This window comes from Dermochelys coriacea, chromosome 4, assembly GCF_009764565.3.
Source record: "Dermochelys coriacea isolate rDerCor1 chromosome 4, rDerCor1.pri.v4, whole genome shotgun sequence".
Classification (NCBI taxonomy): Eukaryota; Metazoa; Chordata; order Testudines; family Dermochelyidae; genus Dermochelys; species Dermochelys coriacea.
In genome coordinates this window covers 91,421,955-91,552,125 of record NC_050071.1, presented here as the reverse complement: position 1 = coordinate 91,552,125, position 130,171 = coordinate 91,421,955, and the positions used below count along the sequence as shown (strand labels likewise).

Below are 130,171 nucleotides of genomic sequence, written 5' to 3'. Positions count from 1 at the left end.
CTTCCTGGACACTACAGTGCTAATAAGCGATGGTCACATAAACACCACCCTATATTGGAAACCTACGGACTGCTATTCCTACCTACATGCCTCTAGCTTTCATCCAGATCATACCACATGATCCATTATCTACAGCCAAGCTCTACGATATAATCACATTTGCTCCAACCCCTCAGACAGAGACAAACACCTACAAGATCTCTATCATGCATTCTTACAACTACAATACCTACCTGCTGAAGTGAAGAAACAGATTGACAGAGCCAGAAGAGTACCCAGAAGTCACCTACTACAGGACAGGCCCAACAAAGAAAACAACAGAACGCCACTAGCCATCACCTTCAGCCCCCAACTAAAACCTCTCCAACGCATCATCAAGGATCTACAACCTATCCTGAAGGACGAGCCATCACTCTCACAGATCTTGGGAGACAGGCCAGTCCTTGCTTACAGACAGCCCCCCAACCTGAAGCAAATACTCACCAGCAACCACACACCACACAACAGAACCACTAACCCAGGAACCTGTCTTCGCAACAAAGCCCGTTGCCAACTCTGTCCACATATCTATTCAGGGGACATCATCAGAGGGCCTAATCACATCAGCCACACTATCAGAGGCTCTTTCAGCTGCGCATCTACCAATGTGATATATGCCATCATGTGCCAGCAATGCCCCTCTGCCATGTACATTGGTCAAACTGGACAGTCTCTACGTAAAAGAATAAATGGACACAAATCAGACATCAAGAATTATAACATTCAAAAACCAGTCGGAGAACACTTCAATCTCTCCGGTCACACAATTACAGACCTGAGAGTGACTATCCTTCAAAAAAAAAAAAAACTTCAAAACCAGACTCCAACGAGAGACTGCTGAATTGGAATTAATTTGCAAAGTGGATACAATTAACTTAGGCTTGAATAGAGACTGGGAGTGGATGGGTCATTACATAAAGCAAAACTATTTCCCCATGTTATTTCTCCCCCCACCCCACCTCCTACTTTTCCTCAGATGTTGTTGTTAACTGCTGGAAATGGCCCACCTTGATCATCATCACAAAAGGTTTTCCTCCTTCCCCCCCTCCGTCGTGCTGGTAATAGCTCATCTTAAGTGATCACTCTCCTTACAGTGTGTATGATAAAACCCATTGTTTCGTGTTCTCTGTGTGTGTATATAAATCTCCCCACTGTATTTTCCACCGAATGCATCCAATGAAGTGAGCTGTAGCTCACGAAAGCTTATGCTCAAATAAATTTGTTAGTCTCTAAGGTGCCACAAGTACTCCTTTTCTTTTTTGTGAATACAGACTAACACGGCTGCTACTCTGTTACCTGGAACTGGAGTTCTTCGAGATATACTCTATTTAACTCCTGCTCTGTCATGTTTGCCTCTCTGTTTTTAATTAACTTTACACCCGAGAGTTAGAAATAAAACAAACAAAAAACTTGACTTGTCAAAATATATAGGTTGTGCTGTAACCGGATACCTATGTTCTCTGATAGGGAGGACATTCATTCTTTTTATGGCTTTAACAGCACAATACATATGCTAACAAACTTAAACAAAGGCTTTGTTTAAGATTGTTAGCGTATGTATTGTGCTGTTACATTGGTCAGGAGTCCTCAAGGGGGTATGGACGGAAGGTGTTTAAGCAGTGTTTTTTATTCTGTTTCTCCCCACTGGTCTGAATTATCCATGACATCCATACTGCATCACATTAAGTCCAAATCACTGGAGAAATGCCTCTGCTTGCACTGACCAGAGGATGTTTGGATTTTGATGGCAGCCTAGTTCTGCAGCCTGAATGGAATCAGATATGGTCCCAGTGTACCTAGAATTTTTCTTTACAGACAAACTAGTCTAATATGCATTTTGTTAACTGGAACTGGAGCAGCAAAACAAAGAAAACAAATGCCTCATTTCCAGCTTTGTGGGTGAGAGAACTATAAGTGAAGATTATAATGCCGGACAGTGACAGCCTTAAACCAGCCAGCTGCCTCAGGAATCTGCCAAGAACTTTGCTGAAAATATTATATGTAAATATATATAAAATGTTCCTCATTTTAGCAATGGAGCTAAGACTTATCACACATCTGCCCACCTTTATTCGAATGAAGCTCCTTATCTGACAACTCAGGCATTGTCAGTTTCATCCCGAACAATTTACAAACTTGGAACCTAATACTGTAAACCCTTAATCATTTGATCAATCCCATTGAAGACAATGGGATTATTTGCATGACTATGGACCACTTTTGTAGACTGGTAGGAGTTTCAGGAGTCTGTTCCTATAAAGGAAGTTGAATCCGCCATTGAAATGCAATGTTTGTGTACAACACCATAAAGCAGTTTAGGATACAGTTCTACTTAAAATTTGTCTTTTAGTAAGTCATACATATACTGAAATGGCTCTTCACCCAACTCCCATATTCCCTATAAACAGATTGAATATTACATGTTTGCGGGGAAAGTGAGTAGTTAAGCATGTTGATGTTTGTATATACAAAGGGGGGTGTCAGAGGAGACGGGGAGAGCGTGGGGGCCCCGGGATGGGGGCAGGGTGCAGACGAGTCACATGGAGGGTCACACGTGCCTCCTCTCTTGTGTCCCTCCTATGAGTGCAGTACCTGCAAGAAATGGTTTCTACTTGCACCACTGGGCACAACCTCATGAAAAAGTATGAATATTCAGTATGAGTATAAATATGCAGAATCCATCTAAAAGGACTTCAGTTGCAGGTAAGTAACCTTCAGTTCTTTGAATATCCTCTGCATATTCCCACTCATGGAATAATCTGGCAAACAGTATCCCATCAATGGAAGGTGGGACTCAGGATCCTAATTAAACAGGGATGGAAGTTCTGCCCTATCAAACTGAGTGTTTGCCTTAGATGCTTTGACTAAAGAGTAATGTTTAATAAATGTATTTACTGAGCTTCAAGTAGCAGCTCTCAGTGATTGGGACATGTGTAATGGATGTTATGGAAATAGCCATTGTTTTAGTAGAACGGGCTCATGCAGCGCTAACAAGAGGAGAAATAGATGCCAATGTATAGCTTTCCTCTATAAAATGTCTACCCAAATTGATACAGTTTGTGAAGAGACTGCTTGACCTTAGATGGCCTGCACAAGATATAAAGAGATTTTTGGACATGCAAAATTCCTTAGTCCTACTCAGATAGTAGGTGAGAATCCTCTTAGCATCTAAAGAAAGCAACCTTGATTCACTCTTGTGACTGAGGTCTGGGGAATAAAACTGGTAGCTTTAGAGTTTGATTAATGCGGAATTCAGACTCCACTTTGGGGTAAGGACAAAGCAGCAGCTTATCTTTTTTGAAATACAGTAAAAGATGGATCAGCAGTGAGGGCATGTAGTTCACTAACTAGCCTAGTAGGTGCTATGGCTATTATAAGAAGTTTTAATGGACAACTAGAACAGAGAGCTGTGTTAGTACTAAACTGAGATCCCTTGATGGGAGTAATTATTATACCTGTGGTTACATGTCAGCAAGCCCCTTTATAAATTTCTTATGTGCAATGGGAGATTTATTATCTATGAAAATATCAAGGGTGAATCTAAGAGGATAAAGAAAGTCTCAAAACTTTTAATTAGAGCAAATATTCCAGAATATATTCAAGTGGTGGTAACAGTGTTGATCCAGGTATTTCATGTATCCACTTCACAAATCTAGTCCATTTGAAATTATAGCACTTATTAGTCAACTGTTTTTTGGGGGGGCTGAGGGGTGGGGCAGGGTTATTTGTTTAAGTTAAGTATAACTTGCTGCACTTCTAATGGGAAAGATTTTTCCATTACAGTCATATAGCCCATGCAGTCAGTTGCAGTGATAGAGGTCTGGGTGGTAAACCTTTTGTTGAGGCAACATATTTGGTAACACTAGAAGTCTGTAAACTCCCTTTGAAAGTTGCAGGAGGTTTGTGTACCATTGCTGACTTGACCATGCTGGATCAATAAAGACACCCATCTGGCTTTATCTTCCTTACTACCTTCTGAATGTAATGGGAAGCTTATAGTAGTCCATTCTCCCAATTCTGGAGAAAAGTGTCTGATATCAAGAGACTGCCCATACCTTCTCATGAGCAGAAATGGAAATGGTATTGTATCTGGTGGTAAATAGATCTATGTCCAGAAATCTTCTTGGTTTGAAGATGTCATCAGTTTCTTTATTGACCATTCATGCAGATGTGTCATATCTCCGCTTAGTTGATCTGTCAAGTTGTTCTTTTCAGCACAATGAAGGGCCATGGGATAAGCTCTATGCTGGATACATCAGTTCCATAACTCAACTACTACTTTACACAGTTGGAAAGTGTGCTCCCCCTTGTTAAAGATAATATATTGCTATCATATTACCTGTGGCAATCTGTTCTACTCTTCCCTAGATGTGAGGTAGAAAAGACTTGAGAGCTAAATGGATTATTCTAAACTCTATAATTTTCATATGCAGTTTCTTTTCTTCAAAGCTCCAGTGTGTTCAAACTGTTAGACTGTCAAAATGTGTTCCCTACCCCTTGTTGGAAGTATCTGATGCGATTGTTATGGCTGGAGACCGAGGATCAAAAAACATTCCTTTTAGAACATTTGCGCTCTGAGTCCACCATGTGAAGGATAACACAATCCCCTCCAGAATTTCTTTCTTAGCATACTGTCCATACTTGGTCTGTAAATTTCCTGCCAGCCAGTGTTGTAGAGTTCTCATCCTGAGGCAAGCATATGGTGTGACATAAGCGGCTGAAGCCATTATGCCCATCAGCACTAGAGAAAATGTTAACATTTCCTTATAGCAAGTTGAAGCTTGAGAAGTCTCTTTTGTGAGACAAGGTGGGTGAGGTAATATCTTTTATTGGACCAACTTTTGTTGGTGAGAGAGAAAACCCTGCCTGCCTGAGTATCTGGAACTGTTCCTATGAAGTGAATTATTTGAGTAGGACGAAGCAAGAACTCTTTCATACATATGAAGAGGCCTAACCTCTCAAAGAGGGAACATGTGTAACTAATGTCTTCAAGAAGAGCATCCTGTGATGTTGCACTGAGAAATCAGTGATCTCATTATGGTTCAGTGAAAATACCCTCAGATAAGTGAGAATACTATGTAAAAAAAAAAATAAAAAAAAAATCCATGGGTGCTGGAAGTGCTGTTGTCCCACCATAAAATACTTGTGACTTGGTCTGTTAGAAATATGAAAATAAACATCCTTTAGATAGAGAGCTGCAAACCAGTCCTGGATGAAAAAGAAAGATCCAATGGATGCTGGCATCAGCATATGGAAACAGAATTTCCTGATGGTGGTGAGCTTCCTTAGATCCAGTATCAGATGAAATCCTCCACATTTCTTTGGAATGAGGAAATATCTGGAATAGAAGGCCTGAATTCTGAGCTGTTTTGAAACCTCCTCTATTGCTCCCACCTTTTACTGGGATGGAATATGATTTTAACATGCTCTTTTAAGAGGGATTCCCTAAATAGGGAAGGGATGGGGGTTGGGTGGAGGTAGGGTTTCAAATGGAATTATACGAATAGAGAAACTATAGGACCCAGAAAATGTAGAATTCTCTGGAGAAAAGCAAGAAAGTTCATCTGATATCTTTCTTATTTCAAAAGTGGAGATCCAAGAAGCATAATTTGAGGGAGTTTTCTCTTTCCCCTTTTAGATAACAACTCCTGTGGATCCAGTATGTAATCCAATTGCAGAGCTATATGGTGTAGTTTAGCTGCTACAGTAATTGTTGTAATAGAGTGAATTGGTGATGAAGAAACTGCTGTGTGTTCCAGAATTATCTTCAGTTCCGATGCAGTCTTTGGATCAATTAGATGAGATTTACACAGGGATTTGCATTCTTATTTTTACTTTAGGATGTGAAGTTGATGTATCCAAATCTGATTAATTTTTTGAGACTGACTTGGTCCTGCTAAGAGGAGCCTTTTTGTCTTCTGCTGTGCTTTTCAAAACCAAAGTGGATGGATCCGATGGCTTTTCTTACAGTTTGGTTCTTTGCTCAGAGGCCATTGCCAAAGAAGCCTTAGGAATTTTCATGGTCAGAAATGATGGTTTCCAGATCAACTGTGCAGCAGTCATAGAACTCAACCTCAGAACAGAAAACGGAGGTGTCATCAAGATATTCTTCTTCTTGGAGCTAGCGGTACTCTGAGCTAACAGTGGTCTTTTTATCTTATGATCTGATTGTGAGATAAGCCTTCAACTAGAGCCTGCAATGATTCATCCTTCAGGCATGCTGCAGCAGCCAATCCATAAGTGAGGACGAGGTCTGCTGACTCCCAGAGACAGCAATTTAATCCCACAGAAAGAGCAGCAATCCAGTCTATCCAACCTCACTACTTGGGCTGGGAACTCTCCCTCCACCTTGTGGTGTTTCCAGCCTGCTCCTGCCTCAAGTACCCAACCTGCTTCTGTTACTGCCACAGGCTTCCAGCCTGCTATCACCAGTTGGCCCAATGCTGCTATCCACCTGTACTTCCATGGGCTACTCCGCCCCTACTTCAGTGAACCATCCAGAGACCCCATGATGCAGATCCTTTAGAAGCTGCTAATATGAGCAACATCCCTGTCAAAGCTTCTTGGAGCAAGAGAACTTGCAGTCTGTTATAGTCTGTTCAGATGCTTTGTACATGGTCTTGGAGTGAAGATGCTGCAGATAAAATACCTTGAAGTACTGTGGCCCTCACTGAGATGTGCCAAACATCAAACATGAGCATCCAAGGTCGAGAACACTGCCTGACACAATGTACACCTCTGAAAACTGGGTCTTTTGGTCTTCAGATCTGTCATTAAGCCAATCAACAGAACCAACTCTAAGCTATAACTAAATAATAACAAGAACTGACTTAATTATATCTATCCAAATTAAACTAATAGTAAAATACTATCTGAGCCACTAAAATTCTTGAGAAGGTTGTGGTTCTCAAGGATCCAGAGAAATTTACATGCATCTGCTTCTGCGGTTGGAAGGAACTGAGGCAGCTGAGTGCGCCACAGCCCCTTTTATAGCCTCACCCTCAGAACATTTGGGAATGCTGAGGGACAGGGTAGGAGGGGTGCATGAGCATTCCCAGATGGTTCCACCATCTGAGCTGCCCAGGTGGCACACCCCATGAATTAGAATAGGCCAATGACACTCAAAGAGTTACCATCCTTAATTCCAATTCCAGCTAAGTCTTAAAGCTTCCTGTGTACAATAACAAATGTAGAAAAAAATGCAAAAAGAAACTGTGTCAGCCTGACAGACTGATGTGTTCTGTGCTAAAGGTGTGCTAGTTTGAAGTGCTTTTGTTTGGTATTTTGGTTATACTTTGGGATAGAGAACAGATACTTTGCAAAAAATCTGTTGTTCCATGCAGAAGGATAACACTTTAAAGATAGGATCACAGTAAATAAAGGACTCATTTTGTGGCTAAAGTTGAGAGATGGTGCCCTTTATTTTGCTGAGTATTGGGATAATTTGAAAGTTAAAGGTCCAAGATGTGCCTTTTTCTCTTATTCAAAAAGGCTACATTTGTATTTGAAGTTGTTGAGCAGCTTCCTGTTGAGTTTAGCTGTTGGTTGTTTTTGTTTCACAAATAGCAGAGCTGAATATCAGGAATAAAGTATTTGTTGATTAAAAGAAATATCCAACAGCTTTAAAATATAAACATGACAGATGTTAGTCACGTTGCTTATTGCACTTAAAATACTCTGATACTACGGTTATAAGCATAGCATAAGAATCTATGTAGAACAGCCATTTGTTCTTTAGAAAAAACATTAATTTTTAGAGTATGTTGGTTTATACAAAAATTTAAAATAGGGTTATAGGGATTGTCAGAACCTGCCCTTTCCTGAGCACACACCTTGTTCAACACTGGTGTCTCTGGGACACTAATAAAGCCTTTTATCCCTCTAAGCTTCTTTTTAGGATACTTGCCTTTAAATATCAGGCAAGCCTGGCTGCTTTTCCTAACTTTTTTCCCCAAGGACCCTGCAGATCTCTTCAAAACCTCTCTGAGTGGGAGGGGTCTCTGACCTGTGGGTTTGAAAAAAAACACTAAACTCTTATTTAATTAAATTAAACAAAGATAACAATAGCATCCAGTAACCCTTCTACTTTTTACTCTGCTAGGGAACACTAATCTTGTAAATGCTTCCCTTCCTAATCACAGTCTAGCTGTCCACCTTCTACGCTCTCCCCCCTCAGGAGTCCTTCAAATCGAAGACCTCCGAAGTTCAAAATGGGTAGAACAACATCTCCTCATATCAAATAATTTTAGGTTAAGATAATCGCTTCTCCACAGGGATCTCTCTCTTATTTGGTCCTTTTGGCTGCAGTACATCTAGGGTTTACTATCGGGGGACAGAAGTGGAAGAATCTAAAGTAGCATTAGGAATTCTGCATTCTGCTACAATACCAGAAGCTTGATTTTACTAACTATAATATTTTGCACTTCTGGCTTCCAGCTGAGGAAGTGCTTTACAAACATTAATTAAACATCTCCTCCCCCTATGAAGTAGATAGGAGATACTGTAAATAAAGATCACTGAATCTTGGTGGTTAAATAGCAGAGCAAATACTACACTGCAGGAGGTGAAAAACATCCAGGACAAACTGGTGGAGCAACTTAGACATAAATATGTATTATCTAAATGGGAATGTGTTCAGGAAACAAGGTTGAAACCAGCCCAGACACATGAAATTTGCCATAAGATCTCTAATAATCAAGAATGGTCTGAAAAGATGGCACCCCAAGTAGCAAAGTGCACCTTCACATGAGGCGGATGTATTATTGTAGTTCTGACACGAAGCGAACAGCAACACCTACTGAACCACCAATGTTTCTTGCAGTACCTGCTATTTTTGAAGGTCTTCACATCTTGATCCAATTTGGGTTTTGATATCTGACAAGATCAAAATACAGGATAATATTGCTGCACAAATGTGCTATTGCATTTCCTCCAATGGCTCTTGTCTAGTGTTTTCTACTGTGCCTTGAAAGTGTACTGTAAAGCAGTAAGAGCTTATTAAGTATTTATTAGTGGGAAATGTTCTGATAGTTTTTTTTAAAAACTTATGCATTTGCTAAACATGTATGTTAACTGGTAAAACAAGGTACAGTATTAAAAGAGAAAGAAAACTAACTGATTTTTGTAAATGATTTAAAAAACATTTTCAGGCCTTGTATATACATTGGTTCATGGGATTTTAATAAAATCATTGATTTACAGCTGTGTTGCTCTGGGACAACATTGGGGTGGAGCAGCAGTAAGGTGTGCTGTGGGGGATGAGGTACATAGCAGAGCAACAGGGATATTCTCAGGGAATGTGGAGGTCCATTGTATAAAAAAAAAGCACTTACCAGCATTGGATTGTTTTTCCTGTAGTGCCTAGGGATTTGTCATCTGGGTAGAGGTGCAGAAACGCATGCTCATTCTCCATCTCTCCTAGGGCTTTCTCCAGGACTTTTTCCAAGGTTCCTGCTACCTCTTTGTCCTTTGTCATCATATGATGAGGCCGGCGGTATTGAGGAGGAGGTAGTTAGTGACTTCAGGCTCCTAACTTGCAGCCCTGGAAGAGCTCCCAATCCATTCACTGAAGCATGGTCATGTGCTAGGTCCCTGCCCAGAGCAATTGTTAGAGTCCTTTGCCCTCCAGTACAGGAGTGGGAGGTGCTTCATGCACTCCCAGCACTGGAATGGAATCAGGGAATGCCCGCCTCTGGGAATATCCCCTGGGACAGGTGAATATTTTTGCCAAGTCAGGCGAAATCATGGAGGATGGTGTATTCTTACCAAACAATGACCAGCACCTGTGTGTGCTCCAGAGACCAGGAAGCTACCCTCAGACCATGATCACCTGTATTGATCAATAGATTTCAGCAGAAACCCCCCTGAAATGCTCAGTGCAGGTTGCTACTACCACTGGCAAAGAGGTGGGGAGGTCAGGGAGCTTTGTACTCTTGGGTAAGGTTCAGACAGCAAAGGGATCAATGCATTATGGGAATGGCCCTAGAGGACTATTGATACCCATAAGCTGGTACATACCCCTTGTCCCCATCCATACTGCACTGTAGAATGGGTACAGGGCAATGCCACAGTGGATAAATGTACGTATCTACCCCCCTCATGTGTGCTAGCTTTCACTCATTAGATTGTCCTTCAGAAACACGCTTCAGAGCTTCAGATATTGACAACAGGAAGGCTATGGTACCAGAACACACATGTAACCTTGTACAGTCGCAAGATACACCCTAAAAAAAAAGGTTGCTAGCAGGAAGCATCATGAGAATGAAGAAGTCAAATGAATGACTTGTATAAGTGTGAGGAGACAACTAAATCACTAACTTACATATCTTGGAACACTTTGATCCTCATTACCAATGAAGTGGAGGCTTCTGTAGTCAAATAGCATTTGACAAGCTCAGTATGATACTCATTAGCCTGAGAATGCAGTCTCAGACCGATCTAGTAACAGTGTCTTAAACCAAGTCATTGCTCTTGTTGCAGCCCTCAAAACAGACATCTCTGACTTTCTAAAGGCTTGAGAATGAGAGGAATTAAATTTGACAATATAATTAACATCTAATAAAAGCAGTTTCTTGCCATGAGGTATGAGGCACCTGCTTTGGCCAGAAAGGAAGAAAAATGGTTTAGTTCAGGAGGAATACCGTAGTCATCGTGAAGACCAATTCCAAAGAAATTGAAAAACACTCTTCTGGAAAGAACTGAAGGTAGAGTTGATGAAAGGCAGTTCAGCTCAGTCAGTCATCATCTAGATCAGTGGTTTTCAAACTTTTTTTCTGGGGACCCAGCTGAAGAAAATTGTTGATGCCCATGACCCAACGGAGCTGGGGATGAGCGGTTTGGGGTGTGGGAGGGGCTCAGGACTGGGGCAGAGGGTTGGGGTGTGGGAGTGAGGGCTGCATGGTGGGGCTGGGAATGAGGGTGTTAACCAGTGACATTAGTTAGTATTACCCCTATGCATCCCAACTTGCACTGATGCCAGGCAGCCCTGAATCAGAAAGCAACAGTTAGCTCCCTCTGACCCCACCTCTCCATTCCAGTTGAGTGGAACTTAGATGAAGTGGAGATTCAAGGCCCTTCCACTTCAATATGAGCCATGTGTATATATTCAAGGGTAGAATTTGGCCCTTAGACAGTATATTAATTATATATAATAATTAACATAATAATTATATAATAATTATTTTCTAGAAGTTTAAACTGCAAGTATAAATATAAAACAAATCTCTGTATTTTTTTTAGATTTATGAAACCCATAATAAACATACATATGTTGACCAAACATTAAAACATCAATGCAAAGTACTAGTATTAAAAAATCCTATGTGAGTAACATTTGGTCTCATCATTGTCCCTACTAGCACTGTTGGTGTCATGAATAGAAGCACTTCTAACTGAAGACATCATCATATCCGTAATGTTTTGTTTGGGGTTTTCTTCTAAGTCAGTTTTTATTGCTCCAACTTGTGCTAAGTTCCATTCAAGCTCTGTAACAACAAATAATGACAAAACAAAGAACTGAAAAAAAATCAGATACAGTAATAAAATGAATTTATACATACAATTTGCAAATTGTTAAAAGCTTTTTAACAGGTACCAATGGACCAGATTGGTAATTGAATTTTCAGATCAGACAATCAAAAAGAGATTAGATGAATTATGACAAGCGAAACATACAGGTAACACCATGTCACAGGTAGCTCTTATATGGAGTTGGGTACCTACAAGCCTTTTGAGTCTTTTTGTTTCCTCTTAAAATAGAAGCTCTACTGTGCAAAAGGCATTATACCACCTAAATATCCTTTTCTAACACAGTGATTATTGTAATAGGATGTGTGGGCTTGATTCTTGTCCCTAAATCTTTTTGCAGATGCTTATCGCAGCTTCGGTCTTTCTCTCAACATTGGGAAAACCAAAGGTACTCTACCAGCCCTCACCTGCACAAACTACTCTTCGAACTCCACAAATCACCGTCAGCAGAGGACCCCTGGAAAACGTGGACTATTTTCCATACCTTGGCAGCCAACGCTCCCAAACAGCCAGCATTGACACAGAAATTGAATACAGGATCCGCTGTGCCAGCACATCTTTTGGAAGACTACTCAAACGAGTCTTCAATGATAGGGATCTACAAACAGGTACCAAGATCTTGGTTTACAAGGCAGTTGTCATCCCCACCCTTCTCTATGGGTGTGAGACCTGGGTAACCTACAGATGACATCTCAAGCGGCTGGAGTGGTTCCAGCCGCGCTGCCTCAGGAGGATTCTCAGGATCATCTGGGAAGACTGACACACTAACATCAGCCTTCTCTCTGCAGCCAACATCAGCAATATAGAAGCACAGATCATGAAATACCAACTCCACTGAGCTGGCCACTGTGTACATATGCCTGACTTTCGCCTCCCGAAGCAAGTACTCTTCTCTCAGTTAAGTCAGGGAAGAAGGGCTTGCGGAGGGCAGCGGAAGAGTTTCAAAGACGTACTGAAAGTACATCTTAAAAAGGGAGGCATCAACCCAACAAATTGGGAGGACTTGGCGCAGAACAGAACACAGTGGCGCCACACCATACACCAAGCCACAGCTCACTTTGAGGAGAACTGATGTGCTCATGAGACAGAGAAGTGACCGAGGAGAAAAGAGAGGGCACAACATTTCAGCCAACAACTATGCCTCTCCAAGATGACACCTGTCACTTCTGTGGGAAAAAAAGAATTGGTCTCCTCAGCCACCTAAAAACTCACCAATGAACCCCCTTGGCAGACATCATCCTCACATCAAGGGATAGCCGAAGAAGATCCTTTTCAAAACACAGTTACTATTGTAACAGGATTTGTGGGCTTGATTCTTGTCTTCAACCAACTTTACCAACTTTGCATTTATAGTTCCATTGAATTATTCCTTGTTTAGAGCACAGAGAGAGTTGGTGTGCGTCTACATCCAACTATTAAAAGCCATGTTAAACTACGATAGAACCTTGCTGGAGTGACAATCTATATTAGTACAGTTGTTTAGAAAACAGCCCTTGTCCAAACTGGATTACTCCAGGACATCATTTAACCCTTCCATTCAATGGAAGGTCGATCAAGGATTGGCCAAGAAACTAAATATTTTCCTATTTTGTCATTTCTTACAAACCAACAATTCTACTGAGCAAAAATCTGAAATGTAGAGTCAGGCACAGAACCACAGAACGTCCAGTATTTAAAATGTTATTAGTGCAGCAAACAAATTTCATAGAAGATTTTAGTACTGGCAGTCCAGTATAGCTTCTCAATACCTCTATCCACATTGCGATTTATTTGAATTGTGGATAAACTGTTAATACATATTTTTAGAAAAACTGAAATATTTCCACCAATAGTTTTTGCACAAGTATAGGATAAAATCTTGAGAGCTACAGAGAACACACAATACAACAGAACCACCACAATTATGCTGCACAGTGGGGCTTGGATACATAGGGGCATATAGGATGATTTCAGAGGCCTCCACAAGCCACAAAGCCAAGCTCTACAATAGCTCATTTTCTGGAAGTGAAGGGTGTTAGGATAGCAGTGGTGGGTCAGGGGCATGGCCTATGGATTCATGAACTGTGCAAAATCGCTACAAATGTGTATAAAGGGAAAACAGTAGCATACAGCCACTACTCCAGTCTATGTGTTACAGTAGCAGGCATGCAGCAAACTGAATATGGCTATTGTGAACAAAGAATCAGTTTTTTAGCCCCATTCATGTGTGCCTGAGTAGCTGAAGTGTCCACCTTAACATACTTGTTCATATGCGACTCAAACTGACAGTATCCTTCTAAAGAGCTGCAGTGAACATAATTGCTTGTTGCATATAAACCAAGTTATTTTCTCATAAGCATCCTTGATGGAAATATGGATGTGCATTCTTTAAAACAAGAAGCCCAAATGAGCTTTGAACACATAAGGTAGAGATAGAGGCTACTCTTGCTACCTGGACCATAAATCTTTTGATAGATTTTAGTCTTCTCAAGCCCAATATGGGACACAGACCACCGTTTCTTTTTGGAATAAGAAAATAGTGGGAGTAGAAGTCCTTGCCTTGAAATTAACAAAGTGCCACTACTGTGGTTCCTAGCCACAAAGAGAATCTCTTCTTTAAGCATCCTGTCATGAACAAGAGACATGATCTTCTACAGTGACAAATGATTCTGCATGCCTCACTTTAGGTGCCTAACATGACACTTTAAATAGGCTCAATTTTCAGCACTTTTGGAAAATCAGGCCCACATAGAATGTCCCAAGTTGTGTACCCAAAAATCGAGGAACACAAAAAACACTTGTCGCTTTAGAATATCTTGGCTCATGACCCTAAAATTGGATGGAGAAATGGAAGTTGGTACTCAATACAAAGAGGAAGTGAATCACATTATCCAGGTTGGTTCTCTCTAAAACCCAGCGATCCATGGTAATTCCACTCCATTTTGAAAATAAATGACTGATGTAGTCTTCCTACTGGGAAGGGAAAGGTTTAGAAAATAAGCCTGGGACTGGAGTATCAGGCATCATATCAAATCTATTGACTAGAAGATAATGAAGTTTACTCCTGGGGGAATTCTGCGCCACTGAGCATGTGCAGAATTTATGTCCACCACAGATTTCTTTGCTTCTCTGCAAAAAAATAACTTTGTGATGGGGAAGCAAAGGGAAGCCACAAGAGCAGTTATGTGACCCTCCCCAGCAACATGTTTCAGGTGCCCAAGGCAGCCGTCAGAGTGGTAAATCACTGTGGGGCAGGAGGTGGGACTGGGGAAAACCCGACTGGTGGCTCCTACCCTGTGCCAGGCTCAGCCACTAGCCACAGCTGGGCTGAGGAGGACAGGACTTCCTCTTTCCCTTCAGGGCATCCAGGGCTGGGTTAAACACACCCCCAGATTTCTCCCCAGGCTGCAGGAAGCTTTGAAAACTCCCCCCAACCCTGTTTCCTGCACCCATCACTCGTCAGCTGCAAGGAAACGGTTCCCTATACATTGAACTGCTCCCCCATTCTCCCAACTGCCATGCATCCAGACCCCCTCATACCCAGATTCCCGTGCCAAGTCTCAACTCCCTTCACTCAGAATCCCCTCCCCCCCGGATGAGCCCTGCACCTGGACCATCCTGACAAGCCACCCACACCTGGATCCCCAACCCACTCCCCCAGCATCTGGACCCCCACTGAGCCCCCCACACCCAGACTCCACTGCTGAGCTCTATACCCCCCACACCCAGACGCCACACGCTGAGCCCAACCACCTTCACCTGGACCCCCCTGCAGAGTTCCATTACCGTTGCACCCAGAACTCCGCAATAGGCCCCTGTGCATCCAGATCCCCCACCCCCACCCCAAGCCACCCATACCCAGTTTGCCCCAAACAGAACCCTCTCAAGCCACACCTGGATCACCCACACTAAGCCCTCTACACTTGGATCCTGTCTTACTGAGCCTGCCTGCCCAAATGGAGCATCAGGACCTTGGAGTATTTCTGGGGTAGGCACAGGCCTTGTGCTATGTCAGGGTTGGGTGCAGCCTCATGGCTGAGTGTGTCCCAGGCAGGAGCTGCACAGTGATCTCTCACCTCTGTGGAGCCAGTGGCCTGTGCTTCCCAATGCCATGCTGGAGCCTCCACATTTATATGACAAATAAAATTTGCAGAATTTTGCAAAATTTTTAATTTTTTGGTGCAGAATGACCTCAGGAATAGAAGTTGTAGGGGCAGAAGATGATGAGGAAGTATTTTAAACTGCTTCCCTTTGTGCTGCTGACATTAAAGACTGTGGTGTGGAAGTTGCTGGGTGAGGAATAAGGACTTCAAGGCTCCATCCACCCAAAAAGCTTAATGTAACTTCTTCCTCTGCTGAAAAGCAGGAAGTTAGAGATGCATCCCCTCCCAGGTTCCAAAAGCCTCAACTGCTTCTTCAAAACCAAAACTAGTTCCCATGCCTTCTGGGGAGCTAAGAACTGTAACTGTAACTGTGTAACCTCCAGGTTTCACCTGACATGTTCTACAATGGAGATCTTTGTCAGTTCAAAAATGTGCAGCAAATGTATAGTTTAACAGTTTGGGCAGTATAAATAAAATTCAATTTAACATAAAAAAGTTAAACAAAACACTACACTGATTTAACTGCATGAAAGAGAGAATCCATGCTGCTTAATTCCAGGATCTCTGCTGCATAACCAAGGTCTAGTGTGCTCCATAGGATATGAGCCTGGGTTCAAGTAAACAGAGTTTCTCGTAAGGATCTGTCATGGAGTCCCCGGGCGATGCTCTGAAACTGCTCCCTACAAAGCCAGTCAGGACTCTGGTGAAGTCTCCTGTCTGTGAGCAGACTGTCTGCAGGGCAAAAAGCTCACACAGCTTCCACCTTCCTGGGTCTGATCTCGGAGCATTCAGCATCCTCTGCCCCTCCATGCGCTTCCCACAGCGAGTCCACGCAGGCGGGGCTCCTGGGGAAGCCAGAGGGGCCTGCACCCCAACTTCACAGTTAGACGCGACTCTCAGCCAGCCAGTAAAACAGAGGCTTATTAGATGACAGGAATGTGGTCTAAAACAGAGTTTGTAGGTACAGAGAACAGGACCCCTCGGCTGGGTCCATTCTGGGGGGCAGTGAGCCAGACAACCACGTCTGCACTCCACTCCTCGTCCCCAGCCTGCCGCAACTGAAACTCCAGCCCGTCCTCCTCTGGGCTTTGTCCCTTTCCTGGGCCAGGAGGTCACCTGATCTCTTTGTCTTCAACCCTTTAGCTCTCACCTTGCAGAGGGGAAGGGCCAGGCCATCAGTTGCCAGGAAACAGGGTGTTGGCCATTCTCTGTGTCCAGATCCCTGCACACACCTGCCCTCTAGGGCTCTGCAACGATCATACACCCTTATCCCACCACCTAGATACTTAAGAACCGCATAGGGGAAACTGAGGCACCCCCACAATATTCAGAGAAAACATTAAGAACAGTCCCACTTCATCACAGGGTCTCAAAGAGAGGTGCTATTAGAACACCAAGAACTATATTTAAGGACGGGAACAAAAAAATCAAAACAATAGGTTCAGTTTTTCCCACTGCTTTTAGGAACGTGGACTTATCCCCACAAAAGTGATCCACTGCACACATAACACAATCCTTCTCTCCCACAGACTTCCTTTGTGACCTTGGGCAAGTCATTTAGTCTTTCTGTGCCTCCGTCTCCTCCCTCCAAAATGGAGATGATAATATTTCCTTACCTCAAATGGGTGTTGTGAGAATAAATACATTAAAAAGATTGTGATTTGCTCAGATATTATGGTAATGGGGACCATGTAAGCACCTACAATATAGAGACAGATAGAATAGTGTTGCAATAGCTGCAGAATATATATTAATGGAACTGGAACTTGGATAGTTCAGGAACAGACAAAAATGCTTGTCGAGGGATCATCAGATAGTCAATGAAGTTTTCTCCTCGTAGGGGTCATGCAGCCAAGTGTGGAATGGTGGGTATATGCGAAAGGCTCCTACGTAGCCTGGTCCCGTGGAACTGGGTTGAGGACTCACACTTAACTCACACTTAAGAGTGAATGTATACCCTTTTTTAGATCAAATCCTCCTCCATAGGAAAGATCAGATGTTACATCGGTGCCATCCCCACCATACCTACCTTATGTATAGCAGTTCAAGCTATCAACACATACAAATATTTGTGCTACAGTAGAAATGCAGAAGCTTCTATTAACAGTTAATTCCTAATTTTTCCTGTTTAAGGTACAAAAACACTATCAAAGACTGTTCTATCCCAAAAAGTGATCTTAAGAATTGATGATTATTAGCTACATTAGATTACTATAAAATTATTTTGAACATATTTGTTATATTACCTTCTAGTTTAAGATTTGTCCCTCCACATTCAGTAACTCCAATGAATCTGCCTTTTATCTGACCATTTCTGTACACAAAAATTGTGGGTAAACATCTGTCATGGTAGTTTTGAATACAGCTATTCACAATGGCTTTGATAAACTTGATTTCTGGAAACTTTCTGGCTAGCAGGCTGAGATGCTGGTTAACTAGCAAGCACATTGGGATGCTAGAAAAGAATGGATAGGTTTGATGAAAGTTCTGACACAACAGTTTGAAACATGCAAGAAAATACTAGAATCCATACAAATAACCTTTCAATAATAGAGTTTTTACATGTAGTCAGTATGCTTCTACTTTGCTCTATAATGGGACTTCCACTACAGATTTCCTGTCTGGTTTCTCCTACAAGGAGGTCTTATGGAAAAAGGCTGTTGAAATAAAAACTGAAAATATTTACATGAATGGAACAGGTACAGAGAAGGGCTATTAGGATGATCCGAGGAATGGAAAACTTGTCTTATGAAAGGAGACTCAAGGAGCTTGGCTTGTTTACCCTAACTAAAAGAAGGTTATGGGGAGATATGATTGCTCTCTATAAATATATCAGAGGGATAAATACAGGAGAGGGAGAGGAATTATTTAAGCTCAGCACCAATGTGGACACAAGAACAAATGGGTATAAACTGGCCACCAGGAAGTTTAGACTTGAAATCAGACAAAGGTTTCTAACCATCAGAGGAGTGAAGTTTTGGAATAGCCTTCCAAGGGAAGCAGTGGGAGCAAAAGAAATGAATTTAATCTCGCTTTACGATTAAACTCGTAAAAAAGGCAAGGCAAGGCAAGGCAAGCCAATAGCTCCTGTTTCACCTTAGCACGGTCCTTAGACTTACTATCAGGGGCTGAGGTAGTCAGTCTAGGAGCAGCCTTGTGGTTCTCGTCAGAAGCAGTTAGCACCACAGTTCTAGCTGGGGACGGCATTCCTGCGGTTTGCACCTCAGGAGCTGTGGGAGGGACCGCTCTCAGTGTCATCCCGGTCAGAGGATGATCTTCTCTTACTCGGGCGAGGGGAGTGAGGCTATGTCTACGCTACCGTGGTAAGTTGACCTATGCTACGCAACTCCAGCTATGTGAATAACGTAGCTGGAGTCGATGTACCTTCAGGAAAGAACCTCACGCTACCACACTGCTGATCTGCTGGAGTGAGAGAATGAAAGAAAAAAAAAGGCAGCAAAATCCTTAGAGTGGAACCCTGAAGGAGGGCTGCAGAGGAACTTTTGCCCTCCAGCACAATTCATGTCTGCCAAGTGCCAACAGTAGCTAGCAAGAAAGATCTTTTGCATTACCTCTATGTGAGTCAAAGGTGAAGAAATCCTATGTAGTGCACTGATGGAGCAAGGAGGACCAACACAGAAGAAATCCTATTTTCTAAGATTTCTTTTCCCCGAAGTGGGGATACAGTAAACAATGACATTATAATCTATTTTGCATGTATTGTCTTTCTTATCATCTCATCATCTTGAATCTTTTTTGCTAAGTATTTTAGAATCTTAAATAGTTTTGAAAAAATGTAATTATAGCATTACCTTGATCTATATAGATGAATTACAACCCACACATCCTTCTGAGCATTTGTGACTTCTTTCACATATTGCTCACCAGAAATTTCTCTCAGCTCCCCATATTTTTGTCTTTTCTGAAGACTTTTCCATTCTTGCAACCGTTGTTGCCTATTTCAGAAATAAAAATTATTTGGTACAATTTTTTAAAATTTATTTTACAGTAATATCAATTTTGTATCTCTTAGTTCCTTTGAATAAACCCATCATCATTTATGTTTGAAATATTACAACCATGATTTTCAACTTTTAGTTCTTCATCCTGCTTTTACATAAATACTGCTGTACATTTTGGAAAAGTGGCAACTGTTTTTGAAATATAGTGCCAATTTTTTTAATAATCTATATCTGAATGCCTTTAAATTTTAATGGAATAATTTTGTGTTAGAAGGCTTCAGTGCTAGCATTTAGTTAGTGAGACAACACTTGAAGATAGGAAAGAAACTATATGTACTTACATCACTCTAAGGAACATTAAGGATATAAAATATTAAGGAAAAGAAAGTTATAGCAACAGATTACATGTCTGTATTGATACTGCAGTGAAGATAAACACCACAAATTCAAAAAAGGCCAAAAATGTTTTTATGAATTTGAAAACAAAATTATGTATTGTGTAAAGTAACCCAGAGTTTAATACCTTACTGGTGCACAATTTTGTAATGAAAATTTGAATGCAAAAGCACTAGGTGGCAGTCTTCATCTATAAAAATAATGACAATGTAGAATGTGAGAAAAATTCACACCCAAGGGCCAATTTTTATTAAAATTTATTGAAATAAACCATGTCATTGTTTTAAGTCAGCAGCTGACTTTCTTTTAAAAAGTATTAAACAAAATATGTTTAATATATTCTTACCATGATGTGTGAGGATTTAGGTGCACAACTCTGTGATTTCATGAGAACATTCTTTTAAAATTCTTTCTCTCGCTCATAAAATAGCAGTAGAAACTTGGAATCAAGACCAGTCTAATATTTCTAAATTGCTACTATTTTAGCAGTCTAACGATACAGGAGTATACTATAATGGGCATGGTTCAAATCCCGTTCTGTTTTTTAGTTCAAGCGGATAGCTTTATCACATTGGTACATTTATTTTGTTTTCATCTGTTGCAAGGCATGTCTCCTACTGAACTAATGTCATGTTGCTGGTAATCCCTGCCTCAATTTCTCTTCTCTCAGGCCCCTTTAAGAATTCCACACAGTTCAAATGAATGTAAGACAAAATTCCCCTGCTTTGGTTCTACTTTGTTAAACCCAAAATAAATGTGAATTGTATCTCTTACTTTGGGCTCAGGGGTTACACAGTCCTCCCCCTTGTGGCTGGTGGTCTCTGGGAGATTTTTTCTCATGGTCTTGAGAGAGCTTCTCTCTCTGTAAGCACCTCCCTGTAACGGAGCTGAGTACTCATTATACAATACTATCCAGAAGGCAAAGTAATATTTTTCTAACTAATAGTATTAATTTTTAGCTGAATATTTAATTTTCAAATATATAACTATGTAGGTAGATTTTCTTCCTTTCAGTTTGTGGATGGGATTTTTCTTTATCCCATATGTGTGAAACATCCTAAATAACAATATGTACTGTGAATATGGCAAGAAACATCTTACTGTACCTATACATTTCAAGAGCTTTCATATCATCCTCATCAAAGTCATCTTCAGTTTCATTTAGTTCTTTAAGAGTCATTCTTTCATATAGTTTCACTAAAAAGAACAAGCCAAATAGTCAGCTTTTGTCCACTAAAAACTATGCATATTTCAGTATTGTTATGTGCAGAATCTTTAGATTCTGGCAAGAGAGCCATATCAGTGTGAAAAACATCTCTGTCTCACCTATGAATTTGGCCAACACTGGAGCAACCTTGTGCAAGAAAGAGAAAAATAACTGAAGTTTGAGTAACTATAAGTTACTTTATATGCTTTGTCATTTTCATATTATGTTGCTCTCAGACAGCATGATACAATATAATATGGTAATTCGTGGATTTAACTGTGTCTGTATTGGGTTACATTTTCATAGGAGCTTCAGATTTCCCATTTTGTTCAAGCCATTTTGCATCTTTCAGGTAACGCAAAGTCTTTGGATTTTGGCCAGAAGCGGCCAACAGAGAATTCCCCCTACAACAGGGGAAACTCCCAGTATCGTAAAGCAACTTGAGCTAGCTCCTATACTAGCTGCATCCCCACCACCAATGTAAAGGGCATGCTGGGAGTCGGAGGAGGCAGAGTGGGAACAAGGCAGGGGCATGACATAATTCTGCTCCACTCCACGAATCCTCCACTGAGATAAGATCCCTAGACTGCTCTAACTCATGCTAGGGATGGCTGGCACAGAATCAGGGAACTGTAAATAGCTTCCTGACAACCTCCCAAAACCTACATCAAACAGGGCTGAGGAAGAGGGCAGAATTGAGCCTGCAGTCTCTACATTGGCACTAGCAGTTGGCACATGGATGTTTTGAGGCACTATAAATCTTTGCTTTGGGTTCACATATTGACTAGATAAGCATAACTACCTAGGCCCCAATCCTGCAAATTCTAAAATGTGTTTAACTCTGCACAGTGAGTAGTCTTATTGAACCTCCTGGCACAGAATTAAACACACGTGTAAGCATATGCACGATAGATGTGGGCATGCAAACTAGGCCCCTGAGGTAATAGGGAATGAAAATATTTGTTGTGCCAAGCAGTGGACACAAATTCAGATGTCTCTTGAAAATTTTGCCCTTATTATTTTGGGTCACATACACTGTGTAAAAATTTGTTTTGCAATGCTAGATACACAAAACACATGGGGAGTTTGCAGTACTGGAAATCAGTGACAAGAAGATAATTTTCTGAGACATATTTTCCTCCTGAAGACTGATTTTCTGATTGGATCCCCTTTGTTCTTATCAGCCTGTGTGGGTGGATAACTGATCAATAGTTTGTCTGAACGTCAATATTGCTTATGACATGTTTCAGAGTAGCAGGCGTGTTAGTCTGTATTCGCAAAAAGAAAAGGAGTACTTGTGGCACCTTAGAGACTAACAAATTTATTAGAGCATAAGCTTTCGTGAGCTACAGCTCACTTCATCGGATGCATCATCGGATAGCTCACGAAAGCTTATGCTCTAATAAATTTGTTAGTCTCTAAGGTGCCACAAGTACTCCTTTTCTTTTTGCGAATGTTGCTTATGTTAACCACCCTGTGTGGTAAAATCCGAAAGTGGGTTTTCCTTTCCAAAGGTGAATTATTGATTTGTTATTTTACATACCATGTACAGTAATATTTGTTATTAGCACATCTATATGTTTTATTGTTCTGTTATTCTGTTATTTTACAAGCATATTGTACTGAATAAAATAACTATCTCAAACACAAATAAATGAAAATTAAAAATAAAAAAACACTACCAAATAAAATAACCAAAGTATTCTATTTTTCAGAGTGGAATTATGTTAGAACTTTTGTGTCACGATAAACGTTTCTGAAGAATCCTCAGATCTTCATTTTGCTATATTAAGAGCATACATTTTAAACTTTACTTGCCCTCTGCTTCTTTCTGTAAATGTAAAACCATTTCTTCAGTTTCATCCTTTGGCTCATCTTTTGGAGGTAGAATTCCAAAATCTCTTAATATGTCATTCCATTCCGTATCTTCATTTGGATCCTATTTTGAAATTATGAAACAAAACAAAAATCAACAGGTTAATCTATTCCCATATTTTTGTTTAAACAAGAACGTTCTCTTTTGCACTTTGACATATAATAAAGGGCATGACATTACAATAAAATAGGTCAAAATTATAACTAAGCCTGGAAAAAGAAAAGACAGCAGTACATTCATGGACTATTCTGTTCAGGAGAGAACCTGATATCACAACTTCTGTATTGATTGCTAAGGAGGAAAAATTTAATTTATGAATATGAAATGTAAAATCAAGCTTAGAAAATTGAAAATAAAAATAAACTCTCTCAAATCAGTATTCACATTAAGAAGCCACCATAAATACTATGACAAATGGTTCCTTTTTATAATATAGAACACATGAATGTGGAATTCTAAAATATATGGCTACATCAACGGGACACTCAACAGAAAGAAACCGCTTGCAATTTGACAAAATTATGTTTTTATTTCATTGAGATTATCTATGCTATCAGAAGCATCTGTTTATTATAATGATTTATTTTGGAATGATGGAACATCAGAGTAGGACAATTGATGTATATCTTCAGATATGGACAACAAGAAAATATTCACTTATTGTCATAAAAGATTTCTAAATTAGGTAGTTAATCAAACCATGTACAGTTAACTCTGATATACTACCTTATTTGTAAATGCCACAAAGTTTTATGGTGGAAATAAATAGCACTGTTTTAACATACAAGACAAAAGGTTATACAAAAAAAGTGCTTTATAAACACTGTTCACTTGAACCAACATGCAATCCCTGGGAAGGTATATGATACCTATGAACAAGAACACTACATGAGAGCTTTCACATAATGAATGCTATTTACTTTTTTTGCTTGTTGGGTAAATGCTCATAAACCATTCCACAAACGTGTCACAGTCTAAAATCCCACAGCTCAAATGCTAAAATATATGCAGGACTTGTGGCACCTTAGAGACTAACAAATTTATTTGAGCATAAGCTTTCGTGAGCTACAGCTCACTTCATCGGATGCATTCAGTGGAAAATACAGTGGGGAGATTTATATACACAGAGAACATGAAACAATGGGTGTTACCATACGCACTGTAACGAGAGTGATCAGGTAAGGTGAGCTATTACCAGCAGGAGAGCGGGGGGGCATGTTCTCTGTGTATATAAATCTCCCCACTGTATTTTCCACTGAATGCATCTGATGAAGTGAGCTGTAGCTCATTAAAGCTTATGCTCAAATAAATTTGTTACAGGTTTCAGAGTAGCAGCCGTGTTAGTCTGTATTCGCAAAAAGAAAAGGAGTACTTGTGGCACCTTAGAGACTAACAAGTTAGTCTCTAAGGTGCCACAAGTACTCCTTTTCTTTTTATAAATTTGTTAGTCTCTAAGGTGCCACAAGTTCTCCTTTTCTTTTTGCAGATACAGACCAACATGGCTGCTAGTCTGAAACCTGCTAAAAATATATATATCTCAAAGTTTGCTAAGGGTGAAATCATTCCTTTAGCGCTTAGGGGAATATATACCTAAGAAAGCCCCAAAAGACAGAAAATGCAACAGTACCACCAGGCAAGAAGAAGAAAGTGGAGAGGCTGTACAGGGAGATTTCACAGAACCTTGAGTACCATTTCACGTCATCTCTACATGAACACAGAAGAGGAGTGTTGAAGATTTAGGAGTGGCAGGTGTGTAATAGTGGTCCATGCAATTCTCATAGAACCTTCATTGATAAATTGGAGAGCGTCCATAGAAGAGCCATGAGAATGATTGCAGGATAAGAAAACATGCCTTATAGTGAGCAATTCAAATAACTCAATCTGTTTAGTTTAACAAACAGTAAGTTAAGTGATAACTTGATTACAGTCTGTAAGTATCTACATGAGGAACAAACATTTAATAATGGGCTCTTCAGTCTAGCAGAGAAAGGTATAATATGATCCAATGGGTAGAAGTTGAAGCTAGACAAATTCAGACCAGAAATAAGGTGTACATTTTAATGGTGAAATTCCATAATCATTGGAACAATGACAATGTTTAAATTAAGATTTGATGTTTTTCTAAAAGATATGTTCTAAGAATTATTTTGGGGAAGTTCTATGGTATGTTATAGAGGAGGTCAAACTAGATGATCACAATGGTCCCTTTTGGCCTTGGAATCTATGAACTGTGACGTCTCAGGGGGCTGCAGCCACTACTATAATCTAGCTTTTGCAAGTACCCAGTGCCCAGCCACTAAGATGAGGGAAAGAATCCATCCCTAAAAAGCCCCTGCACTGGTTCCAGTTACAAAGTCCTTGTATTCAGATTTTGTATTAAGAACTACAGTTTAACTCTAATGATTAGCTGTACCACTTGAAAGATCAATTTTTGTATTTTTCTTCCCTTCTTTGAATTTAGTCATTTTGTCATGAAGTCTTCCAGCTATGCTAGCAACTTCTATTAGCTCTTCATATGCTGCTGAACTGTAAGTGAGGATTGAAGAATAAATGACATTTCATCTTTCTGATCTGCATAAAAATTAGTCCGATTCATGATTTCTCAAGTGGGGTCTAAAAGCTCACAACTAAAATTGAAGTAAATGGGAAAGTAAATGACAATTTTGACTGTTACTATATATTCTAAACAAATTTAAATCCACTTTCTACCTTTAAATACTGACCAACAATGAAGCAATGAAAATATCTTTAGTGTTTCATTTCTATTCTATAATCACATTTTCTCCACAAACTTTCTAGTATTGTAGGAAAATTACACTAATATTTCAGAACAGAACAAAATGTTTTGGCTTATTTAAGTTATAACCTACATAGACATAATAAAAAGCTGCTCAGATTTCAGCAACTGATAAGGAGCCAAATATTTGCAGCTTTACCTGTAGAGGGCAGGAAAACAACAAGCCTAGAAGAATGAGCCAAAATTTGTAAGCGGGCAATGGCTAAGCTTGAGTGGCATCATCCCCTTCTCTCCTTCCAACTCCACAGAGGCACATATGTAAACTTGGAAAAATTAGATTTTTATCAGTAAACATAGATTTTACTGCACACACACAAATCAATAAAAAAATGTTTCCATCAATAATAGAAATGTACAGATAAACAAAGTAAAAAAAGTGCTGCTTGAGAACTTATTAGAGTTTGCTTTAAGGACATTTACTTTGTATATTCTGACATGATGTTGACAATTGGTGTTTTAATGTTTATCAAGCTTTAACTTTTTGAATCTCAATGTCTACGTCAATAAATATTTATTGTCTGACGCAACCCATAATGTCCCACAACTGTGAAAATTTAAATTGCTAAAAATAGAAAAGAGTGCTTAAAATTAAAAATGTATATTATCCTTCAAAATTATATTAAAAAAACCCACAAAATCAAAATGTCACACCTAACATGTATAATCTATTCACATCCGGATGGTCACAGATGGGTTCAAAGAATCATAGAATATAAGGGTTGAAAGGGATCTCAGGAGGTCATTAGTCCAACCCCCTGCTCAAAGCAGGACCAATCCCCAACTAAATCATCCCAGCCAGGGCTTTGTCAAGCCTGATCTTAAAAAATTCTAAGGAAGGAGATTCCACCACCTCCCTAGGTAACGCATTCCAGTGTTTCACCACCCTCTTAGTGAAAAAGTTTTTCCTAATATCCAATCTAAACCTCCCCCACTGCAATTTGAGACCATTACTCCTTGTTCTGTCATCTGCTACCACTGAGAACAGTCTAGATCCATCCTCTTTGCAACCCTCTTTCAGGTAGTTGAAAGCAGCTATCAAATCCCCCCTCATTTTTCTCTTCCGCAGACTAAACAATTCCAGTTCTCTCAACGTTTCCTCATAAATAATGTGTTCCAGTCCCCTAATCATTTTTGTTGCTCTCCACTGGACGTTTTCAATTTTTCCACATCCTTCTTGTAGTGTGGGGCCCAAAACTAGACACAGTACTCCAGATGAGGCCTCACCAATGTTGAATAGAGGGGAATGATCATGTCCCTTGATCTGCTGGCAATGCCCCTACTTATACATCCCAAAATGCCATTGGCCTTCTTGGCAACAACGGCATACTGGTGACTCATAACCAGCTTCTCATCCACTGTAACCCCTAGGTCCTTTTCTGCAGAACTGCTGCCTAGCCATTCGGTCCCTAGTCTGTAGCGGTGTGTGGGATTCTTCCGTCTTAAGTGCAGGACTCTGCACTTGTCCTTGTTGAACCTCATCAGATTTCTTTTGGCCCAATCCTCTAATTTGTCTAGGGTATCCTATCCCTACCCTCCAGCGTATCTACCTCTCCTCCCAGTTTAGTGTCATCTGCAAACTTGCTGAGGGTGCAATCCACACCATCCTCCAGATCATTTATGAAGATATTGAACAAAACCGGCCCCAGGACCGACCCTTGGGGCACTCCACTTGATACCGGCTGCCAACTAGACATGGAGCCATTGATCACTACCCATTGAGGCCGACAATTTAGACAACTTTTTATCCACCTTATAGTCCATTCATCCAGCCCATACTTCTTTAACTTACTGAGAAGAATACTGTGGGAGACCGTGTCAAAAGCTTTGCTAAAGTCAAGGAATAACATGTCCACTGCTTTCCCCTCATCCACAGAGCCCTTTATCTCGTCGTGGAAGGCAATTAGATTGTCAGGCATGACTTGCCCTTGGTGAATCCATGCTGACTATTCCTGATCACTTTCCTCTCCTCTAAGTGCTCCAGAATTGATTCCTTGAGGACCTGCTCCATGATTTTTCCAGGGACTGAGGTTCAGTGTGGGGCCTGAGGAGAGTTGTTCTCTGTACCTTCACTCCCCACCAAACCCATGGACATTTCTTCATATAGGATAATGCTGACCCTATCAATATGATCTTAGACTCAGAGATTTTAAGGACAGAAGGGACCATCATGATCATCTAGTCTGACCTGCACATCGCAGGCCCCAGAATCCCATTCACTCACTCCTGCAATAACCCCATATAAATTGTGACTGAGTTAGTGAAGTCCTCAAATCTTGATTTAATGTAGTGGTGGGCAATCCGCACGTAGCTCATCAGGGTAATCCTCTGGGAGGCCACCAGACAGTTTCTTTATATTTGCAAGGCTGCCCACAGCTCTTAGTGCCATGGTTTGCTGTTCCCCGCCAATGGGAGCTGTGGAAAGCGGCGTGGGCTGCAGGGACGTGCTGGCCGCTACTTCCTGCAGCTCCCATTGGCCGGGAACAGCAAACCGCAGCCACTGGGAGCTGCAGGCGGCCGTGCAAACATAAACAAACTGTCTGAAGAGGAGGAAGTGTTAGTTGCAGGAGTGGCCTCCTGGTCTAGAGCCTGCTCTGCTTCCTCAAAAGTCCCTCAGGGGGTTCACAGAGTCCTGTCTCTGACGCCAATGGGGAGCTTTTCTGTCTTTCCCTGGAGATACTGGGACGCTTGAAATCATGTTGCCTATATACTGCCCACAGGTCCCGATATGGCCACTGTGGTGGGAATGGCATTGGTGGTGGCATCCATGAATGCCCATACCATCCTGAGTGCCAGCTCTGGAACGGTGTCCTGGCTGTTCCTTTAGATCTGGTCTGATGATTCCCTGGATGAGTAAAGAGCGGTGTGAAGAATAAACATCTCCTTCCTCATCGTCGCCCTTCTCCCTAGAAAAAGGAGGGGCAAATCTGTTTGTTGGTGTGTGTGTGTAACAGTGCTGAATGTACCGACACTATATTGGTACTGCGAAGAGGTGATACTGGTGCCGCAGCAACTACTAGATCCTTACGTCAAAGAAACTGCTGCATTCCAAGAGATCTCAGTACTGAAAATGGCATTGACAGTAATTGTTGTGGAATCATGAGTTGTTGCGGCACTGGGAAGATCAATGCCATGGATGTCTGTACCAAAGGAGGTAAAATAGACTTTGGCACCACTGTCTCTGCGCAATGCGCCAGAGAGCCAGAAGATGGTGCCGTAAGCTGAGGCACTGCCAGAGGTGCTTGGTACTAAGTGTTTAGCTGCTGCAGTCAGTGCTGTAGTAGAAGAGGCAGTCTTGTCTCTGCTGTCCTTCTGAGAGCCTGCCCACTTAGGGTCTTTGGCTTTAGTGGTATCGGCTGTACCAGAAGACCTTGCCGACCCGTAGGTACTTAGCTGCAGCACGGTCAATACCGAGGATGTGAAGAAAGTTGAAGAATGCTTCTTTTCTGAGGCTCCCTTTGTAGGAGAATTGGAAGCTCTTTTCTTTGCCCTTTTTCTGGGAGACAGGTCCCTCCCATGCAGAGTCAGTGGGGGAGGTCTGTCAGAAACTGAAGTAGGCAACTGATGACCAGGAGAAGTTTGTGGTCCCAGATCAGAGGCTAGGCAGAGAGATTTCTCCATAAGAATTCATTTAAGTTTAAGGTCCCTCACTTTCCTGGCATGGGCCTTAAGATTGTGCCAATGGGAACACTTCTGATGTATGTGCATTACCCCCCAAGCAGTTGACACACTGGGAATGTCTGTCTGAGACTGGAATTGCCTCTCAGCAGGAGAGGCAACATTTAAAGCCAGGAGACCTGGGCATTCTCAGGTAAAATTGTCCCCAAGAGGGTGAATGAAATGTAAAAATAAAAATAAGATATATGTATTTTTAATGGGGAGAAAAAAGGAAAAAAGGGAACAAATGCTAACTAATTATTCTATCTACTGCACTATACTGCTAATCCTATATTTAAAGGTAAGTTATGCAGAGGCACTGTTGAAGCTCTAAGTCAGACCAAGGGTGTTAAAGAAGGAACTGACGGGGCATTGGCCGCACAGTGCTAGTTAACCGCCGCTACAGGCGTGTTGAGCCAAAGGGAGGGGGCTCGGATACACTCAACGAAGCCATATCAGGTGCATAAGTATAACTGGTTTTATTGCCAAAGTATAATAAGCTTCCCAGCCTTCACATGTTACTAAATACGTGCTTTCCAGCAAGCAAGCAACCAACCAACCAACCAACCAATACTTATGCCCCTTCTGCTACGGACAGTCCCGGACCCTCCAGCCTTGTCCTTGAGGGCTCATAGAAGGTGTTGCTTCAGCGTGTGGAATTCCTGAGCACCCACAAGGCCAGGGTCTGCAGGTGAGACTGTTCATCTAAAGCAATTCCCATAGCCATTTTTAATCATCGCCTTCTAAGGGGGGTGTGGCAGGCTCTGGCAGGAAACACTACAAGCAGGTTCTGGCAGGAAACACTACTGTTTTCTATTCCCACACATAAACTTCCTTATCTTATTTCTTGTTTATTCAGTCGAGTGGCTGAAAACCAGCCCAGCCAATCAAAGCCAGTTCACTACCAGCTCCCCCTGAACTATGCTGTAACAACAGCCCAAGGTAACCTGCGGTCAGCACCAACAAGGCGCAAAATGGGGCAAGCGCATATGTGGCCCAACCAGGTACTGCTGTCGAAATTCTCTGACTAGAGGCACAGGGGAGTACTCACCAGGACATCACTCAAAGGGGAAACTTTATTTCTCTACAGCATTTGAAAAGGAGATTTGAAAAAGCTGTCCTGAAGTACTACAAATGGAAAGCCAAAGGTCAGTGCACTACAATATGACATTTCCTCATGCTCACGGAAATTGTTTTTTAATACCTCAAGTAACGTCCAGATATACATGCAGATTTCTCTACATGCTGCACCTACAGAAGCTGCTGGAAGTGGAAAGCAAAATCTATAATGAAGACACCAATATGTGGTACAGAGGAGGCAAACTTTGACTAATCCTTATTTTGGCATATTTCCACTAAGTTCACTGGGAATTTTGCTTGAGAAAAGACTGCAGGATCAAACCTCACATTTGTTTTGTCACTCACTCATTGACCAGAGCTTCTGACAGGTCCTGTCATTTTTTTCCCCCTTAGGCCCTGTATATACACAAACTTGCACTCTTAACTTGATTGGTTGAAAAACCACACTGTTACAGACCTAGCTGAGTCCCCCTCATGGACTGTCAATTGGTCTGTCGTATCCCACATACTTCCAAGCCAGATGCATCTGGGCACCATTCAGTCACCATTTCTAACTCTGGGCCTTTGAGGCACTCTCTTGGGTGAAGACTTCCTGTCTAGCCCCTCTTCTTGGGATACAGGACTCAACCGTGCAAATGCCTTAGGCCCTGAGACCCGTTCTCTGATTCCTGGCCATTCATGAATGCTCCCCCAAAGTCCACCTCCATATGAGCTCTGGATTATATTTTAAAGCCTTGAGGGACACTGTGATGATTCGGATAATCTGTCCATACAATTTATAAATTCTGGGTGAGATTATGAACTCTTGATATGTATCTTTACCAAGCTGTGGGGACAGTGGGGCGGAGGTAACTGTCATCTCTGTTTTGCCTCCATGCTGGACTGACATTCCAAAGGTGACTGGCAAAGGGTTAATAAAGATGGTGGTTGACTTAAGGGCCCAACCATTGAAATACAATTGCTTTAGACAAATGGCTGATCCCTGTCAGAGGAACTGGTTTAGCAGGGGAAAAATCTCTTAGCACTGAAGTCATCTGTTGGGACTGACCAGGAAGTCACCTGACAGAAAATCTGAAAGGCTATAAAAGGCTAGGAGCTTATCTCCTCACATTCTTTGGCCATTTTCACCTGCTCAAACTGAAAGGAGCCACAGGTAGGACCCTGATTAGGCAGAGGGAACCCTGCCTTTCTTACACAGATGGACCCCCAAAAACTCCCAAGGGAAGAGCAACATAGTGAGGAGCATTGTGTTTAGGATGTTTCTTGTTTCATAGGTGAGCTGTACTCGCGCTTGTGCTTTATTTCTTAAGAAAAAGGCAAAGATGTTAGCATTCTGTGCAAAGTGTCTGGGTGTGTTGTGTGTCAAACTTTGTTGCATGTCTCTTGAAGGAATTACACTGTAAACTAGAAAGCGCACACCTTTGGGTGGACTTCTTAGAAACGGTGAGTCTGAGGAGCCAGCACTGGGTCTAGGGACTGGGTAGAGAAGCCACATGGGGTCAGCTCTCAGGATGGGTGCTAGATACATGGATCTGTCTCCTGGACCACCTTCCCTCCTAATCACAATTGCATTGACAAGCCCCTCTGCCAATCTCCCAATTAAGATATTATTCATGATTGTTTAACATTTCAATGTCAACTAGCAATTGACTATGAGCATGAAGGTTGGCTCCTCCTTATTTCCAGCTGCTTCTACAGCATCCAATCAGAAACAAAGTAGCTAGTATCATTTGACCTGCTAGCTCTCCAGCAACCAGCAAGTGCTCCATGGACTATATTTTAGGAACCAGTGGCTATGGTAAACAGCAGGTCTAGACTTGATCATTTCCTGTAATGATCAGGTGTGGTAAATTAAAAAGAAACCAATTGCAATCAATGAAAAATTAATTTTTTTTTTACAACTAAAGGAATTACACTTTCAAAAAAATGTATTACAATGACATCTACACTGCTGCAATTTTATTAGACAAACTTCTGTATTAACTTTAATTATTATGAACTGAGTGGAATGTGATTCCCTCCAGCTCTCAGCCCTCTCCATTTTTTTCACTTGATAAGGTATTACTTCAAAACAAATCTTGCCCAATTTCATTACCATTGTCACAGAGGATTTTCAATGCCAAAGAGAAAAACCATCTACAACTAGAGACAAGTCCTAATCAGCTATTTCTAATCTTTTAATATCATGGGACTCCTGCTTCAGAGTCAACATTAACACCAAGTAAGGAGTCGTAGATATTCAACAGTCAGGGATGGTTTTAGACCGGATTCCACCTTTTTGCAATGTTGCCAACACTCACAGTATTTGGTACTACTTATAAGGCCACAGCTTCCAAAGTCAGGTGATTAAATGAGACTCTCAGTTTTCACTTAAGTATGAGCCCTAATGACTCAAGTTTTATTTATTAATTTATTTTTAAGATCTTGAGTCATGATTTTTGAGCATTTGGAGTCGATAATATGGCTTTTATGCCAAGACAAGGCAAATATTGGTAAATTATTGAATATGTGTTTTCCTTCACTGGATGTAACATCAGCAGGGTGGATAAAAATCAATGATTTTTTAAAAAAAAATCAAAAATAAGATTTTTTTTATTTAAATTGGATTTTTTTGATAAAATGTTTTTTGAGGAAAAAACCTTTTCTAAAGATAGTTTTAATTAAGATACATTATAGCTCAAAGATATCTCGTCATGGAATAGGGATTATAAATTCTAATTCTATAGTATGAGACAATATATTCATGTAATGTTTAAGAAAAGTTTTGTAAATGAGTTCCAATAGTTCATGGATTAGGGACCCAATCTTATGGGGTGCAAGGGGCTTCTGTATAGATTATTTAGGTTAATCTTTCTATCTACCCAATGGGACTCAGTGCTCAGTCTAGAAGATACCATCAGAGATGCTCCGTTTTGCAGTTCTCAGACTGTGGATTTGTGTCTCCAGAGGTAACGTGCTTGTTAACAGCAAAAATGTTTTTAAATAAATAATATATAGAGGTGAGAAATAACAGACCTCAACCCTATTGTCCCTCTGCAAATTTGTGTACATAGAGTCAATCCCTTACCTCTCTCTGAAAGTGCAAAGTTTCAAAAAGTTCAATGAATAGAAGATTGTTGAGGGCGGAATAGATCCGGACAAGTAGAAGAAGTCTGGAGATAAATGTGAGAAGGGAGGGACAGGCAGTAAAAACAAAAGTGAAACTGTCTGAAACATATTCCAGAAGTCTAGAGGTCTTTCTGATTGTAGCCTTCATTGATTTGAGATCTACCATACCATTGTCTCATTAGAAGGGAAAACCTATAATGGCAGCAGGCCGTAAAAGAGACCCAGTTATGGGAATATTTTAATGAAGTTCCTCTACCTTAGTGGGTAAGACAGGCATGCGTGCAAAATGCAAACAGTGCAACAAAGAAATGCAAGGCCTAGTTGCCCGAATGAAACAACATCATGATTAGTGTTCCTGCTCAGGAGGAAGCTGCATTGAAGATGATGAAAGGAACATGTCTGAACACGCAGGATCTTCAGGTTGGTAACAACCAACAAGAATGCACTTTTATGTAGAAATCCATGAGTCTTAAATCGAGTCTTCCTGACTAGTGATTTAAATCACGATTTAAATCAAATCCACCCTGAACATCAGCATCTAAAACTCCTGAGATATTTCATTATACTTTTTTTTAACAAAATTCATTATAACTAGATTCCCTTTTACCAGTGTGCCCAACCTCATTACAGAGGAGGGCCACATAAAGCTAAGCACAACCTTATGTGGACCAAACAGATTCTGCATACTTTAATAAGATTTAAAGTCAGCTGTATTGATTTATATTTTAAGTTCCTCTTGTTTCCTGTGTATTTAGATAGAAACAGTATGTACAGCGTTGTCTAGTTACACACTTGATTAAACTAAAATGATGTAAACATGATGACAAAACACTAATGAATCGGCCGTTAGTATATTGTGTTGAAGCAGCTGCGGGCCTTATGAAATGCTCTGGTGGGCCATGTACTGCCCACCGATCATAGGTTAGACAACCTTGCCTTATACAGATGTATATCACTTTGGGATGCATAATTATTCAGAACCCTTTATGATTCCAGAGAATAAACAGATAGATGAATTTCAGAATATGACCTCTAGCTCCCTGAGGTGTCTGATGATTAAATCAAAGGCAATAGCCTGTTTTCTCTCTCTTCAAATAAGGATTTATTTACCTTCTCTTGAAAGTTAAAATTGGATTACACCAATATAAAATAGATGCTTCTTATAAATCAGGCAAAAGCACGTTTTGAAAATCAGCACAAAACGGAAGTGTTTAGAGGATTTGTTAACTGACAGAAGAAACATTAGTTAAAAAGGCACTGGATCGCTTACAAGAGAGTACAGCGCTCATACAAAGACTTGACTATTGAAATTAATGAGTGAATAATTTAAAGATATCTAGTTAATTTAATGAATTAATTTCAAATCTAAAAAACGTAAAGCCAACTGACACTTCAAGAGCAATTTAAATACTACTTTACAACAATCCATTCTTACATAGTTTAAGCAACTTTAAAATATTAACCACTCTAATGACTGTAAATTCTTTGGGCCAGGGAATAAGTAACATTGCATAGCATTGTATGCATTTAATAATAATATATGTGTAGTGTATAGTATGCAAATATAATGGATCAATTTTTTTAAAGCATTAAATCCTAAATGGAGAATATTGAGTAAAACAAATCAAGTGACATTTTTACAGTGTGACATATCTGATCTTCAATAATAATTTGAGTTCATTTCTGTTGTAAGAAAGGTGCCAACACACACACACACAAAAAAAAACCTCCCTAGTAACAGAAGCATAGTCTTTGGTTGTTCTGGTGCATATTCACAGGTTTCAGAGTAGCAGCCGTGTTAGTCTGTATTCGCAAAAAGAAAAGGAGTACTTGTGGCACCTTAGAGACTAACAAATTTATTAGAGCATAAGCTTTCGTGAGCTGCAGCTCACTTCATCGGATGCATTTGGTGGAAAAAACAGAGGAGAGATTTATATACACACACACAAAGAGAACTTGAAACAATGGGTTTATCATACACATTGTAAGGAGAGTGATCACTTAAGATAAGCCATCACCAACAGCAGGGGGGGGGGAAAGGAGGAAAACCTTCCATGGTGACAAGCAGGTAGGCTAATTCCAGCAGTTAACAAGAATATCAGAGGAACAGTGGGGGGTGGGGTGGGGGGGGAGAAATACCATGGGGAAATAGTTTTACTTTGTGTAATGACTCATCCATTCCCAGTCTCTATTCAAGCCTAAGTTAATTGTATCCAGTTTGCAAATTAATTCCAATTCAGCAGTCTCTCGTTGGAGTCTGTTTTTGAAGCTTTTTTGTTGAAGGATAGCCACTCTTAGGTCTGTGATCGAGTGACCAGAGAGATTGAAGTGTTCTCCAACTGGTTTTTGAATGTTATAATTCTTGACGTCTGATTTGTGTCCATTCATTCTTTTACGTAGAGACTGTCCAGTTTGGCCAATGTACATGGCAGAGGGGCATTGCTGGCACATGATGGCATATATCACATTGGTAGATGCGCAGGTGAACGAGCCTCTGATAGTGTGGCTGATGTGATTAGGCCCTATGATGGTATCCCCTGAATAGATATGTGGACAGAGTTGGCAACGGGCTTTGTTGCAAGGATAGGTTCCTGGGTTAGTGGTTCTGTTGTGTGGTGTGTGGTTGCTGGTGAGTATTTGCTTCAGATTGGGGGGCTGTCTGTAAGCAAGGACTGGTCTATCTCCCAAGATCTGAGAGAGCGATGGCTCGTCCTTCAGGATAGGTTGTAGATCCTTGATGATGCGTTGGAGAGGTTTTAGTTGGGGGCTGAAGGTGATGGCTAGTGGCGTTCTGTTCTTTTCTTTGTTGGGCCTGTCCTGTAGTAGGTGACTTCTGGGTACTCTTCTGGCTCTGTCAATCTGTTTCTTCACTTCAGCAGGTGGGTATTGTAGTTGTAGGAATGCATGATAGAGATCTTGTAGGTGTTTGTCTCTGTCTGAGGGGTTGGAGCAAATGCGGTTATACCGTAGCGCTTGGCTGTAGACAATGGATCGAGTGGTATGATCTGGATGAAAGCTAGAGGCATGTAGGTAGGAATAGCGGTCAGTAGGTTTCCGATATAGGGTGGTGTTTATGTGACCATCGCTTATTAGCACCGTAGTGTCCAGGAAGTGGATCTCTTGTGTGGACTGGTACAGGCTGAGGTTGATGGTGGGATGGAAATTGTTGAAATCATGGTGGAATTCCTCAAGGGCTTCTTTTCCATGGGTCCAGATGATGAAGATGTCATCAATGTAGCGCAAGTAGAGTAGGGGCATTAGGGGACGAGAGCTGAGGAAGCGTTGTTCTAAGTCAGCCATAAAAATGTTGGCATACTGTGGGGCCATGCGGGTACCCATCGCAGTGCCGCTGATTTGAAGGTATACATTGTCACAAGAGATCCACTTCCAACAGAACGCCACTAGCCATCACCTTCAGCCCCCAACTAAAACCTCTCCAACGCATCATCAAGGATCTACAACCTATCCTGAAGGACGACCCATCGCTCTCTCAGATCTTGGGAGACAGACCAGTCCTTGCTTACAGACAGCCCCCCAATCTGAAGCAAATACTCACCAGCAACCACACACCACACAACAGAACCACTAACCCAGGAACCTATCCTTGCAACAAAGCCCGTTGCCAACTCTGTCCACATATCTATTCAGGGGATACCATCATAGGGCCTAATCACATCAGCCACACTATCAGAGGCTCGTTCACCTGCGCATCTACCAATGTGATATATGCCATCATGTGCCAGCAATGCCCCTCTGCCATGTACATTGGCCAAACTGGACAGTCTCTACGTAAAAGAATGAATGGACACAAATCAGACGTCAAGAATTATAACATTCAAAAACCAGTTGGAGAACACTTCAATCTCTCTGGTCACTCGATCACAGACCTAAGAGTGGCTATCCTTCAACAAAAAAGCTTCAAAAACAGACTCCAACGAGAGACTGCTGAATTGGAATTAATTTGCAAACTGGATACAATTAACTTAGGCTTGAATAGAGACTGGGAATGGATGAGTCATTACACAAAGTAAAACTATTTCCCCATGGTATTTCTCCCCCCCACCCCACCCCCCACTGTTCCTCTGATATTCTTGTTAACTGCTGGAATTAGCCTACCTGCTTGTCACCATGGAAGGTTTTCCTCCTTTCCCCCCCCTGCTGTTGGTGATGGCTTATCTTAAGTGATCACTCTCCTTACAATGTGTATGATAAACCCATTGTTTCATGTTCTCTTTGTGTGTGTATATAAATCTCTCCTCTGTTTTTTCCACCAAATGCATCCGATGAAGTGAGCTGTAGCTCACGAAAGCTTATGCTCTAATAAATTTGTTAGTCTCTAAGGTGCCACAAGTACTCCTTTTCTGGTGCATATTAACTGTCAAGTTAACTCTTAGAAATTCAAGTTTCCATTTTCATTCTTGATGATCTATTTGTAAAGGGAAACCCAGAAAAATTGTCCCTCTAAACAAATTGTTATCTAAATATTTATACCACATTGCTTTCCATGATACCTGAGCACCCTGATTGACTCTCAGTCTTCAAAAATCCCCAGTCATCATTTTTATGTATAGTTTGCACTAAAATTCCCAAACCTACTGAGTCAGAGTCTCAGTCCTCCTAAGGCTTCTTTTCACCCCTCTCATGAGATAATGAGACATAAAGTCTGCTTACATGGCCTTCTGCAGAATAAGAGGGCATGGCCAGGTATCTAGCCCCAGCAATTCCTGATATTGTAATAGCCTTTTGGCCAGGACACAGTTTAGAGCAGTGCTGAGGATACTTTAAGTTGTGCTGGTCATAATATCAGAGGAACACAAAAGTAGCGTAACACCATCTTTGTCCCTGCCTAGTTCTGGGCTTCATGCAGCTTGGTCAGAGCAAAGGATCCTGCCCATTATGACAACCTAAATTAGCTCCTTCTCTCCTTGAAGTGCAAGAAATCCCATTGATTTGGCCCAATACTGAATTTGGAAGATTTCAAATAGCTCCTCTCTTGTGCCACCGCTTTGGAATCTGCACAGAGCTCTCCATTGCACTCACTTCACAATTTACAGACCAAATCTCCTCACATCTCCTCTCTTTGTATACATCATCCAGTGCCCAGTTGTGACAGCTTGTCGTAGCCCACAGTCCTCAGCTCTGGCATCTTCATGCAGTGACCTTCCTTCCCTAGCAGCACTGAAATCTTCACACGCTGTTTTATTTGCAAAGAGTGAAGCTGAATGCACCTTAAGTTGAATATAATTAAACGCTGTGGATTGTTCTGCCCATGTGACTGAGTTGCTTCCCCCTATCTCCACCAGTTCTCAGTTCCCCTGGTGTCTCATTCATAACAGTCCCTCCTGGTAACATAGGCTCTTTGACTCCAGTTCCACTGATCATGATCCATCTTCCCTATTTTTACAAACATTTTAATATAAACATTAAATAAAAATAATTGATGCCCACACTCCATGTCCCTTCGGCCACAGGTTGCTAACATGGAGCTGAGTTGGAGTCTTGTCTTTACTACAGATTCAGCTTGTTACATAGTCTTTGAGATAGTTTGGTCTCATCAACAAGTGACCATGCCAAGAGTGATCTCTTTCTGTCTCTGAGTCTAGCAAACTGTCTTCTGTGAAGTCTTCTTGTGGGACTGGCCTCTGGATGGTTCTCTGTCTCACCATTCTATGATGATCTCTGTAGGCTCTCTGAGTGTTGTGTTTGCTGACTTATAAGTACCATCTTCCTTTAGATTACTTGTCCCTCTTGCGTAGTCAACTCGTATGACGTGGGTGCCATTGCATCCCTCACAACTCCTTGAATCCATGCCTTCTCAGTGTCTTTCTGACAGCTGTATCCTTACAGGAATGTCTATATCCAGGGTCAGTAGGTCCTTGGCTGACCAGCGGTATTGTAGTGCCTGCTTTCTCTGATAGTTGGTCATCTCCTCTTGGTGGTGTCCCCAGCCTTCTGGCTGCAACTGGTCTCCTCTCATTGGTAACAGGATTTTTGGTCCCTTGCCCCATAAGTGCCTGTGCTGGACTATTGGCACCTGCGTGATGAGGTATTCCTGTGTGCCAAAAATGCTAACAGAAGGGCCTGAACCAGAAGAACCAGCCTTGTGTAGCAGTTTTAGGTGTTTTCACAGCTGATTTCACCTTGCCCATTACTCTGTGAGTATGCTGGGGAGGAGGTGCAATGGTCAAACTCTCATCTAGATGCAAATTCCTTGAATTCTTCCCAGGCGAACTGGTATCCATTGTTGGTGAATACAGTGTCCAGAATGCCCTATCTTGCAAATCTTCAATTTACCAGTCACTGAGTTGCTTCTTGTATCAAGCGGGTCATCAACCTCCCAAAAATTTCAATAGTAGTCCACTGTAATCAAGTGATGCTTTTCCTTGAAGGTAAATAAGTCCACTCCCACTTTTTCCTATGGTTGGGTGGGCAGCTAACATGGGAACAGTTGTCTGTTATCACACAACTGGCAGATATCACACTCTTCTATCAAGGAGCAGAGTCGTATAATAATTCCCAACCAATAAACACTCTTGAACCTAAGACACCTGCCAATGTCAAGGTGTGAGGAATTATTTTTTGCATAACATCCTTACATAACGAGGCAGGGATAATAGCTCTGTGTTCTTCAAACATGATTCTATCCTGCACACATAGCTAATGTTTCATTTGAAAATATGGTTCTGCTCCTATTGGTACTTGACTTTTGTCTTCTGGTCACCCTGAAAATATCACTCTCTTGATGACCTGTAGTTGAATGTTCTTTTCCATAGCCTCTTTGATTTCCATCAGCTTCATTGTTGAAACTGGGCGATAGTGTAGCATGATGATAGATTCAATGTCCTGATCTCCTTTCCCCACCTTATTGATGCTGGGTTGATTGTCCTGCTAAGGGTGTCAGATAACAACCCTTAACATCTTGGAAAATATCTGATCTCTACCTGGTAGTGCTGGAGGTGCATCACTGTGCACTGCAATCTCTTTGGAGCACGACGAAGAGGTTTTGCCATAATTGTCTTGATTATGCAACTGGAATTTTCCTTCATGGTAAGCACTGTGGTTCCGCTGTGGGGTCTACTTCCAGTCACAGCTTTCCTTTGAGGTACCTATCACCTTTGAAAACATCCTATTTACTTTTAAAACTGTTTCCATTGTCTATGGGTCTTCCAATAGACTATAAAATTCTGACACTGCGCCATGATCATATTTATGGCTTTTACCGCTGTATGCCCCAAGGGTCTGTGGTGCTTATGATCCACCGCTACAAACTTCAGCTGGTACCACCTGTTATTTTTCAGGTTAGTCACCATGAGATCACATTTTCCTATGGCTGCAATGTGTCCTCACTGTACATTACTAGATTGTGCCTGCTTTTTGTAAAGGGTGTGTTCAAGGCCAATTCACCCCAATGAATCATACTGCAGGAAGCTGCGCTATCCAGCTGCCATCACATAGAGCGTTTCCCTGTCAACATTGTTGCATACATAGTGGTTGGTATTGTCCCTTGTTGCTTTCCTGTCCCAACAGACTGAACCTGATATGTTCTTGGACTCAAGGAAAGAGTCATGATGTGATCACCACTGTGATGAGCTATTCCCCTCTTGTGCAAGTCTGACTGAAGCTTTCTGAGACCTTTGTCTGCTCTTGCACACACCGCTAAAATGGTTCAACCTGCCATATTCCTTGCAGTGGTGTCCTAATGCTGGGCCTTTCTCCTTTACCAACTCATACTGCCTCTCATAGTAAATACATCTCACCGTTGATATACAATCCTGGCCACCTGCTCTCCTTTTCTATTGTCTCACTGTACATATTTCTGGGAGTGCTGCCCCTCCTAGGATTTTCATCCTTTCTCCTGAGGCTTCAACTGCATACCCATGTGTAGGAATATATAGGTTTAATTTCCTGTGCTAAAAATAAAAAAATGAAACCTTGAAAGAATGCTTTGTTAGGTAAAAGAAGAAATTAAACTTGGAGCCTTTATTAGCAAGGACTAATTAAATGGAATGAATAATGGAGGAAAAGTTCCTAGGACAACTGCAGATATGATAAAGATAAGTAAACTATTGTGAAGGGAATCTTTGCAGTGCCTGGACACTTGCCAGCTAAATAGTCAGGGATGGTTCAGACTGGTTTTGACAAAAGTGGAGACCTAAAACTGATTGATATCAGATACATAGATATATTATAAAGGTATAAAAGGGGAAAGAATAGTTGGGGTCATTTGCTAGTGTCTGCCTGCCTGTCCAAGTTAGAGCCAATCAAAATAGGTTTGAGGATTCAAAGACTAGTCTTGTTGTAAGTACTTGCTCAATACTAATAACTGCATGTTATTGTATGGGTCCGATGATTGCTTAGGTAATTAAGGCACATTTGGAGCAGCTGTATGAATATCATTTGGCCTTTGAATTTAATAAATGAATTTACGGTTATACTGGTGTCAGAGATAACCTGTATCACTGATGATAATAATTCCAACACCATATTTATTGTATAGGCATTTGTCCAATGTGCGATCCCCTTCCCAGTGCAGCCATTCCCACACATGGTGATCCCTTCTGGCCTTAAATTTTATTACTTGGAACCATTAGATCATCTTGTCTGACCTGTACATCACTGGCCTCCAAAACAACCCAGCACCGACACACTAAACCCTACAACCAAAAAGAGACCAAAAAAGTATCATAACCCACTATCACATTCCAAATTGGGAGTCTGTCAAGCCCCCGAAACTGCATGCAGCAGTCAGTGTGCATAAGGCTGTACATAAAGGCCTATCCCCACCCCTTCAGATTGGTCTCTAGTGAAAAACTTGTGTCACTCCACAGTTTTCTTCTGCTTTGTGGAGCAATAGGTTCCCAGGGTTCATAGGACTGCTGTGAAGCTTGAGGCATGGTGAGCTTCAGAGTGCTGCAGATCTTTTTGCCCAATAAGGTAACATATTAGTTATACTTTTCCTGCTGTTGTAGTCCTCCCACATGACTAGCTCTGTGTACATCTGGAACTCCTCCTTCCACTGGGCTTATCGCTGGGCTAGGTTTGTATCTTCAAAATCCAGAGGGCTTCAGACCAACCGTGGCAGACATGGACAGCTGCTGCACTTCAGAGTACTCACTGGTCAAACGCTGCCGCCACGTTTCATTTGCAAAGACTGAAGCTGAATGCAGGTTAAGTGCAATTTTATTAAAAACTCTGTGGATTGCTCTGTCCACGTGGCTGTGTTGCTTCCAGCCTAACTCCACCAGTTCCCCTGGTGTCCCATCAACATTTGGCCCCAGGGAACATTGACCTTCTGACTCCAGTTCTATTTATCAAGATTAAGGATACAATTCTGTCACAGAGATCACAGATTCTGTGACTTTCCAGGAACTCCATGACTACTTTTGGGGCAGGGCGGAAGCAGCTGTCAGCCCCAGAGTCGCTGAAGCAGTGACCCCAGGGCTGAAGCAGTGGTTGGGTTTAGTCAGCACCCTTGGGGCTGTAGCAGCAGTAGTCAGCCCCTGCCGCAGGAGCAGTGGCAGAGCTGGAGCAGCTGCCAGCGGTCAGCCCCACTGCCATTAGAGCTGGAGCAACTAGCTGGCCGCCTGACAGAGCAGCTGGCTGTGGTTGGGACAACCCCCCTGGGGCTGGAGCAGAGGTGATCAGCCCCTGCCGCAGGAGAAACAGCAGCTGGGCTGGAGCGGCTGCAAGCCCCCAGCAGTGCTCTATTTGTCTCCCCCCATAGGGTATTTTTAGTAAAAGTCAGGGAGAGGTCATGCACTTCTATGAATTTTTGTTTATTGCCCACAATCTGTTCCTTACTTTTACTAAAAACACCTAGGATAGAATCTTAACCTTAATCATGATACAGGCAGCTCCCTCTATTCCCCCACCCCACAAAACAATCTGAAGGTTTGATTCATTTGTATGGATTCCCACACTCCACAGTGCTGACACTTTCACCCAATGTGACACAGAGGCCCCACAGGCAAACTATTCTTTACAAGCAACTCCTATCTCAGACCTGACAAACACACTACACCTAATACACTATTTTCACAGTATTTATCCATGAAGGCTAGCATGTGAAATCTCTGCTGAAAGCTTAAAACTTATCAATATTCATAATCATTGCAAGATGTGCACATGGGTAATATTTGAGGAATAATGTAACCATATGGTAAACTATGCCTTATGATACTGAAGTACAGCTTGGTCATCATGGAATCATATGTTTCGCTGATGGCCCACTCAAGTGGGAGGGAGTTGTCACCCCTCCCTGATCAGACAAGCTTCAATTGTCTGTCCTTGCTCTATCCCAGAGCTGTCAATGGAAAACCATGATAACTACAAACAATCAAATCCACTTGGAGGAAAAAAGGAATGTTAGACAGAGGATCATCCTGTCTGTGAATAAAGAAAAAAGACTTATTCAGTATATCAGAGTGTGGAGAAAGACACTCTGTATCCCTTCACTAAGGAGCCATCTTGTTGAGTACAGGGGTGTTTTGAGAATGGCTAACCAGAATCCAGTCTATTATCTCTGCCACAGACTGTCTTTTGAGGGAAAAACCTACTTATTACAGAGGTTCTCAACCTTTTTCTTCCTGAGCTGTCCTTCCCACTCTGCCCCCCTCCCCCACCATGCTATAAAAACTCCTGGCCCAACTTGTTCCATAACATGGTTTTTCTCCATATAAAAGTCAGGGTCGACGTTAAGGGATAGCAAGCAGGGCTATTGGCCAGGGCTCTATGCCCAAGGAGGCTCCGCAAAGCTAAGTTGTTCAGGCTTTGGCTTCACCCCCGGTGGCAGGGTTGGGGCTTGAGCTTTCTGTTCTGGGCCCCAGTGAGTCTAATGCTGGCCCTGCTTGGCAGACTCCTTGAAACCTGCTCACAAACTCCCAGGGAGCCCCAGACTCCTGGTTGAGAATTGCTGCTTTATTAGATAGGAAAGTTAACTAACTATAAATGTACATCCTTGTTCTTGTTTTATTGTTTTGTTTTGTATTGCAACCATTTGTTTCCATCAGACTCATGTTTCCAATAGGACTTCTGTTCTTTCTTAAATAAACCCTCTTTGATTTTATTGTAAGTGCTCATAAGTGCAGTGTGTTATACAGGAATGATGATTTAACATAAAACTCATAAACTAAGAGTACAATGCTCCTTTGGGAGCAGAGAATCTGGGATTTCTGAGAGAAGCCAGTACCAGGCGTTGGAAACCACAGGGGAAGGTTTCAGACAGACAAAAGGACCTCTTGTTAACCTGCAAGGCAAAGACATGGCTGGCAGAGCCTGCAGGAGAGTGATTGAGTGGCTTTAAGGCTGGTGGTGCCAGGGAGCTAACCTCCAGTCATCATAGGCAAGAAACCCTACAACTAGAGTTAGTGGGTAACAAGCTGACTCATAGTCCTGGGTATCCTGAAAAACATCCACCAACTCCTCCATCCAGTCCAGGCTTCAGCACCTTCTTGCAGCTTCCCCACTACCCCGCCATGTCCACATCTTTGTGCCACTCCCTTCCCCAGCTTCCCCCACCTCTGGCTGCAGCGTCCACACCTTCGCACATCTGCTCATACAAATCCAACCACACCGCTGTACAGCTTCACATCTTGCTGAGCAGCCCCCAGCGTGACCCTTTTCATCCAGCTTCCCCAACAGCATCTTCACAGGACTGCTCTGTGCCTGACACCCGCTTGCCTGAAATTACACACCTGCCCCCCAGCCCTGCCTGTAGGTGCACAAGGCCTGCACTCCCCCCCAGCTCCCTCACCTTCATGAAGCTCCCACTCTCACTTCTGCATACAGGTGGGTCCCACCCCCACCCCTTAGCTCACCCCTCTCCTCCCCCACTCCCTCCTCCCCTTCCCCCCCCACTCCCTCACCCCCCCAGCTCAGCTCTCGCACTCCAACACTTCCTCCCCCCAGCTGGGCTCATCCCCACACTCCCACCCAGCCACAGCCCACTTCACCCCCACCCCCAGTTCTGCAGTGCCGGCGGCTTGCCCTCTCCGAGTCAGGCTGCGCTTTCACCTGCATGGCCCACACGGGGGTGGGATGGGGGTGTCACTCGCTCTCCCCACCGAGGCAGCTGGGTCTACTCGCGGGTGCGGGGAGGGCTGTGTCAGGGCTGGGCCCTGCGGGCGGACGGAGGGGCGGGGGTCGCGTGGCACTGTCCTTGCCGCAGGGCAGATCCCGCCTTGGCTGACGCTGTAGCACCTTGGCGTGAAGCAGGCGCGAGGCCAAACAGCTATTTGGCGGCTTAGAACGGCCCCCGCTTAGACACAGAGGAGTGGGCGGGGCCATGAGAACGGTTATTTGCGTATTCAAATCAGCGTCCTCGGCGGCCGGTAGAACCTGGCCGGGCTACAGCGCGGACGGGCGGCCCCGCCCAGGTTTAACGGCGGCTGCGCGAGCTCCCGAAGCTCTGCTCTCGGTCGGGTGGTGGCGGGGGGCGCTGGGCTGCCTCGCGCCTGTCGCTGGCTCACGGGCAAATCCATCTGCCGTGAAACGCGCTGCATCCAGCGCTCCCCCAAGCTTTCAGGGCTCGAAGGGCCTCGAGGGTGCGCCTCAGAAGTGCGTGTTTGCAGTGGACGTGGAAATACATAGCGAGAGTCCATGTGTAAATAGTGTGACCCCTTACCCCAGATGCACCCAAAACTGGCACGTTCGCTGTGCTGAGTTCCCACCTCAGTGGCTACATTCCCTGGGTAATGTCAGAAGAAGGCGATTCATGGACCAGTGTAGCTGGCTCCTTCCCTCACCAACGCTAAATTGCCACAAAGGGGCGTGGGGAAGGGTGTGCGACAGTGGCGCTCAGTAAAAACAGCTGCACGTGGTAGACTGCATGGTCATTACGCTTGATGGTGGCATCAGTCCTTTAGAACCTTTTCTCTGTACCATATTAATTAACCTATCTGGGTGGTTATTTGGAATCTCCAGCATATTTCATCACAAACCAAAGGGTGGTTAATATTTAGCAACTTTTACTGTAACTTCTGTATGTATTGTATATCACTAGGACTGATTGTAAATGGTGGATTCACAGGGCATTCAGATAACGTCCTTACAGCTTAGGATCTCCAGTCCGTACCCTCTGATTCTCAGCTGACCTGATCCAAGAGATTCACCATTCTCTTCAAGAAGCAATATAGGTAAGGCTAAGTATGGCAGCCACTCAATTTCAAACAGATTTTGGCCTATTTTTAGTGGGTTTTCAGCTGTTTTTATTCCTCTGTAGCTAAAGATGGAATGAATATGGCCTACAATATTTGTGTCTGAAATATTTATCAAATTTATACAAAAACTGAAACTAGACCACTCCTCTTTTGCTGAATTGCCATTTCAAGAATTCAGAGCAGATTAAAAATATAACTAAAGACAAAACAAGAGGGTGAAAATAACATGGTATTTTGGTTTATGCTGTTTGATACAAATAGCTTATTGGATCCATTCACAACAACTTGGTCTAGCAATGTATTCCAAACATTTGTTTTATGACTGTTTTGTTAAAAAAAAAAAGTGTATCTTTTCTGATACCATGCTGGCTTTTGATAAATAGTGATTTGAACTGATTATGTTCATCTAAGGAATCTCTAATGACACCAGCCCATATCAGGAAGTAATTCAAAATTCCAGCTAAGAAGAGCATGGATTTTCCATTTGGGGAGACTGAAGAGAGCACTATGCTCTGCTGGTGGAAATCACTCTGAGGTATCTCTTTGCTAGCAAATTAGATTGTGTTACAGCATGACTTTGAGGAGTCATGGTGACTAATACAATGTTAAGCACTCTGGTCTTGGCTACACTGGGAACTTGCATCCTGTTAGATTATGATGCTGAAGAGTTGCGATAACTCCCTTAATGTCTTGTGCCAGCTATACATACCACTACTCAAAATGCAGGAGGGGAAGAAGGCTCCGCAAACCAGCTACATCTCTGCTGGCCAGTGAGTAGTGTAGCAGTGCTGGTGTGCTGGCAGATACTGCACCACACATAGACGCAGGATAGTTTACTTCCTCCTGGAAGCAATGGTGAGGCCAGAAGATCATTAGCAAAATCACAATCTCCTTCCTGGGCTGCTCAGCAACATGCTGACCTTTGCTCAGGGTGGATCATTACCTCATGATCTATTGTAGCCCCCAGAGTTAACACAAACTAGTACTCAGTGGAGACAGGAACTGTTGTGTGTATTATTGTGTCAGCAGGTAGTGAGTGTTGAGGGAAAAGCTAATATGTGCAGAGCTGGCACCTTTTGGCGCCAGCCACTGTCTGTGCAGCACAGACCGCAGCACATTTGGAGAATCGTTTCGGGCCTTGAAACTGTTCAGCACAGACCGCAGCACATTTGGGGAATCGTTTCGGGCCTTGAAACTGTTGTCTTTCCTGTCTTTGTGGTATGCGAGGCACGTTGTGTAACTGCATGTTCCGTTTTAATGATAAAGTTGTTGACATTCTCAGAACACGAGAAAGCACTCCCCAGAGAGTGGCTGAGGATGGGGTGAGGATGGAATTCATTGGTTAAGGGTGCCGATGCACGAGGGCAGCACGCGATGTCAGATGGTATATAAGCTTTGCATAAACTGTATACGGGGTCCCCTCCTGACTAGTGGGGGGGCACCACGCTCGAGCGTAATGCATTAAACACAGACTGGAAACTCTGCAGATGTGGACCTGGTTTTTGGTGCCTCAGCCTAAAACTCGAACCGTGCGTGACCGATCAGGTATAATTCGCAACAGTTTTGGCACCCCAGATGGGACCTTAGGCTCGTCACAAGAGGCATATTGAGGTCGCGTTCCTCCTCGCGGACAGCTCTAGCCGGCAAAAGGTGAATTTACCTTGGAGAATTCCGACGGGGGGGAGCGCGAGCAGTCGCTCGGACGATAAGGTGGCACATTAGGTGTCCCCTCGGTTGCCCAATTATGGGCTCTGGACAGAGTATCAAGAAGGGGACCCCTTTGGCGGAAATTCTAGAGAACTGGAAGAATATTTCAGGCACCCATGGGTTAAATAAGAAGAAAACTACTGTTTTATGTAAAGTAGAATGGCCAGTAATTCAGGCCCTTCCTCAGGTATCTATGCAATGGCCACCTGACGGGTCATTTGCAGGGGAAATATTGACTGCGTTGAGAAAGAGGCTGGAAGATAAGGCTCCAGCCCAGATGGATTACTGGTATGTATGGGACAATTGGGCTTATGCGCGTGCGAAAGGACGTCCTCTTACCTCTTCTTTTTCTTATCTGTCCCAGGGGTCTTCGGCCCCACCCTATCCTCTGCCTACTTCCTCTCCCTTTCCTCCGGCTTATTCTCAGCCTTCTGATTCATGCCCGCAACCCTCCCGGTCGCAGCCTCCCTGCTCATGCGGACCCATTCTGGATCCACCGATTGCTTTGCAAGCCCCTCTTATTCAGCAACCTCTTGTCTCCCATACGGTGGACGGAGGTGAACAAGTTGTTTTCCCCTATGTGCACCGCCCCTTTGGCCCAGGCGACTTGATAACATGGCAACAGCAGATGCCTCGCCTGCGTGATGATCCGGAACTGGTATTACAAACAATTCGATCTGTGTTTACTGCTTTTAATCCTGCCTGGGGGGATGTTCAGGTAATCTTGGACACACTTTTTACTCCCGATGAGAAGTATTCCATCTTGGATGCCAATAGGCGCTGGGCAGGAGAGGATGGTGTCCATACTGCCTGGCCCCTTGTTGATCCTGGTTTGAACCCTAATGTTTCTGCCCAAATGGACCTCCTTAAAGCAGGCAGGGACGGTCTCTTAAAGGCGGTGCGTAAAGCAGGTAGTAAGTCAGCTAATTGGTCTAAAATTCGTGAATGTCAGCAGGAGGTCACTGAGCATCCCTCTGCCTTCCTAGCCCGCTTGTCGAAACGAGTCCGCATATACGGCAGCGGCGTCGACCCAGAAGCAGAGACAAACCGTCCAATGATGGTTTCCTTTTATGTCGATCAAGCAGCCCCAGACATTAGAAAATATTTCTCTAAACATGTGCCTGATTGGCCAGGGAAACCTCTCCAGGAAGTAGTCCGCTTGGCCACTTTCGTGTTTAATGGCAGGGACGAGGAGAAAGCTAAGGAAAAGCGTAAACAAAAGAAGGAAGAAGTAAGTATGTTGGCAGCCGCGTTGCAGGTCCCAGTTGGGAGTCAGAATTGGCGGGAGCATGGCGGGGCGAGAGGCAGGGGGCGGGGACGAACAAAGCCAAGAGGAAACTGGGTAAATACGAAATTTGGCACTTGTAACTACTGCAATCAACCAGGACACTGGAAAAGGGAATGTCCCCTCCGCCCAAAGGGGGCCCCTTGGCAGGAGCCAGTGCACAATGGCCTGTCCGGTTTTTCCCAGACTTCTCAAGAGTATCCTCCCACCAACCCTTTGAATCAAGTTGACCCCCAGTGACTGGAGGCAGAGATTTTGGGAACTTTGGGAGAGTTGGAGTGAGACCTGGGAATGCAGTCACAAATTTACCTGCAAATTGGGGAACGTTTAGTGCCTTTCTTGGTAGATACAGGAGCCACCCTTTCCACTATAACGTTTGTGCCAGAGCCAGTGTCTAATACTAAGGTGTGGGTGCAAGGTATAGAAGGAAACCCCTGCCCGGCTCGGTTATCTTACCCTATCCCCATTAAGCTTGGTTCTCTAAAGCTATCCCATAGGTTTGTTATAATGCTGGAGGGCCCAGCAAACCTTCTGGGACGAGATGTGCTGGGCAAATTAGGAGCACATATATATTGTGCCCCTGAGGGGCTTCGTCTGATTGTTCCAGATTCGACAGTTGCCTCTCTTATGACATTGACTATGTCTGTTCCCAGTGTACCCTTTGAATTGTCTAGTGTTCCCCATTTTTTATGGAGTACAAATTCCACTCATGTGCGTCTCCTTAAATCTGCGGTTCCGGTGAGTCTAACAACTAAAGATGGGCCGCCCCCTTCCGTGAAGCAGTATCCCTTGCCAAGGGAAGCGGAGGAGAGTATCTCACGTGTTATTGACAGCTACTTGGCACAAGGAATTCTGGTTCCTTGTAGTTCACCCTGTAATACGCCCATCCTTCCGGTAAGAAAACCTAAACCAGGAACTGACGGGCACCCGGTTTATCGGTTTGTTCAGGATTTACGCGCTATTAATGACTACGTTATAGCCCCGCATCCAGTTGTTCCTGACCCGAGTACTATTTTGACATTAATTCCTCACTCGGCCACTTGTTTTACTGTAGTCGATTTGTGTGCCGCGTTTTTTAGTATCCCTTTGCACCCGGATTCCCAATATCTATTTGCCTTTACCTGGAAAGGTCAGCAATTAACATGGACGCGGCTCCCCCAGAGATTCTCTGGATCCCCTACTATCTTTTCTCGCATTCTCACAGCAAATTTGAAGGACATTGTTTTGCCCGGTTCTTCGGTTTTGGTTCAGTATGTAGATGATTTGTTGATTGCCTCTTTGGACTATAGCACATGTTTAACTGATTCTGTCGTTTTACTTACTGCATTAGCGAATAAAGGTCATCATGCGTCCCCATCCAAGTTACAGCTGTGCCTAAATCAGGTAATTTATCTGGGTTTTGTAATTCGGCCTGGGGAGCATTTATTATCTCCCGATAGAGTGCGGGCAATCCAGGATTACCCGCGCCCGACAACAAAAAGACAGTTACGGGCTTTCTTAGGGGCTGCCGGCTTTTGTCGACCTTGGATCGTGGGGTTTGGAGAACTAGTAGAACCCCTGGTCCAAGCTACCACGTCATCAACCCTCGACCCGATTTCCTGGACTATGGAGAGGGAGACTGCCTTTACAGCGGTTAAAAAGGCTTTGGTTACGGCGCCCGCCTTGGGATTCCTGGACTACGGTAAACCATTTTTTCTTTTTAGTCATGAACAACAGGGAGTGGCTAGTGGAGTCCTCCTACAATATCTTGGAGACCGCCCACGATCCATAGCTTATTATTCAGTACAACTGGATCCTGTTGTCCGGGGCTCTGTTTCCTGTGTGCGGTCGATTGCCGCAGCGGCCATCATGGTTGAGCGTTCGCGACCCATAGTTCTGGGACATCCCCTGACTGTTTGGGTCCCCCACGAGGTTGAAATTCTTTTAAAACAGCATTCTACCCAGGCGTTGTCTCCACAACGAGCTCATAAATATGAACTAATTTTGTTGGCCGCTGATAACATCACTCTACGCCGCTGCAACACTCTTAATCCAGCGACTTTGTTACCCCTCCCAGAGGATGGCATCCCTCATCATGTGTGTATGGACGTCGTCACCCAGAATGGTAAGCCCCGCCCGGATCTAACAGATTCTCCTTTAATGGAGTCCGATCTGCTTCTCTTCACAGATGGGTCCTCATATTATTTAGATGGCTATCGGGTTTCGGGGTATTCAGTGACTTCCCAGACCGATGTTATAGAAGCCGCTCCTTTACCACCATCATTTAGTGCCCAGGGTGCAGAGTTGTATGCGCTCACGAGAGCTTGCTTATTGTCTGCGGGAAAAACTGCTACCATTTACACAGACTCGAGATATGCTTTCGGAGTTTGTCATGCTACAGGCCAGCTTTGGAAACAGCGTGGATTTCTAACTTCATCAGGTGCAAAAATAGCTAATGGTCCCTTGATTGCTGCGTTGCTAGAAGCTATTTTAGTTCCACGCCAGGTGGCAGTGGTACATTGCTATGCACACAAGCACTCCGATAGTGCTGTTTATCAAGGTAACGCGTTAGCTGATTCAGCCGCAAAAGTGGCAGCTCTACAACCTCTTTCTGTGTCGGTTACCCTCCCCTTGGATGGGTCTTTCCCACCTGCGGATTGGACATTAATGTACACTGATGTATCCTTGGAGGAATTGGGCGAGTGGAAACGTTGGGAGAGTGTGGAGGGCGCGGACAAAATTTGGCGAATGGGGGGCAAACCTATCCTTCCCCGTCGTTATTTACTGGCAGCTGCTCATTATTTTCATTCCCTGGGCCATGCTGGTATTCAAGGCACAGTGGCTGCCATACTCCAATCCTGGGCGGCACCACACATTTATTCTGCGGTGAAGCGTATTCTTGGATCCTGTTCAACTTGTTTGGCATTCTATGCTATGACTCAGTCTGATGCCAGTTCGCGGGGGGGGAGACCTTGGGCGAATTTTCCGTTTCAGCGTCTGCAAATGGATTATGCAGACATGCCCAGGCGTTCAGGATTCCATCACCTTCTCGTTATAGTGGACCAGCTATCTGGGTGGCCTGAAGCGGTACCAACGAGGAAAGCAGATGCGAGGTCTGTAGTTAAGTTTCTAATGAAGGATATTGTACCTAGGTTTGGTGTTCCTGAAGTTATAGATACAGATCGAGGCTCGCACTTTACTGCGAAAATTTTGGAGGAACTGTATAAATGTTTGGGAATCACTCGACAATTACATACTCCGTATCACCCTCAGTCTGCTGGTCAGGTGGAACGCATGAACCGAACAGTAAAGACAATGATAGCAAAGTTCTGTAAGGAAACTGGACTTAAATGGCCGGAAATCCTGCCAATCGTCTTATGGCATATAAGGTGGACACCGCGCATGCCCCTTGGCCTGTCCCCATTTGAGGTGTTATTTGGTAGACCCGCTTTAATTCCAGGAACCTACGTTCCAGCACATGCTAGTCTCTTGGATGGTGACGAAACTCTGGCCAAATATGTTGCTAGGTTACAAAAGGAGCTGATTGATAATCAATTTAAAGCTCAATTGTGTCAAACTGCACCGTTGGGATTGCAAATTCACTCATTTAAGCCAGGGGATTGGGTTATGGTAAAAAGGATTCCCCGCACAGACCCCTTGGAACCTAGGTGGGAGGGGCCGTATCAAGTTCTGTTATGTACTTATTCTGCTTTAAAGGTTGCAGGAAAGAGCTCGTGGATCCACCACAACTACGTTAAAGCAGCGACAGCACCTCCCCAGGACCCGAGTGATCCAGCGTACGAGCCATTCAATGGATGAATATTACAACCAACCCGTGGACCGAACCCTCCAATTACTGGAATCTTCACAGCCCACCAGGACTTCTTGTATTTCTCTTTTGGACTTGTATATTGGGAATAGGGGTTTTTGTATGGTACCGGGGCGGATGTTACTATTGGTATGGTTAGCCCGGGGGTTTTTCCCCCTACTCCCAAGTCCAGTACAAGGGTGGGCAGGTAATAGGTTTTTGAATTTGACTCGGGCTATTACGCAGAATATAAATCAAACACAATGTTGGATATGTATCCATACCCCCACATATATTAGTCAGGGAATTCCATTGGTGGGGGTCCCTATCCCTACTAATGAAACGCGTTTGTCTACATTATGGGCTAATACTACCTTTCATTGGAATATCACTATTCAAACATGGTCTATTGACATGGTGGCCCAGGGCAATTATGCAATCTGTGTTAGAAGAAATTGGAATCCTGAAAATGGGAATTTTGTAGGAACTTTTATGGGGTGCAATCGTACTATCAAAATTAGTTCGGGGATGGCAACCGTTTCAAATTATTCAAGGGCCCCTTGGCCCATCCCTGAAGGATCAGGGTGGTATTGGTTGTGTAACCACACAGCCTATAAAGTTCTTCCAGTAGGATGGTATGGTACCTGCACCCTAGGAGCAATAATCCCTGCTGTAACAGTTTATCAGAGTCTAACACGAAAAGAAATTCGCAATATAGTATGGAGGGATTGGCGAAGTATCCCTTTTAATTCCCTTTTCGAGCGGCCCACGGGTTTTCATTCCTTTGCGCGCTGGTTTCTGCCATGGTTAGGAGTAAGTGAGCTAGAAAAAGCTATAGTTAATATTTCTGCTGCCTTAGAGCAGATGGCCAATGCCACTGCAGATGCTTTATTTGCCCTCCAAACTGAAGTCACACAATTATCTCAAACAACCCTGCAAAATCGCTTAGCATTAGATTACCTCCTCGCTAATCAGGGTGGGGTATGCGCTTTAGTTAACTCCAGCTGTTGTGTTTTTATAAATCAACACCATAGGGTAGAGACTGATATCTATATCCTCAAGCAACAGGCGACTTTATTTCATCACATCAGTCTCGATAATATCAGTACTGGATTGCAGGAAGTATGGAATTGGCTCACATCATGGATGCCGGATCTCGCGGTCTGGGGAAGACGTGCTCTGTACATGTTCATATTGATTGCTGTTTTCTTTGCCGTGTTATTTGTATGCCTTCAATGTTGTAAAATGTGTTATTCGCAGTTATTAGTCCTTCATCGTGGTTACTATATAGTGTTAACTGACGTACAAAAAAAAAAGAGGGAGGACTGTTGAGGGAAAAGCTAATATGTGCAGAGCTGGCACCTTTTGGCGCCAGCCACTGTCTGTGCAGCGCAGACCGCAGCACATTTGGGGAATCGTTTCGGGCCTTGAAACTGTTCAGCACAGACCGCAGCACATTTGGGGAATCGTTTCGGGCCTTGAAACTGTTGTCCTTCCTGTCTTTGTGGTATGCGAGGCACGTTGTGTAACTGCATGTTCCGTTTTAATGATAAAGTTGTTGACATTCTCAGAACACGAGAAAGCACTCACCAGAGAGTGGCTGAGGATGGGGTGAGAATGGAATTCATTGGTTAAGGGTGCCGATGCACGAGGGCAGCACGCGATGTCAGATGGTATATAAGCTTTGCATAAACTGTATACGGGGTCCCCTCCTGACTAGCGGGGGGGCACCACACTCGAGCGTAATGCATTAAACACAGACTGGAAACTGCAGATGTGGACCTGGTTTTTGGTGCCTCAGCCTAAAACTTGAACCGTGCGTGACCGATCAGGTATAATTCGCAACATGGGTAACTAGAGGAAGAACTCTAACCATGACCAGTCGACACAATGTTAAACACAACAATACCTGTCACCACTGAATGATATGTTTACTATTATGTTAATTACCATTACCCCTCAAAATCATGCTCTGACACAACTTAATTTGTTAATGAAAACAAACTGAGACATGTGAATTCAAGCAATGAAGACTGAGAGGCCAGCTCTGCTCTTGTGGGAAGAATTTGTTATCTCCACATAGGAGAGAGATTCCACATCGATGTGCTTAAGTGTTTTTCTAAATCAGGGCCATAATGCATTTGTGTTATGCCAGCTAATACAATTAATTTATGATTATATTTTAAGTTAAATAAATTAGAGCTATTTTTCTTCTAAAATAGTATAAATTGTTTCATTTTGCCAATCTAAATTAAACAAGGGTTGAGAAAACACTCTTTGAAAAGGGCACCACTTTTTTTTAATTCATCCTTCCTAAAAAATGATTTAAATGATTACTTGGAACGTTTTCTTAACCGACATATTTGCATTCTTTCCAACTGCATATAGTCTAATGGTTCTTCAGGTACTGTTTTGTAATAATGCAGTTTTATATACAATGGCATTGCAACAAAAAAATCATACTGGAAGAGTGAGATTTCATGCACTATTTTAGAAAAATCAACATATGGGGAAAGTTTGGCTGGCTTTTATGTATATGTGTGCGTGCATGCATGTATAGGGTCTGATTTTCCTCCTTCACGTTTTACAAGGATGTAAGTCTCTTGACTTAAATGGAGTTTCTTACTTTATCTAGGCACGAGAGCATACTCTGTGCTTTAGTGTACAGAGATAAGCCTATTTGACTCTGAATCTGCATAGAAATATTATATATACACACACGCACACACTATGCTGTTAGTTTAACTTAAAAATGCCTACTTTCAAAATGCATTACATAAAAATTGAAAATTCCTCAATAAAACATTCCATTTAAAACAACTCTACTGACTGCTTTGTGTGTGTGTGTGTGTGTGTGTGTGTGTGTGTGTGTGTGTGTAAATAAAAAGCGTATAGCAATACTGGTAGGGACAATATTTTTTGCATGCAAGGATCTAACACTGATTTTTTTGTTTACATTTTTATTACACACAACTGTATACATCATGACACTAGAAATCAATTGAATAATTTTAAGATGCTTTTAATATACTCAAGAAATGAAAGAAACATTGGCAATTTTAACAAAATCTGATTTAGGAACATTTACATTCTAGCGATTTTTTAAGAATTGTACAAGTGTTAAGGAATAATTTTTGTGAGCAAAACATTATGTCCATGTATTCTGCATTCCCACAGCATAAGTTCTAGGTAAGGAATAAAAATCCTGAAAAAAAAAAAAACCAGTAGTTGTTAATACAGTTATATGGATATGATTCTACATATCTAAAATACAATAAAGGGAATAAAAAGGATACTCAAATACTGAATCATAGTATTGGTAAAGGAAATCTTTCATGCACCTCTCTGAAGTTTTTCAATTAGCTAACTCATTTGGGGTCCAATCCTGAAGTCCTTACATGGTTTCAATGGGAGTTGTATCTTTGTAAGGACCTCTGGATTTGGGCAAAGCTCTGTTCTCATCTCATTATACACATGCAACTCTCCTTGATGCTAATGGGATTTGTAGTGAAGTTCTACTCAGAAAAATTATAAAAATGAGATTGTGGGGTTTCCTGTTCATTCTTTAACGATTTCTGGATGAAATTTTCACAGATTACAAGTTTGTTTTTTCCTCCCAAACAGTCACTGGCACTAGCTCCACAAACTTGACTTTCAGGTTCCAGGTTAAGTTGGATTCTGTCTGGTTCATATATTGTCACTGGTAAGTAGCAACTTTCCAAACTGTCTGTAGATTTTGGGTTCCTCAGATTTTTTTTACTGAGACACCTATGGCCTGATTCTTAGGCCATGGTACACTTTGAGCAGGGGATATGATTCCTAGGTCAAGTACACATACTCAGCACTAGCTCTCATTAGCTAGTGTGCTAAAAATAGTAGTGTAGTTGTGGTAGCATGGGCTACTCACCCCAAGTATGTACCCATCATGTCCAGGTGGGTTTATATTTGGGGCAGCCAGCCTGTGTCAGTCACTGCCCATGCTACCACAGCTACCCTATTTTTAGGGTGCTAGCCTGATGACAGCTAGCACCAAGTATGTCTGCTTGAGCTAGGAATCACACCTGGAGCACCAAGTGTAGACATACCCTTAGCCATGGTCTACACTAGGCGGGGAGGTTGAATTTAGCAGCGTTAAATCGATGTAACCCTGCACCCATCCACATGACAAAGCCCATTTTTTCCCAACTTAAAGGGCTCTTAAAAATCTATTTCCTTAATCCACCCCCAACAAGGGGATTAGCGCTGAAATCGGTTTTGCCGAGTCGAATTTGGGATACTGTGGACACAATTAGATGGTATTGGCCTCCGGGAGCTATCCCACAGTGCTCCATTGTGACCACTTTGGACAGCACTCTCAACTCAGATGCACTGACCAGGTAGACAGGAAAAGGCCCGCGAACTTTTGAATTTCAATTTCCTGTTTGGCCAGAGTGGCAAGCTGCAGGTGACCATGCAGAGATCATCAGCAGAGGTGACCATGATGGAGTCCCAGAATCGCAAAAGAGCTCCAGCATGGACCGAACGGGAGGTATGGGATCTGATCGCTGTATGGGGAGAGGAATCCGTGCTATCAGAACTACGTTCCAGTTTTCGAAATGCCAAAGCATGCCATAACAGGGACCCAAAGCAGTGCCGCGTGAAACTTAAAGAGCTGAGGCAAGCCTACCAGAAAAGCAAACTGCCCCTCTGGGTCAGAGCCCCAAACATGCCGCTTCTATGATAAGCTGCATGACATTTTAGGGGGTTCAGCCACCACTATCCCAGCCGTGTTGTTTGACTCCTTCAGTGGAGATGGAGGAAACACGGAAGCAGGTTTTGGGGACGAGGAAGACGATGAGGAGGCTGTAGATAGCTCACAGCAAACAAGCGGAGAAACCGGTTTTCCCCCGACAGCCAGGAACTGTTTCTCATCCTGGACCTGGAGCCAGGTACCCCCCGAACCCACCCAAGGCTGCCTCCTGGACCCACCAGGCAGAGAAGGGACCTCTAGTGAGTGTACCTTTTAAAATACTATACAAGGTTTAAAAACCAGCATGTTTCATGATTAATTTGCCCTGGCATTTGTGGCTCTCCTGGATATACTCCCAAAGCCTTTGCAAAAGGTTTCTAGGGAGGGCAGCCTTATTCCATCCACCATGGTAGGACACTTTACCACTCCAGGCCAGTAGCACGTACTCGGGAATCATTGTAGAACAAAGCATTGCAGTGTGTGTTTGCTGGCGTTCAAACAACATCCGTTCTTTATCTCTCTGTGTTATCCTCAGGAGAGTGATATCATTCATGGTCACCCGGTTAAAATAGGGTGCTTTTCTTAAGGGGACATTCAGAGGTGCCTGTTCCTGCTGGGCTGTTTGCCTGTGGCGGAACAGAAATGTTCCCCGCTGTTAGCCACGGGGGGGGGGGGGAGGCAAAATGCAACCTTGTAACAAAAGCACATGTACTATGTATGTAATGTTAACAGCCAGGTTTACTGTGAAAGAGCGTACCCATTGTTCTATAAAATGTGTCTTTTCAAACACCACAGTCCCTTTTTTTTCCCCCCCTCCACCAGCTGCAGGTGTTTCAAGGATCACAGGATCTTCTCCTTCCCAGAGGCTAGCGAAGATTAGAAGGCCAAAAAAACCACACAAAACACCGCACTCACGATGAAACGTACAGACCACCGCTAGAGGCCTTGTGTAACCAACTGCCCTCCTCCCCAGGTTCCATAGCCTCCTCACCCAGACGCCCAAAAACGCGGTGGGGGGTCCTCCAGCCACTCCACCCCAGAGGATTGTCCAAGTAACAGAAGGCTGGCATTCAATAAGTTTTAAACTTTTAAAGTACTGTGTGGCCTTGTCCTTCCCTCCTCCACCACCCCTCCTGGGCTACCTTGGTAATTATCCCCCTATTTGTGTGATGAATTAATAAAGAATGCATGAACGTGAAGTAACAATGACTTTATTGCCTCTGCAAGCGGTGATCGAAGGGAGGTGGGGAGGGTGGTTAGCTTACAGGGAAGTAGAGTGAACCAAGGAGCGGGAGATTTAAAAGAGAAACAAACAGAACTTTCATACCATAGCCTGGCCAGTCATGAAACTGCTTTTCAAAGCTTCTCTGATGCACACCGCACCCTCCTGTGCTCTTCTAACTGCCCTGGTGTCTGGCTGTACATAACCAGCAGCCAGGCGATTTGTCTCAACCTCCCACCCTGCCATAAACGTCTCCCCCTTACTCTCACAGATACTGTGGAGCACCAGCAAGCAGTAATAACAGTGGGAATACTGGTTTTGCTGAGGTCTAACCGAGTCAGTAAACTGCGCCAGCATGCTTTTAAATGTCCAAATGCACATTCTACCACCATTCTGCACTTGCTCAGCCTGTAGTTGAACATCTCCTGATTACTCTCCAGGCTGCCTATGTATGGCTTCATGAGCCATGGCATTAAGGGGTAGGCTGGGTCCCCAAGGAAAACTATAGGCATTTCAACATCCCCAACCGTTATTTTCTGGTCTGGGAAGAAAGTCCCTTCCTGCAGCTTTTGAAACAGACCAGAGTTTCTGAAGATGTGAGCGTCATGTACCTTTCCCGGCCATCCCATGTTGATGTTGGTGAAACGTCCCTTGTGATCCACCAGTGCTTGTAGCACTATTGAAAAGTACTCCTTGCAGTTTATGTACTTGCTGGCTTGGTCCTCCTGCCAAGATAGGGATATGGGTTCCGTCTATGGCCCCACCACAGTTAGGGAATCCCATTGCAGCAGAGCCGTCCACTATGACCTGCACATTTCCCAGGGTCACTACCCTTGATATCAGCAGATCTTTGATTGCGTTGGCTACTTGCATCACAGCAGCCCCCACAGTAGATTTTCCCACTCCAAATTGATTCCCGACTGACCGGTAGCTGTCTGGCGTTGCAAGCTTCCAGAGGGCTATTGCCACTCGCTTCTCAACTGTGAGGGCTGCTCTCAGCTTGGTATTCTTGCGCCTCAGGGCAGGGGAAAGCAAGTCACAAAGTTCCATGAAAGTGCCCTTACACACGCAAAAGTTTCACAGCCACTGGGAATCGTCCCAGACCTGCAACATTATGCAGTCCCACCAGTCCTGCCCCGTTAGCACCATGATGCCCACATTGGCAGGGCCCATGCTTTGAGAGAAGTCTGTGTCCATGTACTCATCACTCTCATCACCGTGCTGATGTTGCCTATTTGCCCAGTTTCGCTTTGCCAGGTTCTGGTGCTGCATATACTGCTGGATAATGCGTGTGGTGTTTAATGTGCTCCTAATTGCCAAAGTGATCTGAGCGGGCTCCATGCTTGCCGTGGTATGGCGTCTGCACAGAAAAAAAGGCGCAGAACGATTGTCTGCTGTTGCCCTGACGGAGGGAGGGACGACTGATGACATGGCTTACAGGTTTGGCTTACAGGGAATTAAAATCAACAAAGGGGGTGGCTTTGCGAGAAACTGAATGGCCGCCTGAAGGATAGAACTCAAAACTGGGTTTATCAGGCTGTTGATTTCAGAGGGAGGAAGGAGAAAATGAATACAAAACAAATCTGGTCTATTTCTTGTTTTGAGCCACTTCATCTATCTTTATACATCATGCTGGCAGCAGACTGTGCAGTACAATCGCTAGCCATCGTCACCTCCTGGGTGCTTGGCAGAAGACGGTGCAGTATGACTACTGGCCATCTTCTTCTGCCAGCTGCAGATTAAAAGACAGTGCACTGCCGGTAGGACTCAATCGCCATGACACGAAACAAGGGAAATGACCTGGCTGAGTCACTCCCATGTTTGCCCAGGTGCCTGGTTAAAAGAGCACCCAGGACTACGTCGACGACGGCTACCAGTCATACTGCACTGTCTGCTGCCAAAAGGCAATAAACTGCTGCTGTGTAGCGATGCAGTACCATGTCCGCCAGCCCCCAGGAGACATATGGTGACGGTTAGCTGAGCAGGCTCCATGCTTGCTGTGGTATGGCATCTGCACAGGTAACTCAAGAAAAAAAGGCGCAAAAAGATTGTCTGCCCTTGCTTTTACGGAGGGAGGGAGGGAACGGGGGCCTGACAATATGTACCCAGAACCACCTGCGATAATGGTTTAGCCCCATCAGGCACTGGGATTTCTACCCAGAATTCAAATGGGTGGTGGAGACTGCAGGAACTGTGGGATAGCTACCCACAGTGCAAAGCTCCGGAAGTTGACTGTTGCCTCAGTACTGTGGACACAGTCTGCCGACTACATGCACTTAGAGCATTTGTGTGGGGACACACACACTCGACTGTATAAAAATGCTTTCTACAAAATCAGCTTCTATAAATTCGATCTAATTTCGTAGTGTAGACATACCCTTAGAGATACTCAGCATCTAAAGCTCCCATTGACTTCAATTTGAGATGTGGATGCTCAGCAATTCTGAAAATCAGGCCATAGGGATCTCAAGTTGGCTATCCTAAAGTCATGGCACCCAAATTAGTGAACATTTTTTGAAGATGCGGACCTTGGTTTAATTGTATAAAGGAAGCAGGATTTGGATGTGCTTCTTGATTAAAAATATGAAATAAATACCTTTTCAGTGGAAACCTGCTGATCTCCTTCCATTGCGTGGCTAAAAAACAAATATTTCATAAGAAATTAACACTGTAAAACCATCCAAGGTTTAAAGAAGAAGGTCCCAGAGTATTGACTGCATTTTGCAAATCTCTTGAGTTATACCATATCTTTTACAGGATAATTTCTCAGTTAAAGAGACTGAAATGAGCACTGTTGTCTATGCTTTTCATCTTCTGAAAATTGTTTATACAGCAAATTTACACACATTAAAAACAGAGGGCCAGACTGGGCCAAGTTCTGTTTGAGTTTGCAAAGGGGGAGGAGAAGAAGGCAGAAGGAGCTCCTTTCCATTTTTTCCTCCCCTTTCCATTTTCACCTAGCTCATCATGGTTATCCAGACCTTTGTTACCTCATGGCTAGATTATTGCCATGCACTGCAAACTGGACTAAACTTTTGCTATTGTCTAGTGCTGCCAGTGCAGAATACACAAATCCACAACATATAGTACTTTACACCTGTGTTCTCTGGATCAGTGATTGATCTGGGTTAACTGTAAGGTATTGTTTTTGACCATTAAACCTTGAATGGTTTGGGTTTTATCTATTGGAGAACCTACCAGCTCTTCCTCCTCATATATTACAGGTACAGTTCAGGTCCTATGAGGCACTTGAGTTGAAAGTCCCCTATAAATGGAAAGGAGCTTGCAGCAGGGAATCATCACTGAGGCATCATTGGCTTTGGAATTCGCTTCTCTACTTAGTCCTCTAGAATTTGAATTTGGGGACTTTAGGACACACTGCAAGAACATACTGGTAAACTGTGAGTATACTGGTGAAACAGGCCCCTTGTTGCTAAATTCTGCTATATTTCATTAAAAGCATTTTGGGTTACTATAATTTCAGGTAAATCATCCAAAAATGGAGATCTTTCCTATGTTTGACTATTATTCTTCATTCTATTCATAGTAGATAGAAATGTGATTTTAAATTATTATTGTGATGTCATAGGTGTTCATGGTAATTTACAGACTAATATAAAAAAAGTCACTCTAAGAGATCATAATTTAAGTCCTAGTGGTACCACTTGGCCCATGCCGCTTCCAGAAGCTCCCATTGGCCTGGAGCAGTGAACGGCGGCCACTGGGAGGCGAGATTGGCTGAACCTGCGGACGCGGCAGGTAAACAAACCAGCCTGGCCCGCCAGGGACTTTCCCCACACAAGCAGTGGTACAAGTTTGGGAACCACTGCCCTAAACCAAAGTCATGTGTTATATATCAGAGTTGGCAAGGTCTCATTTACTTTACACCACCCTGTTAATTGCTTTCTTGCTAAATCCTTTCCACCATCCCACTGGTGTACATTTCACTAATTTTGCACACTCAATGAAGGGCTGATTCAGCTTCCATTAAAGTCAATGGAACAACTGCCATTGACTGTAATGGGAGCTGGTTCAGGCCCAGAATAGCCACCTTTTATCTGACATGTAAAATACACCACTGTTTATGTCCCCCTTGAATTTTATTTGGCCTTTCAGTTAATCATAACTGTTTAACTCCAAGTTTCATACTAGAGAAATGTAATATACAAAATGTGTACTGTTTGCCAGCCAGCTTTGTATTTAAATAGAAAAAAAAAAAGTTGAGACTTTAGCCAACAAAAACAAGGAAAGTCAATATTAAGGATGAATTGTCACCCTTAACTTAATCCATTATGGTAAGAAATAGCAAAAAAGGCTTAACTGCTTAAGTTTAGGATGGACTAAGTATATTTTGATGAGGTATGTTTTATACCCACTTTGCTGAAATGCAAATGACAAGACAAAATACAAGCAAAGGGGAAAATCAGGCCTAGTGTGTATCTTGTTGCAATATAAACTACTGGTGTCTGTATATATCATAGCACTATATGTAGCATGTAGAAATACTGTTTTGAACAAAGCTTTTATTTACTGGGTAGACAAGGATGATTTATGTCTGTCTGCATGCGTTCTAAATCCTTATTAGTTCAAGGCTTATACATGTGATAATAATTGATCATTTATTAAGAAACAGCATGCGAACATGTCCATACAGCACACACTAAGACAGCATGCCAAAACTTCTTACAGTATTTTTGGTGGAAAAGCTTTAGAAAATCAGTTTTAGACATGATCTCAGAATATTCATTTAGTAGATAAAAAGCATTTTTCAATTGGTATGTAGGAGAAAATGTTCCCATGTCAAGACACTGACACTTCCATCAAGGATAAATATTTACAATCCAATTACTATCTAATCCTGAAAAGTGCCTAGTACTGACACCTATTGATTTTTATTTAATATTTCTTTTGCAGTAGCACCCAAAGGGTCTAGTCAGGCCCTGTTTTGCTAGTTACTGTACTAACACACATTCCCTGCCCTGTAGAATTTATCTATAGAGCTCAATAGAAGTACCAGGTGCTAAGCACCTCTAAAAATGCTAGGTGTTTATAATGGGAATGCAGATAGATCCTTAACTATAATAAGTGCTACAATGGAAACAAAGTCCCTGGCTCACATTGATGTTGAGTACCGTACTTTTTGAAATCGAACCATCAGTTTGAAAAAAGAAAAAAAAAAAAACAACAAAAAACAACCATACCCTGAACAAAAAGTAGCCCCTGCTTTGAATCCCTCCAGGTCCTTGAAGTTCCTCCTGAAAATGCATTTCAAAACACACAAACTTGAATAACCCAACTAATAAAGAAAATTGTCCAAATACAATAATACCCGGAACTAACCAAGGAACAAAATTTACGCTATTTGTATTAATTTCATTTCAACATTGAGATGGAGAGAGGTTTCTAGCAGTTTCCCTTTAATACATATATGAGGCTGTCTATATACATAATAGAACCATTATACAGTACCACTGTATCCCTCTGATCCTCTAATAGCTATGCTTTATGCATAGGTCTCACCTTAAACAATACAAGAGAACTCCTCTTCAGAAATAATTTTGACAAGGAATAACCATTTAACAGTTAAGGGCAAAATTTTGTTTACACTTTTGACTCAGTTGAGTCAGAATTGTTCTAGAAATGCACCAACACAGTGAGCAGAATTCAGCTTTGACTTTCCAAGTTGCATCACTCATATTTGTGATGACTGCTTGGGGACAGTTTGAGAATTCTCAGAATTCATGGGCTTAAGGACTCCCCTCCTTCCCACATCTAGCTGCAAAAAAAAGGAGAGTTGTTGTGACCTCTGAACCTGTTCATGACCCACAAGTTTATTAGATCATTGGTTCTCCTCAACTATATAGTAAGAGATTGATGAATAAACAAATTTTATTTTGTCATATAAAGCCCACTCCTGAAAACCCTCCTGCATGGAATTCCCTTTGGCTTCAATGAAAGTTCCATGTATAGAGAACTTGTAGGTGTCATGACGCACTGGTCTGAAAATCAGGTTCGATTTATGCAAGTGACCCTGCGCTCCAACCCTCCACCTGGTAGCCTTCTGACATCTGCTTACCTAGGACCACAAATCCCAGCCCCATTTTGAGACTCTGCCTGAGGTCCTATTGGCAGAGTCCTAGAACAGCTGATTGCCCCACTGGCTCTTTTTAATCCAGCACAGGAACAGGAAGCTGTCTGAACAATGGGGCTCTAGCTCCCCTGGATTGACTTCCTGGCATTCTGACCTGGCTTGACTCCTGGCATTCGATTTATGGTTCCTGACCTCCAGTTGTCTCCTGCCTCTGTTTCCTTGGCATCCTGATGTGGCCTGACTGACTCCCGGTTCTGATCTCCAGTTTATCTCCTGCTTCTGATCTCCTGACCAAGCTGACTCTTGACTTTGTCTTGTGACTGTGGAATCCTACTCTGACCACTAGATCTGGCTAACTACTTCCTGGCTGTGACAGGAAGCCTGTATCCCAAGAATCGGAAGCCTGTATCCCAAGAAAGGGGAAAAAATTCATAGGAAGGAGTTGTAGACCAAGCATCTTAGAGAGGTGATTAAGAAGAAGCAGAAAGCATACAGGGAGTGGAAGATGGGAGGGATCAGCAAGGAAAGCTACCTAATTGAGGTCAGAACAGGTAGGGATCAAGTGAGACAGGCTAAAAGTCGAGTAGAGTTGGACCTTGCAAAGGGAATTAAAACCAATAGTAAAAGGTTCTATAGCCATATAAATAAGAAGAAAACTAAAAAGGAAGAAGTGGGGCCGCTTAACACTGAGGATGGAGTGGAGGTTAAAGATAATCTAGGCATGGCCCAATATCTAAACAAATACTTTGCCTCAGTCTTTAATAAGGCTAAAGAGGATCTTAGGGATAATGGTAGCATGACAAATGGGAAGGAGGATATAGAGGTAGATATTACCATATCAGAGGTAGAAGCGAAACTGAAACAGCTTAATGGGACTAAATCGGGGGGCCCAGATAATCTTCATCCAAGAATATTAAAGGAATTGGCACCTGAAATTGCAAGCCCATTAGCAAGAATTTTTAATGAATCTCAGGAATAGTACCGAATGATTGGAGAATTGCTAATATAGTTCCTATTTTTAAGAAAGGAAAAAAAAGTGATCCGGGTAACTACAGGCCAGTTAGTTTGACATCTGTAGTATGCAAGGTCCTGGAAAAAATTTTGAAGGAGAAATTAGTTAAGGACATTGAAGTCAATGGTAAATGGGACAAAATACAACATGGTTTTACAAAAGGTAGATCGTGCCAAACCAACCTAATCTCCTTTTTTGAAAAAGTAACAGATTTTTTAGATAAAGGAAATGCAGTGGATCTAATTTACCTAGATTTCAGTAAGGCATTTGATACCGTGCCACATGGGGAATTATTAGTTAAATTGGAGAAGATGGGGATCAATATGAACATCAAAAGGTGGATAAGGAATTGGTTAAAGAGGAGACTGCAACGGGTCCTACTGAAAGGCAAACTGTCAGGTTGGAGGGAGGTTACCAGTGGAGTTCCTCAGGGATCGGTTTTGGGACCAATCTTATTTAATCTTTTTATTACTGACCTTGGCCCAAAAAGTGGGAGTGTGCTAATAAAGTTTGCAGATGATACAAAGCTGGGAGGTATTGCCAATTCGGAGAAGGATCGGGATATTATACAGGAGGATCTGGATGACCTTGTAAACTGGAGTAATAGTAATAGGATGAAATTTAATAGTGAGAAGTGTAAGGTTATGCATTTAGGGATTAATAACAAGAATTTTAGCTATAAGTTGGGGACGCATCAATTAGAAGTAACGGAAGAGGAGAAGGACCTTGGAGTATTGGTTGATCATAGGATGACTATGAGCTGCCAATGTGATATGGCTGTGAAAAAAGCTAATGCGGTTTTGGGATGCATCAGGAGAGGCATTTCCAGTAGGGATAAGGAGGTTTTAGTACCGTTATACAAGGCACTGGTGAGACCTCACCTAGAATACTGTGTGCAGTTCTGGTCTCCCATGTTTAAAAAGGATGAATTCAAACTGGAGCAGGTACAGAGAAGGGCTACTAGGATGATCCGAGGAATGGAAAACTTGTCTTATGAAAGGAGACTTAAGGAGCTTGCTTGTTTAGCCTAACTAAAAGAAGGTTGAGGGGAGATATGATTGCTCTCTATAAATATATCAGAGGGATAAATACAGGAGAGGGAGAGGAATTATTTAACCTCAGCACCAATGTGGACACAAGAACAAATGGGTATAAACTGGCCACCAGGAAGTTTAGACTTGAAATCAGACGAAGGTTTTTAACCATCAGAGGAGTGAAGTTTTGGAATAGCCTTCCAAGGGAAGCAGTGGGGGCAAAAGATTTATCTGGCTTTAAGATTCTACTCGATACGTTTATGGAGGAGATGGTATGATGGGATAATGGGATTTTGGTAAGTAATTGATCTTTAAATATTCAGGGTAAATAGGCTAAATCCCCTGAGATGGGATATTAGATGGATGGGATCTGAGTTACTATAGAAAATTCTTTCCTGGGTATCTGGCTGGTGAATCTTGCCCATATGCTCAGGGTTTAGCTGATTGCCATATTTGGGGTCGGGAAGGAATTTTCCTCCAGGGCAGATTGGAGAGGCCCTGGAGGTTTTTCGCCTTCCTCTGTAGCATGGGGCATGGTTGACTTGAGGGAGGCTTCTCTGCTCCTTGAAGTCTTTGAACCATGATTTAAGGACTTCAATAGCTCAGAAATGGGTGAGGTTTTTCATAGGAGTGGGTGGGTGAGATTCTGTGGCCTGTGCTGTGCAGGAGGTCGGACTAGATGATCAGAATGGTCCCTTCTGACCTTAGTATCTATGAATCTAGGAGAACTGAGCCCAATATTTGTAGAATCCATTTTGAAAGCAGATATTTCATGAAGTTGTTTGTTGTGAACATGAATCCAATCAAAGTTTAAGACAAAATGGTTCAAACCATATGCTTCCTTAGATCTAGATTCATCCATTTATCATAAACTCTCTCAACCATCACTGGTATCTCCTCATGAACTACTGTCCTCTTCATCAGGGTATCACTGAGATTACAATCATAGTCAGAATTCTCCAATAGAAAACCATGTTTTGTTAGCTCCTAATGTTATTAGTAGTCTATAAGAGCGCTTAGAGGTCCCCTTTGATCAGGATGGCCCCAGGCACCTCCAACCATAGGACTCCCCAAATCCCAGGAACCTCGCCAAGGAAGAAAATTGTACATAATTTTCAAGTCTTGTAAAGCATGGTAGGACCTTGTTTTACTTGTCACAGGGTACACCGTTATCACCATGGATGATATATACTTTTATATTGATTTATACTTTGCCTTATAGGGATTGCCTATATGATTTTCTTTACATCATATGCTTTTCTAGAATTACATACATTTATACCAACTATACTAGGTTTTTATTTGAAAAGACTAAAAGAAGAGTGTTTTAAGTGGTTTCTTGGGTTTGCTTATATATTATGTGAGGTGTGCTACAGGAATGCAAGTTACACTAGATTTAGAGGAAACAAGAAGGAAAGAAATACGGAAAGATGGAAAGCTGTAAAATAATTAAATACACAGAAATACAACAGATACCAATATCAAGCCACCTCTATTTCCCTCCTCCATCTTGTTTGAGAGGTATATTCTTTAAAGGGAGCAGCAGTTTATAAGTTGCTAGTAAATGGGGTGGAAAGAGAAAGGTGCAAGGGGGTAAATACAGTAGAGGAAATCCTGGCCCTATTGAAGTAAATGGCAAAACTCCCATTTACTCAACAGGGCTTTGATTTCACCTTGTATTTTCCTTCCACAATGGTAAAAGATTGGGTGTTTCACACAAAAATTTCTAGCTCTTTGTTGAGTAATTATTTGCATTGTTTCACAAAAACGTGTGGGCCAATGAATGAAAGTGTTGTCACAGAACTTAACAGTATAAATAAGCTTGCAGTACTTATAGGTTCAGCAAGAAACACTAAGTTCTCAGGAGGACATGATACTTTTTATGTACATACTATCAAACAGAAATAATTAAAATCATAACTTGCAGAGAACAGATAAAATAACAATGATAAAATAATTAACAAAAAAGATAAAATATAGTTGTTAAAGTGATGCGTACATTACCAGATAGTGCAGCCTGCATGAGTGTAGCCCGCATGAGTGCATCGGCTCTTAGCTTGAATATACAGAGTGGTTCTCTATAGGATTTTCAGGAGTTTCTGCTTGACAGCTCCCATTTAAAAATCAATGTTCACTGAGTCGCAGATGCATGGACATTCAACAGCATGGCTGTTTTTCTCATCAACTGATTATAGTTAATCAGATACATCCATTCAAAATAGGTATCCCAAGGCATCAGTACACAACAGAGGAATGCAGTAAACAGGCCCATCCCATCTCTAACAACTCTGACTCCTGATCATAAATACAATAATTCCAAGCAACACTTCACTGTCACTTAACTCCTGGATCCTGCTGTAGGATACATCTCTTTGCTATATGGTCCTTATTCAGAAGTTGATTGGGTTGTCCAGTGTTCAAGTGTATTCTGCAGAATAGATCCTTTCACAGATTAGAACAATGTCTGTGTTTCCTGCCAGCCTAAGAGAGGATAACTTCTTAAAACGTAGTATCCTCCATGGGTAATCTTTTGTTCTTGAATATTAATGAGTGTCCTTGAATAGAACAGTTGTGCTCAGATAAATATTGAGGGACAAGGCCAAAAGAGGACTCAGTAGTATACCTCAGCTATACTTCCCCAAGATGGTATCCACAATGTCATGATTTTCCTGAGCTTTTCATAAAGCTTCCTGGAGACAATGCTGTTGCTACATCATCTTCCTTAATAGCATAACATTCTACTAGACCTCAGGGCTATAATTTATATAATAATTTCATACTATGCCTATTAGAGAAATCCAAAGTAACTGTACCTACAAATACAGATTCATCAGAGGCCCTTCTACAAATAGAAATTGCACTAATTAAACTTCAATAGATTTCAACACGATTTCATGTAACTGGTGCAAACTCTTGTGTGGACACTTTTTCAGTTTATGAGTGGCTTATTTCAGTGTAGCTTAAACCTGTTTCAGATTGACTTAAGCTAAAGTAAAATAATGCCCTCTTAAACCAAACTAAGTGTGTGCAAACAGGGTTTTGCACTAGTTTATCTAAATCAGTTTAAAAAAAAAAAGCACACTTTAGGGGCTTGTCTGTATAGAGCAGCAATACACACTGCGTGTTGTGATTTTAAAAGTGCACTAACATGTTAATGCATTAATTAGTCCATGTAGACCATGCTGGTGTTCACTAAAAGTTCTTTATTGCACTTTAAAATAGTACTGTTGCAAAGGTCTCAAAAGACCAGTATAATATAAAATAATATTATATTATAATTATATTATATTTATATTTAAATGCTACAGTTCATCCCTCAACAAAAAAACTGTGCTGATATTTAATATAACCCAAGTATTAGACATCCTTTTCTGAAACTATTTTGGTGATGGCACCTTCTGGTTTTTGTTTCCTCTATGACCACATTCTTAGTCTTCTTTCCTAGAAATATCTAGTGTCCATAGTCCTCTGATTTTTTCTTAGAAATGGTGGCAACATAGATTGTAATAAGTGGAGATCTGTTCAGAAGCTCCCAGTGAACTGAGAGCTGATGTAGTGTTCCAGACTGCAAAATGAGTTGGATAAAATTTCCCCAACACCTCCTTTCTGCAGCATTTCTGTTTCAGAAAATGGACTGTACTGTAAGTACAACACCTTCGCTACACAAGGTTTCCAATTCCACTCTTGTTCTGATTTCTGAATTGAACTAGGCAGAATTGGAATTGCTCCATATCCTAAAATGCCCATTGGAGGCAGGACCTTTTCCAGTGAGCACTGAGAAGTTAAAATAATTACTGCAAAGCAGAGTGTACATAAAGAAGACTCAGATGTATAGAAGGCATAAGGAGCAGTTCTGGGCCCAGCTGACTGTCCTCCTGAACACTCCAGCTGGAGGAAAGAGCTTAAAAAAGGAGCCAAACTGAGATGGGGGAATAGGACAGATCTACCCTGAGAGCTCCTGACTTATGCTGCCACAGAAGTCTCTGCCTGGGAGGAAGAGACTACCAGCTGAGACCCACCAGGCTGAAGGTTCAATTACCTTATTTTTTTCCCTTTGATATTTTAAAATGGACTGTGAGGCTGGAGATGGTAGGAAGTGGCCCAGACATTTCCTGGTTTCTGACATTGTTTGCCTCTCATAGGGCTCTGGGTCAGAGCCTAGTGGAGTGGGAGGGCCCAGCTCCCCTACCAAACATCCTTGCCATAAAGGGACATAGATCTTATTTCCACCCCTCCCAGGAGTAAAAAGATAGAGATACTGAAATCCTTGTGGCAAAGTTGAGCTACCTACAGCTACTAAGAGATAGACTGAGGGTCCTTCCCTGTCATCAGTAGGGTGACCATACATCCCATTCTGGCTGGGACAGTCCCTTTTTAAAGCTTTTGAAAAAAAACTTTGGGGGGGAAAAAAGTGGGCATTTGTCACAATTGTTCTTTCTGACTTGATCAGTTGACAAAAGCAAACAGGACAAATGCCAACTAGGCAATGCCACTGGTAATCCTGGCCCTATCCCATTACCAATACATAGTTAAATCAAAAATCATTAAATGATGTATCACTTTTCATTTTTTGCCTTACAAATAATGTCTGTTTCAGAAAAATGCATGGCAAATGATAACATTCAATGTCCCCCTTTCTAAGAGAACACCACAATGAGACCAAGTTAGAAAAGGACATCTGAATTGAAGGAGCAATGGCCTGTTAATGATCACACTTAAGCCAATGTTAAGTAGTGTAAGTAAGACAAGCCCCAAGATTGACACACCATCCTTTCCCAAAGATTTGGGCTTCAAAAAGCTCCTTCTCTCAGTGTCTGAAGATGATATTTAGACAATAACTATTGTGACAAAGCTCTGTCCCTGTCTCCATGCATCCCACATTTCCTGGCAGATTTCCCTAGCCTCAGAGGCTCACTGTGACCCTCCATGTTGCCCTTCTCTCTCTCTAGAGGCAAGGGTCACAGCTTACTGAGCCATTTTCATCATAAGCCAGCAAGGGAGGTGAGGAGAAGCAACCCTCCCTCACACAGTCTTTTTCCCAGTCTCAGTGATTAATTGGGGATGGGGAGGGAGGAGCCCAGGCCTGCCCTCTACTCCAGGCTCCACCCCAGAGACCCTAATAGTAGCAGCTATAGTAGCTGACTTTTTGGAAATAGGACATGTACAATTCCCTAGGCCACTTCCCCACAGCAGCCCTCACTCAATATCTCCTTCACCGTTACCTCAGGGCCTCCTTCCTTACACCTGATATGGATTTGTACTGCTTAATTCCTCCAACAGTATGGCTTCCTCCTACAGCTCTATATATACATATACATATACATATACATATACATATACATATACATATACATATACATATACATATATATATATATATATACACACACACACACACACACACCTCACTGACTAGCTGGGAGGCTTTTAACTAGTTCCAGCCAGCCCTTGATTGGCTTCAGGTGTCCCAATCAACCTAGCTATCTCCACTGCTTTCTAGAAGGATCTTAATTGGCCCCAGGTGTCTTGATTAACCTGGAGCAACTGCCATTTGGTTACCATGGTACCAGGGATTTGTTTAGCCTGGGGCTAACATACCTGTTCCTCACTACTTTACTATAGCCATTTAGCCTTGCCCCATCACACTATAGACAGAGCCTTAAAATGTAAAAGTCCTCTGCTACAGGAAACCTAGAGTAGACAACCTGAGATTTACAGAGCTGTATCTGTAATTCCCAGGAAATAGTTACTGTAGAAGATCAAGTACAGAACTCTTGAAAGAGATATATACACAACATAGTTCACTGGTTTAAAATGTTAATATTGTAGTCCTGCCAAGAAGAGAAATGCAATAATCTTTTTCCAATTTATGAAGATCTATTAGGAAAGGTATGGGGTTTGTATAGCAGAGTTAGCATTTTAAGATACTTTTATAGCATTTTGAAGAAGTTAGGGAATTTTACAAAACATGAAATCTTCTGCAGTTTTCTAGGAAGTACAGACTAAGTTATTTCTTGTTACATTTTTAAAAATCTAACTTTATTTCCTAATATTAATTCTTGTTTTGGTTCTAGTTGTTAGCCCAGATTTGAATTTCATTATGCCACCTGAGTCAGACATAGGATGTCTCTTTACTCCATTTTTCTGCTTCCCCCATCAATCTGATGATTTTACAACATTTTTTCTTTTCTGTTTTGATACATTTCCAAAAATTTTCATTTGTAGTTCATGTTTCCAAACAACTGATGAAAATACATTTAAAATAATCAAAATTCTCTTAGATTAGGTGATTTATAACATATTGATAGCTTTCTCTTCCCTGCTTCTTAAAAATTGTTCACTCTGATGAGAATCTTCCATATACTTTAAAAGGTCACTGCATTAGAATGATATCATACAAATTGTTTATCTTTTTCTTCTTAGAAGGCAACTGACTATTAAAGTAGTTTTTATACATCTTCAGTGTATCATCTCTAGATCTCTTGGGAGAAAAGCAAATGGAGCCAATATTCTCAGAACCAAAATATCAAAGGGGCAAGGATATAAATACAAACATTTTATTAAGACAGCAACCATTTCATAATGGGCAGTGTGTGCTTCCCTATTATCTGAATTCTTTGTCATGACATATTTGTGAGTAGCAAAACTTTGCAAAAACTGAAATGCATGATCCACAAACCGACAGCTTTATAAAGGAGAAACAGAAATCTTCATAGACAATTCTGTATAAAGAATGAATATAAATGAATAACATATTTCTCCCCAAAATGTAAGGCACTCATGCTTAATTCTGCTATGAGTGTTTTGATGCATTAAGATACTTTGAGATGCTTCTTTAAAAAAGGGGAAAAAAAAAAATCTGTTTTTAAGCTCACTGTTCCCCAATCACTTCCTCCTCATTTTCAAGCCTCTGATGCAGAATCTATATCAGATGCTGAGAACAGTTGTCTCTTTAGTAAGTTAGAAAGCTAGCCAGCAACAAGTTAATCAAAGGCATTTTTTAAGTTCCCCCTGGATGAAATATATTGTCTTTCAAAAGACCTAAAAACTCTGAAGAGGAATGTGCCCTCCAGGATGCAAATGACTGTTCTCAGTGGAGTCTATACAATTTTGACAAGGCCTCCAATTTTTGAATTTGTACTAAACTTAAAGGGAAAGTGACAACTATGCATAGTTACAGTCCAGTGTTCCAATTAGTCCACAGAAGAAGAAAATATGCTGACAAAAGTGGTTGAGATTTTATTTCCTGTCTGAAGTGCATTTTTAACTATGATGGTGTTTTCTAAGGTGTGTATGTTTATGCTTCAAGCTGGGGGTATGATCTGATTGAGCTAGTCTGCTAAATATAGAGAGTGTAGCCATGGAGGTGTGAATGGCAGGAGGGGCTAGCCATTAATGGTGAAATCTTAGCGGATCTTAAACATAAAAAAGAAGCTTACAAGAAGTGGAAGGTTGGACATATGACCAGGGAAGAGTATAAAAATATTGCTCGGGCATGTAGGAAAGATATCAGGAGGGCCAAATCGCACCTGGAGCTGCAGCTAGCAAGAGATGTCAAGAGTAACAAGAAGGGTTTCTTCAGGTATGTTGGCAACAAGAAGAAAGCCAAGGAAAGTGTGGGCCCCTTACTGAATGAGGGAGGCAAGCTAGTGACAGAGGATGTGGAAAAAGCTAATGTACTCAATGCTTTTTTTGCCTCTGTTTTCACTAACAAGGTCAGCTCCCAGACTGCTGTGCTGGGCATCACAAAATGGGGAAGAGATGGCCAGCCCTCTGTAGAGATAGAGGTGGTTAGGGACTATTTAGAAAAGCTGGACGTGCACAAGTCCATGGGGCCGGACGAATTGCATCCGAGAGTGCTGAGGGAATTGGCGGCTGTGATTGCAGAGCCCTTGGCCATTATCTTTGAAAACTCGTGGCGAACGGGGGAAGTCCCGGATGACTGGAAAAAGGCTAATGTAGTGCCCATCTTTAAAAAAGGGAAGAAGGAGGATCCTGGGAACTACAGGCCGGTCAGCCTCACCTCAGTCCCTGGAAAAATCATGGAGCAGGTCCTCAAAGAATCAATCCTGAAGCACTTAGAGGAGAGGAAAGTGATCAGGAACAGTCAGCATGGATTCACCAAGGGAAGGTCATGCCTGACTAATCTAATCGCCTTTTATGATGAGATTACTGGTTCTGTGGATGAAGGGAAAACAGTGGATGTATTGTTTCTTGACGTTAGCAAAGCTTTTGACACGGTCTCCCACAGCATTCTTGTCAGCAAGTTAAGGAAGTATGGGCTGGATGAATGCACTATAAGGTGGGTAGAAAGCTGGCTAGATTGTCGGGCTCAACGGGTAGTGATCAATGGCTCCATGTCTAGTTGGCAGCCGGTGTCAAGTGGAGTGCCCCAGGGGTCGGTCCTGGGGCCCGTTTTGTTCAATATCTTCATAAATGATCTGGAGGATGGTGTGGATTGCACTCTCAGCAAATTTGCGGATGATACTAAACTGGGAGGAGTGGTAGATACGCTGGAGGGGAGGGATAGGATACAGAAGGACCTAGACAAATTGGAAGATTGGGCCAAAAGAAATCTAATGAGGTTCAATAAGGATAAGTGCAGGGTCCTGCACTTAGGATGGAAGAATCCAATGCACCGCTACAGACTAGGGACCGAATGGCTCGGCAGCAGTTCTGCGGAAAAGGACCTAGGGGTGACAGTGGACGAGAAGCTGGATATGAGTCAGCAGTGTGCCCTTGTTGCCAAGAAGGCCAATGGCATTTTGGGATGTATAAGTAGGGGCATAGCGAGCAGATCGAGGGATGTGATCATTCCCCTCTATTCGACACTGGTGAGGCCTCATCTGGAGTACTGTGTCCAGTTTTGGGCCCCACACTACAAGAAGGATGTGGATAAATTGGAAAGAGTACAGCGAAGGGCAACAAAAATGATTAGGGGTCTAGAGCACATGACTTACGAGGAGAGGCTGAGGGAGCTGGGATTGTTTAGTCTGCAGAAGAGAAGAATGAGGGGGGATTTGATAGCTGCTTTCAACTACCTGAAAGGGGGTTTCAAAGAGGATGGCTCTAGACTGTTCTCAATGGTAGCAGATGACAGAACGAGGAGTAATGGTCTCAAGTTGCAATGGGGGAGGTTTAGATTGGATATTAGGAAAAACTTTTTCACTAAGAGGGTGGTGAAACACTGGAATGCGTTACCTAGGGAGGTGGTAGAATCTCCTTCCTTAGAGGTTTTTAAGGTCAGGCTTGACAAAGCCCTGGCTGGGATGATTTAACTGGGACTTGGTCCTGCTTTGAGCAGGGGGTTGGACTAGATGACCTTCTGGGGTCCCTTCCAACCCTGATATTCTATGATTCTATGATTCTAGTGCCTTTGATGTAATCAAGCAGTTTGCCCCTCCCAGGGGAAGCACACTCCCATGTATAGACATATCCTAAGTTACGCATAGCCTTCTGGGTCTCAGAAACTCTGAAAATGCCACAAATGCTGTCTGTGCATCAGGGATACATTCTGGGAAAAGGCCAGCTTGCTTCATAAGGCCATAAAGAAAAAACTCCATCCAAGACAGTCCTGAAGATGGGGAACTTGTGTGAATACATGCACTTTATCACATCAGTATATAGCACCATCCAAATAGGGTCAGCTCCACCTCCAGCACCAATAGCTGGGATAGCATAGTAATCCAAAGGCTGGAGTAAACAGTACTGCCAACCCAAAGCATTCCAAATTCATGAGATTGGCATAAAAATGAGATTTAAAAATTAGTAAATTTGGAGTTTTTATTTTCCTTCTGCTTTTTGAGCCTCTATTGTCCAGGTTTTCAAGTTTTTCTCCATAACCATGAGGGTTAGTAAAGAAAGAAAGAAAGAATCTGAGAGCCTAACAGGATTCCAGAAGCTGGGGCTTTAAGAAGATCACATATTCCCTTACATAGCTTCAATATAGGAACAGGGACAGTCCTATCTAGAGATGGGTCTGTATGATGAACCTGCTAAGCAGGAGACTACCGTTCTCATCAACCCTTTCCCCACTGTACTTCTCTTTCCCCTGGACAGGTAGGAGGAAGGACCCTGACCCAGGAAGTGACCAGCAGAGAAGGCAGATATAGAAAAAAAAACACTCAGGAACCACCCTTTCTCCACATCATCCCCCAAGGTCACACTCCTATCACTCGCTCCTCTACCCCTCCTCCCCATGTCTTTGACTTGTCTCAAGGAGCCTGCCTGCACATTGAAGTCTGCCCCGATGAGCAGGGGCTGGTGCGAGTTAGTAATCTGGTGCCTCCCCATGCCTCATCGTAACCGGTCTTTTGGTTGGGGTGCCATTTAGAATTGCCAGGTCCCCAAAAACTGGGCACCTGGAAACCCTAAATGGCATACAGACACAGAAGCCAAAACCCAGACTGTTCAAGTAAAAAACAGACAGGTAGCAACCATACTCCCTTCTGCTGCGCAGAGCAAGGGGTGGGAGCTGATGTCCGGGTGTCTGCTGCCCATGTAGCCATTCACCACTGAGCTGGGGTTGGGAAAAAGGGGGAGCTTGTCTGCTGCTGCTGGCCTCTCTGGTGAGCCAGACGTCACCAGGAAGGCTGTGGGATGGCCGTGAGCCCCTGTGCAACAACATGGAGTCCACCTTGAGCCGCAGACTGAGTGCTAGGCACCATGAGCTGCAGCAGCAGTGCAGAAGTAAGTAACATCCAAAAATATTTAAATAAATGGTATTCTATTATTAACAGTGTAATTAAAACTACAATTAATCACTATTAATTTTTTAAAATCATTTGACAGCCATATTTTGAATAGAAGACTGGGCTGGGGAGGGCAACGCAGACACTAGGCAAGAAGATACCTAAACCTTGGTGCCCTCCACCACCACCATGAGGGGCCAAATAGGAACTGCTATTGTCCCACTAAGTTATAACTGCTTAAAACACTGTACCTAACGTATCTGCAACCTTTCTCTTTCTTGCCAGCCCTAGAAAAATATGCCTTCACTTTAGCCATGGGCAGTGTGTGAACCTCCAGCTGGGGGAGACTAGCTCCCAGCCCTGCCTCTTCTGCCCAAGACCCTGCCCATTCCATGCCCCCGCCAGAACCAATAGCCCCCATCACCGTAGCCGCTGGCCCCTGCCCCAGGCTAGTTCCCCAGAGTGCCAGGAAGGTGGGCAGCGCAGCCCAAACCAGGGCCAACCCACTGGGAGACTGGAGCCATGGCGAGCAGGAAGCTGGGGGGCGGTAGGGGGGACAGAACTTGGGGGCGGAGCACGGTTTGGGGAGATACAGTCTCCCTCAGCCTAGGATATCCGCCACCCATGACTTTAGCCATGTTTTTGAGTGGACATTGGGACCCACCAGGGCAACAGCCTAAATGGCCTAGCAGATGATGCACCTATAATGTTCGTCTCTGAGTTACGGTTCCACAGGCATGCTACTATTACTTCAGAGGTTCAGTGTATCACCACACTGAGCAACTATACTAATTACACCCTGAATCTGACCTTCATGTACCTGATTCATCTTTCACATCAACAAAAATAAGGAATAGCTCAACTGAAATAGAAGTAAAACAAGTGTTAGATGAAAGTTAGGTCTCATCTCTCTGTAATGGGGAAAATCAAAATCCCAGGTCCAAACACCCCAGAATGCAGGGGTTTGAAATCAAGATCTCAATTTAAACTTCCTTGAGCTTCAGTGTGTTGGGGAATCAGTATTTAACCCATTTATAGAGTTTTTAGCCCATAACAAAGATAAGCTTCAAGTGTGAACTCAAATCTAAACTCACTATATTCAGAGTTCAACTCTGGAGTACTGTTATTGAACCATCTCTAGTTCATATTTACCACAAAAATGTCCAATTTGATTATACTTTATGCCGTAGAAGAAGCGGTGTTATTCCTCTTTTGGCAGATGTTTCTTTCTTTGAACTGAACATATTGTGGAATGTGTAAAAGAGATAGCATCTTATATTTAGGGAAGATTAGAAGAACGGATTCTGGTCAAATTTATGACACTTTTACGCTGTGGAATTACTCCTATTTAACACTAGCCTAAGTAAAATCAGAATCAGGCTCAAAGACTTCAGAACTATGGTCCTATTGATTTAATCTGATTAGAATCCAAAAGTGGTAAAGGACTTCTGGCACTCACTATCTTGATACATGGTTCCATTATGAATAATGTTAGTGAAATAAAAATGAACAGAACATTTTTTTCTACTTTCACTGTGAAGACAGTTTTTAACCAATTATTAGCTTTATTCAAGAAAGTAGCATAGTGCAATTTTTCCAAGAACAGCATCTGAAAATGCTTCATAAATAATGCATGAAGGAAAGGGACAAGTCCCACTGTAGTCAATGGGGCTACTCAAATCTCTAAAGTTAAGTACATGAGTATGTGTTTATAGATTTGGAATCTAAATTGGTAACAAAAATAATATAACAATGTGCCCAACAGAAACATTAATTTTACAACATTCCCAGAGTATATATACAGAGTTAAGAGATATGCAAGAATTAAAGGACCTGATTCAGCAAGGTGCTGACTGTTGATGTGCTCAAATGGCTTCATTAGGATTTGAGATTTCCCAGTAACTTTCAGGATAGAACCCATCTACATATTTGTGACAGAATGATCTGCTCCCCTTAAGGACAGTGGCCCCGTTAAAAGCCACCACCCCTTTAAGATTTTGAGACATCTCATAGGCAAAGACCAAGGAGGCTTTGGGAGAGAGGAAATGGTCCCAGAAATATGTAGTGTTTAGAAAGAATCCCATTACTGTCTCTTTAAGGTCCCAGGAGCCTTGCAGAGTGGATAGGGCAAAGTGCCTCACTCTCCCAGCCAATTGGGATGAGCTCTAGGAAAGGGACCAGCATATACTGCCTCCTGCCTCTTAGCAAGGCAAGGACTGGCAGGAGAAGGTTGACCTGCTAAATTGGAGGGCTAATCAGGAAAAAGGATCTGGCTGAAGGAGAAGCTGACTAGGCTCTACAGCTGGCCTAAGCTGCAGCTTGGAGGAAGAGAGTTGCAAGAACTCCTGTTTAAAGGAAAGAGATCTTGACAGCCACAAGGCAAGAGTCAAAGACTGCCTGAAACACAACCCCAGACCCTGAAGGAGGGAGATACCAATTGCCTTAAGGTAAGAGACCAGGGAACTGTTTGAAATACAGTACATCCCAGCTGCTGGGAGAGAAAGCACCTCTGTAGCTGGCTAAGAAGAAGCCATGAGGAGCCACAAGTCCAAGATGGGGACCTTGTAAAGACCTGGTAAAGGGCAAAGATAGGAGTGGCAAAGGGACTGAAGTGTATAGTTGTAAAACAAGATCCCTGGGCTGGATCCCAGAGGAAAGGGTGGGCCTGGGTTCCCTTACCTCTTCCCTAGACCAAGAAGGGAAGTACAGGCATCAAGAGTGAAAGAGGCCAAGAACTATGAGTCCCAGACAGAGGCCAAGGACTGAGCTTAGAGACCACTAGACTGAGTTTTCTTATTTGGATGCTTCTGTTAACCCTAGAAGGGGAATGGATTGACAGGTGACCTGGCTGGAGGCTAAACCTTGGAAGCAACACAAAACTGTGGAACCAGGACAGACAAATCCTAGACTGAATGAAAGAAACCCTTCAATAGAGTACCTTGAGATGGGGCAGGGTGAAAATGTGCACATACATGCTCTGACTGTGAGTATGCCATAATAATAATATCAGGAATATTTTTTAAATGATTCTGTTATTTCTATTAGATTCCTATAAAAAATATTTTAGTCTGCAAAACATCTAATGGATTAATTGTACTTCAAGTCTAAAAATAAGATGTGGAATTAAGAGTTTTATTTGGGAGAAAAATGTCCATAGCTTGATTCTCCTCTCACTTGTACTTGTTTTACTCCAGTGTTTACACCTTTGAATTCAAAGACATTACTCCCAATTTACACTAATGTAAGCAAGAGGAGATTTAGACTAAACTTTGTACTATTTTGCTCTTACCTATTTATCTTGGATCAGTTTACAATAGCTAATTTTTTTTAACAAGCTTATTAAAAATAGAGGCACAAAGCAAGAGAATCTATTCTCAAAGGCCATGTTTCTATAGCTCAGAAAAATAAGACTTGAGGCTCTAAGAAAAAATTAAGAGGGAATTTTCTGTGCCTTAAATTAAGCAATATTTCTGTCTGTAATTACTAGGACAATTCTTGATGTTACAAGTGTTTAAGTTATAAATACATTTTAATAAGCAGACATTGTTCAGTCTTGTAAAAGAAAAAGAGCCCTTAGGCAAAATTAAGCTACATGATAGCACAACACTTGTCTGAGATTTTAAAAACTGTATAAAACGTCTAGATTCATTATACCGGATATGGCATCTGTCATTGTTCCTTTTTTTGGGCACTACTTATTAAACTTGTTTTAGTTCTTTTAAAAATGTTAAGCATCGAAGGTGCATGAGTATTTTCCAGTAAATAGAACATATAAAACCTCACTTAAATAGCATACTGATGTGGAGGTGCACCTTGAAAAAAATGCTATGATCAGAAACACTTAAATAGGATGTTTTCAGAAAGAAGTAATGAAACCACACAACATAGGAGTGCAAGTGTGACACTGAGCAAGAAAGGATTACACAACGAGCAGGCTAAATGACCCAAATGATACCTTTAAAGACATATTAGAAAAGTATTATAAATGGTAATTAGGTCCATTCCTTATAAATAGCTAACGAAGCCATGTTAGACTGGAGCTTTGAAATGCAGTCTTGTATTGTTAGTGATCTTATTTGTCTGGTTACCTATATCTTGTTAGAGGTTAACATTGTAACAGATAAAGAAAAGGAGTACTTGTGGCACCTTAGGGACTAACAAATTTATTTGGCATAAGCTTTGCGTGAGCTACAGCTCACTTAATCTGATGAATTCTGTGGAAAATACAGTGGGGAGGTTTATACACACAGAGAACATGAAACAATGGGTGTTACAATACACACTGTAAGGAGAGTGATCACTTAAGATGAGCTATTACCAGCAGGAGAGCAGAGGGGGAAAGAAAACCTTTTGTAGTGATAATCAAGGTGGGCCATTTCCAAGACAAGACATTTGAGGACAAGAACGTCTGAGGAATGGTGGGGGGGGGGGAATAAACATGGAGAAATAGTTTTACTTTGTGTCCTTCCCCCCCTGCTGCTGGTGATGGCTTATCTTAAGTGATCACTCTTCTTACAGTGTGTATGATAAACCCATTGTTTCATGTTCTCTGTGTGTGTATATAAATCTCTCCTCTGTTTTTTCCACCAAATGCATCCGATGAAGTGAGCTGTAGCTCACGAAAGCTTATGCTCTAATAAATTTTAGTCTCTAAGGTGCCACAAGTACTCCTTTTCTTTTTGCGAATACAGACTAACACGGCTGCTACTCTGAAACCTTACTTTGTGTAATGACCCATCCACTCCCAGTCTCTATTCAAGCCTAAGTTAATTAATTCCAATTCAGCAGTCTCTCCTTGGAGTCAACGATACAATTAACTTAGGCTTGAATAGAGACTGGGAGTGGATGGGTCATTACACAAAGTAAAGCTATTTCCCCCATGTTTATTCCCCCCCCCCCGCACTGTTCCTCAGATGTTGTTGTCAACTGCTGAAATGGCCCACCTTGATTATCACTACAAAAGATTGTCTTCCCCCCCCACCCCCGCTCTCCTGCTGGTAATAGCTCATCTTAAGTGATCACTCTCCTTACAGTGTGTATGGTAACACCCATTGTTTCATGTTCTCTGTGCATATAAATCTCCCCACTGTATTTTCCACTGAATGCATCCGATTAAATGAGCTGTAGCTCACAAAATCTTAAACTCAAATAAATTTTAGTCTCTAAGGTGCCACAAGTACTCCTTTTCTTTTTGCGAATACAGACTAATACAGCTGCTACTCTGAAACCTGTCATTGTAACAGATGGTTCCTGTTTGTTACTGTATTCTATTGATTCAGAGATTAAAAGGGAATATTATCATTTAGAAGAAACTTGGGTGTAATCTATTTCTCTTTGAAATTTGTAGTGAACTGCTTATGGATGCTTATGCTGATGAATGCAATTATCTCTGTGTACATCAGAAATAGGAGGCTTTACTTCAAAGCCACAATGCTTCACCCAAGGAATGCCTGCTGGCAAGAGGCTATCAATAGCCTGCCAGATTTAGATTTCATGTTTCCATTCTGAGTAGAATCATAGAATATCAGGGTTGGAAGGGACCTCAGGAGATCATCTAGTCCAACCCCCTGCTCAAAGCAGGACCAATCCCCAATTTTTGCCCCAAATGGCCCCCTCAGGGATTGAACTCACAACCCTGGGTTTAGCAAGCTAATGCTCAAACCACTGTATCTATAAGAATTCTAAGGCCTCAATCCTATATCTCAGATCTGCTTAAGCTTGGTCAGGAGAAGTCTGAGTCGCAAGACTGAGGTCTCCAGCTCCAGTCTAGATTACCCTGCCAATTCTCATGGAAGAACTTGAACTCTATATATGGACCGCCTATTTGGACTATAACCTGATGAACTGATTCTGGAAAAAGAAAAGGAGTACTTGTGGCACCTTAGAGACTAACAAATTTATTAGAGCATAAGCTTTCGTGAGCTACACCTCACTTCATTGGAATACAGACTAACACGGCTGCTACTCTGAAACCTGTGATTCTGGAAAGAACCTCTTGCAACTCAGCAGCTCACCATCCTTATTATGAAACTGACATAACTTTATTCATATCTGTATGTATAATCTTTTAATCACAATACTCTTTTCTTTTTAATCTTAGTTTAGTTAATAAGAATTGGCTGTAAGCATGTATATGGATAAGATCTGAAACATTCATTGACCTAGTGGGTAATGTGTCCAATCCCTTGGGATTGGTAGAACTTTTTATATATGATGGACAAGATTTTCAGTAATCCTCATCATATTTGACTTGGCTTTGTGGGTGGGAGCCCAAGGCTGGATTGCTTTAAAGGGAACTGTATTTCTGGCTTTGGGGTAACCAGAGATGTATTGTAGAAGCTGTTTTGTTGCTGCCTTAATGAATCTAATTATTAGAATAACTATCAGTTTTGGGCATCGTCTGCCCCATTCTTTGCAGTTTGACTTGACTGAGCATTCTCAGTGTGGGGCCCCCACCCCAGGCACCAGCAGTCACAGCAAACATACATAGTTTAAAGTTACATACGTCTGCTTTGTATCTCTTCAATCTTCTCTCATGAAGTTGGGGAACAAGTTGCAGCAAAGGATGCAGGACAGACGACTGAGAGGACATGAACACAGACACATGAGCAACAATGAAATCCTGGTCTTGTGATGCAAAGAATGTCTCTTACTATACTACTGGATTATGGACAAAACATGCAAAACAAAGGACTGAAGATGTTAACTGATAACTTTGTGGGTACTCTGAATTTATACCTGAAAGATACAGTATGGAATACATACCCCTCCTAGAGCACTGAAGTGAATCTCCTCTACTGTGTTCGTTATAGGTTACTCTGTATATTGTTTTGTTAGGGGCAAGTCCCAATTCTGACTTCAATCAGCCTTTGTGAGTGCACTGCTAGCTCTGATTTTAATATAGTGAACTGTGCAGAGAACATTTTTGGGAAGCTTTCATTCTCCGTTTCTGATTACTACTGTTTCTAATCTGCTATTGTAATAGCTTCAAATTTCCTGGCACTCAAGGTTAATTTTTGCTTTAAAATAGTTTGAATTACAGAAATAAAAGTGGTGTTCTATTAAAGTAATTTCTAGTAGTGTTTCTGCCAGGATAGATATGTATTTGAAGTAAAATCGGCAGGTCGTCCTATTAGTTTCAGGAAAGACAAACTAAGGCCCAGAGTCTGCAAGTCACGTGCTCAGGCACACTGATGTGCTTGCACTGAACCCTGTCTAACTCAGTGGGGCCCCATGCAGGGAATCAAAGGATCAAGGCTTGAGAGATCAAAGCCTCAATATGAATTATTACATAAGGAGTAACATGTTCCGAGAAATAAATCTAAGACCAAACTGATCCCCTTGTTTAAACAAGGGGAACAGGGTTCCACAACATAGAAAAACAGTGCATATCTGATTACTTTTATACAAAGTGCAAAAGAGGTCATTTGTTACAATAGTAACTTAATCAGTTACAGCAGAGTTAATAAGCAAAACGACAGTCATTTTCCTACATTTGTAGGGTACAGAAACAGAGCAGGTGCTTAAAGAAAATAGCATTTCATGCAGTAGAAAAAGTGTCAAACCTAAACATGAGCAAATAAAGTCCCAAAGCAGCTAGCAAAGTGCTATCACTAAACTAAGCTGTATTGGGTCTATGGATGATAAACCAGGAAACGTATTGCCTATAGCTTTAACACTTTCACTGGAGGGTTAGAAAATAACTTGTACTGTGTTCTAGCAGTATAATCTAGATGATGCAGCGTATTCCCAGTGGAAACATATAGAGCAAGACAACAGTGACTATAAACATGACAGAATGATTACCAAAAAGTGAAAAGTCTGAATATTACACTCAAAATGCAGTGGTGCACAATGAAAGAGCATGGTTGCACATAGAAAACAAATATCTTATGTCTGCACTTTAAAAGCAAGAGCTGATCAAAATGTAGTCTGAGTGATGAGAAATTTTTAAACATCAAACATTAGGATATTTGATTCTATTTTTTTGTTTACTGTGAAATCCAAAAATCTTAGTCAAAATAAAAGATTCTAAAATGCTTCGATATATTTAACAGTTTTCAACATTTAAGATCACCCCCTCAATTAGTATAAATCAGCATAGCTCCATTGACTTTGGTGGAACACCACCAGTCAATGCTAGCTGAGGATCAGGCACATGAGATCTTAATTTCAACATCTAATTATATTAGATATGCTGTTTATAAAATACCAGAAATGAACATGGTTTTATTTTTTCTAGGATAAACAAGTGTCTTGTGGCCCCCTTCCTAGATTTTGAAGTTACAATGTTCAGACAGGCACCATTCCCTGGATATTCCTTTATTTTGTTTAAATGTACAGTATTAAGGATATTATGTCTTAAAAAAAACCTCCAAATTATTAACTTGATCTCCAGCTGGAGAGACTACCAAGACTACTGCTAAAGGAATACTGCCTTGTTTTTAAGTACAAGCACACATGTACTCACAAAGAGGGGTGGCAAAACTTACCATGCTGTCTGAATTGCCCGAGTCATGAGTCTTAGAATAATGAAATAAGAACTGTTCAGAAAAAATTAAAAGTGGGATTTTACTACAAGACAGGTTAATGGTTATGGTTTTCTTGACAATATAAGTGTGACCAAAAATATGTACAACCATCTTACCCTTTTGGTGTTGTCTTTTTCCTCTAAACCCTGTGGGAACAATAATTGGTATATATGCTTTAATTTCTAAAACAAGCCAAGGTCAGTTTTAGTAACATTAAATATCTTGGTTCTTTCTTGGAACATTTTACTCTTCTGATAATTTGACAATCCAAGAAATATAATGTGGTTAACTGCTGCTTTCAAAAACTGTATTGTATACTGATTGCTTTCCACCAGAAAACTTGACTAAATAAATCCTTTTTTAGTCATTAAATACATTTCTTTACAATCATTAACATGCTACTACTGGGTCACTTTCTTCTTTCCACTATTCAGAATAGGAGAACTTTATTGCTTTAACACTAATAGACTTAAAGGAGTTCATGTTTTAATGATTCAGCAAGGTATGAGGCCCCATTCTCCAGTAAAAGTAAAGTACCAATGTGGGGAGGACAGGAGACTCCCCTCCCAGGTAACTTAAGGAAACTAGTTAATTCCTAAACAACAAGCTACAAAAACGCCATAGACTGTATATTCCAAATGGAGAGAGATTGTTTTCCAAACATAGGGCTTGGTCCAAAGCTAATCAAATGGTCCAAAGCTAATCAGTCTTTCAGATGGATTCAGTGGACTTTGGATGAGGTCCATAAGGCATTGCAGAGTGAAGGAGATATGGATTTATACTATTGCTCCAGGACCTGAGCACCATCATAACTACACAACATGGAGCTGGAGGCTGTGGCAAGCTAGTATCCACGGTTATCCAAGGACTGCCCCGCTCAGAAAGCTGGGGATAATTACTGTTTGCATAGATCCTCAATTTATTCTAAAGTTTCTAGCAGCTAGTATACTGAAAATCATGCTTCAGAAATGTAAAATAGTTTTAAATTTGCACTACCTGAGGTTTCTGTAGAAATCCCATGACCATAAAGCAAAGTTCTTCCAGTGCACTAGATGCCTATTGAAAAGAAAACGTGAACTCAGACACCAGATTGCTTATTTAATGGCACTTGAAAAACAATAAATTAAAATAATATTGCTCTAACTAGTCTCACCTCAGGGTGAGGGTCTATGATGGACAGATAAGCAGAACATGCACCATTGATCTGTAAAAATTGAGATGTTACATCTTAGAAAGTCAGACAGAACAGTGAACAGACAAAATATATACATTTTCAAATAACGGTCGGTGCAGCAAAAGGTATGACAGGATTATCAAAATAGGTGGTTTGTATATGCTTTGCGTGCACTCTGAGGCACAAAGCTGGATTATTTTCTCTCTTTCACCCATGTTCCCTGCATGTAAATATATTTTTATTCAAGTAAAAACCTTGACTGAACAACTAAGATTTGCACATGCCCAATGTCAGTAACCACATGGTCATATTTCTGTACCCTTCATCCTTCCTCACTTCCTCCCACTTCCTACCGTCTGTCACCTTCACTGACGGTTTTATCTTAAAAGCTAATTGTAAACTCTTTGGGCAGGGGTTGTGAGATCTCTTCTGAAGCAGCTGGAACATTTTGGGATTCCAGACTCTAAATAAAATAATGCCATGCAGGAGGTACATAGGCCATGGGTCCCCAAAGAGTGCGCTTGAGACTGAATTTCAGCTTTCCTACAGATTTACAGGGCTGGCCTTACAATGAAGCAAACTGAGGTGGCCGCCTCAGGTGCCAGACTGTGAGGGGGCACCACTAGGGCCCAGAGTGTAGAAAATTGTGTCTGTTGCTGGTGCATATGTATTCTCTCCGCTCTAGATGCGCAGAGATGGTGGAATGCTGTGCTGGAGGAAGGAGGGTACAAGAGACATAACAGGCAGGCAGGAGAAAGGGTAAGAGGGAATAACAAAAAGTAGCAGGAGCTGCAGGGAGAGATAGGAGGAGCCTCTTATGTACCTCTCTAGCACCCCCAGGAGCCTGGACTGATTAATCCCAGCTTCTCAGGCAGCTTCCTGTTTCCTGCTGCTTCCCTGAACCTACTTGAGGAGATCAGGTAGTCAACTGAAGTAGTAGGAGCCAGTTAGGCCCTTAAGATGCTTCCCTCACTCAGGCCCTGCTACCAGCCTGCTTATTTGTCCCCTTCAATTGAGTGTTGAGAGCCACTATAGCTGGCACAGAACAGGAGTCATGAGTGAAAGAAGAAAGCCCCTCTGAGGCAGCATTCAGAAAAAGAAAGCAAAGGAAGCTTTTCTATCTAAGCAGGAAGGAGCTCTCCTGAGATACTCAGACAAAAATGCTCACGGTGAGCCTTCCGGCCCCAGTGAGGATGTGAGTGGTGAGGAGATGCCTGATCTTCCAGTTAATCAGGGTGGAGGTGACCTGACAACTCCTGCAACATCCATATCTCCATCTGAAATGGATGTAACCATGCACATTCCTGAAAAAAAGCGTAGATCAGAGAAGAGTGTGGTGGAGGCGCAAGAAACAGCTGCTGCTGAGGTTAGTTCCTTAAGTCTAGATGATCCAGGACTGAGGACCCACTTGAACAGTAGCCAAAGGGACTTCCTTGTATTGCCTGGGCCACAACAAGTGAAAAACTTCATGTTCCCCAAAGACAATGAAAATAGAAGTTTCCATCCAACACATTACTGGCGTGAAATCCCCAATGGCGACAAAATGGAGAGGCCATGGCTTGTGTACTCAAAAACCCAGAATGCTGCATACTGTTTTTGTTGCAAAGTCTGCCAGTCTAATGTTCCAGCCACATTGGGTTCTACAGGAACAAAGGACTGGAAAAATCTGGCTAGAAATCTGGCATGCCATGAGAAAGCAGCAAATCACCAGAGAGCATTCCACAGGTGGAAAGAGCTTGAGATGAGACTAAGGTTAAAGGCCACCAGAGATGATCAGCATCAAGAGAAGATTGCATCAGAGTCTCTTTACTGGCAAAGTGTTCTGAAAAGGCTCATTGCCATTGTGAGAATGCTTTCTACCCAAAACCTAGCATTGTGAGGCACTTCAGATCAGCTGTATGTGCCAAACAATGGAAACTTCCTTAAAATTGTGGAGCTGATGGCTGAGTTTGATGCTGTACTCCAGGAGCATCTAAGAAGAGTCACCACCCAAGACATGTACACACATGACTACCTTGGAAAAACAATTCAAAATGAGATCATACTGTTACTGGCAACAAAAGTCAAAGAAGAAAAGGAGTACTTGTGGCACCTTAGAGACTAACAAAGCTTATGCTCAAATAAATTTGTTAGTCTCTAAGGTGCCACAAGTACTCCTTTTCTTTTTGCGAATACAGACTAACACAGCTGCTACTCTGAAAAAAGTCAAAGAGAAGATTGTCGCAGATCTGAAGTCAGCAAGATATTACTCTGTTATTCTGGAATGCACACCTGACATCAGCCATATGGAACAAATTACTTTAATGGCGCATTTTGTAACAACCACAGAACCTAGTGAAAATGTCCCTGCAATGGTGACTGTCAAAGCATTTTCTACAATTTATTGGCATTGATACTACTGCTTCTTAAAAAGCTGGAAGATATGGGAATTGAGATAGCTGACATGAGAGGTCAGGGCTACAATAATGATGCCAACATGAGAGGAAAGAAGAGAGGAGTGCAGACACAGATTCGAGAGTTAAACCCTCGAGCTTTTTTTGTCCCATGCAGTTCTCTTTCATTGAACTTGGTGGTCAGTGATGCAGCATCAGCTTCTAGTGAGGCTGCGGAATTTTTTAATGTAATTCAAAGCATCTATGTATTTTTCTCATCAGTGGCAAATTTTGAAGCAACATCTGGGAACATCCTCTCTGACACTGAAATCACTGAGTGCCACATGATGGGAAAGTTGAGTGGAGGCGATAAAGCCTATCAAACACCAAATTGGGAAGATAGATGATGCCATAGTTGCCATTATGGAAGATAATGCTATGACAGAAACTGTTCATGGGAGAACAGTGGCAGAGGGAAATGGAATACCCAGAAATATACATCACTTCAAATTTCTGTGTGGCTTAGTGTTGTGGCATGACATACTGTTTGAAATAAATGTTGTAAGCAAGAGACTCCAAGTTTTTGACCTTGATATATCTAGAGGAATGGAACAACTGGACAAAGCAAAGTCATAGCTACAGTCTTACCAGTCAGATGAGGGATTTCAAAATGTTCTGAAGAGTGCACAAAAGTTGGCAGAGGAACTTCACACTGAAGCTATTTTCCCACCCATTCAAGAATACAAGAGTCATCGAAGAAGATGACATTTTGATTACGAGACCTGGGATAACCCCATAAGAGACCCCAAACAACAATTCAAAGTTGAATTCTTTAACCAGATGCTAGATTGTGCAATAAAGTCAGCTGAAGAACGTTTCATGCAGCTTAAGGAACACAGCGGTGTATCTGGGATGTTGTATGATATTCCAAAACTCCTCACTATACCTGAAGAAGACCTACACCAGCCGTGCAGGGCACTAGAGACAGTGTTGACAAATGATGACATGCATGATATTGATGAGAGTGATTTAGGTGGTGAACTGAAAGCCCTTTCAAGATATATTCCAGAACAGCCTTTGGAATTGATCCTGCTGAAATGTATGTGCACAAATAAGATGACCACCCTCTTTCCAAATGCTTTTATTGCTCTGCGCATACTTCTAACACTTTCTGTAACATTTGCCAGTGGAGAATGCAGCTTCTCAAAGCTGAAGTTAATAAAAACACTTCTACGCTCCACAATGACACAGGAGAGGCTGGTCGGCCTTGCAACCATCTCAATAGAGCATGAGATGGCCCAGACTGTGGACCTTCAACAGGAAGCAGTTCAAATCTTTGCAACCAAGAAGGCACGGAAAGCCTTTGATTATTCAAACAGATAGAAATGTCAGTATTTACTATGCAGACAAGAAAAGTTATATTTGCTGTTCAGGCATTTGAAAGTTAGGTGTTACTTAAAATTTCGGAACAAGGCATTTTAAGTTGTTAGTTCTCCTTCATTGGGGTAGGTAGCAGAGCAGTACCATGAGAGGAGTAGAACAGGAAGAAGGCATAATTGAGACCTTTCAAAGTTTTGGCCCAAGCAAGGGGACATGGGGCGTCATTTGAGCTCTCCAACTCAGATGCCAAAATGTTGTGGGCCGGCCCTGGGGATTTATAATATGTATATCTCACTGGACCTGTGGGGTGTATATGCCACCTGTTCTGTGAGACACTAAGGACCCTCAACACCTCACAGGGTTGGTTTAAAGGGGATGCTATATATATTAAAAATTTCATTGCCAATGAGAGATATATTCCAAGAAAGTTGAACTCAGACCCAAGGACACTGCTGGAGGTGTGACTGATTGTGGACTGTGGACCACCTACATAACATACAACACCAGTGACAGGAATAGACACTTATTGATCAGTTCTCTAGTAATCCAGGAGAGAGTGAAGAAAGGGAAATAGGGGACTCAAAGGCATATGAATTCAAGTAATTAATATTTTCAGTGAAGAAAGTTCAAGAGTACAGTATACTCCTATTTATCCAAATGGCCTAGGGCACATCCAAAACTTTCAGATAACCAGTGTGACAAAGTTCCTGCTCTACCTTGGTGGGTCTTGCGCTTATTGGCGCATTTGTTCGCCTTGGAGCTTCAACGCAGCCGCCAGCTTGGCCGTTTTTCTGAATTCACAGTCCAGGTCGACTCCTCCTGTGTCTGACCAGGAGTTGGGAGGTTTGAGGGGAACCCGGACCCACCCTCTACTCCGGGTTCCAGCCCAGGACCCTGTGGAATACAGCTGTCTAGACTGCCTCCTGGAACAGCTGTGCAACAGCTACAACTCCCTGGGCTACTTCCCCATGGCCTCCTCCCAACACCTTCTTTATCCTCACCATAGGACCTTCCTCCTGGTACACCTCAGTCCTCCAATAGTCTGCGTTCTCACTCTAAGCTCCTAGTGCCTCTTGCTTCCAGTTCCTCACACACACACCACAAACTGAAGTGAGCTCCTTTTTAAAACCCAGGTGCCCTGATTAGCCTGCCTTAATTGATTCTAGCAGCTTCTTGATTGGCTGCAGGTGTTCTAATCAGCCTGTCTTAATTGTCTCCAGAATGTTCCTGATTGTTCTGGAACCTTCCCTGTTACCTTACCCAGGGAAAAGGGACCTACTTAGCCTGGAGCTAATATATCTACCTTCGATTACTCTCCTATAGCCATCTGGCCCAATCCTGTCACACCAGGTACTTGGATAAATTATGGAAGTGCTATTCTGAGCTGCAGTTTTGCTGATATAATCATATGGGGAATGAAGGGAGTAATGCTGCTGTTTGCTTAATACTTCTGCTTTAGATCCAGCACAAATCTTTTTCTTTTTGACATGGTCCTGCCAATATGCTGTTGCTGGTGAAATAGGATTACATTTCAGTAACTGCAGGTAACTGCTCAGAACCACTATACAAATATAAAGCTGTTGATTAGCACTAAGTGATTAGATAAAGCAGGTGATTAATATAGGGCAACATGGGGGACAGAATGTGGCTTCAGATAACTAGGATTTTCAGATAAAAGGAATTCAGATAACTGGAATTATACTGTATTTTATAATGAAAAAGGAAGGGTTACCAAAGCCCAGAATGAAGGACCAGAATATACTACTATAGGGAAATTTAAAAAAAAGAAAAGAAAAAAAAAGAGGAGGTTTAACTTCCCATTACAGTGTAAAATTTGTGTAACTTGCAATGTACAGTAGCATGTCATACATATTTTCCATAAAATATCCCGTATTTTTAGTCAAGATGACAAATACCTTTTGCAATCACTCTCTCAATCATGCATTATGTTCCAGGGAAGTGGTTTTCAAAAAAGACTGGACAATACAATAAATCCTATAATAAATATCAGAGATAAAGAACTCCAAACACTACTACTTGGCAAGCACAAGTTACAAAAGAAGATACAAATAATGTTGGTTCAGGTGTCTTAAGAGCTTTTCTGCTCAGAAATTAATCATATGAAAAAAACATTAGGAGAGATTGAGGGAAGACTAGTAGCTCACCAGACTCCCTCTCCAAATAGCCTTTAATGTTAAAATGTCTCCCCGACCCCTCTTTTGCTGAATCTCCGTGTCTCTGGGAATACTAACAGATTATTAAATTTTACTATTGTGGGCCTAGTGTTGAAAATGTATAGGTGTAAAGCAGAAGTGGATAAAATAGACTAATTCAAAAATCATATTTTGGGATCCCAGGCTTGAGCCTGATTCCCACCCAGGACAATACCTTCCTGCTGCTGGAGGTCTCTGTTAGAGGGTTATTGTAATTCATGAACACTAAGCAAGATAAGAGGTAGGCCATCTTGGCCTCAGTGGAGAGCAACACTGAGAATCTGTCAGCCAAAATCTACTTTTAAATGGTTGAGTTGAGAAGAATCTCTAGACTCAGAGACTGCTAAAAATCAAGAACTCACATTAAAAAAACACCCATAATTTTTATTTTTACAGATTTATCTCCTCAATACCTTTCTCCTCTTTTCTACATCAGAGGGGTGTTATGATGATTAAAAATTGTGAAGTACTTAGATACTGTAGTAATGTAGAATATATAGGTGTGTGTGTGAGAGAGAGAGAAAGAGACAGACAGTACAAGTGCATTAAATTCCCCAGCAACTATGGTGTGAGATTCTGGCTCATGTAGACATACTAAGCTAACTTTAAACTAGCTATCTTGGGTTCTGGAGTAGCAAAACTTCAGCAGCACATGCTTCAGCATAGGCTAACCATGCAAGTAATTACCTAGGATTCAGGGTGGGCGTATATAGACCATACTGAGGTATGTGCTGCCCCAGCTTCGCTGCTTGGTACTAAAGCGATCTAGATTAAAGCTGGTTTGAATACATCTCTATGAGCTTCACTCACACCCCATTACTGCAGTTAAGACCAGGAACGGCTCTAGCAATTTTGCCACCACAAGCAGTCGCTGCCGAATTGCCGCCGCGGGACACGGACTGCCGCCCCATTCTAATTGCCGCCCCAAGCACCTGCTTGGAAAGCTGGTGCTTGGAGCTGGTCCTGGTTAAGACATAGCCTAAGAGTAAGACCTGACAAGTATTCTGTTATTCTGGGGATGCTATCTCTCAAGTGATCTGTTAGTAAGAATTAAAAGGAACCAAATGGAATTGCTCATTCTCATAATCTAGACAACTACCGTGATTTGGAGGATCCTACTACCAGGAGATGGCTTCAGAGTAGCAGCCGTGTTAGTCTGTATTCGCAAAAAGAAAAGGAGTACCGGTGGCACCTTAGAGACTAACAAATTTATTAGAGCATAAGCTTTCGTGAGCTACCGTTCACTTCATCGGATGCATCCGATGAAGTGAGCTGTAGCTCACGAAAGCTTATGCTCTAATAAATTTGTTAGTCTCTAAGGTGCCACCGGTACTCCTTTTCTTTTTTCAGGAGATGGCTGTATCTCTTTTATTAGTTTGCAGTCTTGCCATATATAATCCAATCCCACATTAATTTTGCTGTAAAACACAAAGTTTTTGTAATTGATTGTTATATCATTTTATACAAATTTAATTGTATTATGGACTGATCCTGCATCCACTGAGATCAATGGGAATTTTGCCTTTGTCTTCAATGAGAGCAGAAGCAAGCCTTTTGTTATAACATGTCTAATTGCAGGTATGTATAAAACAATGTCTTCTAAGTTTCTGATTTTTCATCTAAACACCTAAGTGGTTTGGGGCCCATTTTCCTGAAAGATTGTCCATCAATTCATATGATCAATATCACAATGGGTGTAATTGGTGCGGGTGTTTGCACTAATACTCCTAAGTTTAAAAGGGAGCAGAGGCTAGCAGCAAGGCATTCCCTGGGAGGGGTCTTTGACTTAGGAACTTTCTCTATCCCTACGCCCTTGGTCCGCCAGAGCCCAGATTTGTTAACTTTCTAAGAAAAATTGTGCATTACTTTTTAGGTTTAAGCTTGCAAGAAAGTATATGGCTGCTGTTGTTTTATTAGTACTGTGTGCACATCCTTTTAGAAGAAATGTCTTGAACTTTTAATAGTAAGTTTACTGCGCATATATAAGGATTTTATAAAATATGCATATATATATATATATATATTTTATATATAATATAAAATGCATCCTCTTCCTATGATCAGTCTCCTGATTTCTAACTGCATAAGGATGTGACAGATGTGAGTGTATGCACAACCTGAGATAAAGCCCTTCTAAGTGTTATATGTCAATGCTTTGGCCATATCATAAGGCAGAGAACAATGCTCTCAGGCCACCTAACACACATGTAATATTGTAATCAAAATACTTGTACATAAATCAAAAAACTCAGAACTGAGAATACAAGATGCTATAACATCAGTCAGCACCCAAAATGTTAAAATATATAATTGAAGCAGTACATAATCCAATATCAAGTGAACCAAAATGTTAGGATGTGATTCAGTGTTTTAGTACTGTATACTGTACCTCTGAAGTAATAGCTTTTGCTGTAACAATCACTACATTGTATGTATTCTACATTATTATACATATTTTCTCTGTGGCCCATAAATATGCCTAATCATTGCCAGTTAAATGAAAGGTTTCAGAGTAGCAGCTGTGTTAGTCTGTATTCGCAAAAAGAAAAGGAGTACTTGTGGCACCTTAGAGACTAACAAATTTATTTGAGCATAAACTTTCGTGAGCTTATGCTCAAATAAATTTGTTAGTCTCTAAGGTGCCACAAGTACTCCTTTTCTTTTAGTTAAATGAAAGCTTGCCTTCCACTGCCAAGTCTAGCTCTGCTCGAGCCAACACAATTTCCTCCTTGCTCTAACAACTTCCCAACTCCCAGCCTAATGATCATTTGGGTTAAGACAAAATATTTAGTATTCAGCAATCTGAAAAAAGTGGTTGCCTCCCATCCCCAAAATCAATATAGAAGGGTACAATCTATATAGGAGAGGTATAAAGAGACGGGGAAAGGACTCCACCAGTATGTCAGAAATATTTTCAGCGTAAGATGGGTACATGTGTGAGCAGTAGGAAGAACCTTTTCAATGCACTCCAATCTGAATCTACTTTGCTTATGATCAGAGATGACTTGATTAGTTCTTGTACTTCAGTGTTTCCTTCTTTGGGGGGAAGCCTGTGCAAAGGATGTGGAATGCCAAAAAATAAGTCTCTATGATTGAGGATGTGAGGAAACGACCGCAGCTCTCAAACTCCAGCCATGTAGCAGGGATCATATGGAGTATATGGCCCCGTATGAGGATGGGCTCTATGATAACGCATCAGTGGTGTTCTGATCTTTTATACCCGCCCCTTATACAATAAATTAGCAAGAATCATCCACAACTGTCAAACTGTAGCAGATTATTAAAACACATGGTTGATCCAACACTTGAAGATATTGCTACTTACTTCATTCCACAGCTGCAAATCTTGTTCTGCCTGTAGTTCTTGAGATGGCACTGGTACACCTGGAAACAGAAAGAGTGGATATCATAGAACAAAGACTATAATTATTCTATTTGTAATGATTTTTCTCATATATATATATATATATATATAGTATCTCATATATATATATATAGTTTTATATAGTATGCCAAGTAGTCTGATGAAGTTGCTTTCTTCATTGGAGCAGAGAGTTTATTTTGCCATTCACAATACAGCTTCAGAATAACTTCCTTGAAGAAAATGGAGTTACACAAAGGTGGAAGGTGGCCCAATACATTTTAGCTATTCTAGGTCAGATTTCACATTATTTACACTGCTTATACTATACTTATACTATACTTATACTTAACTAACAGCAGATTTTGACCCTCCATATGTAAAAGTTGTGGAAGTTACTCTATTTCCGTCAACATTCATGCTGATGTAACTCTGTGTTCAGCTGTAAGCAGGCTGGAAACATTGTCTCGCAGTCCCAGACAACTAAAATCCCAGTCTAAAAAAACCATTCCAGTTCCTCCAAATCTATCGAGTCCCATAGCTCTCCAAGAGCTTATCTCACTCTCACTATTTTCATTCTTTGATGAATGTACTAACTATAGCTCTGACTTGTTAATTTATTGTATATTAGACTAAACATATGTAATATTTTACACGTGAAATATTTTATGTGTATTTTGTTGAGTGGTACAGATAGCATTTGATTTTTTTACTTTTTGAAGGTGGCATTTTTGACAAGATAAAAAATGTCGTGTATCAGCTTTGTATTCTCTCTCTTTTGGGTCTATGCTATGTGGAAATGCTAAGATTGTTGTAAGATAATAAATGTCTGTTAATTATTAATTTATGTGACACTGGAAAGCTGGAGCCAAGTTTGTGTTTTGCCTTACAATTTACAGTTTGTTGGTGTATGCATTGAGGGTAATATTGTTGAATTGAAAAGGAGTTTCTCAAAGACCATATTAGTGTGTTGGGATGAGGGAGTATTATGATGGTGATGGGCAAATGCCTGGAGTTTAGTTTTGAGTTGGGTGTGAATGTTGCCTTATGACTAGAGCTGGTTGGAAATTTCCATCAAAATGGTTTTTCATTGGAAAATGGAAATTTGTCAAAAGAAAAACATCACGCAGGAAAGGGTCAGTTCAGCTGAAACTTTTGTTGGGAAGGTTTCTCAGGTCCAGGATGAAATTTTTGATCTTAACTGCAAGAGGAGAGGAGAATGAGCAACAGCCTAGTGGTTGCGGCACTGACCTGGGTAAGTTCAATTCCCTGCACCAAATCAGACAGAACTTAATTGAACCTTGGCTTCCCAGGCAAGTGTCTCAACTACCTGGCTAGTCTGGGGTGGGTCTCTCTCAGTTTCTCCTGTTGAAGCTGTTCCATTTTGTACAACTAGTTAAATATTAATTCAGCATGACTGACGCACTCCCCTCCAAATCAAGCAGCACAGAGATCTGAATATGCGTACCCCCACATCCCAGGTGAGTGCTCTAAATCACTCAGCTATTGGTTATTCGTCTCTCACACATGCCGTTTTCATAAAAACTTCAAAAGGGTCTCAGTTTCATCCCAATATGGAACAGGAAAATTTTTGAAATCTCAAACATTTTGGCAGGATAGGAAGCCATGTCCTGCCAGCCCTATTTACACCTTCCTTGCCGCTCAGTGTTTATGTTAGTGGCAGGAAATACACTGTAGCAACCTTAACTACAAATTAATGAATATTTTTGTGTTAAAATTCCCTAGTTTTCTTTTATGTTTTTAATTAATGTATCCAAACTTGGGTGATAGCTGGGACTGGAGAAAGGACCTATTTGGAAAGTAAAGCTGGGGAGCAGATAATAATCTTTGCCGATGAGCAAGAGAAAACTTTCACTGACGCTCCAGCTGCTTCTGTATAGTTCTCAAAGCTTTTAACATTAAGCAACAGGAGCCTGGTAGCATGAAAAGCTTTGCGCACCAGACAGGAAAGCTTGAGTATTGGTTAGAGTTTTCTCTGCCAGCAGTATAAACTTTTGAACAGAGAAAGTAATATTGTTTCACCAGCTCTGCAGTTTCCTTCTCCCTCCCCCTGGCCAGCTCTTTTCCCAAGACTTTACGATATATCTACACTATAAGCGCTACAGTGACACAGCTGCAGTTATGCCACTATAGCATAGACACTTACCAGGGCAACAGAAGGATTTTTTCCAATTGCTATAGTAAATCCATCCCCTCGAGAGGCAGTAGCTATGTTGACAGAAGAATTCTTCCATTAATCTAGCAGTTTCTACAACCAGGGCTCAGCTTGACTTAATTACATCTCTCAGGGTGTGCATTTTTTCACTCCCTTGAGTGACATAGCTAAGCTGACCTTCCTCCGACTCTATCCCCTGCTTTAAGATCTAGACAGGCACTGTCTGCCCTACAGCCACCATCACTGCCCCCTCCACTGCCTCATCCAGTGTTCATCTTGTAACCTAGATGGACTTCATTGATATAAATTGTATACAATTTTGCCATATAGGGATGAAATATCCATGTATAGAAACAACATGTCGAAAAATTAAGCACTTAAACCCTGATTCAGGAAGGCATTCCTATTGAATTGCCTCATAAAGGCCACTTATGAGGCAATCCAATGACCAGGCTAACTTCGTCCACTACATATTCAGTCTCTCTTCTTTCTGTTCTGCCATTTTCCTTGCTAAACTTTACTTCTCCAACTTAAGTCAATCTCACACCCAATCTCAGCTACCTTTTTGCCATCTTTGACTCACTCCTCAAACCCTCCCCTTTTCCTGACTCCACTTTTCTCTCTGCACAAGATCTCACTGATTTCTCTCAAGAGTAATTTGACAAAATAACACATGACTTCCCCTTCCACTCTTACAACTTGTCTTCTTCTCCCATGTCACAGGAGCAGAAGTTTCCCATCTGCCCTCTTTCAGTAACCCATCTGTTTGTCCCAGTGCTTCCATCCTATCCCATTTCCTGATCTCCCTTGTGCCCTCTCTCATATCCTCCCTTACTCTTCTGCTTAATTTCTCACTCTCCTCTGGCTTGCTCCCCACAAAAATATATGCTTTAATCTCCCCCTTCCTAAAAAAACCTCACCCTTGACCCCATTTGCCTCTTCAACTACCACCCCATCATCCTTTCACGTCTAAGCTCATTGATGGCACTGTATACAACTGCTTTCTGGAGTTCCTCTCCTTCAGTTCCATCCTAGACCCTGAAACCGCTCTTCCAAAAGTCACTAATGACCTTTTCGTAGCCAAAGCTCAGAATCGATACTCCATCCTCATCCTCCGTGACCTCTCAGCTTTCAATATTTCTCTTCTTGAAATCTTTTCCCCCGTTGGCTACTCTGATTCTGCCTTCTGCAAGTTCTCTTGTTACCTCTCTAATCACTCCTTCAGCATGTCCTACAGAGGAGCCTCCTCATCTTCCCTCAAACTTTCTGTGAGAGTTCCACAGGACACAGTTCTTGCCCCCTTTTCTTCTTCTTCTACACCTTATCTCTAGGTAATCTCATCTGCAAACACAAATTCAACTTCCATCCCTATGCTGATGACTTACATATCTACTTCTGTACTCCAGACCTGTCTTCTTCTGTCCAGCAGAGGCACTGGAACAATTTGTATAGTGGGGGTGCTGAGAGCCACTGAACCAAACTGTTATCCATGTATATGATGGAAACCAGTTCAAACCAAGGGTTGCGGCTGCCCCCCTAGTTCCAGCACTTATGCTATCCAAACCAAAATCTTGACTGTCTCTCTGACATCTCCTCATGGATGTCAAGTTGTCAGGTCAAGCTCCGACATGGATAAAACATAACCCTTAGTCTTCCCCCAAGCCCCACCTGCTACCTCTTTTCTTGATCACTGTGGACAACACCAGCATCCTGCATGTCATTCTGATCCATAACCCAAGCGTCATGTTTGATTTGGACTTCTTTCTAAGTCCTCATATCCAGGTTATGTCTAAGTTTTGCAAACTTTCTGCATAACATCTCTTTCCTAACCATCCACACAGCTAAAACTCTCATCTAGGTTTTCAGTCTCTAGTTTCAATTACTTCTATCTGGCGTTGTCAGTCTTGCCCTGCTCATATTTGTTGAGAAAGCTGCTGCAAAGATCATTTTCCTAGCCTGTGTCACTTTGACCATCTCAACCCTTTCTTTGCATTCCTTCTTTATCACATCAAACATAAGCTACTCATCTTCACTTTAAAGGCACTATCCCCACTCTACCTATCATCTCTCATTCATTACTGAGCTGTCATTTCCAACTGAAATTGGCCCATCAACCACTTGTTACATTTTCAAACAAGTACCTTTGAACTTTCTCTGATGCTGCCCCTCGTGCTTGGAAGGTGCTCCACATAAATATCACACAACTATTATTCTCCTTCATAACCCTTTTTAAAACTCTCCTTTGCCATGATGCCTACAAAAACTTAACAGGCCACTGATGTGCTGAGACAACTGCCTGTCATGTTGAGCAATATGGTCTCATTGTTTCCTTGTATTCCCCTATTAGTCTGCATCCATCTGTTGTCTCTTATCCTATACTAAGATTGTAAACCCTTTTGCGCAGAAACAGCCTTTTTGTTCTCTGTTTGTACAGTGCCTAGAACATGGGCTCCTGGTCCATGACTGAGATCCTGGGCGCTATGGTAATACAAACAAATAATAAACAATAACAACAACAATAATAATAATAATAATAATTTTAACCATGAGTTTAAAGTAACAGCATTGCCAGCTCCCATAATTTTATTGTGGGTCTCCTGATATTTGGAGTTTTTCATAAAGGCACAGCTTCTGGAGGCATGTAATTAGGTAGGACATTCATTTTTTTGTTAAACGAAAGCTAAAATTAAATTTCTAGCCCTCATACTTGCTGAGAAAAGCTTGAAAAAATGACCCACGTGCACACTAAAGACTTAAAAACCAGAAAACCCCAATTCTGTTTTTTTTTAAAATCACATTTTTTTAAACTAATCTACTGATTTTGGGAGTCCTGATACACAATTTTTAAAAGCTTGGGATTTGAAATACTGAGTTAAGCACATGCTTAAATGCTTTCCCAAACTGGGGCCTTAGTTTACAACCATAAATATGTAGGTATATAGGTACAGTGGAGGATACTGAAGGGGTGGGAGTGTTTGGGATTAGAGAGCACTGGATGAGGGAGCAGCTTGCAAGAGGGTTTCTCAAAGCGTGCAGGAAGTCCAGGAGAGAACCTAGTGGTGCACAGATGGCAGGATGGCGGAATATCTTCTGCAGCCATTAGGAAGTTGGCAGAAGAGCAACATCATCCTGCAGACTCTCTAAAGTACAGGAGATCGAGAAGATATGCTCAGCCAGTGAAACAGTAAATTATTTAACAGGCTGAACTGTGAGAAAGTCCTTATCCTGTAAGAAATGCTTTCTCCATTAGCTACATCTCTAGCTCAGCTCCATTACTGCAGAGTAATGTCAAACAATATAGTTAACACTTTCGGTTTTTAGAGGACTGATTTTTAAAATAAGTCTATTTGGGAGATCTAATGACAAATGATGAATAAGAAGTATGAAATCCGAGTGTTATAAGCATCTTGTTATTATAAAGCTTAGAACTATGCTAAATTTTAAAAAGGAGAGATTTGTAAAGGTTCAGAATAACTAATTTAATATAATAATTGTATAGTAAATGTAATTAGGATCTGCTGAGCAGATACTGTAAGCCTGGGGATGATTAGTTTTTACAAAAAAACACCTAAGGATTTAAATCTTGCTTTAACTGAAAATACAACACAGCCTTAGCAATGGGAGGGGTCAGTGATACCTCCATAATACCACAAGTCAGATTTTACATCCATAAATGTAAAATAAGTAGTTAAAAGCAGCCAGCTCTAAATACTTTTCCTCTGCTCGGTATGTAGTGTATTTACCAGTCTCTTGAGACTTTCATTTGATTCTTGTCTACAATTATCCCGACCCTGGATCTAGTAATCCTGGTTAGCCTGAACCTGAACACTGCAGATAACCAGCCCCTTTGCCCGAGCCCCATGAGCCCAAGTTAGCTGGAATGGGCCAGCCATAGGTGTCTAATTGCTGTGTAGACAAATCCTTGGACTGTTCACATGAACAAGGATGGCAGGATTACAACATTGGCCCCTACAGTTACCAATCCTCGATTCAGGAATTAAGTCTGTGGTGGTTTGTTTGGTTTTTTAAGTAAATAATTTGTTGCTTACTAATATAAAGTCCAAACATATAAGGTTCTAAGCCTCTCCAGTGAGGAGTACAGAAACACCCAAAAAATCTAACTCTATTCCACTCCAATCTGAAATCATTGGGTTTTTAGGGTACTCGGTACTTTCCAGGGTGGGCCCGTCATTTCCAAAATAATAATAAATATATTTTAAATATGTTATTCAAAATCTCAATATATTAAGTAAAAGGATTCACATTTCAGTGTGTTAAGTTCTTCAAGTTGACATATACTGACTTTACAGTGTAAAAAAGATTAACTCTTTCAGCTATTTCACTAGTTTAGTAATATCAAATCAAGTCTATCAATATGAATAGAAATTGATTAACTTTATGGTTTAAATTTACTCAGACTCCAGAATTAAAATGTTATAGAACCTTTAGTTAAGAGAAAATGAAATGTTGCCTTCTTGAGTGTCTTGTGAAAATAACTACTGTAGTGACAAAATTGTATTGTATCGAATAATTAAAGGAATTTGATTTGGGGTGCACAAAAGATATTCTACAATTTGACTCATGATGTTTGTTGAGAATGTCTTTGTATAATTATCACATGTATAACACTTGCCTTCTTACAGTAGAGTAATATGGAGACAAAAAAGATGAAACACTAACAATATTGACAAGAAAAGGTACTTAAAGCCTTGCTTATTTTTATATTGGTATATTTAAAATGACTCCACATGCTGTACAAGACTATTTAAGAGTACTGTAGAATTTCATTTCACACACAGGATTCACAGAAATTTAAACATCTCTCTACACCATCTTAACAAGTTTATGTCTAATCAATGTCTAATGGCCCTAATGGCCACTGCATTATATATTTTGGTAATATGACTTATATTCATTTAAGGTCAAGGGGAATTTTGGCTGCACAAAGAACATAAGACTGTATCCTTTTTAGATTTAGAACATGATCCAACTGCCACTAAAATCAGTGGTGGTTTCCTTTGATTTTAATAGGAGCTGAATCTGATCTTTATTCATTAATCCAATATCTGATGATGTGTAACAATCAGTATGAATATATTTATTTTCACAAGTATGTTCTCTTAAATTAAAAGTAGGTACTATAGTTTTAAATCTGCACACAGTCTTCTTTAAGCAAAGGTTATTGGTTACCTCACTCTGTAATCATTATGGGCCTGATCCTGCGAGGTGCTGAATGCATGCAACTCCCATGAGCTGAAATCATTGGGCACACACCAAGACGGGTCCCATAATCCTTTAGAGGGCAAGTAAATATCACTTTATTTCAAGTGAATCCTTTGAAAGGAAATAGTAGCAACAAAAACTTCAAAAGAAGTTTGAACACTCAAAAAATTCAGAGGTATGCCCAATATCTGTGTAGCTATGCAGTTTCAAAAAGAATTTACTTTTTCAGAAAAAGGGCCACACCAGAGTACTTAGTATGATACAATATTTAAACCTCCCTCCTTCCTGGTGCATTTAAATATCATAGACTCACAAATGAAAAGCAACCTTCAGATAAGCAGCACAAGCAAAGTAAAAATACTCATTGTGTGATGACTTATTGTGTGACATTCCTCTTCAATGAATACATAACTAACTACTTTGTAAAGCATCTGGAGATATGCAGAATATAATAATACTGTAAAATACAAATTATATTATATTACAACACCTTTATAAATGCATAATTTTCAGATTTAAATGTCTTATGCCTTTCAAATGAAATGAGGCTGCGGAATAGTTGATTATTTTTTTCCTGTAAAATAAATTGTTTGAGAATACTGAGCCCCTTTTTACTCAGAGTAGCAATAAAGAAATAAATATTTCATGCCTTGTCATTTGCATTTATGCCAAGTTTTTGTTTAAAATAATATTAGCTTTAATAAATTAACTTTTCCATCGTTCTTTCTAAATTTGAACTTCATGCCTTTGCAATCAAAATATATAAAATTGCAGACTTGGGTGTGTGAAAATTAACTAATAATCATGTGCAGTACTTGTTTTTGAAACTTTTCAATATGATATATCCAGGTTTATTACACTATTCTTGCTTCACATGAATAAAAATGTATAAGCAATTATGAATAAGAAATTCTGTGAGGTTGCCACAGTGGTATCTATAACCTGCCCTGATGCGCTGAGGTACTGCGGGATGTATCTTGGTACGCAATATGGTTTGGAGTACTGTTCTGAAAGTAATGATAGAGACTCAAACAAAACCGTGGCTAGCAATATTTACAGGACTTTGTGCAGTTACAGAGCTCTTCTCTGTGATTGCCACATGATTTTCAAAGGCAAATGAAATGTCTGTGATGTCCCATAGTATGTAACAATCTGTTCACCTGTCTAGAGTTGTTTTAAACCATCCTATAGAATTTAAAAGTGAAGTACAGTATATCGAATTTTGAGGCACGATTCAATTAATCTAGAGAAAGGACATCATTCTCTATTAACTTCCATCACAGTTTAGAATTTTTTAGGATCCGATTGCTTTTATCCCAACCAAAATATTTCCTAGGGACTTCCCCATAAGGGTGTGCATGTCTGGGGGGGGGGGTACCTCTGTATGTGCTTAAGGTAGCTGCCTGGACTCCCAATTTCGTTGCTCTTAAATTCAAGAGAAGGTTTTCTGTATTCAGCATCACTGCAGGACGGTGCCATTGCACCCTCCATCGCATGTTCAGAATCGGATGATTACCGCAAACGTCTTATTCCTCTGCTAAGTTCAGCGCCAGGGTCCGTCCCCAGTGTCCCTTCCGCCCCAGCACCTCTCCCGAGAGCAACAAACACAGATGAAGCACATACACTTGGTGGCTACACCAGATTCGGAGACTCCCACTCCCGCACTACTAGACACCTTGCACCTTTTCAGGTAGCTGCATCCCTGAATAAACGGCCTCAGGTCCTTGGAGTGAGAGTTGGAGATTCGGCGCCCCCTCATGCTTCCACTAGCCCAAGCCTTGGGTGCAGCGCAGTTGTGGCCCGGGAGGGGCTGGAAAGCTTGTCTCTCTCTCCAGCCAAGGCTGGTCCAAGGAAAGGTATCACCTCACCCACCTGTCCTCTCTCTCTCTCTCTCAGCCTAAGCGCCCCGAGAAAGAGAGGGACGCGCGGGGAACCCCCTATGAGCCAGCACACCGCCAAGGGGAGCAGAGGGGGGCGGGGATGGGGCTAGGAAGCGGCAGGACCCAGCAGCAGCTAGAGGCACCCCAGAAGGGCAGGCTCTGGGGGCTGGGCTGCTTCTCACCTTGGCAGGCGCACGTCCCGGAGGCGAGGAGCAGGAAGAGCAAGAGCAGGGGGGCTCCTGGCACGTGGCTGTGGCCCCCCGGCTGGTTCCTAAGGCGGGGCTGGCTGCCGCGGGAGGAGGCGGCGTGGTGCTGAACAGGGGGCAGCTGGTGGCCGGAGCCTCTCCTGAGCATGGCGTCTGCCGAAGGGGGGCCCGGCTGGCCCCGAGTCTGCGCCGCGGAAGCCCTTCCCGCCCCGCCCGCTGCTGCGTCTCTCGCTTCCCTCCCGCTCTGGAGTCGCCGAGCTGCGGAGCCCGCGGTCCCTTCCCAAACTTTTAAATCCCCCCGACACATGGACTGCGTCATCCTGACTCCCGGCGAGCGCGTCATCCTCGCCCCCCCTCCCCCGCATCCGCGCGGGTCCCAGGCCCGAGGAGCCCCACGGCTCCGCCCGGGCCGCTCGTGACTCAGCCCGGGCGCGGGGTCCCACCCCACGCACAGCAGGGCGGGAGCGCGGCGCCCCTCGCGCCTCGGCCCGCTGCTGAGCGACTGGGGAGCGGAGAAGAAAAGCCCCGTAGGGGGCCCGTAGGTTCTCCACGGGCGGGGGCCACAGGCATGGCGGGATCAAGGCAAACCCAGCCCCCAGCGCCGCAGATTTCGACCCTCTCTTTAACGGAATTTTTCCCCATGAAAAAGGCCCCCAAGCTGTGTTTGCGAAGGGTGGCACACAACGTGCTCCGCTGTGCGAGCTCTGCCTCTTTTGTTGAGAGTCGTGTGTATTTGGAATTGAGTATTTTGGTTAAAAATGACTTACGTTTTTAAGAACTGGGGACCCCGTTAACCCCAAATAAGTGGGTTAGATTTGCACCCAAGTAACTAACCGTGTGAATGAAAATCAATGTAGTTAAGTGGGTTCCAGTTACTGGGCAACCAAACCTTAAAACAACTCGGCGAGAGGTATGGAAAATCAGGCAAAATTCTGCTGTCAGTTGCATCTGTTTATGTGATTTCTAAAGCACTCACCCCTGCAGTATCTGAGCTGACTCTTGCCTTCCATTCTCCCCTACAGCGAATGGGAAAGCAGCACGGTGGAGTTAAGATCTTTAGCCCCCCCAGTTCAGGAAGCTACTTAAGCGTGTGCCTAACTTTAAGTATTGTCTTCTGACCTGCCAAAATTTGTGGCAAAGGCACCTGCCCAAACATGTTTTTTTCCCACACACGTGCACTTCTAAAACGACTAAAAGGGTTTCTCTCAAGAATCACCTTTGGAAAGAGATCACTGGTGGTGAATTTCATCTTTAAAGTGTATGGTGTGGAAATGTCTTAATTAGAGCAATGAAGAGGATGGAAGTTCTGGTTCATGAAAAAAGTTCAAGATTTTGAAATATGCCTTCATTCCAAACTGGAGGGAAAACAGAATTTTGAAATTCTCTGAAGAAAAAGTCCAGGATAGAAAACGTTTCAAGTTGACTAGAATGTTTCATTTAAATTTTGACTTTTTAAAAAAATTATATTATATGTTATCATACAACATTTTTTTTTCTCCCAAATAACAATTCTGGTGAAATTGGACTGATTTTGTGAAGCATTTTGACTTCAGTGAAATATGGGTCTGTCACAGTTTCTCTGACCAACTCTAGTTCTAAGCAACTAAAAATAGATTTTCATAATGGAAACCGTTCTAACAACTTAAATGAAAGCCATCACTCCTAGTGTTGCTAGAAAAATAAATATAATTAAAAATGATAGATTATTAAAAAGAACACTTGCAAATTGCAGTGTGTGTGGATTAAAATCACATAAATTCTGGTCAGCAAGGTTTTTCCTGAAACTTCACCTCTTATCCTATATGCACTCTTATTTATTATCTGCGATGCTCATCCATCTTCTAGACTTCCAGTAAAACTTCAGGTGAGATTTTCAAAAGCACTCACTGTTAACCTAACTCTGGCCCCATCAAAGTAAATGGGACTTTTAATCTGTGCACAGGGACATACAAGGAACTTTCCTTCTCCCCAGCTCTTGTATGCTGGGGAGTACAGGGGTTGATCACTCATGCCCCTAAAGGAACATGATCCTGGGAAGGGGAGAAGAGATGGCAAGGCTACAGCGCACAGCAAGGCTGATGCATCCTGGGCCACAATCTAAAGGATGAAACAAATTACTCACCTCACCATCTGTGTGCAAGGAGCAGCAGTGGAAAGATTGTGTTTCAGTGAGTTGCACCTCTTGGCGTGGCACAGTTTCACACTGCCCTAAATTTCTGTAATTTTCCATCAGTCCTCAATACTTTATTTGTGAAATCTTGTTTGTTTCTATTGCAACATTGCATAATGCTTAAGCAATGACAGAATTATGGACAATATATATGAGCCAGGTTCCCTCAAAAAGAACATACTATTATGTTTTATTGAGAAATTCTAACTGCTGATTATTTGACAGGTGAGGAACAGTAGATGATGGAGTGAGGCTGCTTGATAAGAAAAGTTGGTTATTCTGTGAAACAAAGAGACGATTATGCCTGCAACAACAATTACATCCAGTGTCCAATCTTCGCCCTTAGTACCAGTCACTCTATCCTACCTGTGGCAGATCAGGTACGTCACTAATTATACTCTACCACCCTGAACAGCCTCACAAGCCATAAAACCTGTATTCTTTGATCAGTCTACTACCAACCACTGTATTAAAACAATACAAAATTCTCTGTCATAGCAGTCCTTTTCCTGTTCCCACTGGAGCCAATGACAAAGTTCCCACTGACTTCATTGGAAGCAGAATTGGGCCCAGTGTCAATAGAATACCAGTCATCAGAGCATTAAATTAAGTGAGTCTCTATTTTACATATCATATTACTATGTTTATCTCTGCTTAATGAAATGAGTTTGTTTTAAATCAATATAGATCATGACTGTGTTTCTGTCCTGGTTTCTGTTAAGAAGTCAGACTTGCCATTTTAAAGACATTAGCCCAAATCAGTAGGCATCATCTCTGCAAAATATCTCCTTAATCTTTAATCTTGGTCCACATTAATGAATCAGCGTCCTGCGGCTTGGCCAAAGGAAGGATTTAATTTACTGTGTATGTTGTTAATTAATTCACATGTTAAATATAGAAGGTACCATACAGCAATATATTAAACTATAAACAAATCTGGTGTTGAAATAGCTATGACTCTTCCAGACGTATTAAACAGTGCTACAAAATATTTTAAGAAACCTTTTTCTTGACCTAAAGCTTGAATTAAACTCAATCTTTTGTTTGAAAAAGATCTTATTATTTGATAAGTGAGTTTCATCTGATGTCTTTTTTAACATTATAGTCTAAATGCTTAAGAGCATATTAAATGAGATTTCTACAATGACGACAAAATTCTCCAATAGGATGATCCACCGACTCATCTCTCCATTTCCTATGGATCTGCTGTAGAACCTATATGACTCTTCCTATGCCTAACACTTGATTTTGTGTGTTGCTTCCCAAATCTTCAATCCCAGCCCCAAGTTTGGTTAACAGTTGAATTCTATGTATGAGAAAGATCAATAATAATTAAACATGAAATCTTGTTTGTACACTGAAGTAATGCTGCTGTCCAAACAATTGTCCTTCCTCCCTCACCCCCTTCTGAATCCTCATGAGGTGAATTCTTCCAGTATTTCTGGGGACAGAAAAATGTCAAAAGTTGATTACTCTCTCAGAAAAAGTTCTATCCACAAATTTTAGCCTATATATTCTTACTAATTGTAAAGAGCATCAATGCATTATTGTTCTTTCCTGATGGCGGAGTAATGTGAACAGATTTGGCGGAAAGGATAGTCATTCTGGTCATGTCACCAGACAGCAAATACAATTAATAATGAAAAGGCATGTTCCCATTAGGCCAAATCTGAAGTCTGTACTGAGACAAAATTCCTACAGAAGTCAATGGAGTTTTACAGAGTAAGCATAAACAACAAGGTGTCTTTGTGGCACCTTAGAGACTAACACATTTATTTGGGCAGAAGCTTTCGTGGGCTAAAACCCACTTCATCAGATGCATGGAGTGGAAAAAACAGTAGGCAGGTATAAATACACAGCACATGAAAAGATGGGAATTGCCTTACCAAATGGGGGGTCAGTGCTAACGAGCCAATTTAATTAAGATGGAAGTGGCCTATTCTTAACAGTTGACAAGAAGGGGTGAATACCAAGGGAGGGAAAATCACTTTTGTAGTGCTTTTGAGGCCAATGCAATCCAGGTGGCACATTTCAAACAGCTGACAAGAAGGTGTGAGTATCAGTAAGCCAAAATGCACTCTGGGATTTTCAGTGTGCTGTAGCAGAGTTCACAAGGGATATTTACTGCCTGTCAAGTTTGTGTGCTGTAAATTCACACCTTGGCTTATGCAGTAACTTGACATATAGAAAAAGCTCCAAATGCTTAGAATTGGCTCTTAGTTTTCATAAAGCATTCATCGTTTATGACAATTAACTTTGTCCTGAAAAACTGTAACAGTAACTGCATAATTGCAAGTAATACAACACCTCAGTAGGAGGAGGAAAAAATATGGCATGCTGTATCTGTTCTTGTTTGCATTAATTGCTTGATTAAATTGATGTTACCCAGCTTGCAGGAATAAGGCACATCCTTATTAAAAGGATATTTCCAGTTTAGGATGTTTTGGAGTTCATTCCTTTCTGTACTCTGATGACTGAAATTAATTTCACTGAAATATTTGCATTCTTCCTGTTGTTGATTGACTAAACACTAATTATGGCGAATGGAAAGGAAATCAAACAGCTGAGGATGTAAAGGCACCATCGTTTCTGTCACCAGAAGAGTCAAGGTCAAGAGGTGCATCTTTGAATCTATCCAGCTTTTGTGTACATGTAGGGAGCCTGTAAGAATTCAGTCCATGCTAGTGGTTCTGTCACTTTGTTTGTATTCATGTAGTAGGGAATTATTACACCCATATTGGAACGTAAACACAAAGAAGTGGTATCTACACATGGGTTTACTTTACCAAACAATTCCCATAATTGCTACCACCAGTCCAGGTATTGCAACAGTAACAACAGCAGGAGGTAATGTGGAGACCAGCTTCCAGTGACATTAGCTCCATGCCTAATCCTTCCAAGAGCAGGTCTACACTATATGATGCTTAAAACACTGACATCCTGTCTACACTAAAATTCCTACACAATTTTGGGGAAATAAGTTTAGGATAGGCAAGGCCATGATGATCAGTCAATCCCTGCTCAGATGACACTTGGATCTGATGTACTTTCTTAATATCTTACTGACAGCATATTCATAGTCAGAGTATGAAGGGGCCAGAGGGTTGGATATGAACAATCAGCATCGCTGACTGAACTTTTGTTGTAGGAGTTCTGGTTCAACCCAGACTGACACCAGTTTGACAAAAGCCTTCAGTTCCATCTCCTTACAAGAAATACATTCAAAAACAAAGTACAGACAATGCAGGGTACAATACTTCCTAAGCTTTCCTAGAACATCCTACCCTTGATCTGATCAACAGAACTCCTCAACTCTCCCTTCTGAGAGTAGTATCCTTTATTTAATGTGTGGAGCTTGGATAGACACTACAGCTTCTAATTAGCTCCTAACTAGGAGTGCCTCCCTGAGCTGACTTGGAATCCTGGCTGGAAATTAACCCTGTGACAGCTGTTGTCTTACCCAGTGAGGTCTACTTCTGGGAACACTGGCACGGGGTGCACCAGATATTCAGGGAGGTTTCCAGGTACTTTCATAAGTAAGATATGGTTAAACCCACAGATAGGTGAAAGAAAGCTGTGTAACAATATACACAGTGGGCCAAATTCAGCCAGCTTATAAGTAGGTACAGCTCTTCTAGAGTCAACAGATTCATAACCATTCAACAGCTGTATTCGACCCATTGTGCACGTCTGAGTTTGAAATCCTCTATCCACAGAACATGTACAGCATGGAGATTGGCAGTGCATATTTCTCTAACTGTCCACCCGTGTCCCTCAATCCTATCTTGAGGGGACCCTTTAGACTGAAGGAGGTCATAGAATCATAGGACTGGAACGGACCTTGAAAGGTCATCTAGGCCAGTCCCCTGCACTCATGGAAGGACTAAGTATTACCTAGACCAGTCCTGACAGGTATTTGTCTAACCTGCTCTTAAAAATCTCCAATGATAAAGATTCCACAACCTCCCTAGGCAATTTATTTCAGTGCTTAACCACCCTGACAGTTAGGAAGTTTTTCCTAATGACCAACCTAAACCTCCCTTGCTGCAATTTAAGTTGCTTCTTGTCCTATCCTCAGAGATTAAGAATTTTTTTTCTCTCTTCTCCTTGTAACAACCATTTATGTATTTGAAAACTGTTATCATGTCCCCTCTCAGTCTTCTCTTTTCCAGACTAAACAAACCCATTTTTTTCAATCTTCCCTCAAGGTCATGTTTTCTAGGCCTTTAATCATTTTTGTTGCTCTTCTCTGGACTTTCTCCAATTTGTCCACATCCTTCCTGAAATGTGACGCCCAGAACTGGACACAATACTCCAGTTGAGGCCTAATCAGCGTGGAGTAGAGCAGAAGAATAACTTCTCATGTCTTTGCCTTCAATACTCCTGCTAATATATCCCAGAATGACATCAGCTTTTTTTGCAATATGTTTGCAATATGTTGACTCATATTTAGCTTGTGGTCCACTATGATCCCCAGATCCCTTTCTGCAGTACTCCTTCCTAGGCAGTGATTTCCCATTTTGTATGAGTGCAACTGATTGTTCCTTTCTAAGTGAAGTACTTTGCATTTGTCCTTATTGAATTTCATCCTATTTACTTCAGACCATTTCTCCAGTTTGTCCAGATCATTTTGAATGATAATCCTATCCTCCAAAGCACTTGCAACCCTTCCCAGCTTGGTGTCATCTGCAAACTTTATAAGTATACTCTCTATGTCATTATCTAAATCATTGATAAGGATATTGAACAGAACCAGAACTGATCCCTGTGGGACCTCACTCATTATGCCCTTCCAGCATGACTGTGAACCACTGATAACTACTGCCCTGGAATGGTTTTCCAACCAGTTTTGCACCCACCTTATAGTAGCTTCATCTAGGTTGCATTTCCCTAGTTTGTTTATGAGAAGGTCATGCAAGACAGTATCAAAAGCTTTACTAAAGTCAAGATATACCTCATTTACCGCTTCCCCCAATCCACAGGGCTTGTTACCCTGTCAAAGAAAGCTATCTGGTTGGTTTGACACAATTTGTTCTTGACAAATCCGTGCTGACTGTTACTTATCACCTTATTATCTTCTAGAAGTTTGCAAATTGATTGCTTAATTATTTGCTCCATTATCTTTCTGGGTACAGAAGTTAAGCTGACTGGTCTGTAATTCCCTGGGTTGTCCTCATTTCCCTTTTTTATAGATTGGCACTATATTTTGCCCTTTTCCAGTCTTATTGAATCTCTCTGGTCTTCCATGACTTTTCAAAGATAATCGCTAATGTCTCAGATATCTCCTCAGGCATCTCCTTGAGTATCTAGGATGCATCTCATCAGGCCCTGATGACTTGAAGACATCTAATTTGTCTAAGTAATTTTTAAACTTGTTCTTTCCTTATTTTAGGCTCTTCTGATCCTACCTCATTTTCACTGGCTTTAACTATGTTAGACGTCCCATCACCACCAACCTTCTTGGTGAAAACCTAAACAAAGAAGTCATTAAGCACCTCTGCCATTTCCACATTTTCTGCTATTATTTCCCCCCCACCCTTATTGAGTAATGGGCCTATGCTGTCCTTGGTCTTTCTCTTGCTTCTAATGTATTTATAGAATGTTTTCTTGTTAACCTTTATGTCTCTAGCTATCTTATTTTGTGCCTTAGGAAATTAGTTGCTGACCTCTTTGCTGAGACTACAAAAAGAGTGCCATTTCCTAGAGGATGATTTTATGAAAAAGATACCTGTCCAATAGGAACTAAGCTGAAACCACTAAAATGACTTTATAGAGGCCACTAAGCAGTTTCAGTCACTATTACCTGGGATAGATTTAAATCAATCATTTAGCAGTGAAAAGCTTTGCATCCCATTAATAATCCCTTGAACCATCCAGTCCATCAAAAGCAATCACCATCTTTATAGCAGGCAGACTTCATGAGAAATATACTCAATAAAAATATATAATTTTCATAGCCTGGCATTCAGTTTAAAAGTAGAATTGGTCATGGACCATAAAGTTTTCTCACCCCATTTACACCATTCAATGCTTCAATTTTTCCCCAACATTCCTCATTAATTCCATATACCAAACAGGACATGGAACAGAATGATTTATTTGCTTCATGAAGTTCTAATGATAAAACAAAAAGTTGTAAATATATTCAGTCAGAGAAAGATAATGAACATCTACAGTCATTGTCATTTATGAATCAGATTTGGTCCAATGAGATGTATGAAAAATGGCTAACATTCCAAAATACTGAAATCTCTCACAGACACAGTCTGAAGAGGAAAGAATTGTACTGTGATCTAACACAACCCAAGGCACATCAGCAGCAGTGAGCTTTTAAAAAGATTAGTGTCTAGCTTTGCCCTGGAGAAACAAGTGGTTAAGCACACTGTCAGTGACTAATACATAATTAATAAAATAATAACAATCTCACATTGATCTGTAATTTTCAGACTTTATAACTAAGAAGATGTTAAGCAGGAAAAGAAATGAAATTCAGAAGTATGACCCTTCAGTCTATAAAAAACTGTTCTGTCTTCCAGATGATCATGAATTTGGAACTTCAGAGTTGGAACTAAAGAGAACTTTAGAACTACTGTTTCCCTTTGGAAGAGAAATAAATGATACTGAGAATTCTTGTCTATTTTACTCACAATATATGCCCAAATCTTTTTCACCATGACCAAACCTGGCACACAAGAAATTCAGCTTTCAGAACTCTAGAACATTTTGGCAAAAGGTCTGCCATTCCCATTGGCTTAATTGAAAGCTACAACTGTAGCTGAATTTGGTGCACTAACAGCAGAGATCTTATTGAAATTGGAAGGTAGTAAGGTAAAATGCAATCCTGTCAAGAGTTTTCCCTTGGTTTTTAACATCTACTTCAGATAAGGCTCAATCCTGCAAGATGCTGAGCACTCTGGCCTCCATCCAGCAAAGCACTTAAACACACGCTTAACTTTAAACATGTGAGTATTCCTACGAACTTCAGTGGAACTACTCACAAGCTTAAATGCTTTTTATAACACTCAGAACCTTGCAGGATTGAATCCATAGAGGGGCTCCACACTCAGCAGGGGGAATGACCCACCTGCAATTCCCAAAACTACAACTGGAGCAAATGACAAGGATAGGACAAACAAGGAGTGTTTGGCTGGAAACAATTAAAATGTCACTGGAGTTGAAGATGACTGATTTTTGGAGTCTCTGAGTTTTGAATGAGCTAACAGTTGATGTTACAAAATTGCTACTGTAGATCTGTAAATAAACATAGGCTGTTCTGGATTTGCTTTTTAATAACCACTTGTGTGCAAAAGTATTTTAATTAGGCCTGATCTACACTAGGAAATTAGGTTGGTATAACTATGTCACTCGGGTGTGAAAAATCTACACTCCGAGCGACACAGTTAAACCAACCAAACCCCAGGTTAGGTCAATGGAAGAATTAGGTAGACAGTGCAATATCAATGGGAAAATTCAGTTAACCTAGCTACCACCTCTTGGGGAGGTGGATTATCTACGCTGATGAAAGAACTCCTTCTGTCGGCATAAGTAGTGTCTTCACTGAAGTGCTACAGCAACGCAATTGCACTGCTGCAGCACTTTAAGTGTAGACAAGCCCTTATTGCTTAGATTGTAGTTTTCAGTGTTGTAGTCGTGTTGATCCCAGGATATTAGATAGACAAAGTGAGTCAGGTAATATATTTTATTGGACTAACTTCTATTGGTGAGAGACCCAGAGCTCTTCTTTTATCTGGGAAAGGTAGTGACAGTATGACAGCTAAATACAAGATGGAACAGATTGTTTAGCATAAGTAGTTAACACATCCAGTACACTAAATGTCCTAGTAACAACTATGGGGGTGAAACAAGACAAATCATAACACTCTTGAATGAACTCATCCAGAAAAAAATTATAAAGGGAAATGCATCATATCACCCATGGGCGAACACCTTTTTCAAAGTGATCACTCCATATCTGACCTCTTCATCCTCAAAGGTAACCTGTACAACACCTTCAGAAGATGAGCCTGGGAGCTTTATAACTTTGCTAGACACTAAAATCATGGACTTAATAAAGACACTAGATTTATATTTATTACAACAATCTGTAGCCTACTATCCCACCTTTTTTGTCCTTTGACTACAGAGATGTTAAGCTGCCACTTCACCTTGAATGGTGTCTTACAATATGTGCTGACTACTTATGCTAATCAATCTGTTCCAGAAGTTTTCAACAGAGGTCTACCAGAGGGTACATCAACTCATCTAGATATTTGTCTAGCTGTACAACAGGCTACATAAAAAGCACTAACAAAGTCAGTACAAACTAAAATTTCATACAATGACTTGTTTATACTGCTCAATACACTGTACACTGAAATGTAAGTACAATATTTATATTCCAATTGATTCATTTTATAATTATATGGTAAAATGAGAAAGTAAGCAACGTGCTGAGACACGTTTGTATTTTTATGTCTGATTTTGTAAGCCGGTAGATTTTAAGTGAGGTGAAACTTAGGGGTACGCAAGACAAATCAGAGTCCTGAATGGGTACAGTAGTCTGGAAAGGTTGAGAACCACTGACCTGCTCCACCTTGTATTTAGCTGTGACACTCAGGTTACATCTACACTGCGATAAAAAAAAACCCTATGGCACCAAGTCTCAGAGCCCAAGTCAATTGATTTAGGTTTGTGGGGCTTGGGCGGAGGGGTTAAAATTGCAGTGCAGACATTGGGGCTCGGGCTGGAGCCTGGCCTTTGAGACCCAGCCCCCCATGGGGTTTCAGATCCTGGGCTCCAGCCAAAACCCAAATGTCTACACTACAGTTTTTAGCACCAAAGCCTGAGCTCCATGAGCCCAAGTCAGCTGACCTGGGCCAGCCATCACCATGCCATGGGACTTTTTTTGTAGTGTAGATGTACCCTCTGTGTACCTTTTCCAGACTTGAAGAAGAGTTCTGTGTAAGCTTCAAAACTTGTCTCTTTCACCAACAGATGTTGGTCCATTAAGCTATATTATTTCACCACCTTATCAAGCTTTTGGGGGTACGGATCATCTTTTCATTAGATATGTGCACAGTGTCTAGCACAATGGAATCTTAATCCTTGCTGGATTCAAGGTGTAACACCGTCAGACCCCGGTCTGGGTCCTCTGTTGCTTAGTGCATGAGCCTCTACTGCATGAGCTAAAAGCCAACTGGCTGTTAGCTAAGGCTATAGAGCAGACTTATTTAACTCTCTCTCTATGTGGTCTCGGTGCCACTAGATAGGACCGAACACCACACCCAGGAGGTGTGTGGGTTACAAAGGCACTACCAAAATACAAATAAATAAATAATATTTCATCAGGAAACTGTGACAATATTGTACATAAATAATAAATTTTCCCAATCTTCTCTATGTGTCTAAATCCATTCCCTTCTTGCTAAAAAAAGGAAACAACCAACTCCAACCATCCAAAGATTCCTCACTGCTCTGAAATCATAACAATATATTGAAGCTACTCAACAGTTTATGAGTTCTACTACTGGCTGAACTGAAAACTACAAGCTTAACTCACTGTGGTAGTGGTACTTATGTTTTTGAAGGCGAAGGTCATAAATTCTACTCCCCATGCCACATATGCAATTAGCTGACACTCTGGTGTCTGTGTATGTAGCCAGTTACAATATATGTTCAATTAAAATGACAGCTCAGAACAAACTGTCAGGATGAATGCTGCATGAACCACTGTCTTCTTTCTCCTTAGCAAAAATTTGTGTCTGTCTCATAGTATTTAGTTTGGACATGTGGGTTCCTTTAAAAAAAAAACAGGTAAAGCAGAAGATTGTGATCAAGTAGTATTTTCTTTAAGAAAGGGAAAAAAAGCATTTATAAAGTCCACATAAGTAGAGCTATCACTACTGTCATTTCAAAAGACAACTTTTCCCACAATAGCCAGCAAAACCAGGTACCCCCTGTCACAGGTCCAGTCCACATCTCAAGTGATGGCACTGGAGCTATGATTATCATTTGTTATTCTTATTGTGGTAGTGCTCTAATAAGGACGAGGATGCAATCAGAATGAGCTCCTCAGGGTATTAGGTGCTGTATAAATACACAGTAGGAAACACTGCCTGCCCTGAAGAGCTTACAGTTTAATTTGAGTTAGGACCAAAATAATTATATTTTTATGGAGATCATCATTTGGGTCTAATAATGTAACTAGTTTTCCTTTAATTGGCCATTCCATTGCTGAGAATGTTATTTTAAAGTGACAGGTTTCAGAGTAGCAGCCGTGTTAGTCTGTATCCGCAAAAAGAAAAGGAGGACTTGTGGCACCTTAGAGACTAACAAATTTATTTGAGCATAAGCTTTCATGAGCTACAGCTCACGTCATCGGATGCATTCAGTGGATGAAGTGAGCTGTAGCTCATGAAAGCTTATGCTCAAATAAATTTGTTAGTCTCTAAGTTGCCACAAGTCCTCCTTTTCATTTTAAAGTGACCGATGCTTTTGTGGAACACACAAAAAACGTGTTATACACATTTGGCTGGGATTGCAGTATCTGTTAAAACTGTGTTTGCCACTAGAGGTGTGATTAAATTAATTATTCTAGTGTGCAAACAATTATATTTTGACATGAGAAATGCAATGAAAGTCAAGGTGTTGTTAAAGGAAAGCTGCTTTGTTAATGTCAATGCCTGCTGAAACACAGTGAAGCAAAATCAATAGTTGCCAAATGGAAAAAGACAAAATCCATGGGAAAGAAAATTTTATTTTCAGACTTCTAGTTTACAAAAACAACTGAGAGTAGGGGAAAATGAAAAATATAAAATGAAAATTTTATTTTCAGACTTCTAGTTTACAAAAACAACTGAGAGTAAGGGAAAATGAAAAATATAAAATAATTACTTGATAGCTTATTTTTTAAATAAAGAAAAACCTCCAAAGCAGAAATAGAACTTTTAAATGACTTTTAGTGCTACATTCTTTTCTACCCAGTAAATAGCATAAACGTTGATATTACCTAGGTAGTTTTAATGTATTCTAAATAAAGTGCAAAAGTTTTCATTTTCTTTTCATGAAAGCAAGCATAGTTAATGACAACAGTGCATAAATCTCTTATAGAAACTGAGAACTGTCTACACATCAGATACCGCACAGGAGCTGAATTATAAAAGAGAAACAATCTTAATAATACATCATTCAGAGGTTTACTTTTTTTTTACCTTAAATTTGCTACACACATGAGTTGCAGTAAAATAATTTGAATTAGAATGCACTCTCAGTCAGTCCACAGTATTGTAGTGTCATAGCTCCCAATCTTTTCAGTCAGCTGTACCAGTTTGCCAGGCTATGGGACAAATTTTCCAAGATGCTGACTACCATTCAGGCAGTCACCCCCATAGGGTCAGGCCCTACTACCTCTACTCTACTGGCTAGTGGTTGCCACCTCCCATTCAGTTAGACCAGATCCTGCACCATTTAAGTCAATGGGTGTTTTACTTATTAACATCAATGGGAGAAAGATCAGGGTTTTACTGTGTTCCTAACCACAATAGATCATTGGTATCCTAACAGACAAATTTGGAGTGGCTTAAGCTGCACTGCTGGTTAGAATATGGAAAACTGAATACTAGGTGGGAAGAAGCAGTATTCAGAGACTCAGCATTAGCGGAGCAAAGCTGCAGGCTTTACTCAGGTAGCTACCAACAGACTTTCCATGGAAGCCATGCTTGAGTAAAGATATCAGAGTCAAGGTTAGGGAGGAACTGAGAATAGCAGTCCCAAATGGTACTATGGTACCATATATTAGTGGCTAAAAACCAGTGGTGGTATAAGTGGACTTTTATAAATCTTGTCTCTTTCACTAGAGTGAGAGGGTACCAACTGATAATTTGCTGTAAACCCAATGAGCAGCCGTTTTCTTGCTGAAGAACAGTAAAGGTGACATCACTGAGTTGCTGCAGTCAAATAAAACTGAGAAATAAATAACCAGTAAAGAGGAAGAGAAATATTTTGTATGTGGATAAAAGATTCAAGAACAGAACAGCCATGAAAATCATGACAGATTCTTTTCTCTGTTTCTCAAATGCAATTAAAAATTTAAGACATGTCAACCAAATTTCATTTTTTCTGCCAGGTACAGCATAATAATATCACATCTTATGGGGAAAAAAATCACTCTGACCTTCACCAATACAAAAATCCTGCCTAAGTTATTTTCTATTTGCAATGTCTTTTTGATTTAACATTGCTTTCGTCTCACACAAGATGACTGTACAGAAAGTTAAATAATCTGTTTAAGAAAACAGATTTACTTATAATTTCAGTTATAATTAAAGTTGCTAGAATTTGTTTCTCTTAGTGACTAACAACAACTAAGGAGGACTGCAAAAAAAGACAGGATGAATGAATGACGTATTCATATTAGCTAGTAGGATAGATGAAATGCAGGATAGTGCATATTCAGAAATACAGTCTAAATTACTTTGTAAATGAGCTCAGAATTGAAAGGTTCTCCAAAAAAAAGAACTGGATGGCATTGTTTATCATACAACAATGATGTCTGCACAAAGCATAGCAGCAGTTACAAAGCAAATAGAATTATTGGATGCATTACATAAGGGATAGAATATATTATGGGGTCAAATTGTTTCTCTTATGCTTGAAAAGCCACAGGAGGGTATTTTCCCATGAAATTGTCTACAAAGATTCCCTGGCAGAGGGTATTCTAGCAGCATACTATTAGAGGAGGTCAGATTTTTCCTCCCCATGAGAGAGGCCATCTGGCCTGCACCACACACTGATACCAAGGCTAGGCTTAATTTTAGAATTGCATACTAGACCTAGGCTTAGTATCTGACTTTTTCAACATATTTTTTACGAAGTAGCATGTTACAGTCTTCATCTCTGTCTGCCCCTCATGTAGTAATTTGGAAAGTGAGTGTAAGATACTACACACTCAGAATGGAAGCATTTTATACCTTCTTTTTACTGAGGTAAATGTCCATACAAAATGCAGAGCAACTTTGAATCAGACCCATATACTTTAAATTATCATGCAACACATTTTTCTTTCTACAGACGATGTGCATGAATGACGTGTGCATGAAGTTGATCAAAATGGGGGAGTCATTGCACTGTGACAATCCCATTCTCTCAGCTGCTTTGGCCCAGTGGCACAAAGACTTTTACACCTGGAGGCTTCTTTAGCTGCAGTGGATAGCCATGACTTCTGTAGTGCCCTGTTATGCCTTTTGCCTTCCACAATACGTTGCTGCACTGCTTTTCAAGCCGTTGAACCAATATATCGTCTCTTCCGCCTTGTCTACCAGAACAACCATATGCTTGGGAAGGCAATCCCTAAATCACCGTCAGTTTCCACACTTCCGGTTACCCTCACCTGGTTTAGCCCACTTGCTGAGGCAGTTTACTGGGATGTGGCTGCTGTCACATACTTACAGCTACTGGGTGCACAGTGAGGACCAGAGAGGAAAAGAACCACTGAAGGAGTGCAGGAGTTCAAATCACTCAAAGATACTACCTCTCCCATGCACCCCCTTTCTACAGATACCACCAGTGGAATCTAGCCACCTCTTGGGTGAAAGTCATCGTTATTTTTCTGAGCCATATACATCCAAAAGAATGACCTGAAAATTTCAATCAGGAAAAGTTCCAACTAATACATTAAACAAGAATCTATTTCCAATCACTAAAGGGCTGAAAAATAACACCGCACTTTCTAGGGCTATTAGGAAGCAAAGTTTCCTTAAGTTTGAATCACCATGTAACATTAACACAAAGGTTGAAAACACTATAGAGGTTAAAAGAATAACACTAGGTGACACATAGTCATGTTTTTTTGTCCCCTTGGGTGATTTTGCAATAATGTTCAGAAAGTGAATAGCCTGTCATAAGCTACTGACGGTAGATGCTTTTTTGCTTTGCTTTTGTTGTATTTCTTTTCCACTCATTGCATATTGTCACTGACAGATCAGCTGCATCTCATTACCTCAAGGATTCAGGCTTCATAACAGTACTAAAGAAAGTGAACACCCTGAAATGTTATGACCTTTTCCAAGCAAGAAAAAATGCCACAGAAAAAAAGAAAGGAAAAAGAATTGAAGAAAACAAAAAGAAAGCAAAACACAGGATTACAATGATTTAAAATAAGTTTTCTTTTACAATATATGCTAACATAACATTTATATAGACGTTAATAAGCCTACATAAAATTCGATGCATAAATGGCTACCTGAATATGTACAGATGTATACCAGAAAAGTTTACAAGTCAGTTCACAGAAAAATATAAAACACAACCTAATTGTTAACAAAACACGTACTTGAGAACTTGAATATACCAAGGAAAAGAAATGTGCATCCAATTCCAAGTACTGAAATCGTACAGACTATATTCAATGTAGCCAGACAGAAGGAAAAACAGGAACACAGGGGTTTTTTCAATACCTTTAGCACAAAGTCTTTCTAAAGCATATTTTAAAACATTTAGTTAGATCGGCATCAACCCCTTAAGACATTTTACAATATTTTTACATATTAGTTGCAGTACCACAAGCCTCATTTTCTGCTCTGTTACTGCTGAAATCCATGAAATTAATGAATATACACTGGCATAAAACTGGTATAACAGAGTGGAAGATCAGTCTTCATTATGTACTGTCTCTGTTTTAGAAGCTTTTAATAATATGTAAAAATGTAAAGATTAGAAAGTTTTTCTATTTTCATAGCTCATGTACAGTATGACAACTCCTAAAAGGTAAGGGTTAGGCAGGAAAGGGTTCAGAGCATTGTGGGAACAGGACTGGTGGACTATTGAACTTGTGACATTGTACAAGTCCCTTACCCCTGTCCACACTACAAACTAGCATAGGTACAGGGTCATGCCACAGCCCAAGGCATTTTCATCCCCACACCTCTCAGGCATGCAAGCATTCTTGACACATATACATATTGAAACCTGTGTTTCTGAGGTTTAGAAGTGGACAATAGCGGGGAGTCTGGCACAACCACGAGAATGGACCTATATCCAATCGCCAGTGTAGACATAGCCTGTGACACTCACATACAGTATTGCCTAGTCATAGTAAAAAAAATCTCACATTCATCTAGTCGGTCACCCAGTGACATTCTTGTCATCTGTGGCAGACGAAACATAAACAAAGAAAGCTAGTTCCATTTTCTGGGACAAGTCATTTTCACCTCTCACTAAATAGAGCAAGCTTGCATAGTAAAGAAGAACCAAATAAATTCTACTTTAAAACTTGACATCTTTTTGCCATATCTGAGTGGTCTGACTACCAGCACCTGAGGAAGGCCTGAGTGATGGGGCAAGGCCAGATGGCTATAGAAAAGTAGTCTGCAAAGTCTCTAGGTGCTCCCCCATTGGTAGATGGTCCTCCTCTTCTCCTCCTCGGGGCTTCAGCAGATCCAGGCAGCGGACTCCGCAGCAGCAACAGCAGCTCCAGGAACTCCAAGTGGTGGTCCAGGCAGGCAGAAAGGACCCCTCTCAGGTGGTGGTGGTGGTGGCCACAACAGCAGTGGCTGGGGTCCCTCACTCCTCCTCTCTGGGGAGTGGGCTAGCAGCCCGGAGAGGTCTTGTGGAAGACCTCTCGAATGGAGATAAAGGAGCTGCCGTTCGTATCGGAGCCCTCAGAAGCGGCGCAGGAAGGCATGAGCCAGTATGCTCCACGCCGGACTACCTGCACCATAAAGGAGCCTCTGCAGGGCCTGGAGGTGGAAGACATGGACCTGAGTAAGCGAACATTTCAGGCCCTGCCCTCCCTCCTCCACGGGTAGATGGAGCTCACCTGCTGCCAGTCCCCTACCACCAAGCCAGAGCCCTTGACACAGTTGACCTGCGCGGAGGAGGCTGCCGAATAGATGGCCTGGCAAGCCTCCACCCGCACCAAGTCGCCCGGGTCCTGGACCACGAGGAGCACGTCATCAGCGTACGCCGACAGGACCAGCCGCAGCTCCGGCTCCCGCAGCACTAACCCTGTCAACCTCCTTCGGAGGAGACAGAGGAAGGGCTCGATTGCCAGAGCGTACAGCTGGCCTGAGAGGGGGCACCCCTGCCGTACTCCTCGCCCGAAGCTGACCAGTTCAGTCAGGGACCAGTTGAGCCTGACCAAACACTCTGCGGAGGCGTACAGCGCCCGGAGAAAACCCACAAACTGGGGTCTGAAGCCAAACGCTTGCAGAGTGCTCAGGAGATACCCATGATCCACCCTGTCGAACACCTTCTCCTGATCTAAGGACAGGAGGGCGAACAACAGACCATCCCTACACCCGATTTCCAAAAGGTCCCGGACCAGATATAGGTTGTCAAAGATGCTGCGGCCCAGGACGGTGTAGGTCTGGTCTGGGTGGACCACATCCGCCAGCACGGACCCTAGCCGCAGCGAGATTGCTTTTGCCACGACTTTGTAGTCCGTGCTGAGGAGTGAGATGGGACGCCAATTTCGTAAATCGCAGAGGTCCCCCTTCTTCGGCAATAAGGCGAGCACGGCTCGCCTGCATGAAAGAGGGAGGACCCTGCTCTGCAAAGACTCGTCCCAGACGGTGACTAGTTCTGGGCCGAGGATGTCCCAGAACACGTGGTAGAACTCCACGGTCAGCCCATCCATGCCCGGAGATTTATTGGTGGGCATGCGACAGAGAGCTTCCGAGAACTCGGCCAGAGTGAGAGGCAGATCTAGCCGGTCTCGGTCACCCGCGCTGACCGTCGGCAGCTCCTCCCAGAGCACCCTGCAAGCGTTAGGATCGGTCAGATCCGGGGAGAAAAGGCTTCCATAGAAGGCTCTCGCCCTCCCGCACATCTCCACCGGATTCGTGAGGGGGGTGCCATCTTCTGCCAGTAGGCAGATGACATGTTTTTTAGCCCCCCTCTTTTTCTCCAGGGTATAGAAGAAGCAGGAGCCGCAATCCATCTCCCGAAGGAGACGGATGCAGGATCGAACAAAGGCACCCTGGGCCCGATGGTCCTCGAGGGTCCGGAGCTTCCCCCGCTTCTCCCGGCATGCTCCACAGAGGGGTGGATCCTCAGGGTTAGAGGTGAGAGTCTGGGCAGGGAGAGGGCTCTCAGTGATGCCGGGCACAAGCTCTATGGTAGATTTGGCAGCCACGGATTCAGGAGGTGGACTCTCTTCTGTAGGGCCCTCTCCTGGGAAGGAGTTCGAATGCTCCTCACCAACGAGGGGTGCCCTGGTGGCTCAGGTCCCAGCCATGTGGCACTGGTCGTTGCCTCAACAGGCTCAGCGGCTCTCACCGGGGTGCCATCTGCAGCTGGGTTGTTGGAGAAGTCCAGGGGCTCCTCGAAGGTGGGAGCAGAAGCAACGGTTAGGGGGAAGGAACATGGGGAAAGGGGGGGCTGGGGTGAAGTCGCCCAGATGGAGGCCTGCTGGCATAGGGTCATCCTCCCCCTGGGTGACCGTGGTCAGACTCAGGGCCTCGATTTCCTCATATATGGACGGGAAATTATTTTCCGCCACCCCGGGATTCTCTCCACTGGCACATGATGCAACGGTTGCCTCGGGGCACACTGAGGTTTCAGAGGCGCCTTGGGGGCCTTGGAGGGGAGGGACTCCCGTCGAGGGGAGATACTGTCTTCCAGTGCTGCCATGTCATCCCCAGCCGGCTCTGGTGGATGGAACACACCCTTGGGTAAAGTGGAAGACTCGGCATCGGTGCCCCCCTTCCTGGTCTTCCGGGGGGCCTCCGCATCAGATGGAAGGGCACCAACCCTGTCAACCTCCTTTGGAGGAGACAGAGGAAGGGCTCGATTGCCAGAGCGTACAGCTGGCCTGAGAGGGGGCACCCCTGCCGTACTCCTCGCCCGAAGCTGACCGGTTCGGTCAGGGTCCAGTTGAGCCTGACCAAACACTCTGCGGAGGCGTACAGCGCCCGGAGAAAACCCACAAACTGGGGTCTGAAGCCAAACGCTTGCAGAGTGCTCAGGAGATACCCATGATCCACCCTGTCGAACGCCTTCTCCTGATCTAAGGACAGGAGGGCGAACGACAGACCATCCCTACACCCAAGTTCCAATAGGTCCCAGACCAGATATAGGTTGTCGAAGATGCTGCGGCCCGGGACGGTGTAGGTCTGGTCTGGGTGGACCACGTCCGCCAGCACGGACCCTAGCCGCAGCGAGATGGCTTTTGCCACGATTTTGTAGTCCATGCTGAGGAGCGAGACGGGACGCCAATTTCGTAAATCACGGAGGTCCCCCTTCTTCGGCAATAAGGCGAGCACGGCTCGCCTGCACGAAAAGGGAGGACCCCGCTTTGCAAAGACTCAGCCCAGACGGTGACTAGGTCTGGGCCCAGGACGTCCCAGAACACGCGGTAGAACTCCACGGTCAGCCCGTCCATGCCCGGAGATTTATTGGTGGGCATGCGACGAACGGCTTCCGAGAACTCGGCCAGAGTGAGGGGCAGCTCTAGCCGGTCTCGGTCGCCCACGCTGACCGTCGGGAGCTCCTCCCACAGCACTCTGCAAGCGTTAGGATCGGTCGGATCCGGGGAGAATAGGCTTGCATAGAAGGCTCTCGCCCTCTCGCACATCTCCACCGGATCCGTGAGGGGGGTGCCATCTTCTGCCAGTAGGCAGATGATATGTTTCTTAGCCCCCCTCTTTTTTTCCAGGGCGTAGAAGAAGCAGGAGCCGCAATCCATCTCCCGAAGGAGACGGATGCGGGATCGAACAAAGGCACCCCGGGCCCGATGGTCCTCCCGCTTCTCCCGGCACGCTCCGCAGAGGGGTGGATCCTCGGGGCTGGTGGCCAGACGCCTCTCCAGCTCTAAGACCTCCCGTTCCAACTACTCTATCGCTGCATCCCTCCCTCGGCTGGCGCCCCGGGTGTAGTCACGGCAGAAGAGCCGGGTGCGCACCTTCCCTAAGTCCCACCACCGCCGCGCCGAGGGAAAGGCACGCCGCTGCCCTCGCCAGGCCAGCCAGAAATCCCGGAAGGACGCCACGAAGCCCGCATCCTCCAGCAAGCTGTTGTTAAAATGCCAATAGGCCGGCCCCGGCCTCTCCGCGCAAAGGGAGGCTGTCACGGTGGCTATATGATGGTCAGAAAATGGGGCCGACCGGATGCTGGAGGAGTGAGCTCGTGAAAGATGAAAGCATGATAAATAAATGCGGTCCAACCGGGAGTGGCGCGACTGATGGGCCTCCACCCGGACAAAGGTGAACGTGGAAGTGTCATCCGGGTGGTGGTCGCGCCAGACGTCCACCAGGGAGTGGTGTTCGACTATCTCCTGGAGGATGGCGATGGCGGCCGGGCTCTGCTCGGTCCCCGAGCGGTCCCGCTCCTCAAGGGTGATGTTAAAGACCCCTCCCAGGACCAGGCACTCCTGAGGATCCAAGGTGCCGAGGAAGGCGGATGCCTGCTGATAGAATTGCAGCCGCTCCGGGCTCGCTGCTGGGGCATAGATGTTGACGAGGTTGACTACGAGCCCCTCCATGCGGACCCGGAGGTGCAGCAGGCAACCCGGCACAGCCTCGGCAACCCCCAGCACCTCGGGACGAAGGTCGGGGGAGAACAGGGTCGCCACTCCAGCCGTACGAACTGTGAGGTGGCTAAAGTAGACCCTGTCCGCCCAATCAAGCCGCCAGCTGTCTTCGGTGGTCGGATCTGTATGGGTCTCCTGCAGGAAAACCACAGAGTATCTCCCCTCTCGAAGGAAGGAGAGCACCTGGGACCTGCGGAGACCCATCCTACAGCCACGGGTGTTCAATGTTGCGATGGTAAAGGGTGCCATGAGGAGGGCTGGGGGGGATCCTCCCCGGCAGGGATGCTCGTGGCTCCCGGAGGGCCGCGCAGCAGTCCGTGACCCACCCCGTAGGTGAGTAAGGAGTCACAGAAGTGGCGGACCCGCTGGTAGGCCGCAGCGCCCTGCCTCCCGGTCCTTTTCCCCTCCCCCATGAGGGCCCTTGCGGCCCGGAGGATTTGATTAAAGTCCCCCCATCGCTGGAGGGCAAGCTGTACTTTGTTGCGGGAGCCACGGACGTCTTCTAGGAACTCCCGCAACTCCTCTGCAGCGCATGGGGGGCTGGGGTTATGGTCTGGTTACTCCCCGACGGGGCCCTTGGTACAGCCCCCTGGCCCAGCGAGATGGGCAGACAGGGTGCGGACCCCCGACAGGGCTCTTGATGGGTTGACCTGAATGCTGGGGCGATAGGGGGCGGCGGAGGGAGGATAGCAGCCCCTGGTGGGTCGGGACGGGCAAACACAAAGGCCACTCCCTGGGAGTCATCTGTTGGAAAGGGGAAGGAGACAGTCCCAGGGGTGGCAATAATATCTCGGGAGGTGGGCGGGATAAGGGCAGGGGCAGGGGTAGAGGTAAGAGTCTGGGTTGGGAGAGGGCTCTCACTGATGCCGGGCGCAAGCTCTCTGGTGGATTTGGCAGCCATGGCATCAGGAGGTGGACTTTCTTCTGTAGGGTCCTCTCCCGGAAAGGAGGTCAAATGCTCCTCACCAGCGAGGGATGCTCCTGGTGGCTCAGGTTCCAGCCGCGTGGCACTGGCCGTCGCCTCAACTGGCTCGGCGGCTCTCAGCGGGGTGCCCTCTGCAGCCGGGTTGAGGGAGGAGTCCAGGGGCTCCTCGGAGGTGGGAGCAGAAGCAACGGTTACGGGGAGGGAGTATGGGGAAAGGGGGGCTGGAATGAAGTCGCCCAGATCGAGGCCCGCTGGCATAGGATCGTCCTCCCCCTGGGTGACCGGGGTCAGACCCAGGGCCTCGATCTCCTCATATAGAGAGGGGAAATTTTCCGCTACCCCGGGATTCTCCCCGCCAGCACCTGACGCGACGGTTACTTCGGGGCACGCTGGGGTTTCAGATGGTGCCTCGGGGGTCTTGGAGGGGAGGGACTCCCGTGGAGGGGAGATACCGCCTTCCAGTGCTGCCACGTCTTCCCCAGCCGGCTCTGGTGGATGGAACACACCCGTGGGTAGAGCGGAAGGCTCGGCATCGGTGCCCCCCTTCCTGGTCTTCCGGGGGGCCTCCGCGTCAGATGGGAGGAGCGGAGCTC

The 130,171-nt window shown here is 42.5% G+C and overlaps 1 protein-coding gene across 2 annotated transcripts; it reads right to left on the bottom strand.

The window, feature by feature from the left end:
- Positions 1–11,255: 11,255 nt before the first annotated feature.
- On the bottom strand, positions 11,256–107,437 carry PDCL2 (phosducin like 2). Of its 2 annotated transcripts, XM_043513792.1 has the most exons (10): positions 106,935–107,437; positions 97,438–97,496; positions 88,127–88,177; positions 87,970–88,029; positions 87,090–87,119; positions 23,031–23,151; positions 21,112–21,202; positions 19,460–19,603; positions 17,894–18,102; positions 11,256–11,522 (listed from the first exon to the last, which is right to left on the bottom strand). In XM_043513792.1, exons 1-10 carry the CDS (start codon positions 107,299–107,301, stop codon positions 11,347–11,349), a joined length of 1,308 nt encoding a protein of 435 aa, XP_043369727.1. In that variant the 5' UTR covers positions 107,302–107,437; the 3' UTR covers positions 11,256–11,346. The 2 variants fall into 2 exon arrangements, with proteins under 2 accessions (XP_043369727.1, XP_038255994.1); XM_038400066.2 differs by lacking the exons at positions 87,090–87,119; positions 87,970–88,029; positions 88,127–88,177; positions 97,438–97,496; positions 106,935–107,437 and adding an exon at positions 45,740–45,960.
- Positions 107,438–130,171: the final 22,734 nt, after the last annotated feature.

Bases quoted from the DNA above. Each gene is read 5' to 3' on its own strand.
- PDCL2 (XM_043513792.1), bottom strand. From the start codon at position 107,301: ATGACGCGCTCGCCGGGAGTCAGGATGACGCAGTCCATGTGTCGGGGG. The intron at 87,120-87,969 runs GTAGTGCAAATT...TTGTTCCCACAG, and splicing joins GATTTCTACAGAAACCTCAG to GGTTTAGAGGAAAAAGACAA. The intron at 19,604-21,111 runs GTACAGTAAGAT...TTTCTGAAATAG, and splicing joins AAAGCTCTTGAAATGTATAG to GCAACAACGGTTGCAAGAAT.